This window comes from Trachurus trachurus (assembly GCF_905171665.1).
Source record: "Trachurus trachurus genome assembly, chromosome: 4".
NCBI lineage: Eukaryota > Metazoa > Chordata > Actinopteri > Carangiformes > Carangidae > Trachurus > Trachurus trachurus.
Window position 1 is genome coordinate 12,212,749 of NC_139898.1, and position 144,179 is coordinate 12,356,927.

The window sequence follows — 144,179 nt, forward strand, 5'->3', positions numbered from 1 at the left end:
TGTGCAACTGAGGACAACGGCCTCCACCACTCTTATCAGGTTGTCACTGCCGATGAGCGTTGCATTCAAGTACCGCAAGTGGTGTACAGTTGGGGATGGTTGTCACAGTATAGGCTGCATGTAAAAAACAGAGTGTTCACTCTGTTTGCAGATTGACAATAAATAAACAGGCAGAGTGAGATCTTAAACCCAACTTATCTAATGTATACTCCTCTAACCTTGCTGACATTATTTATTCACCCATTCATGACTGACTTTTGCTAATTAGATCTTAAAAATGCATTAACCAGGCACGGCAGCAGGCATGTTAAGCTTAGGGTTTCTCATCACGATGCCGTTGGATAGAGGGCGGGAATGAGAGCGATGCTCTGCATTTTAAGGTTTGGAGGGTTCAGTCTTCTCTGTCAGCCTCAAAAACACAGGAGCTGAAGTGTATAGAGGAGATTAAAGAGTGTGTTTACTTGCTCTAATGTAAGCTGCAACTGTCAACATGTTCAGGAGCATTCCTAATACTACAGGGCTTATTGGCTCAACGTACAACAAGAACAATGCGGTGACTTTTTACTTGCACGTTTTGACACCGCTCATGGATCACGCAGCGTTTGTGCTCAGGTTTTGTAGTTTTCGCCACAGTCTGTGAGCACAATGTCGTGTCTTTAAAGAGCTCTGCAGACTCTTCTTTTAAAATCTGTGGAGGTCTCATTTGTTTTTGTTCTATTTAACTTCACGCTTGGATTTTAGACGAGTTCTGCAATCCCATTTTGAACCCCACCACTTACCTCAACTACTTTTTTATTTGTTGTGCCTGGTTGTGCTGTGTCTTTTATGTAAAAAACAACAACATATTAGTATTGAAAAATGGTGTTGCAACCTCCTACTGAGAAACAAGCACCACAAAAGTCGATTTCCTCTGACTTGTTCACATCGCTTGTGTCACACTGATTCAGCCAGATTCACATTTCCTCAAGAACATCTAAAATAAATTTAAGCAAGCTGCGCTCTCGCCGGCGCTGTTTAAACAGAGTGCAATCAAACAGTCACAGCCAAAAGCACACAGAGATGCGGTCGCACTCTGTTTCGATCCTGCACTTATCTCATCTGGGCCCAAGTCAAAAGTCTTCAGCTGTGAGCGAGAGAGCGATGTCCAGGCCTCAATTAGGAGAGGCGGCTCAGCCTGAGAAGAGGCCTGCTTGGCTGTGAAGACGTTCAATGCTTCGCCTGCTGCTCCCGCCTCAGGTGTGATACTCACTGCTGAGCCAAGACACAGCAGAGATTAACTAAGGAAAATTAAGACTCACAATAATAAGGCTTTGTCGCTGTCTGCCTGCCTTCAGGGCGTCGACTAGAAAGACCGACGAGGGTGGAAAGGAGACAGGGTGAGATGAAAAGGTGGGAGCAGAGACAGAAGCTTTTGAGTCAGAGTCAACGTGTTTTTGAAATTTGAAGAGAAGATGTGAGGAAGAAAGCTGTTTTTTATTCAGTCGATACTGAGGTGTTATTGTGAGACAAAGGCTGTGAGAAAGTTTAAGGCCTTCAAAAAGCACAGAGCAAAAAGTGACCAGTCCCAGAGGATGTGCCAAAAGTGAGCTCTTCCCTCACTGAGCCAAAACACCACACAAACCCCAATGGGAATATCACCACCATCACAAACCAAACAACAGATTGTTTTTTGTTTTTTTATTAAACTTTTCAAACTCCACGAAAAAAACAGAACATTAGCAGCTGAAACCAACTCATTAAGGATGCATGATTTACAGAAATGCGTGGTGTCTTTGAGTGTGGTAGAGCTAATAATCTCTGCAGAAGCGAGAAAAAAGTATTAACACAAGACGGAAGAGTAGATTGAATGTCAGTTCAACACGTTCTCTTATTTCATTAAATTTTGTCCACGTTTGTCTCCTCACACTGGTTCCTGGCCTGAATTCAGTTCCTTATCACTTTATCACATCATTTTTTTATTTTTATAAATCTCCTGCGACACAGCTGAACTTTTACACAACATAATTACACTGTCTCTGGGCATCAACTCAGATTTGAATTACTACAGTATGAGAGGGGCTTCTGTCTCTGTCTGCCCTTTCATTCATTCAACCGCCTGTGGTCGATCCATTTTCCTGGGAAGAAAAAAGCGAGGCCCCCAGCACTCTGATGTCTGTGAAGCGACAGGGGTTTGACGGCTGTGACACTTCTCTGAGCCTCCTGTCCGTCACCCTAAACCCTCCTCTGGCTGTCCGTCAACCTAACCCTTCCCTTGTCATCACAGCTCTGTGGTCCTGAAGATAATGCAACTTGTTAATTAGGCATGCAGTAGATTAATTAAACTGATACCGAGGTGCAGGTTCACTATTCTTCTTGGTGCAGAGGAGTGTTGTCATTGCCAAGGTGAGAAGAGACAAACAAAGACAGAGAATTAATGTGCACAGAATTGATTTTTTATTTATTTTTTATTTTTTTTACCTCATGTGGTTTTATATAACCTGCTCCTGCTTTAGTGCTCTTTTTTTATAAGATGTTTGAAAGGCTGCTGAAAAGACTGTGTGTATTCTTTCACCTTAAAGAGCCTGTTAAACTAAATTTAGGTGTGCTTATCCCCCACTATTTTTCTTTTGTTAAAAGACAGTGACAGTAAAAAGAAAATCAAGTGAGGAGGAAGATAAATGAAAAGTTCTAAAGGAGGTGGTGAAGGAAAAAACACAACACGATGGAGAGCGTCAGGGATAAAAGTGCAGGAGTCAGTATTTGGGACATAATCCCAGAAGCTCCAACCTCAAGTGCTAGCTTTAAAAAACAGCAATTTAACCTGGCAGTAAAGTGGAGAGAAAAGAGAGCAAAGCGTTTGTTCTATCCATCTCAATCCCCTCTTAAAGCAGGACACGCGGCAGGAGCCAGCACAGGTGTGAGCAGCTGTGAGCTCTGTGAGACTCCGTCTGCCCCAGAAATGGGGAAGCCTTAATCTCCGCTGACCCTCTCTATCATCATCCTCTGGGACCTCAGCCACTGTCAACATCCTCAATCATAAACACACACGCACACACACACACACACACACAAGCAGGGTTCACAGAAACACACACTGAGATGAGAAAGATCTCAACACCTCCGTCTCCTGGGACTCATATTCATCCTCATACCCTGTGTGCACATTTTAATTTATGACCAAACGCTCTTCAGCATTAGCTGCTGCTGGCATTCACGTCTGTTCTCCATCACATGTCCAACCCATCCTGGGTTAGAGGACGGTCCTAATAGCAAAGCACTGTACACTGCAAAAAAATCACCACCACGCAATCTAATCTAATATTTAAAGCTGCTCCAATCAATGTGATGTTTATGGTGGAGGAAGCAATACTTATGGTGACAAACGGCGTAAAAAAAGTTTCTCCAAACACAATGGGACATTTAATGGTCTTTCAAACTTATGGTTTTATGGAAACATTGCTGTTTTGATTCAGTTTCTCTTCAGTGTTACTTGTAGTTGTAACAAACAGCTGTTTTCAGCTAAAATGTTAGTTAATAACTACCTGGTAAACACAGTGGATTATTATGCTGCTAAAGACCAAGGACACTTAACTCAGGCTGGTGAAGACCAAAACTGAGCTAAAAGAAAACGATGGTAGAAACAACAATGTCACCATATCAGCAGGTTGTGTAAGTCAATAGATACAGTAGTTGACGTGTGAGTAATTAGTAAGTAAAAAAAAAAAAACCCAACTTGATTAAGACAGTATAGTACAACTGCAAGAAGTCAAAAAAAAAAAATCTCCAGTAAGGGCAGTCTCTTCCATAATACCACTTGGACTCTCTCAAAACTAATGAAGTCTCTGCTGTCTTCCGTCCTGTGTCAATAAAATGACTCATCTCTGTGAAAAAATCCCTGATACAGTGAAAAAAACATCTTTTTCCACCCTGACTGCAGGATATATTTTATTCCAGAAAAGCTTTTAGAAGTCTGAACATAACATTTAGAGACTTTTTTGCAGTGCATGGTCTTGTCATATCTTGTGCTTTGCCGACATGCGAGGAGGCTACTGGATCTGGATGGAGGATAACCTGCTCCGCCTCTCCCCGAATCTCTTGTGTCTGGCTGACGGCATAAATTCTTCTCATCAGACCAAAGAAGTGAAACTCCAACATGAAGGAGAAACAGAACTCCAGTCTGCTGCATCCCCTTGATTAATTCACAGCACACATTCCCACAGCAGAATAGATGACGAGAAAAGGCAGAGCGAATGTGGGAATCATGAGCTGAGCCGAGCCGAACTGACATCAAACGTTCAGATTAACCCTTAATAACAGCAGGTGAGCATGGCTGACACAACATGAGGCTGTTGGAAAAGTGACTGACGCATGATGTGATGTGATGGAGCTGAATTGGGATGTTATGGGTTTTTCCATTTTCCTCTGGGGGGGTTTTAGCATCTGATCTAAAGTAACTGTCTTACACTGACAAGAAGATACAACGCTAACAATCAAATAATTCAATTACAACTGCCTCTGATTCAAAGAAAATCAATATCAGAAGGACTCCATGTCGCTTTAAGTCAAGTACAATGTCTTACAAAGAGCAAACCAAAAGCAGCAGAGTCAAGAAATGATTTGTAAAAAATAATGTGTTCAACAGACAAAAGGCTCAAGTCAACAACATGATATCTTCCTTGACTCGTTTGATTTTGATACGGCGTTTTCAGCGATGTCCCTATTTACAGTTTGTACTAAACCACTTCTCTCTGAAGAATGTTCGCTGTGGATCTCAAAGGTATTTCTTTTTTCTTTTTTTTTCAAAAACAGGTCAGCGTAGCCCCATGTTTCAGGTCATTGTTGAGCTTGAAGGGAGAGTAACTGGGTCAACTGGGAGGGTGGGTGAGAGACAAACACGTTAAGACAAGAAAGTAAAACAGAGGAGGGAAAGTAAAAAGAGTACAAAGGGAGCTGTTATTGTCCCAGTGACGCCTGGCAGCACTTCGGCAGGCCTCAGAATTGACTATGATGCGGGCTGACTCGGAGAGCCAGAGGTGGAGCTAAGGGCAACACAGGACGGGGCAGTGCGGGGCGGGCGAGGCTTGGGTAGAGAGTTTTTGGCTGTAAGGTTGTAAAGTAGTGTTTGGGGAAATGTGGATGACAGGGAGACAGGCAAACTGCAGTTAACAGCAGAGGAGGAAAGGAAAGGGGGATGTTTTTTTTTTTTTTTTGGTTCAGAAGTGGCCGTGGTTGTGGCCCTGACCCTGCTCTCCTCCGTGGTGGCCGCCCTCTCTGTGGCCGTGCCTCTTGTGCTTCCTGCGCTCCCTCCTGCCCTTGTGGTGGTGGCGCCGGTAGCGGTGGGCTCGCCGGGCTGGTGGAGGCAAACACAGTGTGAGGAAGAGGCAGTGGCAAGACAAAAGAAAGGGCAGAGGATTTATTAAGGAAGTTAAGTCAGAAGCGGAATAAGATGAAACGGCGGGAGTGATGAAACTGATGTAAGAGGCGGATGAATCACTGACAAGCATCAGAGGCGTTTAGACTGACAGGTAAGAGGTGAGAGAAAACAGATCAAAAAGCAGGAAGGTCAAATCCACATGTTCTCTGCGGACGGTTTAACTATTTCCGCCGCACTGAGGGAATCTGTTTTATCTCCCATCCAGTCGGCGGGGCGCTTTCAGCAAGAGCACACCGAGCTCGCCACCCACTCACAGCCTCAGTGTGAGCTCGTTCCTGGGATGTACTGCCAAATTAGGTTGCTCTGTCCCTTCCTGTATTTCGCCAACAAAGACACGTCGTCTGCAATGAATGATAACGACGCCATAACTCTGGGCCATAAAAACAACTCTGTCCAAAGATAAAGAGTCATAAGCAAAGGAATCTTTATCACTTTGAACAGAAGCGACATTATTTCAGTATTTCATCATTACTGTCACATTGTGAGAAGAGCAAAAATGAAATACAAGGCTTGGTTTGTTGAATATTTATATATATATCAACCCTTCACATCTCTGAGGAGAGGAGATATTATGCTAAAAATTTATGACATCTACTCTGTCTGTCATAGTCAGAGCGAGTCCTTTAACATCATTTTGGGGGAAAAAAACACTTACCATAAGTTTATTTTAAAGCTCACAGGAGAAAAGGTGTGTGACAGTTGCATAATAAAAGAACATTATTGCTGAATTTAGACGCTACACTGTGCTAAAATAAGAAGTAGCATTTGCAATGACACTGTAATGTCATCATTTCACTCCACATAAAAAAAAGAAATCCCTGTTACCAAATATGTGAGCATTTGCAGCAGTGTTTTATTCCATGTGCCCAAAAGCGCTCAAATGATATAAAGTATAAAAGTCACTGTGGTTGAACATTTTTAGCTTTTAGCACACAGCTTTTGTCTTCCATGGTCGGTCAACCAGTGCAAAAAAAATATTGTTGAAAAAACTGTCTTGAAAAAAAAAATCCCACCTCAAGCATGAAACACTTCAAAGGAGACCCTACTACTTCTAAGTAAGCCCAGGGGATTTGTTCAGTCTGCAACCACTGTTATCTTTTTGCTTGCAATTATTAATAATGAGAGCAGGAATGGGAAGCCTGAATGCACATGGTGACAGCAGCTCCCGAGGGCAGTTAATGTAGGAGGAGGTTCGGTCTTGCAGACCTATGGTGGTGTGCATGCTAAAAATAAGAAAAATGTAAATGTGAAAATGACCTAACAAATGGAAATACTGCTTTAAGTCTTGTTGTCTGCCGTCCTCCACTGTGAAAATCCTGACGCGTAAAAAAACTCACATTTTATGCAGATGATTTTAGGCCGATCCCACTTGCCGTTGGCACGACACTTCGCAGTGGGCACGTGGCGCTGCAGGAAGCCGTCGACACACTGGTAGCGCACTATGGAGTGGATGTCGTAATGGGAACGCTTCCGACCAATGAGAAAGGCGTTATCCACAGAGGGAGGGGCTCCACAAAGCACTGTGGGGACACAGAAATACTGAATATTAATTGAACTGTTCATTTCTATTTTTTTTTGTCTGATCAGTATATTACTCAATAAAGGAAGTCTACACATGAATGACTGAACACAGAATGACTTTTACCTGGATTCACCTTATCAGAGTTCATCAAAACATTCAGTGTCCCTCATGGTTTCAGTGTATGACCTTATTTAAGGACACACACTGCAGGACAATGTCTTGGCTCAAGCTTATCTTTGAAAAACAGTCACAACACAAGCATCAATGTGAATTTAATGTCTCCAGGACAGCGTGTGTGTGTGTCCAAGTCTGTGAGTGAGTGGGCAGCTGTCAGAGTAACACTGTGTTTTAGGCTTTTACCTCAAAGAGTTGAGGCGTCAGAGAAGTCAGTTTACACATCAAAAAATCAGTTTACACAAGCTGAGCTGGAGAGAGGACTGACACAAGATGGACAGGCCCGAGGGCAGCACTCCCACAACTTCACAGATTTTTTTAACTCTCCTGTCAGAGGGTGTCAGCGTCCTCTCCATGGAGCAGCAGGTAAATGTGTAACTCTGGGAGTCCCAAAATGCCAGTCACTCAGCTGAAACCCAGGTTCCTCCTGTTGTTTATAACAATACGCACCGAGATGGAAAGGTTTTCCTTTTTAAGTCGCAACCTTGAATTTCCATTTCACTTGACTTAAAAAAGGCTGCCTTGAGTCATTACACAACTGCTGAACCTACAATCACACGGTTAGAGAGGTGGGAAAGTGCTGCAAGAGTGCTGCAAAGGAAATTTTCAGCTGAGAAGTGAGGAGGATTGTAACACTGTATGTTTTTTTAACCAATTAGTAAAACCATTTTGAAAGTAATTACAAAAATACTTAATATTAATTTTCATTTTCATTTAGAAGACAGTAAACTGCATTTATTTGACTTTATACTCGGTTTAATGAAAACCTTGAGCCATCTGGAGGACACACCTCTGTGTACAGCGTCCTAATAATGCAGTATGTGAAGCAGAGGACATCTCCTTGTATTTATAATGACCACTGATCTGGACGTACGTGTGTGTGTGTGTGTGTGTTGCAGCAGCTTGAATGCCTGAGTGTAGAGGTGCAGACACTGCAGCACCTCAGTGTGGTGCATGTTGTTGGAGAAGGGAAGACACCGTCAACGGAGCTGTTGAGGATCACAGACAAATGAGAGACAGTGGTCGGGAAGTGTCCTGTCCTGTCCGTGCACAAGTCTGTCCGTGCACATGGAATACTGTATGTAATAATGGAAAAAGTTTCAGGCTGTCCCGATCAAAGATACTTTACAGACACCAAAACCTCATGACTCTTTGGAAGTGATTTACACACTACAATGCTGAATGCGCTCAGCAATCAGAAGATGTTTACAGTCCGTCTTAATTCCCTTGTCCTTGTCCTAATACCTCTTAAATTCTTAATGAAGGAAAGCAATGTCATTAACTCAGATGAAAGGTTTAATGCCACATTTACTGTTTAATGTGTTGTGGAAGAAAGGGGGTAATAAGCACTTCCCTCCTCACTTGAGACACAAATGGAAGGCTAAAAGGTAATTTTCCATTTACCTATCAACACCATTGAATGATTTCTCACAGTGGGGGCGAGCCAAGTAAGAACGTATTGAAGTAGGGATTAAAGAAAATGTCACTAATCTCAGAAAAAGGAGGAGGATTTCATGACACTTTAAGTCAGAAAAAGGTCTTTTGTAGAATAAAGCCTGGATGATGTATTGCGTTGACCGAGAGAGGACCGTGGTTTCTTGAAAAACCCATAAAAGTGTGCTGTCCAAAATTTCCTAAAGCCACTTCTCAATCTTTTAAGCTGGGTCTTACATAGTTGAAATACAAGTATGGATTTTTGGGGGTCTAGTAAACCACTCATTATTCATCTGCTACTGGCATTTCTGTGCATGTCTGATAGCAGATGAGTAGTATACAGTATATGTCAGACAGTAACTTCTCCTACATGGTGAGATGAGCTTATACTGTATAAAAATATGTAGTATACAATGTTATTCACTCCTGTAGGTTACCAGGACCTTAAAGGTGATGGCTATATTAATGATTAATTAATTAATTAAAAAGTGTAACATGTTGTCTTTATAGTTGTCTACAAAGCTGTTTTTGTATCAATACTGTAATAGTGTCAAAATGGTCAGAGATCTCACAGAGGAATACACACAGCCTGTATTCAGAGGCAACCAGGACTTCTTATGGATCAGCAGATTAAACATAACAAAGGAAAAGTGTAAAATATATTTGAGAGCCAACCTAACCAGTCCAGCTATTGCATAGTAGAAGATGTAACTCAGTGTTTGCAAAGTTGCAAGTTCCAATAGTCACATACATACACAAAACACAGTCACTTACACAAATACTAAAATTTGCCAGCTTAAGGACACTCATTCAAAGTCTCTAGACCAAAACTAGAGGTGTTGAAAACAAAAGGAGGGAATAGAAAAGTCAGAGGGAGTTGAAGAATGGAAAGAAAGAAATCCACATCCGCTAATTCAAACACCCTCAAAACCCCGAGAACCAAGCTCCGCACTATGGGTGACCGGGCCTTCTGCTCTGCAGCTCCAAGGCTGTGGAACGCCCTCCCAGACCACCTGAGGGCCCCACAGACCACTGATGCTTTTAAACGAAACCTGAAGACCTATTTATTCAGGAAAGCTTTTTGCTAAATTTTAGTACACTTTGTCTTCTCTTAACTTTTCTTAACTTGTGTCCCTTTTTAAATTAAGCTTGTACTGTAGCACTTTGAGATTGCTTAAATATAAAGTGCATTACAAATAAAATTTATTATTATTATTATTATTATTAAAAAGAGAGGAGGATGAAAATAAGAAATCATTCCCTTGTCCCTAAGAAAAAATAATAGACTCTGAGTTTATATCAAAAAAGAGTAAAGCATGCACATTGTTATGAGGCTTTCACAGGTGCTGTAAGTATAAGCCTCCTCCGTGCAGGTTGTATACAGTAACCCTGACGACACTGGGCCTGTGTCCGTGCAGCAGGGGGTCGTTCTCTGATTTGCAGACAAAGGGAGAGCAACAGCATTTAGATGCTGGTTCATCTCCCATCACGTTAGTACGAATCAGAGAGACATCAAAGTGTGTGAGCATTCTCACTGAAAGACTACTGGGAGTGAGCCTCACAAGGTAACAGTAAATGCAGACAAACGCTGTCTTGTTTATTTAAAAAAACAAACTGCAGTGGTTGTTTGAGCGTCTGTTTGCTGAGGTGCCAGTGACAGCTGCTCAGACCAGCTGACAGAGAGGAAGGCAGACAACGGTGATGTTTTAAATTGTTGTATACGATGCAGTAGAAAAATACTATGAGCCTTAGAAAGCAGCTGTAAACCACTGTGTCCAATTCTTCCCTTCTTTGTTCTTCATTTTACTGGTCACCTTGCATTATTAAGTGCTTCACAACAACTAAGAAAAAGTTAAAAAAAAAAACAGGTAAGTGAATACTATTAATATACCGTAAAGAGTCAAGGTAAGAACTCTATCCAAAATAATATAATATATATATAATATAATATAAGTATTATAGTTTAACCATCATGTTGTCCTCCTGGGTCAAGGAAGGAAGGAAGGAAGTACGAAGGGAAAGAAGGAAGGAAAGATAGAAGGAGGGAGGGAACAGATTGGGTCAACTGGGTCAAAAAGGAAGGAAGAAGTAAGGACGAAGGGAAAGATGGGAGGAAAGAAGGAAGGGGAAAAGGAAGGAAAGATAGAAGGAGGGAGGGAACAGATTGCGTTAATTGGGTCAAAAAGGAAGGAAGGAAGGAAGGAAGGGAGGAAAGAAGGAAGGGAAAAGGGAAGGAAAGAAAGATGGATGGAGAGGGAACAGATCAGGTCAATTGGATCAAAAGAGGAAGGAAGAAGAAGTAAGGACGAAGGGAAGGAAGGAAGGAAGGAAGGAAGGAAGGAAGGAAGGAAGGAAGGAAGGAAGGAAGGAAGGAAGGAAGTAAAGAAGGAAGGATGGAGAAAGGGAACATATTGGGTCCATTTGACCCAGAAGGACAACAGGAGGGTTAAACCTTAAGCTAAGCTAAGCTAGCTGCAGTGCTAACTACAGCACTGAACTGAACACACACTGGCCTGACCTTCTCATCTAACTCAATTCATTATATTTCTGTGAAATGTAAAACTATTCCTTTAATGCAATAATACGCTATATCTGTGTTGCGGAAGTTCAGCTGAGGACATTTCTCAAAGACGTCCAGTTTTCAGCTGGTGAACAGCGCAGTGTCCTGAGAGAGCAGCTCCTCAGAGGTCTGGTGGCCTGTCTCTGACTTCTGCTCATCTCCCTGTGGACAATGTTAAGTCCCTGTAGCAGCAGTGTCTACAAAGTGATAACAAATGTCTACAAAATGACAGAGTCATGGGGGATTGACTGTGGTTGCTCGGGTGGGACAGCTGAGGACGGCTGACATCGACTCCTCGCCCTCCTTCCTCTCTGTGACTGGCCAGATTCATAGCATCACACATAGCAGCGCACACAAATTAATAAAAAGGATTATCATTATTATCATATGAAAATGTGTGTAGTACTACTCCAATCATTTCCCACGCTCAGGTGAACCTTTCTTTCCTCCCCTGATTCCTCTGAACAAACATGTCAGTTGTCTGAGTGACTTGACTGTGACACTTGAACACACAACTCTACGTGCAGACGCACACTACTGCAAACATGTAATTCATACTCCAATAAAAATAGCTTTTCACCTTGATGTCAAAATACACTTCAGAAATGGCAGGGTGATGTGTGTTCCACAATGATTGCGTTTCACACTGATGGACACATCAACTGCTAAAGGCATTGACAACAGCCTATCATTTCCCAAAGCACTTGCAGAGCGTGCAGAGAATGTCATGCAAAATTAGATTTCCTCTCTCTGTACATAATAACCCATCATAATCGTGGAATAATTTCATAATACGAACATGTCTCGTTGTGGGTAAACTCCCTTCCATCCTTGCTGGAAGAGCTCTGAGGCAGAAGAATACGTGACTCTCTTGGCACCAGAATCCAAATGTAAAATGTAACTCTCTATCTGTGCTACTGCTTCCTTTTAAATCAAACATTTTTTCTTTATCTGTTTTTAATACAGTGTTGGTCCAGCAATTAAATACTACTTCTGAATGTTGAAATGCATGTATTAAATAGCACAAAATGTTTCGCTCATCAACATGAAAGTTCCACCAGGTCACAAAGTGCACAATATACATTCATATTAGGGAAGGCTCCGTGCACTGATTGGCCTGTAGATCACATTTTAATGATGTGGAAATATTTCTGTAGAAGAAGATGAAACTTTAGCAGCACAGTGCATCAGTTAAGATACATAAAAAAAACGATTTTTTGCTATTTTTTAAAGAAAAAAAAAGTAAAATCAGGGATGCGACTGAATCAGCAGGACGAACAGCTCAATGTGCTTTTGATTGATGATTTGAAGCTTGTATGAGTGGTCTGTACAAATAATATGCATAATGAGTCTGGCTCTTTTTTTTTTTTACCCAACATCTGACAAATGTCTCATCAGATGCAGATGATAAGAGGTGTAAAATATCGTTAACATGACGCATCACCCTGACACCACGACTGATTAAGGTGTCCGATAGGCTAACGCGCTGCTGCTATCACCTCATCAGTCCCAGGGGCCGCTGATGAGCAGACAAACAAATCACATGATCAGTGAGCATTAGAAATCAGGCGCAGAACGCTCAGCATGGAGCTGACAAACTCCACTGATAAGACAAGACATTACATGGGGTTACTTAGAGTGAAAAAGATGCTGACGGGGAAGCGTAGGGGAAGATGAAAAGATGCTGGTAATTGTAACTGACTGATTAAGGTCAGAGGTGGGCAGGATGCTGGGGACTTGTGACAGTGTGCATCAGGGGTGGTGCAACACCTTGCTTGCGAGGGAAATATCTTTCCTTTCATACAAGAATAGAACAGGATGTTTCAGGAGACGTGTGCGTCGCTTGAGGCTTTAGAAGTACGTTCTCTACACGTGTGGCTCCTGGTGACAAACTGTCTTGTGAAGCACAGAGGATTGACACAGTGACCAGCAGCGAGGCCTCTGAGGCTTTCACATTCATACATATATCATCCAACATTCAGGGATGAGGAGGGGAAGCTATTCTACGTATTATGAGGGAATTTAGGTTAAAAACACCCAGCAGGGGAACTCCTGCAGCTTAAAGGTTATAACACCAACAATAAACTGCAACATTCATTATTCAAATGCAGTCGGAGGTGTTTGTTGGATCTCTCTCCATTATTTACTTCTCCCTTCTATCTGTGATATCATTTTAAACTAGGTCAATAGATTAGAATATAGAACTTTGTTGATTAAAATTCTCAATTATTTGGATAATCAATCCTGTATCTAACAGAATTCTTCTTTTCTAAAGAAAACCAAGTTAAAGTTGTATTCTCTGTGTTGCTTTCTAGGATTTTTATTTCACTATCTATCAGGGTTTTTACACTGTTATCCAATCATTCTAAGCAAAAAGTAGTTTAGTTAGTTTAGTTTAGTTAAGTTTAAGATTATTCATATAGGTGTGGACCTGTGACAATTAAGACAAGCTTAATGAAGAACAATCCAGTATATTTATGATTTGTAAATATACAAAGAGATTAAATAAAAGGAAACTGTCTGGAAGCAAATGAGACAGGAGGGAATTCTGTTGCTTGTACAAAAATGAAATCCTGAGACAAAGAGAATTAATTATCTCAGACAATTAAAAGTGGATACAGAGTGATGGCAAATAAAACAAATTTCAACATTTCTTCATTTTTGCACCACTGACAGATGCAAAACCTGAGAAAAGAAAGCAAGAGAGACAGAAAAATAGCGTAGCCCCCTGTCAAATATGCAAATCTAATGCAAATAGTTGACTACCCTGCTCATCTCTACTTCTGTTCTGCATTCCTGAATTTGTATTAAACATTAGCGTTTACGCTTATGTTTGTGAGTTAGAGTAAAAGTTGTTTATTTTTCACTGAAGTTAAAAATTGTAACTTTTAGCACTTTGGATGAATACAGGTCAATGATCTACAACTACAACACAAAGCGTGTCCTCTGCTTAGCTCCTAGGGGAAGTTTAGGGGAAGCAGCAACTCATGGCTTCATGTGTCCCAGTATTTCTTTAACCCAGCCAGCTAATCTCCACCTACCTATTAATGTATCTGTCTTCTTGCCACTGGTCATAAGGCTGACCTGTATGCAAATGTGTGGCAAAAATAGGCTCTAATAGGCTCTCGGAGGAGCATGTAGTGGCCTAACTCCTGAGCCAAGAAGGGGCAGCTGCATCGGGGGAGCACGGAGCAGAGACAGCAGCGTACACAGAGGCTAACCAGTCAGTTGGCTCATCTCATTTTGCCGAGTTAAAATTTCCTCGACAAAAAGCGAGGAGTACTTTGCGCCTCAAGACGTGCTTCACCTTACTACAGAACAGAAGACTTGGCAGAGGAAATTGAGCCTGATATGAGAAGTACGTGGAGAACTTTTTAAAAGTCGAGCTGGAGGATGATGAGAGGTGGAAGAGGGAGTGCCGCTGAGCAGTAATGAGTGTGAATCTCAAGTACGTGGACTGATTGAAGAGGCTCTGTGTTAATCTCTCCCACCAGGCAGAGACGTGTGTACCGGTAATGTAAAGTATGACAAAGACGGTACGGTACGTTCACCTGAAGGTACATGTGCTGTCTCTGTGCTCCAACAGAAACCAGCTGCAACGCTTATGAGCTGCTTTACATAAAAAACAGTCTCAAGAACATTTGATCACTGTTTTCTTTTCTATCTTATGATTCTCCTTTAAAGAACTTATAGGATCTCAGACTAATGAACTGACAGCTGAGATTTTTTTTTTTCCCTATGACCTTTTCCTAAGGCTCCCTCTGTCTCCTTCCTTCTGTCCGATTCCTCCCCGTCACATCTGATGTCTCTCACTCCTCGCAGCTGTTTTCTCTGTTTCACTGTTACTGTTTTACATCCTGCTCCTCTTCGTCTCTTTACTCCTCTGTCAGTCATTTTAATCACCTGTTGAAGTTGCGGCACACTGCGTCTCACTCTCCCTCTCCCTCTCATCCCCCCTCTCCCTTCATCCATTCATCCATCCACCTGGCTGCTCTCACCTGTTCCCTTCTTGCAGACGTAGGGCAGATTGTAGTTGCAGGGGACGTCGTTCCATTTGCCATTCTCATGAGAAATCATCACCACGCAGTCCTCTCCTCCAGCGAAGAAGTTGTCTGGCTGGTTTTCACGCCAGTTCTCATATTGCTGCGCAAAGACACGCATACACAAAAACACATGCATTGCAGAATAAGTTGTAGAAACCAGTTCTACACTTTCCTTTTTAACTGCAATTAAATATTGATGAACATCAGATACTAAACAGTGATCCTAAAAGTCTCAATTTTTCGAAATAATACATTCTGTACAGAAAAATGTTTTTTCTTCTTCTCCAATTTTCTCTTTTGATGTCCTGCGTTGACTTTGTGATCTCTTTTTGTTGCATGTAATTATAGAAAATGAGAATACAACTCAGCCTGGAGCAGACTGTGTATTTCTATGCCGCTATTCAGGATGATTCAAGCTACAATAATGTGTGTCTGTTTTTTTTGTTATCCTTCACAAATATTATTATGTTATTCTGTGTGTCAGGGGCCTTAAATTCATGAAAAACATCCACAGTGGGTCCTCACCAGGTCCATCTTGTCTGTCCACTGAAAGTCGTCCTCCACTGTGCGATCGTTTAATCCGATCCAGGTGTTGTCATGGCTCAGACCTGAATATTGAGTAGAGTTGATACATGAGGCAAAATTAATACACACTAGCAGTGTCTTTTACAGAGAGTATCAGACAGGTTTTCATCCTAATGTTGCCTGAATTTCCTGAAAATCCACATATGAAAATGCAAATTGATGTGCATTTCAATCCAACACTGTTACATGATTATTTGGAGTGGAGCACATCAGGAACGACAGTTGGTGGTGCAAATTATCCGGTTAGCTGCCATTTAACTACCGCAGAAGACGAGGGAGTAACAAGACGACATAATTAAGAGAATACCAGTCAAAGCTCCAGCAATGGAAAATCATGTGGGAAATGAGATGAAGAAACTCAAATATGTTTGTCTCATGTAATTTGAGAAGGGTTACAGTGTCCTCATCATCCCACACAGGCCTGCTGTTTGCATCTGCTGCTGGTTTCTGTCTTGAGTGATGAATAAGTCACATATTATTTTTAAATATACAGCACAAAGACAAATATGTCTGGAAATGGGGGTTAAAGCCCCTAAACACTGAATAAAACTATCCACGGAGTAGAATCATTTATGCAGTTCCGGTTAGAATCTTTTCAGATTTTTTTTAGTCCATCTGTGGCTAATTAATACCCACAATGTTCAGATCCCACCTGCCCAGGTTTTCTGTGAGACAAAGTGAAAAAGTAAACCCAAACCACCAAACACCTCCTCCATAGTCAGAGAGAACATTACACGTGTTTTCACAGGTTCAGTTGTACTCCACATGAGTTGTACACTGACCTTCAGGTGTAAAATCGGCTGTGTGTTCATTAATATTACATATTGTGCTTCAGGTTATTCTTTGTGCAACACTTAGTTGTGGAGCTGAGCGGCAGCACACTCAGCTCTGAGTTCCTCTCTCTGTTCTCAGCAGAGAGATGAGCAGTAATAGAGTTACACTGTTTCTGTCTCTGACGTTGAGGTGATGAGATTTTTGTTTGTGTGTGAAAGGGAAATTTCACTAACGGCGTTATGGGTTAATGTCATTTGTGTGTGTGGCGGGAAGTCTGTGTGCTTGGTTGTAGAGGCGCGTGCATGTGCGTACACGCATGTAATGGAATTTCAATCATGGTGTATCTGATTAACATCATTACCAGGCCCATTAATCTTCCTAATGGCTCTGGTCCCCTTATTGCAGGGGTGGAGACGTCTATTTTCGAGGCGATTAAGCACCCTTTTTGGAAACCACGCGCGTGTAGAAGAAAGATGGCTGCTAGATGGACGGCGCTGTCCTGGCATCCGTCCGAGACAGAGGGAGGTTCCAATATTACAGAAGCTTGCTGCTGGTGATCTGTTGGTCTTATCACAACACAAGTGGCTGTGGAGCGCTGCCAGGGCGCTGAGGAGCTGAGAACGAGGAGATGAAGGTTTACGAGGCACCAAAGAAAGACTTTATGGATATTAGCATGCTAATGTTGCCTGGTACAGTCGAACTGCTCTCTGTGGCCAAATATTTAAGTCTGTGAAGAATACCCAGAAAAGCTTGCATTAAAACACAAGTGTGGCACCATTTCCTTTTTTGCTCCTGTGCCAAAAATCCTAAAAGGATTTGAGAATAATTCAAGACAACATGAAAGACCAGATGGATGGGCTTTGCTACACAGGGCAACACAATCAAAAGCAGATGGCTTAGACACCCAGAGCACGACAACCAATGATGACTATTATTATTAATAAACATCATGAATATTATATCATTTAAAAATGACCTCACATGAAAATCCAACAAAAATGTTTGTGAAGTCATGAGGCAGTTTCACTTTGTCTAAACACATATGAACAAGTGCATCAAGTGTCATAATTATATAAGCACAATATAAAACATGATCTTATTTAATCCAGTCTCAACACACTGACACTTACATTCCATCACTGGGCACAAATGCAGTTACACACTCACCCACTGTAAGGATTTTTCACCTGCTTCAGAACAAATCGCATTTGAAGAAAGAATATGATAGTTTATTAAATGTTGTGTCACAGAGACTTACATCACAGCCTGTAGCAGCGTTTCATTGCAGCAAATGGTGCTACACATTTATTTGGCTGAACAGGCTCGGCTCCTCAGGGGGTTTTTCAACAGGGGCCGCAATAAACCCTTCAAGGGCCATTCAGAGCTGAACCAGACAGACATTTATCACTGAGTTATGGAATACACATAAGACAAGAGGTGCCATCACCAAGTATGGTAATAATAAAGTGGAGGAGTAGATATAAATCCATAGCCAGTAAAAAAGCAGTGTGTTGCAGATTAGAGGCAGACAGAGAGAGAGCTAGTTAGATTATAAAGACCAAATCATTGACATGATTTAAACTTGTCTGGTGTCTTTAACCTTCATTTGTGAAGAAGAGAGATTATGTAACAGCAGTAAGAGGCACAGCTAGTTTTGTAGTATATATATTTTTTATCACATTATATTCTAATTTTCCCCCTCAAAAGGTAACACTTGAGCTTTCTTTAACATAAAGCTGAGCTACTGTTGCTGTATAGAAAAAACTCATAACTTTGGTTTCGCATGAAAGAACAAAACCAGCAGTGGTCACTCAATTCATCCTACAGTATACTGACCCACGATATGAAACTAAGCTGATTGCACTGGACAGCGAATCATTAAGCTTCAAAGTAAAAACATTATCTTCATCTTATGTTGTATTCAGTGATGTTTGTAGCAACATGTTAAAGGGACAGTTCAACATTTTGGTAAATTGGCCAGGAACATTACGAGACGGAGACTGCTTGCTGAAAAACTGCCCCCGAAGGGCAGGCGCATCAGCGGTTTTGCATGAATTTGCCTCGAAAACAACTCCATCTCATAGCGTGGTGAATGTGCAGGTCACAACTTGTCCACGAGAGCGTTTTGGAGTTGTTGGATTGTGTATTTGATGAGTTTGATGAGGGAAACCAAGAAATCCCATTAGCCTCCATAGTGTAGCTCTGAGCAGCTCGCGGCTCTGCTCCGCCATTCTAAAAATAGCTTGCACCGACAATTAAAGGTGACGAACCTACTCCTAGAACTATAGGGATTATGGCAATGCCAATTTGCCAATTTGCCAAAACTATTCCTTTAACAGTGGTGATTAGATTTTAATAATTGTAATATGATATATCATTCCTCTCCATACATTTTTAGATGCCATGTTACAATGACCTTTTTATTTAAAAAACAAGAGGTAAACTCAGCTGCTGATATATCTCAACAACTAATGCATGGCCGTGAAATCTGCCACAGCCACTCTCTCAGGTTGAACTCTGATAACTTTATTTATCTCTTAATATTTCATTTACTGCCATCAGCAGGTTAAAAATTGAATTACAGTGCTTGTCCAATATTTTGGTTTGAGACCAACCAACAGCTGATCATGACATCCTCATTAGCCTCAGCTGCATGTTGTGTTTAGTGCCAATCAGCACATGTTGGCATGGTGAAAGTGGTACATATTACACCTGCTTATCATTAATATGGAAGCATTATCGTTGTGGGTATGTTGCCGTGACAGCATTAGCGCTCTACTAATACACAGCCTCACACAGCCACCAGAATGGCTCGGACTCCTGTTAACTGATAATTCAACCAGAGATTTTTCATGTCCGTCAGACCTTGGAAATGCTCCAAACCACCTAACACTGCACAAAATGAATAGGACTTTTATTTACAGGGGCCCGGATGCCCAAACTTATCGGTCTAATTTAGGATTTCCTGCTGTGTAATCAGATAAGAACAAACACTTACAGCCGCTACGCTGTCTGTTGCCAAGTCTGTCGACCTCCCATTCTCCTCAACCTCCACCCACCTCTGATGAAGTTCTGCTCGGCCAGGCTGTGGATGCTGGCCAGGTGGCCGCTGTGCTCTCTGCAGTCCTTCTCGGCATCTTCCCAGGTGTGTCTGCGGCTGAAGTACCTGTAGCAGTGGCCGTGGAACTTCCTCCAGGTGTGCTCGCAGCCCTCGGTGTCTGCAGGTGTGCGGCAGGGTTCGGGAAAAGAGGAGGTGGGAGGTAATTGAAAAAGACAATGATTAGTCGAATGGAAAATCCATGTGGGAAGAGTAATGTGGTGTTTTTGATCATTAAACACCCACAGTCGACAGCTGCAAAAGAACAATAGTCTTGCACAGGAAAGGAGTAGGAGGATTTTTGGACAAAAATGAGGAATGCCAATATTATTTTTGTCCAATTTCTTTTTGCTTCCACAGAGCGAATTCCCTCCTTGTGTCTCGCAGCCTACAAGATCTACATAATACATTCCCCCCACTGTACTCCTTCAGTACCAGCTTTGCTTCAAGTGCCCTGTGTGACACTCCTCTCTGTCTCTCCCTCCATCTTTGCCTCTGTGTGTATTTTCTCTTTGATTTGACTTGGACTTTTAATCCGCAGCAGAGGCAAGCCTGCGGTGAGACAGCTTTAGTCCAGTGAAAGGGCGTTTTAATCTATTCAAATGACAACAATCCTCAGAAATTGCTTCCAGTGCGCAACGCTCGCTTGGTAATTAAGCCCTGTCACAGTCCTGTCAGAGCATTGACTCTCCCTCCATCCCATCCCATCCCTCTTCTCCTCTCCTCTCCTCTCCTCTCCTCTCCTCTCCTCTCCTCTCCTCTCCTCTCTCTCTTCATCTCTCTCATCTATCCCCCCAACATCTCTCTGGGGGTTAGCTGTGTGACTGTGAGCTGTACATCTCAAATGTGATGTGGGTTTTTGCAAATGTGTGTACATCTGAATGTGTGTGAATGTATGATGCAGATCAGGCTCCATGTGTCAGCCGAGCCACCTCCAGTTTCCCCTCTTCTGCCCCCTCTCCTTCCTGCGGAGCGGGGATCAGGGAAAAGGCCTCAGCTTTTCCTCCGACAAATCTGAAGCGACACCAGTAAATTGGGCAGTGCAAATTGGGCCGTATGGGGCCCTGCTTAGTATGCAGAGGGATGTAGTTTGGCCGTGGAGGGAAGAGGAAGAGGTAGAGGAGAGGAGTCCATTATGAAAGCCCTTTTACACTGTAATATGAAATAAGGGCCTGAAAACCTTCATCCTGAGAGAGAAAGTGCTTTTCATACTGTTCAGCATCGCTCCATTCACAGTGTTCTTCAGGGCCATTTGAGTCACAGCGCTGTGAAGTGCAGTGACATCGCTTCACAGAATGCAATACGCCGGGTCACAGTCAGAGTGCCTCCACAGGTGAAGCTACATTTTGCCTCTTATGCCGAGGCTCTTTCCAAAGTCACTTCTTTGAATCAATACATTCACTAATTCAACAGATACTTCTATATTTTCTCTCCTGCAGCTCGGTCCATTAGCTGGCTCAGAAGCTGTACACCAGTGCCTCAACTGCCCCCGGTGAGTGTGAAAGTGACATTGAGCAATGGCGATAAGCAATTTGTAAGAAAACTGCTTGATGTGCAAAGCATCACAATGTGTCCAACACGTTACACACATACGAAACACACGATACACTTGTATCCTGTGCTTGGAAGGTGATTTCTTTGTCTTGTCTTTTGTCCAGTAAACATAAAGCTCTGTCATGTCAAGAGTCAGACGCCCGTTTAAACATTCATACTGTACATGCAAGCTGGCAACACGTGGAAACAGAGCAAAAGAGGAATGCAGAATAAAGAGAGTAATGTTTGCAAGGAGGCAAGTGTCTGTCCAGTTTTATCGCTCTTTCATGCTCGAGTGAAATTCGTCTCTGTTTGAAATTCATCATTCACCCACAGACTTATTTGACATGCATTCATTCAGACCCCATACAGTCGCCCTGATGCAAATGGACTTCTACACACAGAAAGAAGCCTGTTCCCACTGTAACAATGAGTCACAGTCAGGGCTGAGTATCAAGCCTCAATATTGTTTTTTAGTATCAACTGGAATTTAACCAAGCACTGAAAACTGTCACATACTGAAATTTGGAATTTAAACTCTTACGTCATATTTGTAATCTTGTTTAGTCATTGTCCAGTACAGGAATAAAGGCCTCATGTGGCTGCTTGAGTTTAGTTTTTTTTTTTTATAGTACAGCATTTAAATGATGGCCCACCTCAGCAGGCACACAGGGCAGGGTGAATAACAGTAAACTCACAGCTGATTTATGACTACAGTGGCTGGAGAGAAGAGTGACTGAGGAAGGAGAGATTCACGCACACACAAGACATGGATCATGGTACAAATAACTCTTAGTATTTCTTTACATATAAAATGAGGTTTATCACACAGTGAACATTTTGAGAACATAAATCTGCGTCATCCATATTAAAAAATACGACAAATCTGACATTCAAATAAATTCCTGTCCTTCATCTGGCTGGTCTGCACTGACAGAGCACTCGCTACCATCATTAAACCAACATCTGTCACACACACACACAAACTACAGCGCTGAATCACCAGCTCTGTGACACGCTTTAGTGCCGTAGTGTGCAAGTATTACTTTTAGCAGATGCATGTTAGGCCATTACGTTACAGAAACAAGCAATTTGTTTTTTAATTCCTCTTTAAAGTATCTTTAGATAAATAGAGCATGAAATAAAATCTGTCAAGTGTTATCTGTTGTTAATCCAACACAAACATAGCACTGGGGGTCACAGCACTGTTTAAACTTCAGGTCAGATCATCAGTGGGATTACTGGATCGCCTCTTTGCTCCCGTCCTAATTTTATCTGATGAAGTCTTCTGAGCTGTGATGAAAGTTTCTCTGACAATTATTGTCAATGCGAATGTGGAGAATTGTTTCATTACTTTGGCAGCTCAAATTTCTCCTGATAGTCTGGGGATTTAGTCTGACGACCTCGAAACATGCTGATGACATGAAACTCAATTAGCCACTTGAACGTTCTCAGCTTCCTGTGGGCGGCTCGGTGTCTCTCTGGTTAGCTCTGCTGCTGTAACAGCGAGATGAGTCTGGATTTAACTTCTCATTTGGACCTCCTCATTTAAGAATAGATTCCCATTTACAATGCACGGTGGGAGCACTGCTCTAATCTACTCACAGTTTGGGACATGAATTCAAAATATGACTGTAATAGTTGAGTCGCTTCATAGAAAGAAGTGGAATTATTTTCCAAAGATGGTTCAGCCAAACTTTTTGGGATTTGCTTGGAGATGAGTAAAGAGTCCTGACGAAAAGAGCACAGTTCACACCACAAGAAGCTCCAATTAACCTCAACTTTTTCAACTCTGATGGCTTCTCATTTTTCCCCCATTGGATGGTGAAGAATTTGCAAACACCTCACTCACTTTTATTGCTATAGTATATCCAAATGCTGCTGTCATCACTCCTGTGACTGGATGGTGTGAAGGGGAATGGATTCTGGACAGGCAGCAGAAATTTGGCACCGCCATTAGCTCAGCTGATCCATACCGGAAGTCACGACCGGAAGTTGCTCTTCTTTGTGTGTATCATTTCTCAGATAAAAAAAACAAAAAACAACTCAGTAACTCAAATGGTCCATGATAAAATATATTTTTTCCAGCGGATATTTTAGTTACAACATGATTGAGCTAACTAAATATTTTTTTGCATGGATCGTTTATTAAGTTATTGAGTTATTAAAAAACGCTGCTAACGGCTAACGGCTAAACGGCTAGCGCCGCTCCTGCTGACAGCAGACCAGGAGAGAGAGAGAGAAAAAAGAAATGAAATGTCTTTGGTGGGTGCTTTGGTTGGGTTTAGGCAATGAAGAAAGGAGTTGGTTAAGTTTAGTAAAAAGACCAGGTAGAGGCTAGACAGGCCAGAGAGAGAGAGGGGGTTCTTAGAATAACATAGAAATAATATGCAACTTCCGGTCGTGACTTCCGGTATGGATGAGCTGAGCTATGGCGGCGCCCTTGTCCCTGCACACGGGTCCCTCTCAGAAAAATAGTTATTTATGATCGCTCACTCTTTCCAAGCCTCAGTGATGGCACACTAATGAACCATTACAGATTTTTGCAGATTGCTTTACTGTGTTTGGATTAATTAATGCTTAAATAAGCTTCAAAAAGAAAAACAACGGGTATTTATAGAAAAGCTTAGCTGACTTCAGACTGACAGTAGCCCTGGATTAAAAAACAAACAAACTCCACTTTCTTATTAATCTGAATGAGGCCAGTTTGTTTGCTTCACCTGACCACATCTGATCCAGGCTCAGTCTTTTCCCCTGACTTCCAGTAACTGACCTTTATGTAAAAGTTTGGTTATAGTTGGGTCTTTAAAACATGAGAAGATTCAGTCAGTTTCAAAGGACACGGAGGAGCATTTGAATCAGCATTTTTGCAGTGCTGCACCTCCCTGTGCTTTGAGAACATGCTTCTGAACACAGTTGCAGATTAGCATTATCTTGCCCAGTGTTGCTGCTGTTATCTCAGGCCTCATGTGGCTAAAATCACTCAGTGCTGCTGCTATTCCCTGTGCTGACTGTTACCCTACTCTTTCACTCCCTCCAGCATCAGACCTGGGAGCCACCTGCCTGCCCACATGGCTGCTGGTACATTGTACTGTATTAACACCGGGAGTGGGTCCAGTTTGGCTCATGCAGGTGGGAAATGGGATGTTATCTACAGGAACAGGGACAGGAAAATCAACGCAGGTGTCACAGAGGGAGAGAGAAAAAAATACACACAAGAATATGCATCTATAAATTAAACATACAAGCCTTATTTGAATCGCACACCCTCTACTATGGTGTCTAGACTGGCAGTCGGCCCAGAGTCTATGTGTGTGTGTGTGTGTGTGTATAAGACCAGCACTGGCCAGTTTCTATTCTAGAAAACTTTGGTGTCCAAGGAAGATAAAAACATAAAGACAGACAAACTAAGTGCATCAAACGCAGAGTGGGAGGATAGAAACGAGAGAGAAAGACAGAATAAGAAAATGTCAGAGAAGCAGACAGAGAGATGGAGGGAGAGAGAGAGAGAAGAGGGGAAGAAAAAGGAGTGATCAAAAATAAACAGGCATGTTTTCTCCCCCTCAGATCTTCAACCAACTCTCTGCTGATTTCTTCTCCCACTCGCTGACAGTGAGGCTCAAAGCCCGACATCACATCAACCTCTTCAAATATTTAGACATTATTCAAGTCGTCTTTTTTTCCTCGTTTTCCCTCTGTCAGGCGGAGAGAGAGGTAGGGGGTACGTTTCAGCGATTAATATTCCCACAGATTTTAGCGAACGGCAGTTAGGAAATAAAAGGCCATACACTTCCATCTGACTGATTGGGTCGTTTATCCACATCACCATGTGATATTTCTGCTCCTCGGCTTTTTTAGATCCCTGAATGATGAAACGCCATGTGTTTGCATTTGTGATTTGTGTGTGCGTGCGTGCGTGAGTGTGAGTGTGCGCGCTGCCATTTTGCCTCCTCCCTATGTGACTCTTTGAAGGCTGGCAGCTCAGTGTCCCATTTGCGAGTGGGCAGACGACAGCAGCCCAGAGAGAGAGGGAATAAGTGTAAGAGAGGCAGAGCGAGAGACACAGAGCGAGAGCGAGGAGAGAGAATCTGCAGATCGTCAGTGACAAAAGGTGAGAGTGTGAGGGGAATCTGCAAACAGCTGTGAAATTATTGATGGTTATTACGAGGGCAGTCTTGATTAATGGAACGTCCTAATAGTGTGATTCTCACAATTAGGAGTAATGGATGTTACAGTAAAACAGCTACAGAGCCCAACATGAATGACTGATGCTGGTCTGAAGGCTCATTCTGCATAATTAGCCCATAGATGTGTCGCTGCAGATTGATGCTGATGGAGGACACTGAGGTAAAAGTGAGGGCAGCGCAGCCTTTTACAGTAAATAGGCAGAAATTCATAAAACATGCACACAGCAGGTCCAGTGAACGTGTTTCAACACTTTGTGCAATTAGTGCACAAGGCACGGAGAGCACACACAAACTGTATTTATATCTTGGCACTCTGTGAGTGGGAACAGTACGTGTGTGTGCAGCTAATGCAAATGTAAACACAGAAGTGAAAGCACCTATTGCACCTATGTGCCCTCTTCATCCTTATCATCATCATCCACAAGACATGAGGGCAAAGATCATTTCATGTGAGTGTGTAAAAATACTTTTTTGAAAGTTGCTACAGTCAATAGTTTCATATAAACAACGATGTAAAAGGAGGTTGCTCATACAGTACTGTACAGTAGCAGCCGTTTCACAGAACTAGAATAGCACTCAGGTAAGCACACACCTCCACCAAGCACAAACAATCATACACATATTTCCTCACCTCAAACATAGGTTTATCTGTTAACATCACGATTCATACATAATTCCTACAAACTGATGAAAAATGAGAAAACTATCAATGTTTCCCAGAGAAGCAGCAACATTAAATGGCTTCGTCCCTGACCCACACCCCACATCCTCCACCAAATTTGGTGCAAATTGGTTTTGTAAAAGAAAACAGTTTAGTAAGAGCTAGGACCAAAAGAGCAAAGAGGAAAATTCAGCTGCTACATAGTGAACACAGATGAACATTTTAGTGGAGTAGCTCAGTAAAATGAATATTGGACATTTATTAATCAAGTGGAAAGAAATACAAATTCAGAGGAATGCTAATATTACTGCGTGTCTGTTGGATGTCTGAATACCCAGCTGGTTATACTAACTGTTTGTTAACCAACTCAAAGTGGGCAAAATAAACCAGTTGAAGGAGATCAAGCAGGAACCGACGAGCCGGAGGGACTAAAGTCTAGAACTCCATTTTTCCTGTGGCATTGAAATGTTTTCTTTGTTGTAAACAAAGATTAGGCAAATTAGACTGAAAAGAGAAAACAATGATTGAAGCCTTCGTGTTGATTTTTGTAAATAACCTCTGCAAGTCTCTCTGATGTTTGCGTGGAAGCTGGAGACTGGCAGAGGTGAACAGGAACAGTGAAATCACCTGGCTCTGTGGTGGAGGAGATGCTGCTGGGTGTTCTCTGTTTGTTTCTGTTATTTTCCTGCTTTAATACGTGCTCTCATTAAAACTTTACATGGCATGCAGCCACTGCCTGTTTGCAAATCTGAAGGAATGCTGCGAATGGAAAGAAATACCAGAGGAGCAGGCAATTTGGTGGGCAGGAAACAAAGCTGGAGCAAGGCTGCTGTGTTCGAGAGCAGGTGAAGTTCCAGAGTTCCTCGAAAAGGTTGCTGGAAAAGTTCCTGGTGGTGGAGTTGAACCGCAGGATGTTGGCATATGAAAGCCAAAAAAAGGAGCGCAACGCTAGAGGCCAGGCTTCACAACTTTGCTATCGGAGGGCTGGTGCGGTTTTCCTGGGAATATCAGAGAGAGGAACAGTCGCACTAAACCTCTAGCACAGCTCAAAGTAGCGTTTTACACCCCTCCATCAGGAATGTTCAATAATGCACTGCAGAGGAACACAGAGCCTCCCCGCTCCCTCCATCTCTGTCTCTTTTTTCATCTGTTGTAACACCTGCTCTGATGCTCCTCACGCTTTTTTCTTCACAGTTTGTCCTTTCTGACTGAACTTCCTTCCAGTCAGGGAGGAGAGAGTGACAGTTTCTTCAGGAACATTGTCTAATTAAGCACCTTGAATGAGAATGAATTACCCCCCTCATCTCGCCCGCTTTCCTGTTTGGAGAGAAAGCTGGCAAGTGTTGAGCACAATAGCATATGGAGTGAGAGTGTTGGCTTGCTATCACTCCGTACGACCAGCCTCTTCCTGGCTGAGGCGAAAAACTTCAGGGGAAAGTTATGCGCGTACCTGCCGGTGAAGTGTGGATGTCTGTCAGAGTGTTGCTCTCTTCAGGACCCTGCTGTGGGCGAGGTGAAACAACAAGCTCCCCAAATCTACCTCTCCTCTCAGTCTCGGCACATGAACTTCCCTCCACATGTTATTAGAATGCACAAATCTTCATTGGCATTAATAGCCTCTAAAGACCCAGAGGATGCACAAAAAATAATTTGAGCAGAGCCTTTAGCTGAATCATCGGTTTAGACGGCGAAAACAGTGTGCAGAGAGAAGGCAGTAAAGTTGGCGAACTCAGACTCCTTCGTTCTCAGCTCCCCTGTCAGATCCGAGTGCAGATGCTGAATCATGATACCACCCAAAGAACAATGAGATAGAAAAAAGCAAAAAAAAAGCAAACCGAAAACTAAGAGCCGACATCACAACAGCAAAATGCAGCTTGTAGACCACAAGTTCAGCTGAAATGCTCAGTGTACTGCATCTTCCCAAGAGTGTGGAGAGGAGATAAGCTTGGAGTGACATACCTAATCGACCAATAACGTTGCAAGAATGAACAAATCTTGCCCAGAGGCGATGACATGAAAAATGAAGTGACCTGTGATGAACTCATCTCAACTCACATCAGTTGAAACCTGCAGCTACATTTCAAATAGGACTACATAAACAGGGCAGATAGGAGACCATTTACACAACTACAGTAGATATACATGAAAAAAAAAGCTGAATTATAGCTAAAAATCTAAAAGAAAATCTCAGATCTAAAATGTAATCATGGTATCCTTTTGATCAAAACTAGTGTAACTTATTTTATGCTTGAGTCTGTTTTTAATCCTCAACATCAGAGGATTTGGCAAAATCAGAGGATTCTGCTAAATATTGAATGTGAGAAACATCAGGGTAACTTTAATTCTCACACACAAGTGCCCCAATTTGGTTTATGTTGAGCTTTCAGTGACAATGCCCTCTAGTGGCTGTGGCAATTATGATAAGAAATGATGAACAGATGATGATCAGGATGGGTGAATGTGTCAACAAAACATTGGAATTTGTTCTATATTATTGAAGACCTGCAAACACACTATGGTGTGTAAAATCTGCATTGCCCCCCCCCCCCCCCCCTTCGATTAGAGTGATTGATTATAGAATTTTCGGATTAGGGTTACACAACAGAGACATTTAGTTATGGTTGGGAAAATATGGCAGATAAAGCTCATAAAAATGTTACTGCTAATTCATTGCAGGTCTTGCATGAAAGTGTGATGTACCCAAGATAAAGGGTATGATACATTATTCGCTGACATTTAATTCTGGCATTAGACGCATACACTGCATATCGTGAGCTGCAGGACTGTCCAGTGTGGACAACAGGGGTATCCTGGGTGTGCCCACATTTTCTGCAACGTGCAACTGAATGCACACGAGTCCATATTGACCTCTACTGACTCCACATCACAACTAAATCACCCTCATTGGAACCAAAAGAGATGTGCATGTAATATAGAGAGAGGTGGGCTATATGAAAGCAGATGATTTGGAGCCAGACAGTGACAGAAATGTGAAATGACAGAGTGACAGAAGGAAGTGCATCTGGTGCTTTCTCAAACACTTCCCAGTGCTGTTAGTCAGTTCAGTCTGCTCTGCTCGTCATTAGTCTCAGTGTGTAGGCTACACTACGTCGTCTGCTTCCAATACGCAGCGCCGCTGTTGCTGTTGGCGGCAGCAGCGTCAAAAGTCTCTGTATCTGTCTGCCCCAGATTCACCTGTCGTCCTCTTTATGGGAAAGATGTGCTCTACTTCGCTTTAGGTTCCCTGTTATGCTGTCTTGTTTTTGTTTTCCTGTCAAATCCAACTCACCTCTGTGCATGTGTGTGTACTACAGTATGTGTTTGAAAAAAATGTGTACAGCCTGCTGAGAGGAACAATTTAGCCTCCACTGGATTTGGAAGTTGTGGTGGATAATAATCTTGTTGTACTTTCTGAAGGCGGCAGACTTCGCCAGCATACTTGTGGGGTGAACTCATTGGTATGCTTGCCTGTGTTTTAGCCTCCGCTCAACTAGTAGATGCCAGTCATTCCCGCCAGTAACGGCTGAACAGTCTACCGGGGGCATGTAGCATGTCTTTCCAGAAACTAAAGTAATAAATATTAATGATTTGACGTATGGAAACAGAGCGAGGAACAGACGGGGGGTGTTGGAGAAGATGAATGAAATGTCAGCCACTCCTTGCTGGCCTCCTCTGTGAGTTTAGGGCGGCAGCAAACACATTCTTCACAGATAACCAAACAGCAGCCAGTCACCCTGGGATTAATTAGCTACACAATCCTTTTAACACAAGCTTTTTGTTTCCAATTTGTGGATTATTTGTTCTGTTAGGAACCACAGAGAGAGTAAGAGAGAGAAAGACAGAGAGAGGGAGGGAGAGAGAGATAGAATTTATTTCCTGAGGATTAGATTATTGTTTTATTAAGCTGGTTGTTTTGTAACCACGAGCTATTGCACCCCACTGTAATTTCCCTGCTTGGAGTCGGAGTGTGCAACTGTCATCAAAGATGCTGCTGAATAAACAGACAGGGAAGGAATCGTTTGATATTTGGAGGGGTACATGGGTAGGTAGACCGAGCTTCGCTTGTATGCGTGTATGTGGCAAATAATGTATCAGTGCGCGCTGCCAAAGTGGAAAAATAACAGGAAGTGAGTCCTTGCTTTGTGTCTTTGTGAGGCTAAACTTGAGTTGTAGGGCTTGAAGCGATTTTATCTGGTTCTTCTTCTCTAGGGTTGGGATTTGGCTAATCTTAGCTTGGTGGTTAGGAAATGCATTATTTCAATGAGGGTTAAACATATGTATTTGTGTGTGTGTTGGTGTCTGTGTGAAGGCCTGCTCACTAAAAGATCTCTAACTTCACAGAAGCAGCACACAAACATCCACACACAAGGCAGCAGATGCACTGACACAGATGTGCGCCGCACACACACAAACACACACACACACACTCACAAAGTGTGACAAAGCCTCCTGCAGTGCACCAGAGATGAGAGGCACAAAAAGATAGAAGAAGTGCAGGGAGTGACAGCAGAAAGGTAGGGAGAGAGAGAGAGAAAAAAAAAGGAAGGCAACATGAAACAAGGTGTCTACAGTGGAATAGTGGAATAGCAAAGTAACAAATCCACACTCTCACTCTCGCACACATTATGTCGTTTTTTCCCTAGAAAGACTGAGGGGGAAATGAATTGCGGCGTGAACGATGGATAAAAAGACAGACCGGAGGAGAGAAGCTGATGGGAAGGAGGCAGCTAATACTTTCTGGTCTCTGCCTCAGCTGATTAGGCAGCAAACCAAAAAAACAGCAGGAGCCTCGACAGTCAGTTTCAGAGCTGGGATGAGATGAGAGTGAAGCAACTGACTGATGTCTTTGTTGCTCTAATTACAACAGCCTATTCTTTTTAACGAATATCCATTCATTACTGATAGAGAACTTTTGAAAAAACAATAGCAAAAGGATGAATTATGCTGTTTTGCACGGCTCTGACGACAGAGCTGGTGATTAAAGTAACACCTGACAGCGCTGAAAGCCTCTGCTATTGACAGAGAACGATCATTAATGTGTAAAAACTGTCATGTTTCAAAGTGTGTTACAGACTAAAAAGTCAACCTCGTTAACAATGAATACACAACCATTGTCCAGCGGTTGGAGAAGCCCGGCCAAAAGGCTGCACTCGCTGTGCTCTGCAGTGTGTGTGTGTGTGTGTGTGTTTGCTACTCAGGGAAGGGTTAAATGGAGAGAGGTCTAATTTCTAGTGTGTGTGTGTATAAAACGCACGCACACTTAACAGGATAAAGGACATAATAAAGGATTCATCTTTTCCAACAAAAACACCACGATTATAAAAAACTGCAAATTAACTAGCCATTTCCTCTGTCTCACCACATTCACTGCATGACTTCAGCCTCGTCAACTCACTATTATTGACTCTCAGATGGGATCACCATGGTAACAGGCCAGAGGGAGCCAGCAGCGGACCATATCTACTCAGCATCCGAGGTTGTTGGCTCACAGTGCATACACCTGAACGTGCACAAACACAGACACTCATACTCGAGCACACACGGCAAATGAGACAGAGAGAACTAGACCACTTTAGTGAGACAGAGACCAATTGGATGACATTTAAATGGATGAAAAAGCCTGGGTGGAACGAATGGGTTCATTTCCACCATTCGTGTCACAGTTCAGACCTCCCTCTGGATATCAAACTGAGATCACGCTGAAATGGCAGAGCGACGCCTGTTGCGAATTGTACTTTTCACAGCAGAATCCTATATTTCTGTGAACGTGAAGTGACAAGAGATAAAAGCGACAGGAAAAGAGAGACTTTAGATTTACACAATCAGACCTGCTGCTCCCAATCAGCCATGAAGGCAGCAACGCAGCGGGAGAGGAAACGTACGCAGAGCTCCAGCGCATGTCAAACCAGAGGCACGCTGCGGTGAGGCGCGTGTGTGTGTGTGTGTGTGTGTGTGTTTGGGAAAGACGGAAGACACACAAACTACGGCATGTGCATGAAAAACTGAAGGCTGGTAACATCAGAACTTGTGGGATTCATAACGATGGCATCTGTCATCTCACACATACAGTATATGCCCTGACTCAAAGATGCTGTGCATTTAAGGCGGGGTTTAAACTGTCAGAAAGTGAGTCACACTTAAATCTCTACATTTAAATTCTCATGTGTTCGGTGCTGCTTTTTGTTTGTTTATTTATTCATGAGCGCTACCACCGGGAGGGGCATGAATATTTAAGAGGCAACCATAAAGACATGGAAACCACTACAAGCAGTTACCAAAGTAACGTTTGCAGTGATGCAAGATCAAAAAGGGCAACGAAGAGTTAACGGCAATCTAGAAAGATTAAAGGAGCACTTAGAAATTTGGTGTTGCACTTCCATGAAGTTGGTGGATTTGCACGAGAAAAAAAGGAAGTCACAATATCCTGAATACAGATCAAGCTCTATAATGTGAATGTCTAAATCAGGTTTTCTCTTTAAAACTGTCTAGTTTCCATACTGCTGATATAACCCTGACGACATCACTATGACATCGTGGTTTTTTCTCACACTAGAGAGCCATTGAAGTCATAATATGACTATCTTCACGGACAGAGGAGGATTCTTTGTGACGAGTAAAGTGATCATCATGTGTCGAATCAGTGCAGTGTCCTATTAACTGTGACAAAAAGAGACGAGTTAAAACAACTACTTTATGTTCACTAAATCAAACCCAAAGAGAGTTGAGAGTTGTAAGTAGCTTAGTGATTTCCTTTAGAGAGAACTAGCCAGTATTTTATGAGTTTTATGAGTTTACAGTCCAGTTTGGGAGAATGAAAAGAAACCTTTCCCTTCTCCTATTCACTTAATCATCTTGTGGCTGCTTACTCAGATTTATGCCGATCCTGTGGCTTCCATAGCCCCAGGATGGAAACCACTAGAATTGACAGTTTAGTAGCAGATGTTAGAGTGGAGATGTAATGAGGGGAGGAGAAGCTTTTCCTTGAGTCAACTCAGCAGAAATGTCACGTTATGAGTCAGTAGCTGATGTGCGTGAGCGAGACTGGTGTACCAACTGGCACTGGGAGCACACATACAGCAAAGAAAGTGCAAACTTTAAAGGTAGGGTTGGAGATCCTGGAAAAACGGTTCTGGCAGGCTATATTTTGAAAATACACAATTCAAAAGTCCAAGCCCTTTCCCTCAGACTTCTCTCCGATGCCACGCCCTGCTACATGCGACAGTATCGCGGAAAGCCACGTCGCTCACATTGGGATTACATTGGGTCGCTCAGCGAAGGTAAAGCCTGCGATTAGTGCATGAAGAGCGGTACGCGCAGAGGACGGAGGGAGGGACAGAGGTGGCAGTTTGGTTGACACATCACGATCCAATTGACTTGAACGTTCAACATGATTGGAGGGTGGGTGTTTTTACAGGATTGGACTGCCTTTTTTTTTTAAAATGTTGTGAAAAAGCATTGAATTCACTGGTTTCAATCGAGGTGTGAAGAGGATTTCAAACAATTCAGTAAAAAAAGAGGACTCCAACCCTACCCCTACTGTTTTTGGCTCAGCAAACATGCCATTTTCTCTGTTAGATCCTGCCTCACCCACAGCAGCTTGTATGAAATTTAAAATGCCCTGCTCTGTTCTGCTTTTCTCTGGCATCACTCTCCTCTCTGTATCGATTGCTCTGCCCTCTGTGTCGCAGATCTGACCAGACCAAAGCTGTAAAAAGCCGACCTTGGAGGGCAGACACACGGAGAAAAGACAGATATTCAAAGCCACGGCTCTTCTGAGAGATGAGGTCAAAGGTGGAACTGGACTACTGGAACTTGGTTTTATGGGCTTGTGTAATTCACTGCAGATCTCACCCACCTCCACCTCTGCTTTGTTCTCTCACTCTCCTTCTCCTTCCCTAAAATCTCACATTCTCCATCACTCCAGAGAGTGAGACTATGCTTTGTTTTTAGTCTTTAAAATGTATTTGTGCTACTTTAAATCTGGTGTTTTAGGAAATGTGCTGTTTGTGTTTTTTTTGGACGTGTATTGCTAAATAGTAAAGACTGAAATTCTGAATAATGTGAATTATTCCCTGTGCCTTTAGTGCAGGGTTTCTCAAAGACTGCCACTGTGGGTAAAACTAGCCCAACATCCTTCATTTTGAATTCTTTGCCTATGATTTATATTTGGCTAATACATGCCATTGAAAGTCTGCTAGCCAGTAGGACTTTCTGTTTGCAGTGTAGCCATGGATATAGAGACGGCCAGCATTGGATTACTTTGACATTGAAGAAAACTTCTTGGACAACTTCTGGGATTGTTAGGAGTTTCTTTCATCAGTGATTTCAAAGCAGATTCCTGGATTTTTATTCACGATGGACACGGGAGATGATGATATCCTTGGAAAGTGTAAGTCAAGTTGAATCTAAAAAGATGTGGCTCACGTCTGTGTGCTCAGATGTGACTGAGTGATGACTCCACGGAGGAGCATCAATTTTTTATTCTTCAAATCGTGGCTCACGCCTCACATTTCTGTGCCCTCTTTTTCAATCCTCCTGCTCCACCCCGGGGAATTGTGCCCCACAGTTTAAAGAATTCTGCCTTTTTTTAATACTAAAGTGTCACTGTCATTGTCAACTTTTCATAAAAAAATCTTCTATTATCAGTGTCTAATTTCTGTAGTTTAATTTATTCATTGTCTTTTTTTTTTTTTTTACCTAGTAGGGGACTGGCACATAATAGTTTGCTCATTTGCATTTCTTTCCAATTATTCTACTCAGTGTCTATTAACTAGAAGCATTTTCTCATCTGTCACAAAACCTTGTTTACTTTAACCTGCAGTGATTTTCATCTTCTTGCACAACAGGACAATATATTTTTTTTTCTTTGTCTGCATGGCAACGTAAAGTCCAAGTAAAAACTGATTAAGCCACTCAGGTTCTTTAAGGTAGTAATTTTGCAGTTTAAAAGGCAAAAAACCAAATGAAAAACACAACAGTGACCTGCTGGTATTCCTCAGTATTGTTTTGCTCGGACTTGTCGGCCATGTTTTCATGTAACATGCAGTTTGTGAGCAGCCTCTCTCACAACCCCCTTCTCACAGGGGAATTCCTGTAATGAGAGTCCAAACTAGCTGGACGCAGGTGTTATGTATAAAACTGATACATTATTCCACAGGGCTTTCCTCGCCTTTCCCCCCTCTGTCTGCTCCTCCACCTCTTTGTCTACATCCACCGCCTCATTCTCCACTGTCTCGATTTATACATCCTTAATAATTCCATCCTCCTCAGTCTCCTTGTTTTCTCCCCCTCTCCCTCTCTGTCTCCACATCCTCATCCTTTCGCATTATCTCATTCTCCTGGACCACATCTTCACACTCTTTTCCCTCCCTCTCCCTCTTTTTCATCTTCACCCTGCTCCCTCCACCTGCTCTCCCACTCTCACATCACCTTGTTTCTCCACCGTCTTTGTCTCATGCCTCTCATCCCCCATTTTTTTTTCTTATCAATTTTTGCCATCTTCTCTTTCCAGACTATTTCCTCCTCCTACATCAATACACTTTTGTGCTACTTTGTTCTCCCTCTCCACTCTGCCTCCACCCAATAGACACCTCTTTATGAAGTGAATCATTGAATAAGATGAGACAGTGGTGTTTTCATCCAGATAGTTACCTTTCTCGCAAGTAGCTCCTCCGTAGCTGGGCAGACAAAGACACACAAAAGAGTTGATCTCATCGATGCAGGTTCCTCCGTTCTGGCATGGATTAGACTGGCAGTCATCAATGTCTGGAGGGAGAGAGGGGTTGTGGGAGAGAGAAAAGAAAGGGGGTGAGTCAGGTGCATGTAAACACACGCACGCAGACTCGCACGCACAAACAGCTCTTTCCAAGCGGCTTCTTTTTAAAGTACCTGCCACAGCTTGTTACTGAACAAACCCCTGAGAGATCAAACTTTTGGAGAGATTAGAGGTGTTTTTTGCGAAAGTTATAATTAAAGCAAATTGATTGAGCTTCATCAGTGATCGGTTTGGGATGCACTGAAGCACATGATGCTAATTGCAATGTGTTTTCGGGACGTGCCGCAGTTCTTCTGTCAAACTGGAGCCATGCAGAGCGAGACAGTGTACGGAGGCTAAGAGACAGAGGGACGATTGCCTCTTCAGCACCAAAATGAGCTGCTTTGCGAGTGGCTACAATAGCATGTGCAGGTCTGTTTTTTTTTTATTGTGGGCTAGAGTGGTCAAACAATGCATCCTTTAGCTGTAATGTAAAAACATGCAAATCAGCATACTCATTTCACAGAGGCGTCGTAGGGGTTAGAGTTCTCATTCGGTTGAAAAATGGTAACTGTATTTCTCTGGCTGATCTGAGCCTAGGGGCAAAATCATTAATACTGCAGCTGCTATCCCACAATCCTCTGCCATCACAACAACGGACTGAGTCCCTGGGGCCTTCGCAAGAGGTTATAAGGGGAGGGGTGGAGAGGAAGAATGCGGGAGGAGGTCCAAAGAGTGAGAGAAGATGCCGGCGATAGAGGTGGTTGAAAAGAATGAGAAAAAGTTGATGAGGAAGAGGTGATCAAAACATGGGTGACGGGGAAACGGACACAGTAGAGGTGATGAGAGTCCGGGAAGTTGGCAAGTTTCAGAGTTGGATTAGAGGGGCTTTGGAGGCCGACAGCGTTTGGGGCGGAAGAGTCTGTTTGGATAAAACAGTGGGACAGCTTCATCACTGGTGCCCTGGCTGATATCAAAGGCTGCATTTGCTGCAGAAGCTAGAGACCCAGCCAGAGGAGTCGGATTCAGATGGCATTTGTGTTGGTTTAGTGTATCTGCGTGTATCCATGTATAACTGTCTTCATCTGTCTGACTCATATTGGGGTGGGAAAAATATTGAATAGAAAAGAAAATAACAAAGCAGGCATAGAAAGAGAGAAAACACCTCCCACGCCAACAAAACTGACAATGAGTTTTAAGTCTGGTTAAGCTAATCTAACATCAAGGGGAAGCCAGGTCCTCATTTTCAAGGACAGCAATAGCAGACACTTTATCACTTCTTAGCTAAAAAAGAAAAAGAAAAAAGAAAAAAGGCCACTCTACTGGTTTTATACACCAAGTTCAGTTTGTCAGTATGACAATGGTGAATCTGAACAGCTGTATGGTATCCTTAGGTTTTGGGAGGGGTGAGGGGGTGAGGTGGGGGTTTAAGGAATGAAAAATACCCCCAGATGATGTCTACATCAGCACCAGTAGCCTTGTCACAGTGTTAGTAGTTTCTGACTGACAGCAGTAATGGGATGAAAAGTTGGGTCTAATTAGTGAAGTGCACGAACTGCTGTTTGTTGCACTGCAATTTCCCATCACCACTTTCACATCACATCACTCAGTCGGATAGTTGATGAGTTTTGATTACAATATCTGCGGCCGCCTCACAAGAGGCCCGAGTCTCCCTGAGCCAACTCATCACACAGTGCTTTGCAGTGAGGAGAGGCCACACTGAGTTAATGGCGTTAAATGATGTGGTGTTGAAGTTGAAGGACAAACAGCAGCATTTTAGTCCAACCGGGCGTCAAGTCATCAAAACTTGTTGGAGGAAATTAAAGTGCCAAGCCAAGGTCTGAGGGCACAAATGCGTAAATAATGCCCCCCATTTTTTTTATTATCATTGCCGTGTTTAAGATCAGGAACAAACACACGATTTCTCCAAACATTTGAAACCCTACAATTTCTACATTTTACCTGAAGTGTTTCTTGGGTACAGACAGACAGAATGAATGGTGAAAATGGCGCGACTCAAACGTAGGATATTAAATATGACTACATGAACACAGATCGCTGAATGATTCTCTGTGGTGTAATTGAAATGTGCTGTCTGATGAATGCTAGACACTGAAAATAACCCCCCTCCCCACTCTTCCCCTGCACTCACTGTGAACCAACAGATGAGCAGGTTGTCAGTACAGCTGTTTGAAAAAAAAGCTACTGGGTCTAATATGAGGCAGCATCTGGTCTCATTAAGCGCTGGTGCACAGGGGTAAAGAGTTGAACAACCCCTTGCATTTTAGGAGCACTGGGGTCAATAAAGCACAGCTCTGAACATCCGCCATTAGAGGGGCTGCAGCAGGCATGCATTTATTATCATCTGTGATGGAGAACCAACATGGTGGCACCATAGGCACTGGTACATGGTGGAGAGTGACCTTCATCTCTTCAAGTTCACAGATGTCTGAAGAACTTTATGAATGAAATGTAACGATTTGCGATGAGCACGCCAGTCTTTATAGGAAAGGTCCCATGTTGTAGAATGTGATATTCACATGCCTCTTTTTTTTATAATAAAGCAGGTCTGGTTGCTATATACTACAGTAAATATCATTAAAAGGGACCTGTGCACTAAAACAAGCTGTCCAGATTTCTGTAACGCTGTGATGCCATAATGAAACTAGGACCCACCAGCCATCCTTGTAGGATAGGATAGGATCTGTTCTCTACAACAATGTTTAATCTTTAATCACTATTCTTATAACACTTATTGGATTACTTGTCCTGTTGTTTTGTGAGTTACACTTGGACTGAAAACCAGCTGTTACCGTGGCTGTGTGTGTGGACCGCTGCCTGATCACCTGGCTTCTTAATGTTCCCATTGGTGTCACATTTTGCAGGAAGCATGTGTGGCTGGCCTCAGTGCACGCTGGCACCGCACCGGTCTGTCCGGAGGGTCTGGCAGCCAGGGAGAATGAGCTGTAGGAGCAGCGGGCTTCACTCCTACAGAGGATCTGGACACTGCAACACTGCAGACGGTCACGCTGATGCTACGAGATGATCCAGCAGTTTGCACTGGAAAAATGCCCAAAGCTCCAGTGTATAGCGCCACACCAGGTCCAGCTGGAGCATTTTAGTTTGAATTTGGCCAGTTCAGGCTCATTTGACTGCTATTTTCATTTAGAATTCTTTCCAAGCAACAGTAGTAGGCTATAATCTGTTTTCTGTGGCTGGTCTAACCATGTATATCTCAGAGAATGGTCAGCCAATCAGAAGAGAGGCTTCAGGTCTCTCCTCTGATAGGCTGTGAGGAGAAGCATGAGAGAGAAGATGTAAAAAATCTTCATCTGTGGTAATTCTAGCAGCCTCTTATTGATAACAAAACATGACAAATTAAACACCAAAACGGTATAAAACATGGGACATTTGAACCTGTGTTGTGCTTTAGAAAATTAGCATTCAGAAAGAAAATGAACCATAACTGTGCTACCTTTAAAGATATTTTTTTCATTACCAATTTAACCAATTTCATAGCCTTGGGACTCAAGTTCACAGTTTTTTTAATGAGATTTCCTTCAGACCCATGAGAGGTTAATGAGATGGAGCTCTTGATTAGTAGCTGAAAGAAACAACATAGTAGCTGTGGATTTAAGCATGCAGGGGTCTTTGTACACTTGAGTGTATTGATTACAAAAAAGAGTGGCAAGTCAATAAGTGGACATGCTGATATATCACTTGATACTGCTTTAGAAAAGCTTTAAAAGCTGTGTTTATAAAGACAGTGTCTCCATTACATAGCAGGTGAACCAGAATATCATTTGCATCTTTATACCATAGGACAAATGTTGTTTTGAGTGGTTTTAATTTTCATGCTACATCTAAGTAACTGCCTTAATAAAAGATAGATCAATGATACTGTATCTACCATATGGCCGCGACAACAGATCCTCAGTATATAAGTGTTCCTACCTTCCTTTGCTCTCCTCAGATATTGCCATGAGGGCCAGAGCGCAGCAGGCCTGTCCACTCAAAGTCCACTCAATGTCCACTCTGCCCAACTGGCTTAATTAGAGTCCCATCCAACTTAAGCAGGTGGCAGTGTGTGCGTGTTTGTGACTGTATTTGTGCATTTGTATGTGTGTCCATCACTCTCTGGCTCACTCCCCAGTACAACAGAATCAGGCCTGGGCACTAGTCTTGTCTCCAGGGAGTCGAGGAGAGCAGCGCTCCACTTATCTGCTGGCAGAGAAATGGATGGGGGATAAGCAGGTGCCAGCCACTGTGGTAATTGCTGGGTGCAGCTAACGCACTATTGATGCTACCAGCCTCTCTCTGAGCCAGCATTATGCATTTGAATCTGTTGGGAGAGGCTGTAAATGACTGTGAAAAGTTGATGAGGCTAACATAATAGCAGAGGAGATACAAATATGAGATTGAGGTTTAAACGTGGTTCACCACTGATTGAAAAATACATAGTTTGAACGGAAACGTTTGATTGCGGGGTAAATATGTAACCTGCTCTTGTTGTTTATCTCCACCTCTCTGAGGAGAGCTGGCGAGGCTGGGGATGGAGGATGTAGAGATGAGGAGGGGGCGAGGAATATGGTGAAGAATAGCGGCCAGACAAACTGTTGAAGGTGTCAGCTGACAGAATATCTGGAGGCTCACTGCAGGCATGTGTCAAAACCAGGATATGAATAATTGAAAAGGGACAGAGGAGGAGACAGAGAGACACGGGCAACTGAAGGGACAGAGAGCAAACAGAAAACAGATGGGAGAAGGCCCTGAGCCAGCCTTTCCCCATTTCCCTTTTGGGAATATTTGTCAGGTTCAATAGATCACATTAAATTCCTATTACCTGCGTACTCGACCGAAGCTATGTCCAGCCCAAGATCAACTCGGACACTCGTCCTTCTGTCTCTGCCTCCGCCACCTCTGGAGGGTCTTTTTCTACTTTACAACAATAAGATTTATGCTTTTAATTCTCACCCTGGCCACGGTGTTTGTGAATGTTGAGGCCAAATAAAACGTAAACAGCTCCTTCTCAGTTTTATAAATAAGACCTAAACTGCAATCAGCAATTTCATGGCTATGAATCTTTGTGGGTTTAGCCAGGAAGAGTCTGGCAGTGAATGTCCACTTCGAGGGTAATAAAGGCCCAGAGAGAGAAATCAATATTTCAGCCAGGGACCAGCATGCATTCAATCAAGGTATATTATTTTAGTGGTCTAGTAAGTATGAGACGGTTAGAGCACATTCTGTCATTTCTGCTGCCATCCTGTTTTGTTAAATATAAAGTGTTTCAGAAGGTCAAACTGGATTCAACTCTACACATTACAAACTCCACTTTTACGTTTAATAAATGGGATGTGGAGAACATCCTGTACTCAAATAATGAAGCAGAATTAGTACTAATAGTGGCACATTTTTCCAGAGGCTCCTTCATCTCCAGATAAAGGATACTCAGTTGAAATCATACATGAAGACTTTTACTGTAGTATGAATTAGAGAATCCTGGGAGTTCTACGGTAAAGCCTGCATTAGTCATAAATAACATACAGCCGGTTTTGTTGGTCATTTCTTACACCATAATGCAGCTTGGGCTCAAATACAAACACTGTCCAAATGAGGCTTGGGCTTTTGAGTGTTCAACTTTTTGTCTCGTGCTTATTTAGTCATGATATTTCCATTAAAAAAAAGATCAGGGATTTTACTTTGCTGAAGCAATGTACAGTAGAGATGTACTGACATTGCAGCTCTAAACATCCAACATTGCTTCTCTATGGCCATTTCTGTTGAGTTGGTTTTGTGTTTTTGGTTTACTGTGCTTGTTGTTGAGCTTTAAAAAAGAAAAAAGAAAAAGTAAAACACATTATTTAGGTCAAGGCATACTGCAACACTAGACTGAAATATTAATCTTTAATGTTATCCAAAAATGATGAAGACTTTTTGACTTAATTCCCTTCTTTTGAAATTAATCCCCTTAATTCCCTGGTAGCACCTTTAACAGGCTAATAAAAGATGAGTTTGATGAGTGCTTGAAGACATTTCTTTAAAATCAAATGAGAAAAATGATTTGATTCTTTGTACTGACTATTTATTTACAGGAACTGTCAAAAATCATGATAGTGGATCAGTGAAACTAGGTCAGAAGACATTATATTAGACACCAAAAATATGATGATGAGTGTGATGTTATTTATATAGGTATTCACTTGCAGAAAGAAAGCCTGTTCACCGATCAACAGTGTCAAACATCTATTCATATCTGTCCTCTCCTTCTCATTAAAATAAACTAAATACCATCTGACTACTCTTGGTCATTGTTTTTTGATTGTGCAGTAAGCTGTTTTGAAAATGCCCTGTTCTCTTCTTCAACTACTCATAAATATTCACCCTCAACATCAAATAAAAGGATATGTCAAAACAAGAAGCATTTGAGATATTCTTTACTTGGTGTTTGTTGGCTTTGACACAAAAATAGCTACAATTTCCTCTGTGGCAGTCTTAAGAGGTTCATTCGGCATGTGATTTTAAGTGATTGCTATTCCTGTGTTTAGGTGTTTGTGGCATGAGTGCAGTGGAGAGAGAGACTAAAGACGCTGGCTGCCCATTTTAAATGCTAGAACTACTACAAACATCCATTGAGAGGGTCAAGATTGCAGCCATTTGCCTGTCAACTAAATGACTTTCTGAACAAGTGGAGCAGTGAAATTTAGTACTGCGTTTGGCTTTTATTTTCTGTATAGCTATTAAACATTCGAGGGAAAACGTCTGCAGGAGTGAGACTGCTGTTTCTGTAAAATGTCTCAGACATAATTGCTTAGGCCAATTGTGAATAACCCTAACAAAAAAATTGCTTCATTAAGTGAAGAGATGGAGAGGACAGCAGCAGTGAAAAAAAAACACGAAGAGTCAGGAAAGGGTTATATAGAGAAAAAAGGCACTAATGAGGAAAATGTGGATGGTCAGACAAGAAACAATGGAAAAGGTCCATAGATGACAAGAACTAAACCGTACTGTATTACTGTCCACGCATTTCTTTGCAAAAAATGCATCTGAATTGTGCCAATTCATCGAGCAAGTAAACATGTGCAGTCACAGGCAGAGTGCAGAAGGTGAGCAAAGAAAATCTCATTTTATGTTGTATATAATCCATCCACACCGAGCTGCAGTTAGTGGCAGGCATGGACATTTGAAAGCCAGTTTGTCCTAACAGAGCTGGAAAAGCACATTTTTCTCTGTAGACTAAATGCCAGCTGTACAGATCAAACAGCAGTGTGATCAATTACAGAGGGAACCTTTGAACCAGTAAATGCCACCCAGAGACTTCACATCTGACAAGGTGGTATGGAGGGCATGAAGGGACAATATTAATGCAACAGAGGAAGAGCCTTTTTTGTCAGCTTTAAAAAAAAAAACACACATTCATGGCAGCGCACTAGCAATCACACACCCGTACAGTTGCAAACACACAGGGTGCCAGTCTGCCCCGTTATCAACCGACGGCAGTGACGGATCTCATCACCCTTTTTACTTTCTCCTAATTGCCTCCAAACCACGGCCGACATTATGTAAAAATAAATCGACATGACATCCTGTAAAATGGAGGCTTTGAAATGGAAATGTTTGTCAGACAAAGGTTTTTGCTGAAAGGTTCTTTGTGTTTGTCATCTCTCATTGTGCAAGACCCTGGATGATTGACTTCCTTTAGCTAGCTGAGGGGCATTGACATTTCCATGCCCTTCTACAAAGATGGATACCTTTCTATTGAACCACAGCTCATCCAAACAGCATGCCCACTCAATGGACCATGTTGTGTTGTGTCAACAGCTATAATGTAGCTGTGTGTTCTGGTGTACAGCGACATTGACGAGCTTGAGGCAAAATGACTTTTGTGTGTTGACGTGAATGTATATATGTGTTTGTGTAAGGAGTGAGCAGTGAAGGAGCTCCTGGACCACAGTCACTGAGTCTTTGTGCGTGTTTACAACCTGGATACCCACAGCTGTAAACATGAATTTAATAGATGTCTCTTTTGTGTGTGTGAATGTGTGTGTGTGTGTGAATGTGTATACCAAAGTGAATCTCTTGCCTCCCACCTCTACCTCTTTAGGGCAACGGCATCGTTCTGCTCCCACTAGTGTTGTCACGATACCAACATTTTGGTACCGGTATCGGTACCAACATGTTTTTCGATACTTTTCGATACTTTTCGGTACTTTTCCACATAAAAAGAGAACACAAAAAATGTCATTATTGGTTTTATTTTAATAGAAAAATTTTGGACCATAAAACAGGAAATCAGTAAACAGTTACTGCTGCTGCAGGATTAACATTCCATCTATATTAATCTGAACTCTTCCTAAATTAAAAAATGTCTGTTTAAAAATGAACATCAACTTGTTTTCTTTGCATTATTTGAGGTCTGAAAACACTGCATCTTTTTTTGTTATTTTGACCAGTTGTAATTTTTGGGAGAAATTGTTATCAGTAGTTTATAGAATGAAACACAAATGTTCATGTTACTCAAACACACACACCTATTGTTTCCCATATGTAGACCAAATTGATTCTGTTCCCCCCACCCCCATCAACGCAATATCGTTCCGTTAATTCATCTCTGCGTAGCGCTGCTTCGCCGTGCTCACTCACTCACAGAGAGAGAGAGAGACAGAGAGAGAGAGAGAGAGAGAGACAGAGACAGAGACAGAGAGAGAGAGACAGAGAGAGCATGCAGCCAGTGGTGATCCGCGGTAAAAACAAAACTTATTAACGAGGCTGTGGCGGCCGTCTCTCTCTCGCGGCGCACACACACAGACACACACAAACACAGGCACATGGACAGGTGGCGCTGTAACGGTAATGATAAAAAGCACCTTGCTTCGTTTGTGACTCGCTCTCTCGCTCCTCGCGGCTCAAATTACAATGCGGCGACTTCACGCGGCGACGTCACCGCTGCTGGCGGCGCAGAATGAAAGTACCGGTCCCATCTAAGCGCAGTATGGTACCGTTTTAAATGCGTTAGTACCCCGGTACCAATCTAGTACCGGTATACCGTGCAACCCTAGCTCCCACACACTATTGCCTATGGCAACAACAACATGCATTAAGGCTGCTCTAATCAATATTTTATATAACAATGGATCAAATGACTTCATGTAATCCTGAAGGGGGTTTCTCATTGTGACAAACCCACCAAGGTGTATGTAAGTGTAAGCTCATTGTTTTGGATTTCCTCCCTGCAACTGTTCTGGTTACCACCCGCTGCTCTCATCAGCTCTGTTTTCAACCTCAGCAGGCCCCTGATTAACTTACAACCTACCCAGCACACATACAAAGTTAGCAGCTAGCTGGAGAACACAGTGGAGCATTTAACAGATAAAGAGCCAAATTTTCCCCTCATGAGTTGTTGCTAAGACCAAAAGGGAAGAAAAAGGAAAGAGACTATGGCTGTTTTCGAAACCGCATACTACCATACTGCCTACTACATACTGCGTTATATGTACTGTATACTGCATACTGAATGTGGGATTCAGTATACCACTTCAGCAGACCGACGCTGTTATCATCGCAGTATGCAGTATTACGAGTTTCCCAGAATGCATTTCACGGCAACCGGTAGCAGTAGCTGTAAAACAGGCTAAAAGCTGTTTTATTTATCGCTCTAGCGCTGTAATTATGTAACTTTATTAAGTTTTAATATTTTTTCATGCGAGAAAGTAACTGTTAAGACTCCAAACATACGGCCAGTTTATCCAAATGACGGCTGTTTAAAAGTTTGCTCCGATGTTTTTCGGAGAAGTGAAGCTCCGCAGCGACCGGGACATCACAGAGGCAGCAGCCCGGCTCCTGACGTGCTCGGCCGGCCAGCACTACGACGTCATTCCGGAGGAGAAAACGGACGCTAATTAACTTACCCGCAGGTTTTTAAAGGTTTACCACCGGCTGGTTACATTATTTTAAGGAGAAAAATGTTGGTCTCAGTGATGAAATCTCAATTGTGGCAGTAGCATTAGTTTGTTTGAATGTAAAGTGAAGCTTCTTGTGTGTAAGCAGCGCTGCCTCGGGGCTCTGGAGCCTAACGTTACGTACAGAAATCACCACATTTACAAAAAATAAATAAATATTTTACAATGAACCGATCAGTCTGCATTAAGTTTTATTTTATTAAACTATAGTTACGGTACACGGCTACAGGGCTACACTACCGTCTTTGGTTACGCTCTGGTTACGTTAGGACGTCAGGGGAGCATTGCATTGTGGGATACAGTAGGCGATGTAGACTGGTCAGATGCATACTGGAAATATTTTCCGAATCAGTACGACATCCGGGAACTTTTCGCATACTGCAGATTTTGCTTTTGTTCGCATACTGCATACTGCATACTACATTTTGGCCAAATCAGTACGTACTAGCAGTATAGTATGCGGTTTCGAATACAGCCTATAGATCACACCAGCGCCAACGCCATGTTGATGTTCTGAATAGTGGAGAAATACTGTGCAACTGTAACAGTTTCCTGCATAGGTTTATCCCAATGTGCCCAAATTTATAAAATAAAGAAGAGACCAAAGTGTTCAGCTCTGGTGCCATTGGAGAAATTTCACTGGATTTCTGCACCTCCCCAATATGCAAAAATGCTTTGCTTCCTCAATCAATCAATCAATCAATCAATCAATCAACCAATCAATCAATCAATCAATCAATCAATCAATCAATCAATCAATGAGTTGGGTGTGACCCCAAGTGACCCTAACCCCAAAACAAAATTAACAGGTGTTAATTTTGAACCTTTACTCTAAAAAATACCTAACATGTTGTCATGCTTAAATGACTGGATTGCAACATGAAGGATGAGAGAATAAAAAGATTGAGTGAAAAGATAAAAAAAAAGATGAGCACCATGGGTCTGTGCACATAATAGCTAAAAGATTAATGTGTGGTTAGTATAGAATTATAATTAGGATTAAATTATTGCCAGATCAGATACCGTATATTGGTCCCGTAAGAGGGCTACATATCCCCTAATGCTCTTAATCTCAATGACACTTGAGAATAAAAATATAATATATAATTAAGTCAGAGTTGAATTCAGTCATTAGATAGAAGCTGAAGAAATCCTTCAAAATTTCACCTCGCTGGATTTCCCGGCAAACACAACACAGAGCCATTGAAATGAATTTTGAAGGAAAATTCTGTTTCACAAGCAGCAGAGAAGGGTTAATAGAAGATCATTAGGAAATGTGTTAAACATATTGTACACACATGGAATCTGATAAGTGAAAAAAGAAAAGAAAAATAAATTGCACATTTGTGAAAGCTGTATGTTGAGATAATTTAGTATACTGTACTGATGCCTCCAAGGTCCAAAGTAAACTTTCAGTCTCAACAAACATGGGTGAGAAATCTGCATAGTGCTCAGAAAAAAATGGAAATTTTAACATTTATAATTCCAAGACCAGTGGGAAAACTTCTGCTGGTGAAGGTCATGCAATAAGATTGAAAACTGCGCAACACCTGCTCATCATATATTTTGTCAACTGCCTTTTTTCAAGACTGAGACTTTTGCAGTGGTGACATCATGTTCTGTTACAGTAAGTTTATGAGGATTAAATTGTATGTTTAAACTAATATACAATACAAGTCGTACATCTAGTATCTACACTGCACCTGTGAGCCCGCTAGCACTTTAAGTATGTGTTGTCTTGTTGTGTTTATTTGTGGGTTTGTGCGAGCCATACACTGTGGAGTACTGGGCCTTCAGCTGTGTTTGGGTGCGGGTGGATTAAAAAGGATCAGGATCAGCAGGGAGAAAAGGAAACAGACAGACTACACAGGCGCTCTGGTACAGCCCAAGGCTCTGCTGCCCTCCAGAGAGCTCAGTGCAGCCCTGATCAACCTATCAGAGGATCCACAGTCTGGTGAGAAGTCCTTCATCCAGGGGTTTTGAAAGAAAACAGAGACATTTTTCCTTCCCTTTTACTGGGCTAAGATGCCAGGATGAACAGGGATATGTTACCTAACCACTTGCCCAGACGCAATTACATCCTGGAGCCCAGACGATGTACTCAGAACTGCACGCAGGCACTGATCCAAATCGTCAGGGTTTACAAGATTTCCTTGTGCGTCGAGGGGAAAGCGGGCAAAGCGAGTCGAAAACTCGCCTTGTAGACATTTCCATAAACAGAATCACACCATAACTTGAAGTATATATACGTATATATATATATATATATATATAAAACAGCAAAAGATTAATCTTAATTCATATGTCCCAATGTGGATATGTGGATGTGTCGGTGGCATGAGCGCGTGTGGCTGCGTGTGCCCACAGTATGTTTCAGACAGGTCGTCCCTTTGGTTGACAGAGCTGCTGCAACATTCATAACAGCCCTGGGAAAATGTAATGAGCTAAAGTGTCACAACATCTCACATCGCTCTGCTAGCCTTCAGTTCTGACAGGCTGACTCTGCTCACTGATGGTGTGTGTGTGTGTGTGTCAGTGTCTGTTTATATTTTCTGTGGGAGGGGGGCAGTGGCCAGTAAAAATAAGCTGGGGACAGGAGAAGCCGAGCATGCAGCCACAGTGCCACCACAACTGCGCTCTATTTCTATCCCCTCACAGACCGAGTCAGAGGGAAACTTTACAATGACAGGAAATGCAGAATCAGGATCATCACCGTGCATAGATTACTTTCACTTCCACGTCTCTTCCTTTTCTCTTCACTTCCTCCCTATAGCTCCCTCCTCCCTCCGCCATTGTCTGCAATACTTCTTTTTTATTAGTCGCTTCAGAGTCCTCGGAGTCTCTTCACCTTCTATTTTCTCTCCCTCCCTCAGGACATCTCTAAATGGCAAGTTTATCCTCTTTCGCCCTGTGGGTCTTAGCAGGCTAATTTCCTTTGAGTCAGGAGGGTTTACAGGTGTCCCTTTAGGGCTGCTGGTGTTAGAGCAGCAACGTCCCTCTGGGCCGTGTGAGGTTCGGCTTGTTCTGTTACAACTTTATCTGCTCCAGACACCCAGGGTGTGATCATTAACACAAACCAGCTCAGCTTACAGCAGATTCACACCCAACTCTTCAACTGGCTTGTTGTACTGTACCTTTCCCTCCATCTGCTGTCATTGCTCTTTGACTCCTTTCATCATTTAGGACCCCCTGGAAGACGAGATGATGCATCTCAAGGGGTTATCCCTTAATAAATTTGAAATCATCCCTCCCTCTTTTACCTTTCACCCCTCCATCCTGCCTCTGTTCTCTCCTTCCCTCCTTCTTTTCTTGCTTCCTATACTCTTGGTCCTCACTTTTCTGAGCGTGCACACTTAAAAAAAATACAATAACTCTATTCTTAAAGTAGAGCAGATCCCCAGAGGGGTGAATGACAGGCTATTCTCCGCCTCCTGTCGCTATTTCTGACATACTTAAATAGGAAACAGTGGAGTGAATTTATCTGTTTTTTCCTTAGTGCTGTCAAAATCAATTAATCACTGACACTGATATTATATAAAGATGTGTTTCCTTTGAGTGGATGGGTCTATGATGTTGAATCTTTAAATCCATCCTGGAAAAGAAATGGTTGGTGAAACAAACAAGAAGCCTCTCGTGAATCTTAAGGAGGAGTTATTCACTTTTTTTCAACTCATTTGTGTCTGGCAGTCAGTCCTGCTCAGGCCTGCTCAAAGATTTTATCCTCTCAATCATCTTTGCTCTGTCTCTTTCTCTGTCATGGCTTCTTGGTCCGTCTCTCTGTGTCTCATTCTTGACTTTGAGACATTTTTCTCCATCCCTGGGCTGCTATCCCATGGAGATAAGAAAAATCCCCTTTGTATTATTGGTTTAGATAACCACAGTGTACGCAGTATGTGCTCTTGTTTGCATCTTGCTATAGTAAACCGTACTTTATAAGGAGGTAGTATGGCTTCAAAATAATTGTGATACTTTCTGATTACATTGTAATTGCAACTTAAATTGTGATTACATTAAACATAATCAACGACAACATTACAATGCAGGCCTGTAAGTATTAACAAGTAAAAGTTAGAAGTTATTTATTATGAAGGTCCTTCCAGTGTTGCTTTAAGCCAGGGAGACATAGATAAGTCATCTTCTAGACTAGCTGTGCTCTGGAGGGAAACTGACCAATTTAGCTTGTGCTAACAGGAACCAACCTCTAGGTCCTGCACTGTTGCTGCTTCAGCTAATGTTAACTAACCTCAGCATCACATGCTGACAGGACAGACTGTGTCAAAGCTGTGAATACTGGAGGTCTAAATTCAGAGGTTTTAACGTTATCCTCTAAGCTTCAAACAAAAGAGTGCAGCAGGGATGATGTGTTTTTGTAGGGCAACCCAGAACTGACTATCACCCTGTTTCCCCTCTACAAAATACCAACTCATTTTTACAGAGGCTTTTAGTTTGTGATGTACTATGTCTCATTCAGCCTGATAATCTTCATAAATGAACACCGCTTTCATGACTTTTGAAGGCCGAACACAGGACCCAACTGGGCCCTTACCCTCTTTTACAAAAGCCTTTCCTCCTTCAAAGTTCCAATACTTATTTTTAATTGGGCTGGGATTGGCTCCAGCCCCAAAGTGACCCTGCATAGACAAGTGGTAGCCAATAGATGGATGTATAGTTTTTACATATTGAGTGCATTTCCTTACTGTGCAATGCTTAGTGTTATGAATATCTTCAATTTTGAATCGTTTATGTCCATGTTTGCTCGACAACGGCTGGTGCCACCAACAGTTGAGAAGAGGTACAGTAGCCTACTGTATAACCTGAGACCACTGGCAGATATCTTAGACCCTCTGATAGAAGCAATGCTCTGTTGCACTAATAGAAGTCAAAAGCTCCACAGGGTGCCTTTAAAGGTTAGGAGTTCTCCCATGAATATGGTCTGTGAAGGACCATTTGAGCTAAAACATGTGTGCGCCCGTTGCTGCATGAGTGCATGTGTTTGTGTGTGCGTCCTATGAACATATATTTACCATATTTATACTTGGTGATGTAAGTTCGTGCCCCAGTGTGCCAATATTGTGTGTGTCGTTGAGTGAGCGTTTCTGGAACGCTGACAGCCCCCCGCCTCCTCCCTCCCTCCCCCGGTGCCTGGTCTTCATGGGAAATCAATTTGTCCTGCTTTCTGCGTGGCCAGCCTTTATATGCTTCACTTCCTCCTACAGCTGTCACCCAGTGTATACAGAGTCATTGCCTCCATTTACCCGGCACAACACGCACACAAACACGCACACACGCTGAGCTAAATCAAACACATATCAGCTACATGCATATTCATTCACTGTGCTCGGCACTTCAGCTGACGAGTAAATCACGTATAGCGCCAGAGGAGCGCTGTGGATGAGGAAACTCAAGGTGGCATGTGTGTGTGAACGTGTGTGTCTATAGGAGAGTGGAGGAAATTGTGTGTGTGTGTGTGTCCCTGGTGGGCAGAAATAGTAAAAGAGAGATAAATGAAAGAGAGGTGAGTCCTAAAAACTTGGCCAGCTCATTAATCTGCATGTGTGTTTATACCAAAGAGATAGTGCTCATGGTGCTCACATGTGCACACACACACATACACGTATTTGCATGCATTCACACAGTGAGAGCCCTGCTGCTCATTTTCATTCAACTCTGCAGCCAGATTGTCCTTTGTTTCTCATTGTCCTGAGGAGTTTGGAGAGGAAAGGAGACTGTCCACACTGATTGAAAAATGGGAAATTATGCCATACACCTATCTCTTATCTACTCTGAACAGAGTTTAACTGCACAGTCGTGCACACCTGCAGGTGTCCACGTGCATATCTTTGCTGCTGTTTTTTTCTTCTTCAAATAACAACATAATTTGTGCCTTTTTCAAAATTAAGACATTCGTGTGCACAGAACAGTTTGTGTGTGCAAAGTGTGTAGTGTGTCTCGCTTGGTGAGTGTGTATCACTGCCTGAATCAGCAGCAGGCTGAGCAGCACCAATCAGACCCTCCTGGAGGTGTGAGAAGGATTGGAGGTAAGAGTATTCATGCTGGTGGTTGTGGTGGTGGTGGTGGTAGTGGTGGGGGAGGGTGCAGCCAATCATAATGCTGACTGAAGAATCCAGTGGCGTGCATGGATGAATTAATGAGGCATGTGAATACAGGCTAAGCCAGCCAATCATAGCAACTTCAGAGCTCCTCTGCTCTCGAGAAACTGAGACAGAGTGCTGGTTATCAATCACGCAAAAGACACAAACTCGGCCGTTTGTGCACTAACTGTCCGATCCAGGCTCGTGTATCTGAGTAACTGTGCTGAGTTACAACGCTGTCAGACTGCTGCGGTTGGTTGGGAAAACAAGAATATTTCACCAAAAAGAAATTTTAATTAATGATAAAATGACTTTTGTGTTTTGTTCTTTGATGTTACTCTTTCATAGTAGTTAACTGGTGTTTTTGTTTTTTGCAATAATGAATTTTACTATATGTTTTGAGGTGAGGAAAACAAACCCTAATGAAGGCCAAGCTGAGTTGCAGCGGTCTTATAAAGTTCTGTTTATTGCAAGTGTTGCAGCAATTATGACCTCTAGACTTTTACACTTTGGAAGCAGGTGAAGTGCAAGGAAAAACCTTACTTTGCTTAAAAACACAAAGCCTGCCTTACAGTATCGTTTAACTCTCTGTTTCCCTCCCTAATATCTCATAGTGACCTATGTATGTGTGTGGTCTAAGTGTATGATATTAAAGGGACAACGAGGAGTTTCTATTCGGTTATAAAAAAGTATCACGTTAATGTGGATGAATCTCCGCTACCCACACTTGTTAATGGGCCCATTTTCGATAAATACATCGTTCTGTCTCTATCGTTATTTTGTTATTATTAGTGGTGGCGGAAATGCTGGTCGAGCCGACCAGCGTTTCCTTCGTGGCGAATCATGAGAATAACGCAGCCGCATCGCCGTTTATGGTCGGAACTACGGTGGTATGTGAACCTCTTTGAACCTCTGACTTTAATTATTGATGAATGAAAACATGAGTCCGTCTTGCGCCCGGTCAAAGAAATGTACGGTGCGCGCGGAGGCTCATAAATGTAGTGTGAAAACGCTTCGCTTTTCCGAAACTCCTCGTTGTCCCTTTAAATGAACAGGTTCTTCCCTTCCGTGCAAGGGAAAGAAAATCTGTCTATTTCAATGTGTAAAGCTTTGTCACATAATGTCCCGTCTTTTCATAGATTTTGATTGAAATTTATTTTAGTCACTTGTTGAACTGCCTGCATAATTCTCAATTTTACATTTTGCTTCATCATCACACAAAAGAAATAACACTGCAGTGCTTTGCCAGTATTCCGCTCCGTGATACTACTACTACTATATGTGAGCTATCAAATGGTCAATCATTATAACGAATGAATCCTCATTTTCTGACGGGGCAGTCTCTCACCCTCCGTGGCCGGCACTGAATGCAACACATCAGAGGAAAAGAAGAAGCCAAGAAATAGCAGTAAAACTCCACAACATATTGACCTAACTGCTAGTACTTGGAGGATTTGGAGCCAAACACATAAATCCATTCCATCATTAATGAAGGAATGAATGGGATGTCCTGGGGGGGAGCAGTATGGTAGCACCCTTTCCATCTGTCTTCCTCTACATCGCCTTGCATCTCACTGAGAATCTATTTGCTGATTTCTTTTTCTCCCTTTCTATGCCTTTTCCTGTAATTTTTGCTCCAAACACGCTAATTTCACTTTCTGCCTCGCTTCACCCCACAGCAGCAGATTCTTTGGTATCTGCTGACACACATCTCGACAGCCTGTGTGTGTCCACACTTAAAACATCTATCACCCTCAGCCGCAGCCTGTGCTTCCCATTTCCCTCCGTCATCGTTGACCTCATCGCTCTCATGTGTGGACACACTGGTAAGGTGGGTTAGGGCTATGGAGGTATTAATAGCCTCAACTTCATGAATCTTTCAGGCTCAATCATATGAGCTTATGTGAGAGGAGTGGACCCCAGAGGATGAATTAGCTAATAGAGAAACCCAGCAGGAGCATTTTCCTTGGCCTCTTTAAACACGAGTCACGCATTAGCTCTTCATATACTCTTGCAATGCATTAGTTTTATATAAGACTGACCCGGACAGGTGTGTGCAGCCAGATGTGTGTGAAAGGAAGAATTACATTTTAAAAAAGGAAAAAAAGGAGAATATGTTTTGTGCACCCTTTTATGCACACCCTTGTGACCATATTGGGGGACTAGAGTGTGCAGGTGAGTGAGCATGTGAGCTTGAATAAGTTTCATTTTATGCATGAGTACAGAGGCATTTCTGTATGAATAATTGTATTGGCCTTTGACAGGAATATACAGAGCAAGAGAGAGAGAGGAAACAGAAGCATGGAGCCAGAGAGACGAGGGCGGGTGGGGTAATGGGGGGAGGTTAGAGGTTGCGGGGGAGTGAGGAAGTGTGGCAGGAAATGAAATGTGTTATTTGGGAGAAATGCTGGGGGGCTACAGGCTTGTTTTCACCCCTATCTCTGCACTGCGGAGCAATTTCACTTCAGTGCTATACAGTAGGTCTTGCCAAAGAGCAACGTGCTGGGGTGGGTGGGTGGGTGGTTGGGGGGAGGACAAGAGGATGGAGTGGGTGGGAGAGAGGAATCAAAAGTGAGAAGAGCAGCGATAGAAGGTGGACAAAGAAAATTAGAAAGAACTGAGATACGGGAGAATTAATAAAAGAGGAGAGAGGATCGCTTTGACGTTAGTTGGAGCTGTTAGTTGGAGCTGCAGCCTGCGCCCCCCTGCCTTTGCCCCCTCCCCAAACTGAATACTTTTCAGATTTTGAGTCTGCACTTAGGGAAAGAAATGAGAAGCAGAAAGGATGAAAGAAGAGCGGCAGTGGTAAAGATAAGTCCGAGAAATAAATGTAAGAAAAGGAAAAAGAAAAACCCTTCACATTTAATATAAAAGCACAGAGGAGGTATGGAGAGCAGGGGAGAGGAAGGAAGAGAGAGAGAGGACTCAGATCTAATCAACATGATTGGAAATGAGGTGAGAATAAGAAAAAAAAAATCAGACGTGCTTCCTGTTGAGAAGAAAAACAACTCGAGGACATTGCTTTGTGCCTGGATCCCATAGAGGATGTTGCTATTCAATTTATTTTGCTGAAATTGACCTGGGACCTCTTCAAACCACCTTTGAATCAGACTGAATGTTACTGTAGCTTGTTAGATGATGATGAGGCTGTGTAAATGTGTGTGCCTTTGTTATGCCCACCTGCACTTGCTGGAGAGCAGAGAGGAGAAATAAAAGAGGAATGCTGATGAGGAGGAATAAGGAGAGGGGAGAAAAAAAAGAAAAGGAGAAGCGACACAGCCCTCGGAGCGTGTCATTTTGGCCAAATTGTTGAGTCTCTCTGAAGCAGCTCAGGTACCGTTATCTCCTCTAATTCATCATGCAAACGACACAGAAAATGGAGGAGGGGGAATCCACACAGGGCCACGGAAGAGATGAGTGGAGAGGAAGAGGGGCAGGGGTTGAAAGACAGGATGAGGAAATAGTATGATTGGGGTAATTTCCTCCTCATTTACCGTCATGACCTGACAACACGTTCTGCATTTGAAATCCAAAAGCAACACTTGAGCTGCCGGCCGGCCATACGTTTTGGTTCTACTGTGAAAAAGCCAAGAATCAAACACTGCAACTGAGTGTCTGTCTCTAGCTGGTCTGGATGCATATGAATGACTTGCAGCTCAAAATGATTTACCTGTCTGCTCTCTCTCTGTTGCTGACTGACTGACTGACTGACTGACTGACTCACTCACTCACTGATGGGTTGATTGGGGTCTTTCTGAAAAGCCAACAGCAGCAGACCAAAAATAATTGCCCTACCTTCTGCTCCATTTAGAAACCCTGTGATTTGTTGACCTGTGTTCACAGATAGACTGAAGCAGGTTAATATGTTTCCTCTACCACAAACCACATTTGAACTAAAGAGAAATAGCTGTGCTGTCAAAATGAATGAAACTTCATTTTTTACAACAAAGGAAGAAAAAGACTGGCAATATAAATGTAAAACAAGAATGTATTATAACCTTTAAAATAAACACCTCCATTTTGGACACCTCATCACAAACCTGCAGTTTTGAATCTAAATGAACTACAAATATGGTGCTTAAATCCATTTTACCCCATACTGTATGTTTACTTTAGACACACACACAAAAGCAAATGTGTGGGTGTTCTTGTTCCTTCATTTATTTAACTGACATGCCAATCATGTGTTGAACTGACCTGACTTTCCATGTGTGCAAAGTGGAGCTACAGTACAGTACATAGTTGTATTGGTTCCACCTAAGTGCCTGCTGCAGCCCCTCTCTGACTGTATCAGCCCTCGGCAGACTGATGTCGCTCAGGTGCCACTGAAGTGTAGACATTCAAACTCACTTCTCAACAGTTTCACACTGAAGGTGAAGTTGCCTCTGTTCATTTTGGCAGCTGAACAGACTCAGTCGGCTGATGAGGACTGTGCGGTTCAAACTTTCGAAACGAGCAAGTAAGCTGACTTTGAGTTGAGACTGTTTCATCACCTGACATATCTGAAGTCATGAATAAACTGTTATCTTTAGGGTGATGTGGATAAACTGTAACTGTGATAAATCTGTGAATAGTGACTTGTCACAGTAGGAAAAGCACAGGTAACTAATAAGACAACTGATGAGTTTGTTCTGTCGGCACTAATGATCTGGTTCTGGTCCACTTACATCATTTCTATGATCAGTTACACTGGTCTTCAACTGGATCAAAGCATTTGCATGAATAAAGCCTGGTGTAAAAGTTGTGTAGTTTCATTTTTAAGGACTTGCACTGAAGCTCAAACTGATCAGCACCCAAATGTGCATTTGTTCCCACGATAAACAATTCATTGTAGCAGTCAAACTGTCAACAGTAAGAAAGGCTTGAATACTAGCAAACTGGTGAATCTTCTAATGAAGGAGCAGCAGGTCTTTTCCACAGCAGACATTTTGACTTGTCATGTTTGGAAAAGCACTGGCATAACAATAACAAAGGCTCTTGTCTATTCAGTTTTCAACTTCTGTTTTTCATACTGTGACCTGTCCCATAGTATTTTTTTTCAACTAATGCTATACTGTACATATATAGGAAAACTCTCCTAAGTGAAAAATGTTGTAGTGAGTAAGATATATTTACATCATCCTGGCCATATGCTGTTGGTGCTGTTTCCCTGTGTTTATGCATAATTTTTACACAAATGGTTTGTCTGATCTGAATTTCAACAGCTATTTTGTAGGTTGTGTTTTGGACGACACATCAGAGATGCTGAGTGGGATTATACAGAGTCTGAACATGATCACAGGTATTTTCAATTGGCTAATTAGTCCTCAGCTGGGCTTCAACATGGGCGGAGCTTTGTTATCTATCCATTTCTATGTACCATGAAGTAAACAAGGTCTATGTACAAATACGAATGCTGAGGTTGTAAGTTATTGTGCCTAACGAGTTCAGAAAAACTACAGTAGGTGAAGGGTGACACAACAGGCAAGTCTGTACAGCCTTACACAGTCGTGAGCAGAGGTCTAATCAGGCTTCAAAATACATGGCAACACCAGTGTTAAGAGCTTTAAAGGATGAAAGATGACAAGCCTTTAAAAAAAAAAAATACGTGCATGTCACTGCTTATCTGTGTTTTTCTGTAAACCATAAGAAGGATTAGAGTCATTAAGACTGAGATATATGACTATTTTATCTGGACATAATCAGTTGAGTTGAATCCCCCAGGGTGTTTTTTTTCCCTGCTTCTTTGCTTCTCTGGGCTATGTTTTATTCTCTTATATCTGCTAACTAATGTTCATACAGTATCAGCTGCAGAAAAGGAAAATATAACTTATTATTGTATTTCGACATATAGCCATCAAACTGACTGGCTGTGCTGTGCTTCATTAATCACTTGTTCTGCTGCTGGATCCAGACTTTACCAACTGGTTTTACTGATCTAAGGAATAGTAGCTCCAAGTGGTGAATAATCCAAGAGATCACATGACAATATTTTAACTGGTATACTAATTATTTGACAAGCTACAGTATAGGTATGTTACTCAATTTTAAAGTTTGTTTGCTGTGCTGACTCACTTGGCCTCATGTTTATCTGTCTGCAGACAGGTCTCTCATCCACTGGACAGACTACAGCTCCAAAAATACACAAAACAAAACTTCTTTCTTAACACTTCTTTAACCATCATTGAGAGTGAGAATTCATAAAGACTGCAACTGTGTCTACACTAGGCTTTTTGAAAAACCAACTATTTATAACACAAGGGCAATAAACACTTCTCTCCTACCTATAAAAACAAAGCAAATGTTGGAATAAGATAACATGAAAGGAAAGCTGAGCCATTGAAATAGTAATTAAATAAAAATGAGGAAGTGAGCAAGGGGCCAGAATGAATTATGTTTACAGTAGGCACAAGTGTATATAGTTCCCTGCATGGACATTTTTATAGTTTTATAGTGTATATCATTTTGTCATGATGATGATATGATGTCGCAGACTATACGTAGGTTCTGTATGCTTGTTCTATAAGATGACTCCTATTTGCATTTGAAAGACAGCCCAGACAGTCAGTACGTTTACATGACACTTGAAAAAAACGAATTATTGCCTTAATCCGACTATAACTGGACAACTGAAGTGCATGTAAACACCTTAGTCCGACTGAAATCGGAGTTGAGAACTCCGATTAAGACACCCAGATAATGCGATTGGAATTCGATTTTCTCCGTCATGTATACACCTTAGTCAGAGTATAACTGGACAATGCATGTGCGCATGCTCCACTACAGTAGAGACAGCACAAAGTGGAGCAGAGAAGCCGCCCGAACCCGGCAAAGTAAAGAAAAAAAAAAACCAACGTCAGCGCAGATTCAATGCATTTCACACATACACAGCGCAACCAGCCAGATTGTTTTATTAGAGAGAGAGAGAGAGAGAGAGAGAGAGAGAGAGAGAGAGAGAGAGCGAGAGCGAGAGAGAGAGAGCCCGTATCCTATTCTCAGCGCGTATCCAGCCCAGACTGACGCGTCTGGTCGGGAACTGCAGTTGAGAATTTATTAATAAGCTTACTAAGTTGTTTATATTCAGTTTTTTACGAGGTGACAGAAAAGTCAACAGGACAGGTGGCGCATGAGGGGGCGGACCCCGTCAGTTATTCGATTTTCTCAGTTGCATGTATATTGAGACAAGGACAGAAGTCCGACTTGACGCCAAAATCGAATTTTGAGCATAGCTCGATTAAGCTCTGCATGTAAACGTACTGAGTGATTCAGGAATTGTGAGCCATGTGGGCCATGTCTCAAGCATAAAATAGGTGCTCTGCTCAGATACTTCCTGGTTATCTCACTGAGGTACAGTACGAACCTTCCTCATCAGAAGAGGCTGACTGACTGCAGCTCAGGACAGCAGCCGGTAACAGGTACATGTGCCACAATGGCAGGCTTGTCAAGGCTGCACAGCAAAACAAGGACTGTGTTGCTTGATTCAGTTAGTGGGTTAGCTGTGTAACGTTAGCAATAGTCTTGTTAGCAACAATTGAATTTTATACAGTTCTCACTGAAAATTTAGAATTTAGAATAAAAAAAAGAAATGGGATATAATAAAGAATACAGTTAAGATTAAAGATGAGGATTGAATGGAGCAAGTCCTAACACTGACATGTCCACACCAGCCTCTCTCCCTCTCTTTTGCTCCCTCCCTCATAAATATTAATCACAGACCCATAGTAGAAACACAAACCATCAATAATGCAGCTACCCAAAATGCTTCTTCCCAAATAATTGCAGCTATAAGCCAAGTCCTGAAGAGAGCCTCTGAGGTATATGGCAGCTAAGGTGCCACACTGCCTCATTTTGCCTAAATAATCCTTCCACATGGAGAGCAGAGGGAGTGAAGGGAATACTGGTCAACATGATGGTTGTAATGGGGCTGTGGTGGCTACATCTCAACTTGTTTACAATTAGCAGAGAAAGAAAAAGCCCTCAATTAGCTGCACAACTAGAAATGATGAAGTGAAGGAAATGAGAGCTGTGGGTGTGAGAGAGTAAGGCATACGTTTCTTACGGCCTATTTCCTCCAGAACTGCACTGTGTCATGTTGGTCAAATTCTGGTCAAGCATTTTGCTTTTACAGACAATTAACCTTTCTGCCTTTGGCTGTAATTTAATATTAAAACCATCAGATGTGCAACTGTTTTGCAAAGTAATCAGCATCACAACACTTTAGTAACACTAGAAAAGACAATTTAACACACCTGAGAGAAGAAGGCTGAAGAAAACGTGGTGGGCACAGCACATCAGTGTACCAACAGAAAGACGTTGAACTGTCACAAATCTAACAATTTAGGTTGGTAACCAAACATTAGCTAACTGACACTGTATCATTGGACTTTGCTCACGACTATTAATGTTTGTATTTTATACATTTCAGGGTGTCTAATGATGGTGGTGGCCAGCTGTATGCCTGTAGAAAAAGACACATAGGCACGGACCTAATCAGTAATTTACAAATGTTCTCCCAATATTTAGGCTGAAATGTCACAATTTATTCTAATTGTTGCCAAGTTAGTGTTGTCTACCTCAATCACAGACCCCTAACCAAATCGACTGCAGTGAATAATTACAGATGTACATGTGTGTGTGAATTCATGCAGGTAGGACACATTTGCTACAATTGATCCGATGCTAAAATGTTGATTGATCTTCAGTGGTGTTTATGCACAGACACGGCTAAATGTTGAATAATGTTGTTTTGTGGGGAGAAGTGTTAAAGGTTATTGATAATCAAACCCAGGACAAAAGCCGTCTGTTGACCCCTTGACCCCTGATCTTTGACCTTTTCTTATAAGTAATGACCCTTAAAAACTGAGCTCATGATGCTGTCTTTAGTATGCATGCTGTGGAGCAAACAGGATCACCACAGGACTGAATGTGCCTGGTGTTTTTTTTTTTTTTTTTTTTATCTAATTCTGATGCAGTATCTTGTTTCATAAGTGTTACACTTCATCATCAAAGTGATTTCCCTCAGATAAACATCACATATTTAATCAGTGGAACTGAATGACCTTTCTGATTTGCTCCGGGGCCTTAAATACAGAAAATTCTGCTCAATGCTCAGGAAAGCTGTATATATATTTTTAAAAAAAGCAACTGCCATAAGAAACACAAGCCATAGTCAAAAATGTAAAAGTAGAATTTAAAGCGCCCACATAACAGCACAGCTTATGTATGTACATCTAATATTTACTATGCTATCAACCCACAGTTATTTGGCTACAGCCCAGAATCAATGTGCCAGACTGAATGCTGTCAACAACAACTTTGCACCAACTGAGATGTGTTCAAGCTCAATCAAACCCTGTGGGGTGCAAGTTGAATTTCTACAAGTTTCATTCACTGAAAGAAAGTCACATTTATATTTTTCTTCCAATGCTGCCTCTTCTTTATTTTTTTCTGTCTTCTCTCCCTCATCCACAGCGGCATGTGTCGCCGCAGCACTTTAATCAACTACGCCACCCCTCACTGAGCTCATAGCTCCTGTGTGGCCCATGTGTCCTTGCATGTCTTTATCACACACACACATACACACATACACACCTAAAGGAGTGCACAGCCATTTTGTGACAGCCACCTTCTCCCATCACACAGCTGAGTGGAAGGATGAGAAGCCTACGACTCTTGGGGCGCAAGGTGAGCACACAAACTCGCTTCAACACCCACACACATAGCTGAGCACATACGGCACATACTCAGCAGTGTCTGTCACAACTGACTGACTTGCAGCATATGGATATTCCCTGTTCGCTTTCAGTCAAGGATCTCGATCCAAAACTGGTGAACCTGACAGGAAAACTCCTCTTTGCTTTGACTGCACTGTGATTGGATCCAGGGCCTGAATAAAAAAATAAGAAAACAAAGTCCACAGAGGGAAACTGGCTGGCATTTTTATCCCGAATTCACTGCACAGAGGAGTACATATGCTAAATGTTATCCAAGCATATGCCCGTCTTGCTTTCCCTTATGCCACAGTGACACAGCATCCATTCGCAGCTGCTGACCTCTGAGGTTTCTCTCTCCCAAAACCTGACCTGGCAGTGACTCACCGATCTCGCAGCTCTCCCCGGAGAAGCCCTGAGGACAGTAGCAGCTATAGCCGTCACCTTCCTGCAGGCAGCTCCCTCCGTGGAGACAAGGGTTGGTCTGGCAAGGGTTGTTCTCCACTGTAAAGACACATAGAGAGAGAGTGGAGGAGGGTTAACTGACACATGTGAATTTATAATTTATTTTCTACACAGAAAGAACATTATGAAAGTGCCTGCAATGTACACAAAGTACGACAGGCCGACGAAACACTGCTGTGTGCAGCTTTGGTCGTCCTTACATTGCCTTTCCCTTTCGCTTCTACTTTTCAGAGACTGTGGAAGACTGTGCAGACAGTGCGAAGTCTCATCCCTGTCTCTATGACTTTCTACAGGGTGACAGATTGGCTGTTGTTGCGTCTGTCGCGCCCCTGTTTATCATGACTGATGCTCGGCAGGCGAAGGACGATGTGCTGAGTCGACCCCCTACTGCCATTCTCCTGCCTCTCATCCCAGGTCCTATTGATGAGTCAAGGTCCTCATAAATTAGCTTATCATCATCCAGTCATGCATACTGGTGGGCACCTATTTTTATGGCACATTATCTTGTTGCAGAGGAAGTAATAAACACATTTTACACTCAAGGGCTATAACTCCATGTCTTTCCCTTGGAAATGTTTTGGTGGATGAATTTGAGAAGATTAAGTCATAATTATTGCTCTTACAGTATACTGTATTTTAGGATGGGATGGAGGAGGAGAATTTGACAAGGACACTTAGAGCCCAGAACGCACCACTAGTCAGGATTTTTTATTCTCAGTGCAAGGAAGGACTGCAGGGAACTGGCTAGATTAAGTGTCTTTTTATTATCCAATCCTGATAGGATTGCAGCCCCTGACACAATCTGTCAGGCCATCTAATACACTGCATCTTCTCCATAATAACAACCAGACTCACTTAATCATGTATGAGCAGGAAGATGCTGTGCAGAACACAAAGTGCAGTTCCCCTGGAAGTCTGGGAATACTGTCATTTATATGTGGGTGTGTATGTGTTTATACACGTGTTTGTCTGCTAGTGTACTGTATGTGTGCATATCTGGATGTGTTTTTGACCCAGACTCATTGCATGCTGGAGATATAACGTGAGTGTGTGTTCAATTTCCTGTGAAACAGGGTGATAGACTCCATCCAGACAGGCTGCTGTTGATACACTGGGCAAGGGGAGATGATGGAGAGGCTGCCTTTGAAAATACATAAAAGTGATTCGGTGAATGAGAAAAACCATTAGAGACAGACTCATTTCTTAAATCAACAGCAGAGAGTGGGAAAAAAACACACTGTACGTGACTTGAACATATAGCATTGCTTAAAGGTTAATGATATACTGATGGAAAAGGTAAAAATCTGCAAGTGACAAGCAGTGCATGACATGTAAAATAAAAAAATGTACAACGAATATGGTCAGTGTGAGAGCCTGGTTTGGGCCAAAAGTGTCAGGAAATGAAGGAGAGGAAATGGATGAAAGAGGGGAGGGGAAGCAGCTGTTGGAATCATTATCCATCTAGAAGTAATAAAAGAACTTTGTAAAGCAGCCATTAAACCACAGCAAAAATACATTATGATAAATAGATTTCTATATTGTAAATTAGTAGTGTAAGCGAGCAGGAATGCCACAGGTTGTTAAACTACCTTAATTACATTTCCCAGTTGGGCAGTGTAACAATCTTCTAATATTTTTAGCAGCAAGCTATTTTGTCCACACAACCAACCAAATGCTCCATCAGCATCAACTTGTGTTTCCCCTTACTGTCACCTCAGCCCAAACTTATCTCCAACCAAACAACCTTAATTTAACTTTCACCCAAAGAATGGAAGGTAACATTATGGTGAATTGGTATTCGAGGGAGAACAGGCACTGACATTAGTTTTTCTTAAGTTATTTTTTATTATGATAGTACCATGCAGAGACGCTGCTTAAAAATCAAACTTAACGACCTTCTTATTGTGTAATGTGTGTGTGAGTCATTCTTTTATCAGTGAAGTGTATCGAGGTCTACCACAATGACAATCAGTTTTGTTGTTAATCACGCCACAAAGTATGCAAGTGCATTTATGCAATACATTACTCAACAGCGGATGTCTCTCAGTGTGATATAGCTTTGTTGTATTAGGCACGGTCTTCTGAGCAGCTTCTATTGTAGCTTGCAACTTGCGACAAAAGTGCAGTGTCCCTGTAGCTTCACCACTTTCAATGAAGAGTAGCCTGGAGCTTCACTAGTCACAGTTTCAAAGAAGCTTCTCTAACACTCTTACAGTAGTTATTATAATTCATGATGTTAATCTGCTCCCAACACCATAGAAAACACCCAATGTGATGTGACTTTCACTGCTTATTATAATTACTGGCTGTGTTGGTGAAGTATGCTCAAATTATTGTTTTGATGTTGCCACATTGTCATAACTTGTCTGGGACTCTGCAGTTGGATCAAGTGGGGGCAGATAAAAGCATGTCACCAAGAGACAAAAAAAAGGTGGCAGGGGGAGATTATCAGCAAGAACCTAATTCTTCCTTTCCTGCTCCTGTCCTTAGCAATTCTTGGTAAATTAGGTGGACTATACACTCACTGAGAGTGATGCGTCCAAAACGTTAAAATGCTGTATGAATATACTTTTTTTTTCAAGGTGGCCTTTGGATCATTTTTCGATGAAAATGCTTACAGTACCTTCAATTCCAAGTGGTCGGCCTCTCTAATGCACTGTGAAATTCAACGTCTTTGTCGAAAGATCAAGGTGACATTTTATGCAATAATTTTGAAATTGTGTGTGTGTGGTGTGCATGGCATTTCAAACACCACAAACCAGAGCTATGGTGTACAAAAAAAAAAGCTGAACAGGTTAAGGGTAGCTAGCTTAGCAGTCTTAAAAATTCTAATATGGACAAGAGGAGCTGTGAAAGCTGAGAAACTTACTTTGTAGGTACTGCTGTTTCACCTTGAGTGAAGATTTTGCGTGAAGAAGGCAGAGAGCAGAATATCTCTTTTTTAGGTCTATGCCATTGATTTTTTTTTTTTTTTTTTTGGGGGGGGGTAAGATAATCAGTCTAGAAAGGTGTAAAATGAAGACATTATGCCCCTCTGTCTGTTATATCGTCTTCTAGCCGGCCTGAAAGCATTAAACCTTTTCTCTCAACTTGTTTTTTTCTGTTGTTTCTGCTCCACATCTCATTTTAGGTGAAAGATGCTTGATATTTGAAAAGCACTGATTGTTGAAGGCCAGTCCACATTTGCCCATGTGTAACAGCATCATGCTTGCAAAGTGACTGATTAATGCACAGCATATACTAAAGTGTTGCTTTAGCAGAATTTAAGGTTGAATGGCTCTCTCTTTGTTTAAAGGTGTTTGCCATTAAAAATGGTTATGTTTAAAAGCCTGAGGGAAAACAGAGAGCAGTTTTTTGTTATCACCACAAAACATTTTCAAAAACGCTAAATTGTTTGGAAATTGTGTGAAGATATACAAGAAAAATAACAGTGCTGACACTAACCCGAGGCATAAAGGAAACCAAATGCACTGGGCAGATTTGTCCTGTTTAAAAGTAGATAAAGCAAAACAACATTAGGGGAAAAAATCCTGAGAAACAAAGGAGGCTATGGACATAAGGCTCTTATAATGACCATGCAGTGGAGCTGCACAGGTGTTACCAGCAGCATCACAGTATATATCACTGTATTCCATTTACGTGAGCCATTTCCAGGGTGCTGGTGCTGTGCATGCTTGCTCACTGTCATGGCTTACTGGGACACTTAATGGAACTGAATCATTGCTAATGAAATTTGTATCACCTGCGCTTTTCCCACTACAGCACAACCTATCAAAATGACTACAGGGAGAAAGGTCTGTAGTAAACAGTTTAAGAGTTTACAGTCATGCCAGCAGCAATGTGAGGCTTTTCTTATGCACAAGCAGTACTACTTTTGTCTAAAGGGTAATATTACTGTAGCATGCTAACATGCTGTTTAACACATCCAAAGTTCACTTTTTCTGTCTGTAATAACCCTAAATATGCTGCTTAGTGTGAAACATAAAGTATGCACGAAATCAGTGAATGAATAAGGTGGATGAATGAAAAATGATGTTGTTGCTGTTTAAAATGATCAAATCATCTTAACCTAATCTTACTGCTAGCTGTGAAATATTGAAATATTTCACTCAAAACCAAAAAGGTCAACCTCATACTAGAAGGAGAATCAGCTTATGAGATTAGCTTGTGCCGTGTTTCCACTACTTGGTACCAGCTCAATTCGACTCCACTGTAGCACTGTTCATATGTCACTTTATGAAGTTTTCATAATTTTTCATGCGAGAAAATAACTGTTTAGATCCCCAATATGTGGTTAGTTTATCCAAATAACGCCTTTTTGGAAATTTGCTGGGACTAGCTGGCCCGGGACCAGCGGGTCATTTTAGAGGCGAGCAGCTGGTCACCTGAGATGATTGGCCAGTCAACCTCCGTCATCATCCCCGGGAGAAAGTGATCTGTTACCTGCAGCTCTTTGGAGATTTACCGCTGGCTCATTTCCTTCAGGAAGACAAATGTTGGTCTCACAGATTAAATCTAACAATTGTGGCAGCCACATTAGTTTAAATGTAAAGGGAAGCTTAATGTTTGTATTGGACAGAACAGCAGCGCTGCCTTGGGGGCTCTATGTGTACAGGTATCATCACATTTCAATAAATAAATGTTTTCAAATGAACGGATTCAGTCAAATTTTCTTTTCTTATTTATAATTCGAGTTGAGTCGAGTCAAGTCAAGCTGGTATCACGTAATAGAAATGCGGTATTAGTGATTAGAATTAATCCTGTGGAGACTCATTGTAAAACATTCATGGCAATCCATACAAGACTTATTGAGACATTTCTGTGTTTGACTGATTTGACATTAGATATGCTGAGGTAAAGATCGAATTGCCTGAGGCAAGAGTTCTCTTTAAGATACAAAAATCATATCAGGCTTCTTCAAAATATGATTATATTTGTTAGTTTTATAAAGCTTTCATGAAGTTAGGAACATCTCAGAACGTACGTGTGAGCTCTACAAACAACTCTCTATGCATTTATCTCCCCAAGACACACTTGTACTGTCAAAGATAAGTCTGACATCTGAGTATCTCTGCATGCAGTTATGGTATTAAATCTCAGGCACATTAATGTCTCTCCACTCTGAAACACAGCTCAGGCGGACATGTATCTGCTGCAGTGGAAAAGGCAGTGATACACGCAGCGTAACTGACAGCAGAGGACCGGGTCATCAAGTAGCCTTAGTGAGGACGGCTTCAGGGGCCGAAAGGTGAACTTGTCATGAACATGCGCTGAGTCAATCACACTGCAGAGAATGACACTGTAGCTCCACTTCCTGGTGAAATCCGCAAATTTCACATTCGTGACTCATCTTAATAAGTAATCCATAAACTCATGATTTAAGTGGATGTCATCGCCAGTCTATAGAAAAAAAGTGGAGTGACATTCGTGTGACAACTATTCATGTGTGTGGGTATGCATGCATCAAATGCCTTAACAGCTGAGTCCTACTTGTCCATTACCACTACAGACGTTGTTTATGGACACAATTTGACCAGTCCCAGCAAAATCACCTTAATAATGAGTTAAAAAGGACTTTTCCCCAGCTCCCATCTATCAGCAGTGATAAATGTTGGCTGTGCTGTCTGCAGTAATACAGACAAAGTGCTGAGCTGAAGCAGAAAAGGACATTGATCCAATCTTCAGACAATTAGCAAAGACATATTACACACAAATGAGACTGTGTTCTTCACCATCTGTCTAGAAACAGCAGCCTGCCCACTTAGCACCACCATCATACAGTATGTGCAGAATACAGAAAAGACTGAGAGGTCATGAACTGCGTAACTACAACAACATCTCAGACCAAGGGAACATTTTTACGTGAATGGATCAATCAGGCCTCAGCAGGTAACCTCAAACAAGATGTGCCGGGGCTGTTATTTCTAAAGATGATATTTTGATTTGACATTTTTGCTGCTAATTAGGAATGCTTGTGCAAATATGTGTGTGTGCATGCACATTAAATAAAAATTAGTATGCAAGCGGGATGCAGATAAAAAGTGCGAGAGAGGGAGAGAAAGGACGGTGATAGAGATGCTGCCTGCTCCATGGGAAAGAGGGGAGGAGAGGATACAAATTAAAATTTAGTATAGAGAAACACAAGTGTAAGAGGGAGAGATGGACTGAGAGCGAGAGAGAGAAAATGTCAGCTAGGGAGGGACAGGAAGTCACAGTGGGAGCTATCGTACATTTCCTTCTCTCTTAATGCTTGCTGCTAGCTTATGATTAATTACACGGTCTTAAAATAGGTCGCCTCTTCCATCTGCACAGTGCATCTTTCTTTTTCTGTGTGAAAGACAGAAAGAATGGAGAGGAAGCTGGAGTCCAAAAGCTGGAGGAGCAGGAGGGAGGGATAAACACAGCATGCTTTCAGCGCCGAGGTTTGTGGCAGAGCACAAATTCACACTAAGCAGATAACGCAAAGTCTGCTCAACAGATACCGCAACTTCTCTTCATTCCCATGTTGAATATCTTTAAATGTATTCTTGTGTGTGACATTTTCCTGCACTGTGAGGTCATCTTAAGTTTTTTTTCCCAAGCCTCTCAGGAGAGAGATTATCTTAGCGTTGTGGCATATTTGGGAATCTACTCCCCGATGTCAACTCATACACACACCCTGGATTTAGAATGGACCATAAAAGAGGATTGCGATAGTGGAAATGCCTTCAAGTCTGAAGCTGAGTGGTTAGCAATTTCATGTGAATGGAAGCCCGCAGAAAAGGTTGTGCTGACAGAGGCACTGGCTTCTGCACAAATAAACGTGGGGACACACACCTACAGTACTTGCAGAGAAACTGCACACACACGCACTTGCATTTACTGTATATACACCTGCTTATCACCCACCGCGTTGCTGTGCTTAGACTCACTGAACCTTGTAATAGCTTTGCTGAGACAGATCATGCCTCGGCCTGTTCAAGTGTTCCCCCTCTATGAACGTGATAAGCCATCACCTGGGCCCAGCAAGAGCTGCCCCGTTAAAATTTAATGCTACAGTACGACTCTAAAAGGCACTGAGGCACACAGAACAGTTAGCAACATATGGATGGCTGCGCTAAACTGCAAAGTATGCCCTTAAATATAGACATTGTCATCACCACTGTAATGTTTCCATGCATCTGTAGGGTGAAATATTCAAATCGTCACTTCCAGGATGGCTACAGTGAACATGTGTTTAATTCATTCGGTGATGATGCACAGCAAGAGAAAACATACATTATGTATCAGTGAAAGTGGCTCTGCCAGCCCAGAATGTCACCTAAACCTGCCTTTACAGCACAATCTGGGGCAAACCTAAATCAAGAAGACTTTATTGCAGACAATTCAGTGACTTCATAAATGGAAAGGGAAAATTCAGATTTATCACTAGGCAGTGTTTCCCACTAATTAACGAGACTGTGGTGGCCTGCCTCTCACAGAATTTTTTTTTTTTAGAATTTTTTTTTTTTTCTTTCACGTGTCCGCACCATAGACTGTAAAAAGAATGGACGTAGCACCTGTGACGTCACCCATTGGTTTGGGGGAGTCTGTTTTGTGCCTCTACTACGGGGGTTTGAGCCGCGCCATGTTGGATTCTACTTGCCATATTTGGAGCGGTGCGGCCGTTGGCCGGCCGAGAGCCCGCCCACTGGCCTCGAAGCAGCGGTCACCGGACCTGTCACTCAACCTTTCCGTGCCCTAATTGGCCAGAACTTTAAACCTAATAATAGTAAAACAGTAGAGTTTAAAAAAAATTCACCCCCCTCAGAGTGTGTGCGGGGGTAGAAACTATCGGTTGAGACCAAAAAAATAAAATGTACCAGGCTGTAAATATGTTTTTTCAAGCTGTAAAATCGGCTATTTTAACATGGGGCTTAATTGGAGGTGCTCCCTTCTGGAGCCAGCCCCCAGCGACAGCCGAGGGGATTGCAGTTTTTTGAACGCGGAAGTGAGCTTCACTTCTCAGACCGACAACTGCCCCCTTGGTCCGCACGCGAGAGAGGCAACAGTTTGAGAGGCTGACTGGCAGAGATGAGAGCTGGTGAAACGCCAGCATGGTTATTCAAAACACCATCTCTGATCTCTGCCTGCACATAGATACACAGACACAGGCGCGCGCTAAATGCGCTATATCACGCTAATTGCTCAGCTGCAGCGCTATATCGCCCCCCCCCCGCCCTTTTTCAAGTACCTGTATTAGAAAGCAGAAATTAAACTTTTTCTTTTTTGCCGGGACGGGTTTTAATTTTCAGGCACGTTGAGTTTTTCCTGCGGGTTCCTTTCGTACCTCTGTGAGTTTAATAAATATTTTTGGGTCATGTTCAAAACCTACATTTTAACACTTATTTTTGTATGTTTGGTGCGATCGAACTGATATGTGGGTTCAGCAAAATCCAACAGAGCAAATCAATTGGAGGTGAAGTCAACAATCCAGTGCACAGTTTGCACTAACACCTACAGCAAGTGCAGCAGGTTGAAGCTGGGTGCTGTTAGGGTTAGCGCTACAGGAAACTGAGTAAATATCTACTGTTTGCCTTTGTTTTCTATTTGTCTAATCTTATTCTTTTCTATAAATATCATTTACTGATAGATTTTCCTTTATGGACAGCTGACTGTACAGAGACATTACCAAAGATTCACAGCTGGAAGTGAACCAAGGACATTCAGCTTACATTACATCCAAAGCTTGTTTTGTTCATTTGCTTGACTCCAACTCAGCCACAAAAACAATACTGATGTAAACCACAGCGCGTTTTACAACATGAACTCCTTTATGAAGACCTGTCCTAAAGTTCAGCCAGGTGAGGCAAAGCCAATAACTTGCTGTAATGACTGTATGGCCAAAGTCTCCTGTGAACTGAATGATCTGTGTGACCCAATGACTCCGAGTTTCCACCTCCCCTCTGACCGGATGGACGGACAGGGTATGTATCAACGTGTCCCCAGACAGGAGAGTCACTCACTGCAGATGAGCTACAATTACTGCCAAGGCAAGCTGAATACACACCAGGGGAAATATGAAACCTATTTCTGCTGAAATATAGATAACACTTCTCTCTAGCACAGAGATGCAGACCCCAGCGCAGTCTCAGATAACTTCAGAATGATTGATTTACAGAGGTGAGCTACATGCGGGCGGATGGGGAGGGCGAGAAGGTGCAGGAGCAAAGGAGAAGAAATGGAGACGGACAGAGGTTACAGTAACTTGTTGGTGGAGCTGCCCTGGTTTTGGGCTGATGATGTCAGTGTCTGCAGGAGTCCAACGATCTAATGCGAGCAGAGGCTGACAGTCTGCATTGTAGACTATTATACCAAACTCCTACAGTCTATGAGGTCATACACCCAACTTGCCTCCATAGAGCCAGGCTCCCACCTCTCCCTTTTAACTCACTGCTCCAGCCGTCAGTCTAAACCGGTGGTACACAAGGTACATCTGCAGCAACATGATATTATTAACAGGATACAAAAGAGGGAAAACATGGTCTTTCTTTAACCACATTGTGAAAAATATTCTCTTTGCTTTTTGTTGAAATGCTGAAGTACTGAAATCGATGGAAAGAAATTGATGTCAGAAGTAAAGATCACTATTTGGTGACAAGCGGGCGGATTGCTGAACTTTAAAGAGTCAGAAAAATAACTGGTCTTAACCATGAGGAAACTCCCACTGGGAGGAAACAGCTGCATCGTATCCGCTTTGATATAGAGCTGATAAAACTGCGTAACAAAGAACCCTTAGTGATGAAATTGATCACGACATGTGGTTGTAAAAGTCCACAAAACTGCAGAACTTTTAATCCGAAAGGTCACAGACAGCGTAAAGTCGGCTGTTGTGCAGAAAATCATGTAAAACTTGATCTATCTCTCTGCAGAGCGCAGAGAGATCAGAGCACCTGTTCAGCCACTGAGCGCTCTCTAACTGGCAGGAAGTCAGCGCTCAAGGACGACTGATAAGTTGGTGTAGATGCCTCCTGAAACAGAGCCGGAGCCCAAGCCTCATCAGTTGAAAGGCTGCAGACGCCACCCTGCACCCTTTTGGGACCGCGCTACTCATATCTTAGAGGGAAGGTTGTGGATGGAGCAGGTGTAGCGATGTGATTACTGTACTGAGTCTGAGCAGGGCAGCCTCTGACAAACTAGGATTGATGAGCACTGCAGGGGAGGGAGCAGCTATTTCTGTCTATCTGACCACATGTGGTGCCCTGCGTCTGAGTGCGCATACACACCTGTGTGTGCGTGTGTGTGTGTGTGTTGTTCAGGGGTGAAACCGACACTGGCTATAACACTGCAGTCTGAAATGCCAAACAGCGCTCTGAAAGATTGCATGTAATTGAATCCATTACAGCAATGCATTCAATTTTACTGAGAACGATTAAAGTTGCAATCAACACTGGATTTCTCAAGTGACTAGGACCACCTTGCCAATACGTTGAACTGTTCCAGGTTATTATTTATTTAAGTAGTGTTATTATCAATTTACAGTCATTTCTTCATGGTGTAAATCAACCCTGCAGGTGTATGTAACATAAGAGACCGAGCTGCGTGCATGTGCGATAAAAAGAGATCCAATAACACTTATTGAGGATATACTATCACAAAAAATACACAGAAAAAGGACAATGAAGAATTCACAGACAATTTTAGAACGTCATTTCAGATCGTATTCCAATCCACAGTCCTCGTCGTTGTAAATCGAAACTTTCCATTTTCGACTACACCACTTTTCTACTGCACGAAAATGTTTTCTTCCTCTCTGCATGAGCAAACACACACACAAACGCACACAAACTATGAAAAAGCATGACACTTGCAATTAGCTACAGTGCCAGAAGCCTGAGACAGCAGAAAGCCGCCGCTGCACTTTTAGTGAGCACCTCGTGGACCGAGCGTCACACTGAATCAGCCTGGAGAGGACCAGGGAAGAGTAACATGCCAGCGATTCAATACAACCCAATTCAGCAGGCCTGCACGGCGAGACTGACGAAGAAATTGAGGGTCTATTGTTACAAGAGCGGCACTTGTGGTGTCTCCATTCGTCCTAAATAAATTGCATTATCTGTGCTGTCAGAGTGGCAAGAAAATAATCCATCCTGGCTTATCATCACAAACACATTCTATCCACTTTGGGGTTTTTTTTCCCTCTCTTCTCTTCAATGTGTCTTTGCTCTCATTTTAAGGGCTTTGTGAGATGAGAATATTGAATCAACCACATCCCTCCTTTCTTATAATTATCCAGCTACATTTTATACACACAGGCTGTGTGACACAGTAGGCAGAAAAGACTCTCACTAACAGTTACTGTCAGTGATGTGTAATGAATTATTCATAGTGTGACTTACTGTATGATTACTGGAAAGAACATGTATTGTTACACATTGAGTGACACCACAGTGCAACCAATTAATATACCAACCAATTTTATCAGAGATGAAAAATGGACTTTTAAATTTGCACAAAGAGAAACACATTTACTTCAGATTTTCTGTGTTTTGCAAAATGTGGTGCAAAAGGATGAACTGAAATAAAGCTTTGTCCGTCAGTATTGTGTTTGTGTGCTTGTGGAGGCAACGTGCAACAGATACAGTGAGAGCCGTACGCATATCAAGTAGAGAAGGCAGCGGGCGTGTTGCTACTCTGTCTCTGTGCGTTTTAAGACACCGTCCTCCTATAAAAGAACGAGCCCACAGGTCGTCCGTGCAGTATGTTATTATGAGCCACAGTTACACTTTATTGTTAGGTGACTTCTAGAGGCTGCTGTAATTATGTTCACAATACACAATAAGTCTGGTGACGCAGTATAACGAACGACAAGGTTGGGTTGGGGTGGATCTATGTGACAACAGAACATAGGAGCATGGTGTGTGATTCCCATGTGAAAGTGGCAGTTTATGTTGTTTCTTTTATCCTTTTGTTTGTCCTTCATAATTGTAACCATGACAACCAAATGTCTACAGCCCTTGTGGCAACACAATTTCTGTGGGTAAGGAAAAAAAAAAAGAAGAAAACCCAACACAATTGTACAGGTTGAAGGACTTTGTAAGGACTTCACCATTGTTCCATTCACCAGCTTACACAACACGGGTGAATGTGCAGCATCATGTAATAATCCTGAGTAATGATTTAACACTTGGATTAAATATTCTCTGGCCACTTTACAGACTTACAATCGATGTCAAATCAATGTCAAAAATGCACATCATTACCATCATCATCATTATTAGCATCAATAGTGGTTACCTGAGTTCATATCTAGTGAAAATCTGGACATGGGACTCATCTCCACGGTCTATTTTTCTGAATCAATTGTGGTTTGGGTTTTGGTATAGTCTGTAGCCTATGTCTAGGTAAGTTGGTAACATAAAAGATGCTAAAAATCAACTTTATCATTATGGCTATTACGAGAGCTAAATCATAAGGCTCAAAGAAAGAGCATCTCCTCCACCCGATCTTTCAAATGTAATTATTTTGGTGAAATCTGACAGGAATGACCTGGGAATCAAGTAATACCTGCTACAGCTATTGTGTGGATCACTGTGTTTCATCATAACGTTGTGCATCACCATGCACAATGCAAAACCAGACCAGACTTTCAATATCCCTGCAGATATTTATATTCAGCTTACAAAGGTACACCACCTGCCTTTCACAACACATTTGTAGCGCTGGATATTTGTATCTTGTCAGTCTGAGGCTGACAGCGACACTATTCTCCTGCCTGGAGAGGCTGATTTTCACTCTTCTCTTGTCTCCATTTGGTGAGCCAGTTTCAGCATGTCCCGCTGTGATTGGCACAGCTGCTTAAAAGGGATGAGACCAATAATGTGACCGGCTGAGAAGACAATGATTAATCACCAAACCCTCCTATTTATATTCTACTTCTCCTAAACCCCTGGCACATATTGTGCTGAGCCAATACAAACAGAAACAACAAGTATGCCTCGACATGGCCTCGCTGACCTTGCTCACACAGTTTGTTGTTAATATGCCAGCACAAAAGAGCTCTAAACCAGAGAGAAAAAGCAGCACACACAAACAAACAAACACAGACACACACAGTCAGAGATGGAGCATCTCATACTCCCTCGCTCGCATGTTCATATTCCGCTGTGGTTCTTATCAAGAAGTTGTTCTGACAGCAGAGCAGCGCTATAAGGAGAAACAAGCTGTCGACAGGGGGGTTTGTCTGGAGACCTGGTTAAAACTCAGCAACTAGCCGACTTCACATGACCTCGCTGCGACCCCGCCAGCTCAGTTGAAAGTCTGCAGAGAAGCTTACTTTGCAAAATTCCTCTAAGTAATATAATTTGCAAAAATACCCTCTCTCTTCATAACTCACCACATTTACACCGTCACAACCACCACCTGTACCCTCACATGTTCCCCTCTTTCCTTGAGACTCCTCATTTTGTTTCCTGCCTGCGTCTCCTCCCTGCTGGGACCGACCTATGGGTGTGTTTGACATGCCCTACATGAAGAGACCCCTCCACCCCTCCACCCCTCCACCCGCTGTGGGCTGGCTGCTGCATGATGTGTTGTGACTGACGCCAGGAGCCAAACACCCCTTGCCACTGCCTCCTCTGCGCCTTCCACGCCGGCACGACTGACTGAAGTCAGTCAGGCAATCTGGCAGTTTAAAAACCCCAGCTGGGTGCACTCATCCTCTCCACTGCCACTCCTCTGTAGCTAGAAAATACCTCAATTTGAAATCGTACATTTCACTGTTAACCTTGATGGCAGGCGGCTCCATTTTCGTCAGCGTGCGGCTGCATGTCTGACTGGCTAAGTTGCTGATGGATATGTGTGTGACCGCAAATGCAGAATGAGAATGTGAGAGCAGCATCTCAGGGACGCTGCTATTCAAAATTGTGTTGGGTGTGCTGCAAACATAATAGACCCCCTATTTCCACTGTGTCTGCCGAGCAGTTTCACATCCTCATAAATCCATATCCACATTATATTTGTTTAGAGGTAATAAAGGCAGAAGGAAGCTGATCTGACTGTTAGTTTTACCTGCCTTCTTTGCCCTCTAAGAGGACAGACTTGCTTGGCTCGGATAGAAAAGTGAAATATCCTTTCAGCAAAAGGAAGCAGATTCCTGACATTTAATCTGATAATACCTGAATGCTCCACTGTAACAGTTCCTAGTATAACCCGTCCAGGTGAGTCTTTCCTGCTCCACACAGCCACACAATGACTCCACACAGGGGATTATATTCCCTCTGACAGCACCCTGCCAAGATCTCTGTCTCAATCCATCCCTCCCATCATTTCCCAATTGGTGGCACACAGAGGTGATGTTGTTGGTTGCTTTATGAAACTCTACGCACCCTCGGGGGCCCTAAAGCTGTATCTGACAATAAAAACTCACAGATAGGAATGCATCAGGGAAGAAAGAAAAAAACACAACCCTTCTCTGTGAATCACTGTCTGTGTTTTTAATGGGGTGACATATGGCTCAGCAGAGGTCTTCTCTTATCTGGTTTACAGAGGCGACTAAATGGAAATGACTACAATAAAATGAGATGACAATGCCTGAATGCTCAAACAAGCAGTTGATGGTTTCATCTGCCATCTGGTTAAATGTTTTACTTTTACTAGTTTCATTCCTAATCGAGTCAGTTGGGTTGACTGCGTCTTATCAATAGCCGAGAGGAGCAAATCTTCATTATCTTTGGCTGATGTGGGAATAGCACTGAATAGTGTAAACCTCCAATCCAAAAATGCAAAAGGTATGAAATGTTGAATGGGAGAGGAAGACAAACCACAAATGCCCTCACAACAATGCTTTATGAATGTGTGAGCATAGAGCAGTGCAGTAATAAAGCAGGCCCATGATTAAAAAGCACACGTTGTGCCCAGGGAGAGAGAAAACCAGAGCAGAGCATCCATTGTTACCGCACTAGTGAAGTTAACGCGGCGCTTTGGTCGGCCTCCCAACTGATCTTTGGAGGGCTGTGAGAGGAGAAAATATTCATAAAAACAACAACAACAACAACAACAAAACTTGTTTTTCAATTCCGCTGCAGATCAGCCACCAGTAACAGTCAAAAAGAGTCAGTCATTCATCTGCCATAATGGGAGCTCTGGGTCATACAATCTAGAAAGAATAAAATACAGCTGCCTGTGATGGGGCTCCTGGAGGCTGAATAATCACCAGGTTTTGTTGTGGCAGCAAAGATAATAAAGCATTTTTATGATGCTATAAAAATGTCTGTTTAGGACAGCTTTTCTGTGTTTTTCAGGCTCATTGCAGAATTTTGATGGTGCATTAGCTTTACAAACATTACTGTTTGTTTCATTGACTGTTACATGTAGAAATGAACTTTTCAATCCCCAAAATGTCACTGAACAGTGATAAGAAGAGATTTTATTTGAGCTCTCTATACTGCCTGCTGCACACAACATCCCTGTTTTAATTTAACAGTTAAAAAAATATTGCGGCAAACCTTTTACCTTCATATCATTTCTGTCTACAATGTTTATTGACCTTTCCTGGCTCACCACTTGACTCGGGCCATTGAGAGGAGCGTATCATGAGCTGCTGCGCTTACACACGTGTAAACAACACTTCTTGAAGACTGAAAACTGCCGAGAGAAGAAATTCAACATCAAATGTGGCATTGATGTGTGACTCATCTTGACTTCCGAGAGATTGATAATGTCCGTCTGAGCTCTCTCCCTCTTCAACGTTCAGTTTTAATCTCTTCACTCCTCTCTTCTATGCTCTCTGTGTGCGGTGAGGTCTCAATCACATTATTTTTGCTAGCTTCCATTTACTAAATAGTGTTAACCCTAACCCTAACCCTGTTAGAGTTAAAGACATAGTGCATATTCCATGTTCTATTACTGTGGAAATTCAAAATCATTTAAAAAACATATTCTCGTATTTGTAATATCAAAAAATGGTCTAATTTCTATTTACCAGTATGAAAAATGTATATCAATAAACACTCGTTTGATAAATATTTAACTGGCAAAACTTTTAGCTTATTTAAATACTTCAATGGAGGTAAACAGCCCTGCAGACTTTGGTGATACCACTCCCACTACCCCCATGAGTCATGCAGATTTCAAGGATTTGATTTTAAATCCCTTTCCCCTAAAAAACATGTCACTTAGAAACGCATCACATTTTGCGGATTACAGATGCTTTAAGTATTGTTAAACTGTGACTTAAAGATGTCAGCTTTTGTCGCTGCCTACAGTAGTTAGTTTAGCTTCTAGCCTATAGCTTAGTTATCTACAGTAGCTTCACCCATCATCCTCATTTAACAGAGTCACTCGAACTGTATTACCATGAATGTTATCTCTGCTACTGTTACAGGCACTCCACACACAGTTTTACAGGTGGGAATGTGGAGTTTAAGTCAACTCGGTCATTCTTGCATCTTGCAAGCCGTCACAAGCTGATTGTGTGGCCTTGGTCTGCATTCACCCCCCTCCTAGTTATTGATCCTTTCCAAACCCATTGGTGTCTTGAGTGTGAACAGACGTCTCCCATGAACAGGGCTAAATTACACACATGCTGGCAAGAATAGGTGTTTTTGGAAAGTTTGACTAAAAGCAAACTCTGGATTTTAATCTGCAGTGCTATGCATCATCATTATCAACAGTCAGTGATTGTAGACAAAAAGCTCGGTGTGATTCCTCACCACCACAGTCTACTTAAGCTCATTTTCAACACCGTGGTTGCTTCGTTGTTCCCTGGTTAACAGGATACAAAGAGCCTGTGCTCAGTCAGCACAGAGCGGTGTGTAACGCCGTTTCAACCCACACCACGGTGGAGCCCAGTGTCCCCGAAGGCTTTTCTTTAAGAAATCCCATTCATTTAATAAGCAGCAGCCAATAGCACAGGATTAGATTCAGCAGCAGTGTTTGATATGGAAAAATGGTGGAATTACACCATGAAAAGAAAGACGAAGAGAAACTTGGAGACAAGAAGCAGATAGGAGGATGACAGATTAGGCAGTGGATAGATTTAAAGGGAGGTGACTTTTCTTTTTTAAAGGCCGCGCTGAGGCTGAGGATCATACGGGGGACAGATACGGTTAGATGACAATTGACTGCCTTGTGTTGTACCACATTGGAGTTCAAGAGGCTATCAAAACATTATGCCAGGGAGACTCATAACAATGGCCAGAGGAGTAATAAAAGACATAAAGTCAGGGAGACGGTGAGTGAGGGAGATGGAAAAAAAAAGCCAGTAAGGCAGAGACAGAGGAGGGAGAGAAAGAAGCATAGAGGGGAAAAAATGGGAGACACAGGGAGGGAGAGGCAGGAAAATCAATAGACTTCTATATGCAGAATTGAGAATGTGCCCTCTCGCTGCTCCAGACAGCCTATCCCAGGACTCCAGCAGCCAGCAGACAAACTGAACATCTATCCACAGACTCATACTGATAATATGCCACCCCAGCCTGTCCCTGTCTCCATTTATCTCCCTCTCTCACCCTCCACCCCCCAACCGCACACATACACACACATCCATACACACACACACACACTTCAATCTACTGGCTCTTCTCCTCCAAATTTAACACTCTAATTTGGTTGAGGGCCGGCTGCTGTGTTATTGATGTTGCCAGAGGTCTGATCCATCTTGAGCCCAGGACAAGGCCTTAGTCAAGATGGCTATAACTCAGAGCTATCCTGCGCTCTCTTTGCCAGGGTATCAGACTTGTATTGGTAATTTAAAGGCTGGACAGACAGCCGACATCACTGTATCCACCCACCTTGCTTCTGCACTCGAGAACGGCTGCGTGCCAGCACTCTGAGCCATTTGGTAAATTTCCACCCTTGTTAAGGATTCACAGGGCCGACAGCCACTTTTGTAACTTCTTTGCAGTGTTACAAACTTCCATAAATGCAGTCTCTGGGATTATACAATATGGAAATGAAGATATGAGTAATTAAAAAAGAAATAGAGTAAAATGTGTTTACTTTTTTTTTTTAAGTGTTCACAGTAGAGGATTAAGACATATTCTATGTGTGTGTGATGATGATGCGACATGTGGGATGGATTATCTGGGTTTACTCCTGAGCAAGATTGGCGTGTTGTTTCTTCACATATATTTATTTTTTATGTGTGTGTGTGTGTGTGTATGTGTGTGTGTGTGTGTGTGTGTGTGTATGTCCACCCATCTGTGTGGGTTTAGCTGGAGGCCAGAGCAATGGGGAATTGGAAAAGCTGGATGTGGCATTATATACGAGTGTCTTATCACTCTGATATATGGCCAAATAGGACGCAGGGGGGCTGAGACTGTTCTGATAACACACAATGAATGAAGATTGGAGGGAAGTAGAGGGAAGTAAAGAAGAGGAAGGGAGGGAAAGACGGAAGAAGCAAAAAAGATGAGGAAGGACGATGTGTTCTCTGGAGGCCCGTGGGACTGTGTTAGTGTAGTCTCTGATCATTGATTAAAGAGGTTTATGTACTCCTACCCACAGCGTTGTGGAGGACACTCTCACCTCTCCCCCTCTACCCCACTCCTCCTATTCTTCCTCCCCTGTCCATCCTCCTGCCCTTTCTCTTCTCTCTGTCTCTATCTCTGCGCTGTAATGGGCAGACGACCATTGCTGTAATTTCCTCTGTACTATAACTGACAACTACAAAAGGTCACACAGAAGGAGGGGTCTCGTCCTTCTAATCGCTTAACAAGAGCAGGGCCCACTCACTGCATTCAAATGTCACCGGATCGGAAATAGTGGAGACAAAAAAGTGCCCTTGTACTGGCTGTTTTCTTTGAATTTCCATATAATGTAATAAACAAACACGTTTGAGCTGCTATTATATAACCTAAGCAATCTTTTAATCAATCTCAAGCATCATTATGTTCAATAAGCAAAATGACTGGGTGAAGGTTCGTGGTCATGCTCTTAGCTTTTCACAAGATGTGAAATGCACTGAATGCACCACCTGAAGTAAACAAGACCCTTTGAACTGTGTTTTATATTGAAATCACAGTTAATGGGAGGATGAAAGTCATTGCAAAGAAAAAGGAGAGGGTATGCCCACACACTTGCTGGTAGCCACAAAAGATTTCTTCAGGTGCTATTATACGAGAATGAAATGGTCACTACTACTGGAAATTACAAAACAATGAAGGCAATCACACACATGGAAAATGGAAGGAAATATACAGTATGACATATGCTAATGTATAAAATGTTTTGCAATGGATTTTCACCACTTCATTTGACAGAACAGAGGGGAGGCTCTGACTGAGGTGTTAACTTTAGACAAATGTAACCCCTCAAAAAAGGTTGATATCATGATCATTAAGGGCATGAAAGACTTTATGTAAATGCAACTACTGAATTCCTCCAGCTCTGACCTGGACATGTGATGACTCATGAAGAAAAGTTTTACAGCTGCACTTTGCTGAGCAGAATGACTAATGACCCGTGGCATAAAATAGCAGATACACTGGGCTGAGGATGAATGAGTGGCATTAGTTAAGCAGAATAAAAACTGCCGTCCTCCTAGACAGACACATTACACATTACAGACACATTTTGGAGAACTAATCCAAAAGATAATTGGCCCGATGATTACAGCTTTTGTTGTGTTCATTTACGTTGTGGTTTTCTGCCGCAGTAGCAAGTCCACAAACTATCACAAGAACCGGTGGGAGCGTGTGGACACAAACAGCACAGACAATGATATTACTGTGAACAATAAGTTCAGGGGACAGAGAGCTAGAGAAGAAAGTTGAGCTGAACACGAGTGAACATGAACAAACTAGAGAATGAGAAAGGAGAACAGGCTGCAGTCAATTACGAGTCCTATCTTGTAGTTTGTGTCTACATTGATTTGTTGGGGACTAGGATCTCTGCCTCTCCCCAGTTCACCTAATTGCACCCACTCTGACCCACTAATTACTTCACTAAGACCTAGCTGGTCTCACCTCGGTGCACTGTGTCTCGTCACCGGGGGAGGAAGGGATGGAGAGAGAAAGTGGATGTGAAGGCAGAGAGAAGGAACAAGTCTAAATTAAGAATGCATGATGTGTGTCAGACTAACAGAGGGAGGGGAGCTGTAGAATGAAACGACAAGAGACAGACAGAGTAAGGAAATAGCTGCGTATATGTATCTGAGTTGGAAAGCAGAGGCCGTGAACTCAGGTGGAGGGCATGCAGCAGTTTTAACACACTGCTGTCACTGTACTGTACGTCACCTCGGGATGGCAGAAGATATGAATGATGTTTTCTGGCACTCACCGAGCTGCATACATAATTAAATAAATCGCTGATAATGATTTAATCAGTCATTATCATGTAGATAATAATGACAGGGAGTTCATTCATCAGGAACACCGGGGAGCTTACATACCTGATGGGATAAGATCAAAAGCCCAGTTGGGTACGAGAGCGGCGAAAGAGTTCTTTGTGTCTTTGCTGTCTGTCGTCTCCTTGTCTTTCTGTTCCTCTGGCTTTTTGCTCGCGCCTTTGAAAGGTGTCCACCGGCTTCCCACCACAAAGGACTCGGACACTGCAGACCTGGATTCCATCTGTGTGGCGCTAACTTTGGAGTCGGAGGCGAGGGTGGTCAACTGACTGAGTCCTGTGATGGCTGCTGGAGTGGCTGCATCCTCCTGCAGGTTGGGGCTTCTTGTTCTGTCTTTCTCCTCCTGAACCCATGAGATGGAAATAGATGGTTCCTCTGTGGAGGAATTTTCCGTGCTGGTCATCGGATCTGTCCTCTGTGCATCCGTAGTGGTCAGAAGCACCGGTGTGGTCACCTCAGAGGTTGTCAGCGCCTTCATCAAGGCTTCGGCGGTGGACGTCACCACCACCTCCTCCTCCTCCTCCTGCTCCTCCTGCTCCATGCTCGTGTCTTCGCTGTGCTTCTGAACAACGGGAGTCAACCCTAACTTTGAACTTCCCTCTCCTCTGTGAGAGGAGACGGAGGAGAGGTTGTCAACAGGCCGGTGGACGTAGAGGATCTCCCCCCTGGCCTCCTCTGCTGTGTCTGGCTCCTGGGCGTGCTGAGGTGGGGGGGTGGGCTGCTTCACTAGCTGCCACTGGGACAGAGTGGTGTGCCCGGACACAGTCACAAACCCACTGAGTGGAGAAGACTCTGTGTCAGGACTCAGTTTGACACCACTGCTGTCCAAGTTGTTGACTTTCCCAAACCCGCCTGGGAAGTTGCTCCCCTCTCCACTTCCCTCTATCCCCTTCTCCTCCCCTGGCGCAGACGCAGTCACCGATGGAGTTCTGGTTGCGTCCTCTCCGTCCTGGTCTTTCCCCTCGCCTGAATAGTTTTCCGGATTGTCCTGTCGGAGGGAGGTAGGCAGCGTCATCACCTCGAGGGGCCCTGCTTTGGCTTCCATGGGCGCCCAGGTGGGACGTTTACCCACGTAGGCCATGTTTCCAGAGAGACCTAGTTTAGAGCCACGCATAGACTTGATGGCCCACTGCAACTGGCTGCTGGGGGCCGGAGCGAAGGCCGGGCCTCCTCTGGGAGCCTGAGGATCAGATGTGTTGACACGTCGACTGGGAGATGATCTGTCATCAGGATTTGATGCAGTGAATTCTACAGGGAGCAAAGAGACAGAGAAAGCTAATTAACATGGGGGTGGATGTTATGGAATAAGCAATTATAAACTTAAACCTAGTTTACACAAGCACAATGATGCACACAGAGTCCAGTTTCACAGTTACTATGGAAACCTCAAACTGTATGTTTATCTATAGACCTTGGTGTGGTGTGTATTGACCCCTATAGGTTAATCATTTGTTTTGACAGTGTATGCTCTTTTTCTTCTTAGCACACAGTTAAACAGTCTCTGTTTGGAATCATAAAATTAATCAACTCCCTGCAAACCGTGCATACTGTATTACATTTAGACCACATCCTCTGGGATTGTGTCCCCACCGTTTATGGATCTTACCATGCAACAGAAAAGTGCTGAAATGTTTCAAGCCCCTACAAATGTTATCCCTGCCTCTACTATAGTACATACTGATCACTAAATTAGAATCAAAGTTAAAGTTTGTAAGAAAAAAAAATCTTATGCTATATTCATTAAGAATTCAACACTAAAAAACGTAGTTACATAATCTGCTTCATATGCAGTGTGTTGAGTGCAAGCTGACTAAATATGACATCAGCATTGACTGACAGCCCCTGTCATCAAATTCTGAGCCCATCCATGTCCAACCGGTAATTAGATCACACACATACAAGTCGGAGCCTGTCGGTCACTGTAATAAACTGAAGAAAATATATATTTTCATGGCCTTTAATTCAGATTCACATGCATCTTGACTCTGTACGGTGTAGGCTACAGTACAGTAACAACCCCAACATGTGATATCAACACTATTCCCTCAGAAAACTTGAGTAGATTTTTAATCACTTGTTTTTTTCACATAGGAGAATCAATGATATGAGCACAGATCAAACAAAAACACTTGTCGACCTCAACGCTCCCCATTTCTCTATGTTTATTGCCCACGGGACTTTACTTCCCCCAAAGTTGTAGGCAGCTCTTACTCCTTGGCTGTCTTAATCCTAATAACCTTCAAAACAAAACAACAATTTCTTGCTGCGGCTGTGCAATCCTTACTCCATCTTGCAATTGCCCACTAAATAACATGGAAACTGAATTACTACTGCAGGTACTGTAATGTTACAGTCCCATATTGTGCTCGTCTTCCACCCACTGCTTCTTCATTTCTTTCTATGTCTTATTACAGCAACAGCCTTTATAGTACTGTGTTCAATATCCCAGTATATTTCCAAGTCTGTAAAAAACTCGTTTTAAGACTTGAAAATATCAAAGCTAAACTCCCTTGGTTATTTATTTATTGAACTAGAAAAAGCTGTTAACTGTAATTTACTGTATATTAGATATTATGGGTTATTTTCCTCACCACTGGTGTGGCTACCAGATTTACTGGGCTTTCTGGACAGAGATGGGGCCACTGCTTGTGGAAGGCCAGTCACACACATATGCCCACAGATACAGACACACATCAAAAGGATGGAAAGATGTATTCGAAGCTATTTCATACTCCTCTGTCCCTGCTTTCTCTTTCCCTGTGGATTCTTTTAGCCAAACAACCTCCTGCTGGAATACATTTGCCTGTGGTGAGAGAAGCCATGTGGAAAAATGCTGGAGCACTTTCAACACGATAAGCAAATGACTTGCTCCAAAACAAGCTCCATCTAGACCTGTTTATTTAGATGAAGTGGTCCACTGTACCTTATCAGCTTACGGCTTTAAACCAGACTCCGTCTACACCATCAATAATTCATGCTGTCTGCATGTGTGATTCACTGATGGTGTGTGTATGTGTGTTTTTTTTTTTCAGACCAGCGGTGCAGTTGAGTTACCGAGAGGCACAGCTAGTGTTGCTATCATCACTGTCGTCGCTCGGCTCAGTTTGGCTGTCCCCAGCTCAGTGAACATGACTGAAAACGGGGAAGTTATGTGCAACACAACCCAGCACAACAAATTACCAAGAGAGGGAGAACATATACAAATATGTCCACGCATAAAGTATTAAGATGTATGTAAATTATTCATAAGGTCCGCTGTTGCCTTATGCCTAAGTGAGGTTTATGAGCCTGAGGTTCATTTCCATACGAGCCATGTACGCTAGCGTAATTGTCCTATTAATAATCCAAATAGCCAATTACATACTTTTACTACACACACTGATGAAAGTGAGAATAATTAAACGCATTAATCTGGTTTGATCAACTATGTAATGACCCATGTAATAAATAAAATGAGACAATTAGGCATAGGTTTGGCTGATATCATAGCGCTACTCAGAGCATGGTTCAAGTTCAGCTCTGCTGCTTTAAGTCTGTTTGGTGGAAGGATTGGTGGAAAAACCCACAAACAAACTTATAATAAACCCCGTTCAGACGGTAATTGTGTGCTTCCCCTTTGAGTGGTTCTGCTGTGTTGACTCCACTTTACCGGAGTAAACGGGCTGAGAGACTCCCTCGGGTCAGACCGACACGATATTAAATTGTGAGAGTGGAGGCTGACAATGAGAGAGTGAGAGAGATTGGAAGAGAAAGAGAGGTTGTACCAGTGCCACCTCGGCCCATCTGCAGATATGGCATCTAATAAAAAATAAAAAAAACACTAGGATGTTATTGCATGGCCGTGTGAATCTGGTGTCAGAGAACGGGCTCCACTCTCTTCTATCACACAAAGTCGGTCCCTGCAGTTGACAAGACAAGGTCTGAGGTGGATGTGTATTTCTTCACAAACAGGACTCGAATGTGGACCTTATTCTCATTCAACACGCTTGTGTTTGATGTGGATCACTTGAGTAAGAGCTTGAGAATATAATCTTTAAAAAAAAACAAAAAAACCATGTAAATAACAGAAGTTATTTCTTCTCTCATTTTTGGAGTTTTCAAAATAAAGCAATTTGATTTAACGTGAAAAGTCTTGGCTTTTTTTTTTGGATGACCTGTACGCAGTGCCAAGCTTTGCATCTCCCTGAACCAAAGAGGCAACATGGCACCATCAATTACTAAGTAGTGTTGAGATTAAAGGATAGCCCGTGGTGTGCAATCACAGACTTTAATTCACCTCACTGATGCTAGTTTAAGAGGAGACATCATTTGGGCAGCTTTCCATCAACAGGCAACATGAAAGAAAGAAATGCACCCACCCTACCCCCACCCCTCTTTTTCCATTTTCCCCTATCTTCCCACCTTCATCCGTCTCCTCATCCCCACTCCTGTGTTGCTCATCCTCGCTGCAGTGATCATTACCGCCTACCTTCAGAGAGCCGGGGCTTAATTGGCAGAGACACAGATGTAGGTGAGAGCGAACGGCAGACAGCCCAACCTCCACGTTAATTGGATACAGCTGTGAATAATGCATAGCGTCTAATGCCTGGATTTTCATTAATACCTTGGGGGGTGGCATCGGATTTCAGGTAGCACAGCAGTGAGTATTTATATTAATAAAGCCCACGATTGCTAGGTGAGAAAAGCCGAGCCCCTTTATTGAATCATTCTTCTTGCTGTCTGTGGGAGAGTGTTAGTCTCACTTTGTATCCTCCCCTTTTAGCTGATGCCAAGGATGTGTTATTTGTGGCGGCCATTAAAAGAAAAGCCAAGGTTGTGAAACACTCCTTGTCTGTTTCTATTCGGTGTATCTCTCCGAGGTGCCTGTGGGTGCTTTGCTCCAGTAGTTATTGGTCCGGCATCCTTCCAGTCACGAGGCCATTCCTCTGATCTTTGCTCTACCTTCTTCCCTGAAGTCATAAACTAGAGGGGGCAGTTTTAGGGTTTGGTGTCGAGGTGCTTTCAAGAAACCATGAGCTGAAAATGATGACCTGGTGACCTTTTCTATCCCGTAGCAGTGTTGTACCTCGCCACTCCTGAGGGTAATTCACTCTGCAGTCGATGCTGCTTGTCTGACAGGAAGCCGAGATTCTTCAGCACTCACACACACAGCGCACACACGCTAACATACTGAGAATAACAATGGACTTGTATTTGTCAGGCCCTCTCACACTCTCGCCCAGAGCGATTCTCTCCGTGTCTCAGCATGGAGTCCTTAAACTTCCATCCATGTCTGGTCAAGTTGTATTGCTTTTCTCATTAGTTTCTGATTTTGCTCTACACAAACGATTTATATGTGAGCTAACCTTTTAGAGAATCACATCGGATTAAAATTCAAGCTTAGCTGTTACTCTTTCTGACAGCGTGTACTGTAAACAAAGCACTCTGTCAATAAATATGAGAATGAAGGCAGAACAGTCTCCACTCCACTACATCTTGCACTACTGTATCTAGTATGCCCCTTTTGTTTGTTTGCAATTACTGTTTAATTAAATTTACAGCAATACTTCAAATTGCCCTGCGGAGGAATATATTATAGCATACTCAGGGGAAAAGAAGAGAAAGAGGAATGGAGAGGCAGAGACTGTTCAAAAAGCATGACATAAACAGATCCTGTATTTACCAGTGACATTTAAATGCACCACGCCCACATTAGGAATGAGACTTTTTCAATTCATCCTTTCTTCAATTTCAATTTGGCACTTGGTTATTTGTTTTAGAGATTAAAGGTGAACCCTAAATACACGAACAGAATCAATGTTGGGCTCTCACCGTGAGCAGTGGACATGGGGCTGTCAGCAGACGTGCTGGAGGCTTGTTCTCCTGGACGGGTGCTGGTGTCGATATCCCCTGTGTTTTGAACTGCAGGCACTAATCGAATCAATGGCATCACCTCTTTCTCCTGCTCAGACAGACCTTCCACTGGAGTCTGTAGTCCACTGGTAGGAGCCCTGAAGGAAAAGCGACCACTACTGTGCTCCATGATGGCGTTGTCCATGCTGCCCTTGTCTTTGCTGACTTTGGGTTCACTCAGGTTTCTGCTGGATACTTCGCTCTGCATCTGGTTCTCTCCTGCTTTTTCCTCGGACGCTGAATGTCCCTTCGGTGTCTTTTCACCTGCCTCCTTATCTCCAGTCCAGTACCTGAAGGGTCTCATAAGAGTGTTCACAAACTCGGCCAACACGCTATTACTGGTCTGCGGCTGAGGAGTTGAAGAAGCCATGGAGGATAACGTTGGGCTGTCAGATCTAAAATAGCTGCCGTCTTCCTCCTCGTGGGCAGAACCTCCATGACTCTCCAGGCTCTCAAGGTCAGAAAGGCCCAAAGTGTTGCTGCTCTTTGTGCTGTCAGTCTCCTCCTGACTGGGTTGGCTGTTTCCGGGGTCGTCCTGCCCTTCTTTCCAGCCTTCCTCGGGCCTTAAGTGGATGACTATGTGCTCCTCAGAAATCTCAGACGAGTTGCTGTCTGCGGCAATGGAGCGCACGCCGGCCTTGTCCAAGTCGACCAGTCCAGTCCAGGTGGAGGTCTTGGTGGCATCCGCACTCTGCTGGGCTTCAGAGGAGGTGGCCTGTGCTGCTGGGTGGACGCTGGTCTGGTGTAAAGCCTGGGCCTCTGCAGCCTGGACTCCAGCTGGTTGATGGGCTGCAACACACAACAACCACATTTCAGTAAAAGCAATTGTGTTGTTTTTCACTTGACCAGCCTTTATCTTTGCTACATAACACACTACTTGATTTGGCTTTTCCTCTACTCTTTTGTAGCTACTGAAACAAGATTACTTTTAGAGAATGCTCCACCATTTTTAAAAGACAATTGTATCATACGCGACTCATTTTTCTCCTACTAAACCCACATCTACATTTGTAAATAAAACATGTTACCATTTTTATCTTTAAGCTATCTGAAAGACATAATTTGTTTTAAACGTCCATACAACATTGCTGCAATGAAGAGGTTTATCTCTCGGCTGTTTGTTTTGACGGAAACACTGCTGCTCTGCTCTCATGCTGTTCTTGTTTACTTAAAATGATTGGATTATGCAGTTGTTTCACTTCACTGAAAATTTTATGAGCTGTCACCGTGAAAGATGAAAATGTCAGTCTTACTTTTTTTTCTTCTATCTGTGGAAATATCTTTTTCAAATATCAATCTGTCTTCCACTACAATCAATTCACGGCGGACAAACAAATATAAGCCCTAGTCACAAAATCATAGGTTTGTTAAATTATGAAATTAACAGTATCAATGGAAAGATTAGTGCGGCATAAAGTCGTTGCATTGTGAAGATGAAACTAACTAATTCCTGTCTCACTTGGCACATGATAAAAGGACAAGGTCAAACACAGCAACTACAAACCCCAGTTGGGCTTATTCACGCTCTTCCTCTTTCTATCTCTCTCCCTTTCAACCTCACCCTCCCTTTTCTCTCTCTCTCTCTCTTTCTCTCTGTTTCTGTCTCTCTCTCTCAAGCTTCACTACACACAACATGCAAGCCCTCAAATCCACCAGGGGGGATGCAAATGTCACACAGTCTCTTCGCAACTACTTCATGTGTGACATAAACATCACGTGCTAATTAAAAACCAGAACGGAGAGTTAGTCCCTGGTAGCCCCTGTTGTTGCCATGGCAATTACAATAATGATGCTGAATCAAGTCTTTCACCACAGAAGCCTCCCGTACCTCGGTAGCAGTAGGCGTCGTACAGGGCCGTGGTGTCGGGGAAGCCCGTGCGATTGGGGTTGTTGTAGACGGTCCGCACCCCGGGCTCGTCGCTGCCACAGTTCTTCCGTGGGACGTTGATGGGATAGCGGACGCTGCCGTCTGCCAGCCAGCCGGGGTCACACTGGTCCAGACCGGCCTGCCAGGCGAGGTAGAGCTGACCGACGGTAGCCAGCTGGGCTCCAAGGGAGTGGCAGTGAGTGGAGGCTGTGGCCAGGCTCAGCTTCTCTGGTACTGTGGAGTGGAAGACGTCGCCTGGGAGGAGAAGCAACACAAGGAGCTTCATTTTTAGTGTTTTAATGTTACAGAGACAGGTTGATAGCCCTCAGTCTAACATCACCTTTGCTCATATGGCTTACAACTGAAGGTTTTTGGATTTGCTGAGCTTCTGGCAGTACAAAGTGATGTCGGTACATTTAGTCTACAGCTATTTTTGTTGTGTGTATGGATGTGTCTGCACTTTCTTTATTTTAAAGGCAATAAAGAATGCTCTAGTCATCTTCTCTTTATCCTTTGTCAAAGCAATAATAGGTGGAGACTTGAAGGAGGAGGATGAAAGAAGAGTTTTACTTGTTATGCATAAGAATTCAGTTTTTTTTTTCGTAAAATGATAAAAAAAAAAAAACACACACATAAGTAATTCAAAGTAGAGACTATATAAAGGCAATTCTTTGAATTCAAAGCAGTTGCAAATAGGAATCTGAGAGCAAGAAAAGTACATAGAAGTGACTGAAGCTGAAGAAGAAAGGAGCAGCTGTAGAGAGGTGGGGGTGATGTGGATAAAATAGTGATGCAAAAATAGGGGTTTAACAACAGACAGAGAGAGCTGAGGAGGACCTCTGTCTGCACAGCACAAGTAAAATTATATAATGAGATCTGCTGGCAACTGCGTGTGATAAGGACAATGTGCTGGAGGAGTGGACTGGTGAGACATTGATGTAGTAAACTGAAGAGGTGGAAGGTGAGGGGGGGATATGAACAAAACAAAAGGTGAAAGAAGCAGAACGGGATCCATGAGAGGACTAACATTTTGGCAAGGAAGAAATATGTAAAGGACATTGTGTGTTGAAGAGTTGAAGAGTTGACAGGTATACACCCAAATTCTCACAATATATTTTTTAGACAATAATGAGCCAATTTTGTAATAAACAAACAAGTGGCGGTTGAAGTTTAAATCAGAGTCAGTGACAACACCAACATTTCTGCTTTGGGCGTAAGGCTTCAGAGAAAAGAAATCCAGCTGCCTCTTTCACTCTTTCTTCTTTAGTACCTAAAATAATTAGTCTGGTCAGTGCACACAGACACAATGAGCCAGATGTGTCTCATTGTAGTTGTGGTAAGCAATGCAAGTCACAAGTCACCTGAGTCAGTAGTCAACTTGATGCCATTGAGGACCTTAACAAGAGCAGTTTCAGTACTGCCATTTGAAGTTTAAAAATTGTGGCAACTTTTTTCAATTATTTTACTGATAAAAGGTAGATTTAATAATGGATCTATAGTCGCTAATTACAAAAGCATCCGCCCACCCTTTTTTATTAGAAGCCTGATAACTGCAGTTTTTAAGACCTCTGGGAAAATGCCTGATTGGGAGGAGTTGTTAACTATTGCAGTTAATCTCTCAACAAGCAGCTATAAACATTTTGGAGAAGGTTCTTTGTGAGGGAGGATGTCAAGGCAGCATGTAGATGGCTTAATGTATAGTAGAGTTTCCTCTACTCTTGAGTTTGTAGTAGTGGCATTGAACTGGGTCATGTTTACCCATTTATTTTATGTGGGAGTAGCGGTGACACATATTTGTCTACTGTAGAGTTTGTCAAATGTTTTGAATTTTATCCCTACAAAAATAAGTCAATTCATTGCATATCTTAGTTCAAATGAGTGTTTTTTTTCTTGCAGGTAGAAATTCATTCAATTCCACATTATAGAGGTGAAGTTTCTCTTTTAGATGTCATAGTAAACGTGTAGTTTATCTTTTCACTTTTCAGCTATATTCTATCTGGATTTTTACAGATGCAGCTCCATGGTTAAGGAGTTATTTTCACTCCAATAACACCGACACTCAGTTTTAGAGTTGAAATTGTCAAGGGGATCATGAACAAAGGTTAAGGTAGGTCAGTGACGATGTATCAGTATTCTCACTGATACATCATTTTAAGTGTAGCTGGTCGAATGCGAGTGATAGAGTTATAGCATATAGTAACACCGCATGGATTCAAAGGTGAAACCTTTTATGATCAATAAATTGAAAATAAATCATTGTTAGATGCTTTAAGTATCTTCTGGAACGGTGTTAAAAAAAGATTTTTCAGATTTTGACTAAACTGTCCCTGCTGAAAAAGTATTTGGAGAAAAGAAAATTTGGACCAAATTCTCTTACAATAGACTGTTGTTTATTGAACAACAGAGACAAAACACCATCAGCTAGTAATTTTAGTTTGATTGAAGACAATAATGTGCTGCTTGTTTCAATCAGTTTCACTGAGAGATATTGTAAATTGCTTGATATAAAGTCTAGAGGTGGCAATGCAAGCTTTTCTAATCAGTGTCTCAATCACATACAGAATGTTTATATTATCTATTTGACTCTGGAAACTTGCTTAATCATAGCTGCAGTGATATAACCTCATAACAAGTGACCCAGATAAACTAAGCCCTGTAGTGTGTCTGATTATGCTGTTTAAGAAAACTGCTGTGCTTGTGATTGTGCACTGGAATATGCAATTTGTGAACTCATATGAGACGGACTCTAATGTGACTGCAGAATATAAGTGGTGCTGATATTTGGCAGCTAGACTTTGACCTTGACACTCATGGATTAAAAGAGAGGTCATAGTCATTTTTTCCCCCTTTTAAACTCTGGATCTATAGATGAATGCTGGGATGGAGGTGGGGCTTATGAAATGACAATTGGAAAAAGAAGCACAGCGGTGGTGGCTGAAGAGCACTGCTGTTGTGTCAGTGAGAAGAACAAGAACGTGGTACTTGTATGTCACACACCTACAATAGGATGAAAACCCAAGTTACAGTTGTCAGTGTAGTTAATCTTTGACTAAGGATGCATCCAATGATTACTTTGTCAGTTGATTTGTCTGCCAAATAACAGCTCAATGAATCAATTCATCGTTTTCTCTCTTTCTTATATCGTGTTAATTATTATTCAAATCAAATCAAATTCAAAAGAACACACTCAAATTGCTTTGTATGCTTTGTATAAAAAAGATTTGCGAATTATCACATTTGAAAACCTTAAAACTTGAATGTCTGGCATTATATTTTGGAAAATGACTGTAATTATCAAAAAATAATTTCATATTAATAGTTGAATAACCATTTCACCTCTGTCTTGATTATTTCAACAGTGGACTATTCCTGTATAACAAACTTCTTCAGCTGTACACATATCGATCGGACTGCAGACATTCGGTTTTTCATTTTCCATGCCTGGCAGGAGGTTTGAATCTAATCTCCTATAAATGTTCAAAGTCATTTAGATTTGGTGGGGTGCTCTTTTTTTATTGTTTGCTCACAGTGATTCTTTTTCAATTAGTAATTTGCTCTGTCCCTGTAGTTACAATTTCTATGCCTGTCAAACTTTCCTTCTTACTTTCAATTCAAAATTTGTCGAAAATATGGATTTTTTAAATTTCAAGAAGAGAGAAGTAAAGAAAAGCAGGATTCTCATTTCTGGCTGAAATGGCAACCATCTGTACCAGTTTCTATCAGCTATTGTTAGCTGTATAATGAAGGCTCAGTCCATGAGTTGTTTGAAAACTCCACCTCAAAATAATCCCAGTTAACTTGTTTTGAAATTAAAAACAATATGTATTTAATAGCTTCACACTGTACATGATACCTTACTAAAAGGCTGAAGCTAGACATTCCACATAAAAAGTCATAAGATAGTATATATTATTATATTATGTATGAGATATTATATATTAAGACATGACCCATCAAACTCTTTACCTCTTTTATCAAGTATCACCGCAAATACCAAGTCATGCACACTGCTTCAGCAAGAGACACAAGCCTGCTGTGTATAGTTATTGCTGTTAATTAATGAAGGACAACCACAGTTCCCTTGAATGATCAGTAAGATATGAGCTATGGACATAAAAATCTATGTCAAACACATTTTGTCCACCTAGGTCTCTGCCACCTCTGCCTGTGGCATTGCAAATTGAAAAGTAAAGTTTTGGGATAACCCTACTGACCTACTTAGCTTTTGCCTGCAGGAGGCTGAAAGATGACAGCTGGACTCAATATTGCTTCCATCTCTCCCTCTCACTTCTATGAGCCCTTCCCCCTTTCACCCCCCACAGCCCTCTTCCTTTCTGTACTTAACAGAGTATTAAGAAGCGGCCACATTACTGTGCTGCATACCCACAGGTTAGTGAGTCTGTGCTTGACTAAACCAAAAATTACGGTTGATTGAAGCTCTTGACTCTCACCTTCAAGCTGTTTGGTGAAACAGTAAACATCAAACAGCTCATCAGGGGACCTATTGCCGTAGTTACGTACTCCAGGTGAGTCCTCGCGATCGCCATAGCAACCAGGCCGAGGTGACTGGATGGGATACCTACAAAAAGGCAGGGACAGAGATGAAGAGAGAAGAAGGCAGAGGGAGATTAATATAGCCTGGCCTTGAAAAAGGCTGCCACAGATAAACTTGGCTCCCTGGGGATCAGTCTGTGTTCACATACATACAAAATAAGATGAAAACTGAACTATGCTTTTATCATCTCTTCCCTTGAATACAGCAAGTTTAAGCATATATCTCTTAGAGATTACCCAAATATACTTTCCAAAGAATAAACACATTAGCACCACCACTTCCACCATCCCCGAGACTGACTGAAAAGCCACTGTGAGGTGCATACATGTCACAACAACCTCAGGGAAACAATAAAAAGGCACTTCAATAGATACAGTATCTTGTTTCTTATAATGATTCTGCCCTCAGTGTGAGTTTCACAGAATAATTACCCAAGCATTTCACTTAAATCGTATTGAATTATGTTTAATGCTTTGGCAGCGTAAGAATACCAGTGATGCTTGAGCTTTAGAGAGTGAGGGAAAGAAAAGGGGGGGAGGTGGGCGGTGGAGATTGGAGGAGAGGTTAAAAGAATCAGGAATTCCTTCAGTGGCTTGGCACGTCTGTAGGACTGAGAAAACAGCGATATATATTCACAGGCTCCAACTGCGCAATTATTCCTCGAGAACATTTATTGTAGCAGCACCAGGGCACAAGCAAAGAGGCTGATTAAAAGATTATGTTGGGCATACAGGGACTACTGGGGAGTAGTGGTAAAAGCCACGCGCGTGCACACTCACACACACACAGTACATTCTCAAAATACACATGAACCTGCAGCACTTCTCTTACAGAGAAACTTGTTTTCATCAGAGCATGACTAGAGAACGTGTAGTGTCTCTGGTCTCAACCTCTTTCTTTCTGCTTGGTGGCTGATGGAGCGACAGCTGATGTCTGTATTTTCCCACCGTATTAATTGGACACTTTCCTTCTGGCTGATGTGCAGTCAGAGCCTCCTGGATCTAGACCAATTAGATAGCTCCCGAGTGAAAACAACAGGACCGTAGGACGGAGGGAGAGAGAGAGAGAGAGAGAGAGAGAGAGAGAGAGAGAGAGAGAGAGAGAGAGAGAGAGAGAGAGAGAGAGAGAGAGAGGGTAGGAAGCAGCGCCACGGGAAAGTTGTGAAAAACTGTCGGGAGGACAACAGTCAGGCTCCCTGGCGACTGGAGCAATGGCCATTTGAAATTAAAATATGGAGATATGGAGAACGCTGTTGAGAGATGGACTCTGACTGGCGGTGTTAAGAGGGAGTTAATGAAAGGTGGCAAGCTGAAGCACGAGCAGCAGCCTGACAGATCGCTCAGAGGGAGCACATGCCGTCATCTGCGTTTCTAGTGTGCAAATAAGCAATTAGGTCCAATTATGTAGCACAGTTTTTGTGTTTATAAAAACTCCAAAAAGATCAGATTGACTGTCACGCTGCCATGCTTATACATAGTGAATATACAAAAAAAATGCTGTTTGTTTGACATATTTTTAGTAGCAGAGTGCATTTATTTTTGTTGCAGTGTTTGATCATGTTGCAAATTATAAAGAGAATTTAAAATAGCAACCTGGTGCAACAAAGATAAGCTGTCAGCAAACCCAAACAAGACTGTTCATAATCACTGTTATTAGATTCAGTTCAGGGCAATGAGACACAAATGTCCGGTGTACAGTGGGGGACAAAGTACACAACATTACTACTGGAGTAAAAGTATAAAATAGGATTGCCGTACATTAGATTTTTCCAATGATTGATTTGTCCACGTATTGCTGTATTGTTCCACAGTGTATTTACATACCTAATGACCTGAAGCACCAACTCAACGTATAACAAGTGTGTAGCATGTGAAAAGAAAAATACTTACAGAAATGGCCATGAAAACACAACTGAATCTGTTTCTGTTGTTTTTGTGCAATAATGGAGTTTGGTTGTGGTAAACAGAGCAAACATTTTAAACAAAAGGAATCTTTATCTCTGAAATTTCAAACATTGTCAGACCTGCCACTGCCAAGTTCATACTGAACTGTTCAAAAATGCAAATGCAACAAGCACAATGTGACTGACAGTGTAGGAGTTGGCTGTGATTGTTTGTTTTTTTAAACTCACACAGCCATGGTCTGTGACATTTTCAAAATAAAGGAAAATTCATTCCACAGACTAAAAGCTGTTTCAAAGCGAGAAGTAGTAGTAGAAATGCACTATAGTCAATAATACAATGGTCACGTGTAGTGCAGGAAAAGTTGTAAGTTTCCAAACACTACAGTAAGTAAAATACAGATACTTGAAAAATATACTTGATTATAGCGTTCAATGTACTTTGATAGTGTCTATTGTTCTCTTGTGGATTTAGAAATTGGTATCTACAGACATCGATGCTCTGCATCTGGATATTATTCTTATTTTAGCCACCGAGACAGAAGACGGCATCTTCCAGCATTTAACAAATGAAGAATACGGTACCTACTAATATAATGTAAACAATGTGACATTGACTATACTACTGTACATGTAGTACTTTCATCATTCAAGGGCTTTCACCATGTGTGTAACTCCTAGAACACATACAGTATGTTGCCATGCCGACCAGGGAGCTAATTCATGTCCTTCTTGTTGCTTTTCTTGTACTACTTTGTTGAAACACCCTTTATGGTGCTCCAAGTTATAATAACGAGAACTCTAATATTTATAACACTCACAAAGAATCTATGTTACATCATGTTGGTAACCATAGAGATAGCAAAGTGTGTCATAGTCAGAGTTTGTCCAACAGAAACAAACTATACTTGGTTTTTGAACCACCTGCTGTCAATCTACCCATATTTGAAATCCTCACCGGACGGTCTGGTCGGACAGCCAGCCAGCATCACAGTTGTCGTAGCCATCAGCAAACGTAGCCTGCAGCTGGCCTGGTGTCGCTATGACTGCTGAGTTCTCCACGCACACCCTCTTAGCATCAGCAAAGGACAGGGCGTAGCGGTCGTGAGGGGCCCGGTAGTGAAATACCACACCTGTAGGAAAGAGAGAGAACGTGTGAAAAACGAGTGGGGCGGCGGGTTCTTTAGAAACCGACAGCATGAGTTTAAGACCTGTAAACTTCGGGTTAAGCGCAACCCTGAACCATTAAAACATGAACATGTACACGCTCACAGACGCATAAAAGAGAAAGCCCTCTAGACATTCTCATCGTGTACTGGCATTGTTTCATCTGTGCAGAAGGAAACAACAGCATTCAGGTTCAGAAACCTGTGTTGTGTGAGTCTCATTTGCATCAGAGAGTCGGTTGGCTTATCATTGGAGAGAAGACATGTTGCCCTTGGATACGTGTGTATGACAGACAGTGGTGATGTTTGTTTTACAGCTTTAACAGTACACACACACAATGTCATCCTGCCATATTCCGCCTGCCTCCGCGCTCATGATGGAAAGACAAAGGAAGCAGATAAATACAGAGATATACGCACTATTCAAGCAGATGCATGTAGTGAAGCACGGTGACAGAATGAGAGGGAGAGAGGTAGACAGGAATACAAACAAGGGAGGTTCAAAAAAGTGGAAGTAGCCCCCCAAAAAAAGAAGAAAAACCTGGAAAAAGAGTGAAACACAATTCCCGGAGCTGTGACAGGAGCATTATATATATTGCACTTAAATGGGACTGGAATAGCTTCAGAAGTGTCCATCTGACGTCCCCTCACCTCCCACCCCTGCCTGTCATTCACACAGTGCGGTTTCCCTGAGGAGCATCCTGCGACATAAGAGCCAGTGGGCGTCTGGCCACTAACACGGCTCCTTTATCTTCACTGGCTTTGTCTGGGAGAGTGACAGAGATTCCTGTGAGATGGAGGCCTGTGTAGCAGTTTGAGCGGTAGCACTTCGGGCCAATGGGTGCAGAAATCAAGCAGGGCATTGTGTGTTTGTCAGACACACACACACACACACACACAATTTTTAGTGCCATGGAAATGTGGAGCAGAAATCCTCTCTGTGTTGTTCTTTGCTTCTTCTCCTAATTTCTCAGTTTCCATCTGTGCTCCTTTGTGGCTGTGGGATCTTGTCCAGACAGAGATGCTGGCTTGCTGGCTGATACGTATACTACAGGGACAATAGGGTTTCCTCTCAGTATGGGAAACCCAGTCAGATTCTATGTAGGGTCGTACCCAATACTTCATCCCTCTATTTTTACCCTCTGCTTCCTCATCCACACACACACAGTCTCCAGGGAGAAGAACAGCGAGGCTCCATTTATGACTGCATGATGCCCTCATTGTAGCACTTTTCAGCGGTCGCTGTCCCTTGGCTCATGGTATTATTGCTTGTTTCTTACTATACTGTATTAGAATAATGAATTACATTTATTTATTTAAACACACAATATGGCATTTTAGGGGAATATGTTTGTTTTCTTGCTGAGAGTTAGATGAAAAGTTTGTTACCCCTACATCCATGTATAATAAACTTACCGTAGCTTAGAATAAACACTGGACAGCTAGCCTGGTTCTGTCCAAAATTAACAAAATCACACCTCTAAAACTCACCACGCACCGTGTCGTACCTCTGTTGTTTAAACTACGAAAATGTCTCACGATAACAAGCGGTGGTTTTAGAGGTGCTGGTAGGTGAATGTTGCAGTTTAGAGTTTAGACAGATGCAGGTTTGCTTGTTCACACTGTTTGCACTCCTTGAGTTGACCTGACCTTGCTAACCCAACAATCTATAATAAGCAGTAGCTTCATAATTACTGGTGAGAATGGTATTCACCCTTTCATGCAACTCTCAGCAAAAAAGCCAATTAGCAGAAACTTTCTCTAAACAGTCTTTTTAAAGAATTGTTTTCAATCCTTCCAGTTAAGTTGCAGAAACAAGTCGACTCCACCAGCACTGGAGCTCTTTGCAAGTTTTATAGTGTCCCAGCTTTGAGGATGCATCTATATAGCGCCATGATACATCCCAGATGCTGCATAGTAACTTTTGTCCATGTCCACTTCTGATACACTATCTATTGTCTCACACCAGTTAATGGTGGGTAGCCACATCTTACCACAGACAATAGCTGACACACACAATCAATGGCGCCATGTTCTGATTGGTGAGACGGCCAACTGACCGGTCAATATGTGCCAGGAGAAAAGAAGACAAAACAAAGAGCGAGTAAGAAGAAGGCGGCGCAGGAGAAATTAAAGCACAGATGGCAGGAGAGGAAGGGCATCTCACCGGGGCTTAGACACACACAAATGAGTCTATGAGCAGTGTGGATTAATATGATATTGATATAGCTGAGCAGTATCAATACCTGCTAATTAATACGTTAAGCACTCAGAAGAATTAGTGTGAAGACGGCTGTGGTCTGTCGTGTAGCGTGACTGCCAATTAAGACTAAGCCCTGGAGATGGCTACTCCTCGCCGGCTACGTAATTGGTTTCTCTCTGAAGGAGTGATTTTCATAGTGTGTTAATCGATTGTCCAAGAGGGGGAGGAGGATGCAGGGTCTCCCAAGCGTAGTGACAGGGGTCTTGCTCACTAAATGTAAAGAGCTTTCGGGAACAATGTGATAGCATTCTTGTTGAAATTATACAGACACAGTGGCCCTAACCAACATGCGCACAAAGCTGCCCCCTAATACACAGGCATGCTTCTACATACAGTATATTCACATACGGGCTATATGCAGGCGATGCAGTGCAGGATATCTGTGCTCCTCTCAGTGGAGGGCCACACAGCCATGGTAGTGTGCAGTGTGTGGGTAAAAGAGAAAGGCTACTGGGCTTTTAGAGATGATGTTCACAACATTTGCATGGATTTGTGGGAAGAGACAGCATAGTGGCTAATGCATTTTGTGCGATTCCCTGTGGTCATAATGATAATAGCTTATTCTTAAAAATAGTGAGTGACCTGGAAAGAATCTGATGATAGCTCTGCAGCTAAAATACTCTGACACAGTAATTATGGTTCTACTACAGTGAACCACCTCCAGGTAGTCTGGTAATTCCACAAATACGGGTGTCCTGGATACAGAAAATGTAGTAAATGGGTTGCCCATTTAGTTGAGCCACCAAGAGCCATACAGAGCTCTCTAAGTAACACTATTTGATAATAGCGCTCACTTCTGGGTTCCTACCTTATTGGTTTCATTAGGTTTTCAGTGCATGAACAGCACCCGAGTGGCACCAGGTCAATGATGTTTAATGTGTTCTAGTTACCTCACCTTTTCCCCATCATCATACATTCTACACAGCCTGTAAACAGCGCTGGCTGTAATGGCTGTATTAGCCTGACATAGAAAACAGGTCATTATTATTCATAGTGGCAGACCTTGAGAGCAAATGGGAGGAATACACATTCAAACAGTGGAGAGTTGATCCACTCAGACAGTAAATTGTGTAGGTAAAAACATACAACACCTAGAATGACATAAATGGAGGCTGATCGCTGTGTATCAGTAAAGCCATGATTGCAAATGAGACTCCTCGCTCTCTTTCTCTCTATCTATTCTAATAGTGGTTTGACTGTGCGACTGTCAGAACCGTATTATTAACATTAACACACGTCACAGCTCATAGCTCATGTCAGATAAAAACACACATCTATGGCAAGATGGCAACTTTGATGTACTTAAAGGGCCCATATTATGCAAAATCCACTTTCTACAGGTTTTGTAGTGGTCCTATGTGTTCCCGTGGCCTTTCTATGACGCCTGGAGGTGAAAAAAGTCTGTTCACTCCCTTAATTGATTTCTACACTTTTTTGAGATCGTGTCTCCAAACGGGCGAATTGGAAGTGCTGGCAGACTTGACGTCAGGATGCGCTGAACTCAAGTGACTCCACCTCCCGGTACTTCCTTATACTCCCCCTGGGCCAGTCTGGAAAAATGTGAGCTCCGCCCGCTGAAACATTTCCGTAACAGCGACAGTATCCTCTCCCGGCGCAAAACCACGTCAATATTCTCATCAGTCCATACAACAGTGCACAGTTTGTGCTGCGCTCCTCAGTTTCACTTGTTTTTTTTATTTGACAGTTTCACACAGAACTTTCTGATGGTAGTAGGAGTCTCTCCATGTTTCTCCTTCTGCCACAGTAAAAAAAAAAGAAAAAAAAGAAAAAAGGAACATTTACATTTTTTCAGACAAGATGCCAGTCTCACAATTTTTTTTTTTTTTTTTCGGAAATCAATGCCCGACCCCTGTCCCAATGTCAACACTGGCACATGTACCTGTAGTGAAAACCACACCCTCTCCCCGTGACAGGTGTGGAGTGGACGTGGTTTACACATCTTATTTGCATTTCAAGGTGCAGACACAGAAATGGCTCGTTTGCAGGAGAGCTCTGGAGAGCCACTTTTAGATTACTGAGATGTAGAGCTGCAGATTGATTTGGGGACAATACACTAGGAATACTATATGGTTGGACAACTTAGAACCATGTGAAATAGTTGAAAAACAGCATAATATGGGACCTTTAAAATTAACGATGGCACTTTGGTCAATATTCATTGTTTTTGAATGTGGTCTCAATATCAGTATCAATACATAGAACTCACTTGAATTAAGTCTTAACAAATCTTTATCATGTTCCTCAGCTATTATTTTCAAAGCTGCCTCACCAAGGAACCATCAAATTTTCCATTACTCAATTAACAGACTGAAACGAGTGTTTCCTATTTAAGCCTCCTCAGTACTCATGACATTTTTAGTCTGGTTTTTAATTTTAACAATATCTCTTTTGGTACATGGACACAGTTCGGTTGATTTATTTTCAAATGCACCCGCTCCCTGTCTGTGATGTTTAAGCTTTTGCGATCACTTAATTATTTGATGCTAATTACTGCTCCTGAACTTTAATACTTCATAAAATCTTTAATTACTGTTGGCATAATTGATGCTGTGTTATCTCAATCAATTACCTACGTACTAGTGTCATTAGCTTTCAAATTACGTAATAAGACTAAACAATAACTCCTGTAAAGTTAGCAAGAACTGCAGCTTCTAGCAGTTAGTTACCTAGCAATTGATGGTAGCAATGTGCATTGTGAAACACACACACACAAATATTAATTACACATTTTTGAACTAATCAACTCCTGAGTCTACATGTTAATCACCTGTGACCTCCAGGGGAACTGTGTCCTGCTCGTCGTTGATGCCAACCACAACCTCACAGCGGTACAGACCAGAGTCGCTGGAACGAAGCCCAGTCAGAGCCAGACTGGCATTGTAGCGGTTGATGTTGTAACCAGGCAGTGTCACACGACCCTGGAAGGCCTTCTTCACCTGAGAGAGGAAGGTTAGCAAGGGATAAAAAGGGAACGATTAAAATGAATGCAGGCAAAAACTATAACGCACCACAGAGCCTGACTCCGTTTTCCAGTTGAGACCAAACATTTCACAGGCGTTGCTCTAAACCTGAAGTATATACCTTGACCACATTGTCTTTAGCCACCAGAACCGACTGCTCCTTCTGCAGGCCGTCTGAGCCTCTCTGGCCCCAGACCTTGGTCCATTTAATCCTGGGGGGCTCATGGGATGAACTGGCACCGGGGCGGAGGGTGAAGAGGCAGGGGAGGAGAACGGTTTTGGACATCTCCTCACTTATAGTCTGATGGGTCACTTTCCGCATATTCACCACAGTATCTGTACTGGTTACACCTGAGGAGGAGGAAGAAGAGAGGAGAGGAGAGGAGAGGAGAGGAGAGGAGAGGAATCATTACTGTCTTCTAAATGAAGCCACAGGACGTTATTTCTCATTACATTGAAAAGACGTTGTGAGTTGATTGTTTCTTCTTGGATTAGGATAAATGAATGAATGAATGAATGAATAAATAAATAAATAAATAAATAAATAAATAAATAAATAAATAAACACTGAAAAAACAATAAATAATAGATCTATTAAACGACAGAGCTTCCATCAGATCCTCCTGGTTGTGGAGTAAAAGGGAAAGAATGGAGGCCAGTGTGACCGTGATTATTGGCCATTGATCCAGCAGACCATTACTGCGCTACCTGAACAGTGGCAGGCAGGGCTACACTTAGGAGGGGAAAATATCAAAAGTCCTTTCACATGCCATACATCAAACCTGGATATGCAATATGAGATCAATATCAACCACCTCTTTGAAGCTTAAAGCCGCACCAACCCCACACTTTCATCAAAACAACCGATCACTGGGAAAGGGTATGGTTATGGCAAATTCAGAGAGTGGTGCAGGTTCAGTGTAAAATTAATTTCCCACTCGTAGAATCATATCATCGTTTTTTATTATGCTCTAATCCATTGTCACCTTGCCTGAAAAGACAGTGGTGGCTCATTTACATTGCAGAGGGAAATGTGTATTCCCTGACAAAACAGCAACACAAGTCATCACCTCTGTGCTCTACCAGTTTGTGATGATCCAGAGTGCTCAGTGTGAGACGGTGTAAAAAGCCTAAGCCCCCATCTGAGTCTTTTCTAACTCACTTGTCAGTGTCCTGTTCTTGTTATTACTGTGAACACTGGCAAAAACAACTTACCGGTACTATGTCTAATCGAATTTGCCCCAAAGCCCTGCATCAGCGCCCCCATTCTCAATCAGCCTCCCACCTCTTTGCCGTGCTAACCTTAATGTCAGTTGCTGTGTTGGAGCTATAGCTGTAAGTGGAGGAGATGTAATGTGGAGCTGTAAAAAAGAAGCAAACAATAGAGACGCTGTCAAGGTGGCTGGAAGAGACGCTGGGATTGAACGTTGGAGAAAGTGACCCTATTGATTTCTTTTCATTAGTGTCGCTTTCCACTGTGCGCTCTCTGTGTGTCCCGCTCCACTCCTCTTTGATTGGATGCATGTTAAAGTGCTGCACACTACAGGAGGGGCCCCTCCTGTCTGTAACTTAACAGCACATCGGTGGAACAATGTTTTTGTTTTCCAGTGTGTCGTTCAACTTCTCTGTCCGTCCCTCTGCAGTATCAGTTTTCTCTCCATCTCCCGGCATTCTCTTCTCTCCTCGTCTTCTCCCTCAGCGGGACCAACAGCCAGCTGTCAGACTCAGTCCCTCCTCTCGTCCTTGTGTTCACAACTTGTTTTCGTTTTATCTTCAGCCAACATACAAAGATACAGTATACCCGGTGTGTTTGTTTTGTCTTCAGGATCAGAGTTTTCCCTCGACCATCAACGTCATGATTCAACTTTGAATGACTTACCTCGTCTTTTCAGGGGTGTATGGGCTACTGTATGTGTGTGTGTGGGTGGGTGGGTGCACTCACAAGTGAAAACACCTCATCTCACACTTGCTAGTTGAGGCCCACAGAATGCACACCCTCCACACACACACAGAGCGTTGAAGCCTTCATTTTTCATTCCTTCCCGGATGGTTAATGTGCCTCTGAACAGACGTGTGAATAGCTGTCATTGCTCATTCCTGCAGCCGTTGTGCTGTTGCAGTTGCTCGAGCTAAGAGGCTGAGCGCCTCTTCCCTGATAGCTTAACATCAACCCTCCCATCCCATTTTCCCCACCCTTCAGACGCATAAACACACACACACACAAATGCACGCTTCTGCACTTCTCCCTCTGACATCATCGCAGACGAATGCCACTTGTCTAACTCCCTCGCCGAGTCATCAGTGTTGCTTCGCATGGCTGCATGATCCAAAGGATCTGTGCTCTGAAATGGCCTCTCGTTTCGCACTCAAGAGGAGCTCAGCCTGTTGAGCGTGGTGACCTGTGAAACAAAATGCATGAGGCGTTCAAAGGCAGAGGGGATAAGACGAGAACAAGAGGGAAGGTGACTGAGGAATAAATAGGCAAAGCAGTGTGGGGCGCCAACGATAACTACCCTGATGTTTCTGCTGGTTAAAATGATCTTGTTTATCGCAGATACTTGTTAAAAGTGAAACATTGTTTGCTCTTCATGTGATTCAGCATTTTTCTCGCTGGATCCAAATGATGTACGTGATTCATTTTGTTAAAATGAATCACATGAATTCCTGGTCCGTCCAATTAGAGGAGCTTCCGCTACAAACAAGCTTGAAATATAGACTTATTTAATTTTTTCCGGAACAATTTCGCATGTTGGGGCTTCAATACAAGACGGACATTACATACGAGCAGCATGGAGGTATTTGGTGTGTCTTTTTGTTACGAAGAAAAGTGGTATCCATTTGCAACCGTCATATGGACATGCAGTGCTACGCCAAGACCCCCTGTAACTCAGAGAAGCCACGGATAACTCTGAAACTTCTCCCAGCCCTTAGACGACATGAGGGTGAGTAGATAATGAGTGCAATTTGAATTTTGGGTGAACTATCCCTTTAATAAATAATCAGTGTTTGCAGGTTACACAACACTGTTCACCATAAAGCGGTCTCTGTGAGCATGCGCTCTGTGATGGGAGTATAGATGTAGAGGGAAGTGGTTCACTCGAAACTTGCTTTACTTGATAGCAGTGGCTGTGTACTTTCTCCTCACACTGACAGGTGGAAAAACACAAGCCATGGAAAAGATGAACAAGCACTATTGACTCCCGCATAACATGGTGCAGGAGTGCGAATGGTGGAGGGAGGCAAGCGTGGGAAAACGCATAAACAAAACAATGGAAAGTGGAAAAAGCTGGATGCATGTGTAGCGGTGAAATTGGAGTGATGCGATGTGGAAAAGGTGTCAAGAGGATGTGATGGCAAAAGTAAAAAAAACAAAAAAACGAGTGCTGTTGTGTTTCAGAAGGGAGGTGTGTTAAGACTGACACGGTGACACGGTCGCGCCTGCACACACACACGTACACACAAACTCACTCAAAGCAAGCATCTTTCACAAGAGGCTATCAGACTCCACTCCCTGCTGTCACTCTCTTTGTTTTATCCCCCTCCAGGATGTAACACTCATCTTTGTTTACCCTCCACCCCTCCCTGACACACAACACACACACTCAATAAGTAAAGTGCAGTCCTAGAAGACAATCAAACTGCAATTTCTCAAACAACTTGCCCTGAGCTTGCTCGAAACCAAAACAGCAAAAGTTATTCTTCAGCTGAGAGGCATCAATAATGTTTAATCTGCTCACCATTTTCTAGCCCGGTTCCACCTGGATGAGCAGCATTTAGGTTAACAACATTTCACTACTTATGTAGCCAATAGCGAAACAGTGCCACAAATGAAGCCAATGAAGCTTCACAATCTCGGTCTTGTTCACGTGCTGCCTCGTTCTTTCACTCTTTCTGTCCTCTTTATTTGGACAAATGTTTATCTGTAGTTCTCGCCTGGTGCTGCAATTTACACAACTAAATCACATAAAATCAATTGTGGATTCCCTTTTAGAGATGCCAGGTTTACACTCTGTGGAGACCAAGAAAAACAAAACAAATAAAAAACATCACTCTCCTCCATCATGGTAATGAATGCAAACTAGTGAGGGCCCCCAATGCCATCGCTATATCAAATCTGCATTTAGATGGAAATGTTATCACATGCATAGCCCCCACAAGACAGCCGTTTGTTTGGATATCATATTGTTTTTTTGTCATCCTTCTCTAAACAAAGCTCACCTGGATGTCAGGTGATTATAAGGAGGGGATTGTGAAAGTGAAAGTCAATGCAGCAAGAAAGTGCAAAAAAAAAAAATTCTGGAAAAGAGCAAATGTGCTGAGTAAAACTTCCCCACTGGAAAATATCACATTGTAAAGTCCAAGCAAGTCCACTGGACTTTGTTAAATGTTAACAGGCCTGTCTTTTATTGACCTCATCCCTTGTCTTTGTCCGTCAGTAAGGAGTGTTGAGAAGGGCATGGCATGAGAGGACACACGCTCCCGCCCCCCCCTCCTGTGGAAGCTGCATCTCCAGCAGCTTGCAGATAGAGCTCAGATTTTCTTATTTTCTTTCTGCTGGTTCACAGTGGCATCTGCGTGATCTTCACCGTTGGCCCATCTGTCTTTGCTTTATAGGTGCTCTCGAATTATTAAACACAGTCGGAGAGCCTTTATGTGGCTGGCACAGCGCTGCACACAGACACGGGGTGGGCGGTAATGGCATTTTCACCGTAATAGGAACACAATTGGGAACATCATTCCTCGTTTTTCCCCTTTCTTTCTTATTCTCTCTCTCTCTCTCTCTCTTCCACCCGTCAGCCTGCCCATCACCGGCTACTGGGACTGATCGAGTGCATCCTCTTCTGTCGCCGCCGCCGCCGCTTCACTCCTGCTGCCTGCACGTCAGCTGATTGTGTGTTTGTGTAAGTGTGTGCGTGATTGTGCACAAGAGTGTGTAGGTCATACATCATGACAGATGAGCTGTCTGACAGTGGCTTGCTGCTACTAGTTGATCACTGTGTTAAGAAATGACAGCTGATACAACACAACTGTACTGCAGCAGGCTCAGGTCAACTTGTTTTTGTAATTATAAGAGTGTACTTTAACGTGGACCATAACGGATGTGGGTTAGATTTATAAGGGTGATGCATTTAAAGACTTGTAGAAGAACTTAATGGTAATCTTTTTCACAGGTCTGTAATTTCCCAGTAACCTGCCAGGAAGTTTCTGGTGCCATTGGCTACATGCAAGTGTAGAGAAAATCGAGGCAATGTTCTAGTTCATGTTTAGGACTTTGACTCAAGTGCTTTTTGATTAGGAGATGTATCAGTGAATAACCTGCATGGTTGAAACAAAAGTGAATATCAATTCTGTAGTGATTTTGCTGGAAAATGTTCTCTCCATGTATTTGATTGCTTTTCAAGTTCAGCTGCCCTGTTGTGCAGTGACTAAAATACTCCAGGTTATACTTGTAATTAATTAGAGGTGAGACAGCACTCTGACTCCATTTTCCTTCAAATTAGTATCAAATTATTATAAAGCTCTGGAATGCTGGAAGCAGTATTTGGAGACTACTACTAAACACAAACGTGCAGGAAAACTCTGCACAATATCACAATATCCTTCTAAACATTTATGAATATAATATGCAACATCTTAAGAGGAGTGTAAATGTTGCAGCTAGTTAAAGTGGAGCCAATTTGAACCACTTTGTGAACTGTTCAACTGATAAACTGATAGAAAATATACATTTAACCAATTTAACCAGTTTAACAATAATCTCATGTAATGATCTAAGCCCACAAAGTAAGCAGTACTGTCAACTAAATGTTGTGGAGTAAAAGGCACACTATTTCCCACTGAAATGTGGACAAATAAATGTAGTTAGTACCGCTGCTTTCCAGGAATTTAGCAAAATACTGCACCTCAGCTTCTAAGTTAGTTTGTCTTTTATCAAAGATGACATGAAGGGCCTGTTGAAAAACTATAAACATGGGATGAAAAAAGAGTTCAGATAAACATTTTAGAATGACTTGGAAGAAACTGAATCATTTCTATCTTCTCATATGAATAAAACATCACAAGGACAGCAGCTGTGGGTTGTAGGTTTATTTTTGTGCGAGTGGATGGTCTGACAAAACTACTTGCCATCTTTATTATTTTGTGATGGGATTTTGAGAAATCAATCCTTCTAACAAGACCTTGGGAGACGCACAAAGACCAAAGGAGAAAACAAAGGGACGTGGAGAGAACAACATGAAGACATGAATGGTGGCTGGCTGCTCTTATATAATGATGAGTAATCATTCAGGAGGAGAGTGAGAAAAGATGCTGAGACTACCCCAACTAAGCCAAAAAGTGATAACCATGGCAACAACACAGGGATACCACAAATGGAAAGGAAAAGGGGGAAAGAGCGTCTGATCAGGGCAGGAAAGCACACACACATGCGCAGACACACACACACACACACACACACACACACACACACGTGGACAGGCAGGACACGCACACAGAAATACATGTATAACTACGTGCTTTGGGGGTGGCCTCTTCAAAGAACAGATCTGAGGCTATGTACTGTATAATGTAAATTGAATGAGGTGGAGGGTGGGGTGGGATGGGGGGGGGGGGTTAGTTTCTTGCTTCTTTTGCACTGTGTTTGATCATTGGTCTGTGTTTCACTGCAGTGCAGATGCCCTTCTCCTACACAAAGTGCACACACTCTTGAATATGCAAAGACGCAAAACCTATAGTACACACACTCAGCTGTGCAGGCCAAACCAAAACACTGCTCGCTGAAGTACCACATGTGTCTGTGTGTGTGTGTGTGTGTGTGTGTGCATGTACTGTACACTCCTTTTGCCCTTCTATGCACAGCGGGTCTGTCTGGCAGACATCATGCAGGGTTTGAGAAAGATGTCTCCATGCTGACATTCTCTCACATGAGATATTCTCCCCCCCAAAAAAACATCCCTCCATCCCCCGCCTGCCTCACTCTTCCTTCCTCCCCTGTGCTCCTCCTCTCCTCACCCCCCTGATGTTTTCTATTGTGCTCACCTCTGCGTACCTCCCCGTCTCTTCCTCACTTTGTCTCCCACTCTTGTTTACATTCTCCCTGCTTCTTCTATAACTAAGTCTCCTCCCCTCATTGTTCCAGCATTACATTCCTAAGATTTGTTGTTTTTATCACACTGTGTTATTCCCCTTTTATCCAAGCAAGTTTTGTTTGTGAAACCTACTGTGAAAAATATTCTTTAAACATGTTCTATAACAAAAATAAGACAAAATCAAACAAGGCAATGAAGTGAGCAAGGGAAAAACACTGTACACTAATTATGTTAATATAGTTGTATCGTACGCATCTGCATAATCCACTACATTTCACTTTGTTTCTATGCCACTTATGATAGTAAACATGACCAGTCCAGGAAAGTAAGACAATGAGCAATAAATGTATCCATGGTCAACAAAACAACAATGACGTAACGTTATGAAAGGTTGCTGCTGCGGATGTAATGTTACTTTCAGATATATTTCATATTTATGGGCTATTGGTAGTGGAATAACTGCTGCAGTAATAAGACTCTTCCTGTGGACGTTGGCTGAATAAATATCAGTGCGTTGATGTGATTGGACACCTGGCTGCTCGTCTCTTGTCACACAGTGAACAGACAAATCCGGCCTCTGAATGATTGTGCTGCATAATAGCATGTGAAGAAGAGCACCGGTCACTAAGTGGCCCTGAGTTTGGGGCTGACAATTGTATTTACTGAGACGAGTCAGTTGCATTGTAACAAAGCAGACACACAGCGCCCAAGTCTGTCTGAATCATTACAGTCAAAGTATTGTATAAACCTAGCAACTAGGGCCCAACTGATGTGGGAATTTTAAGGCCGATATCAGGTAGTAAAAGATCTGGTAAGGGGGCGGTGCGTGGCGCAGTGGGTAAAGCTGCTCCCATGTACAGTAGATGCTACAGTTCTCACCGCAGGCTGCCCCGGTTCGAATCCCGCGTTGGGCAACCCTTTCCTGCATGTCATTCCCCTTCTCTCTGCCTCCCCCTTTCCTGTCTATCTCTACTGTGTGCTATCAAATAAAGGCAAAAAAGCCAAAAAATATATATACTTAAAAAAAAAAAAAATCTGGTAAGTGATTAATCAGCCAATATTACTCACACATCTTTCAGCAATGGTCCTTTAAATATAGTTTGAACATTTGACAGACAAATACTGTCTGTATGGGAGGCACAACATTTCGCTGTTTAACAATAAAAAACTTTTTTTGATTCAAAATGGCCTCACTGAAGCAGTGCAGTAAACTCTTGGAAGATTCAACTTCAAACTGAAAAAGGCAAAAGCCAGTCATGAATACCGGTAATAACACACTTTCTTTTCCTGGTATATTCTTACAGTGTTGTGAGGGACAAACCTATATGAATAAGAGAGAACATAAACATCAACGCCAATGCAATGCAAGGATGCCATTTCTAAATGAAACCCAGACAGTTTGTAGTTTCAAGGCACAAAAACGTTGTTTCTTATCGGCCAACACACACACACACACACCTACCGATATGTCTGAGAAATCAGCCAATCAAATTGTCTAGGCCCTACTTGCAACAGGTGAGAGCACCACTTTTAAGTGTTGAACACATACATAAAGACGGTAACGCATTGCCTCACATTATTTGCACAAATTTGACTGAACGACTGTTGTGTTTGCTCATCCTAAACAGCCACTGTAACGTACCAACTGTACAGACGTTAGCCGTGCGCTCTTCACAGCCTGCGTCTGTGGGAGTGTGCCTGAGTGGCAGACTCCAATTCTCTTTTCCCTCTGTACCTCTGTGAAGCCAATTCATAAAGCTCCAGGATATAGTATGTGCAAATTTCTCAAGCATTTTTATTTGTGCATGGTTTGGCATGCAAGTTAAATCAATTTGGGATGAATTTGCATCTAATCACGTCTTTCAATTAACTCTGTGTGCAATCGCACCTCCTCTACAATTCGCTCTGCGTTGTGTCTGTACACATAATTACAGTGAAGACCCACTGAATGTGGCACAAGGCAACACAAAGTTTGCCCATGTTCATTTTCTATTTGACTAGTGGAGTGAAAACAAGGATTTGAAAGTTAATTTTTTTTTTTTACTTCATGCAAATGAGGGACACATTTTGCCTGGAGGCTCCTCATTGATTTGTCAAAAAAGAGAGGGGAAAGAAGTGATGCAGCACTGCGGGACAGGAAATTCACCTGAAGTCATTACCTGCAGTGGACGAGCTTCTGTGAGAAAGACAATTATAACTGAAGCCTCTGGGATCCTCAAGGGTTTTCAATTGACTTTGTGCCAGGTAGCAAAGTGTTGCCTGGCACAAAGTCACATACAGAATGCTCTCTTTAGACTAAAACTAAAGCAAAATAAGGTGCCAAAATGAACACTGGCACTTTACCTCGCACTTTACCCCCCCCCCCCTTGTCACTCCTGCTTCCCCTTCCTCTTATTTTCTGCACAGGTGTATTTTCCCAGATATACAATTCCCCCAACCCCTTACTGTACACTCTAATCATCGTTTAAACCTCTTCTGCCCTAAACTGCCTCCTCCTCCTCCCCTTGCGACAAATATTAACCTTCTCTCTGCAGCCCCCCCCCCCTGTCTGAGCTGACTCCAAACCAGGCCATGTCAGGCTTCACAGGAACCTCCCCAGAGGTTGCTGCCGTGACTAATTCTGCACCTTCTGAAGCATAATGATATATTTATCTCCTGCGGCACGCGGCCAACATTTTAGATTCATAACCACAACGCAGGAAGTGCCTGTACAAAAGTGCAGGCACGCTCGCCCAGTCGTCTGCACATACGCATGTGTGCAAAAGGCTCACAACCCTAATCTGTCCCCCCTCCCCCATCCCACCCTTTTTTCCAATCTCTGGGCTGTCAAGCAAAGTGTCATGGGGTGAGCTCTGGTGCCAACCCTCCCTGTAGTCCTCTACCTCCCATTGACAATTTCCAGAGTCACTCAGCTGTAAAGAAAGAAAAAAGAAATTCAGGGGGATGGGGCAGCATCAGTTGGATGTTAATTCCTCTTAGAAACGTCACCTCTCCAGAACAGAGGCAGGGAGGGTGTATTTGTAAGACATATACGGTACTCTGTTATAGTGTTACCAAACTTCAAACTTTATCTATTTACTGTATAATAGCATCTTACATATGTATAAAGTGCTTTATAAGTTAAAAGACCTGACCCCCACCCCCCCCACCCCCAACACACACACACACACACACACACACACACATTCGCATGTACACGCACACACACACAAGCAAGCACACACAGATTCGCAAGTACATGCACCTACTCACTCACTCAGGCATGCACACACAGCCAAACATACACTCGTTAAAGGTTATAGCTACAACCTTTTCATCAAAATGATTAATTTTTCATAATACATCCACAGAACGTCTAGAGGGGTGCAAAATAAAAGTATTACTTTTACAGATTTTTTTGGGGATAGTATAGAAATAATTGTTTTATAAATTTTGACAGGTCCAAAATATATAAATATATCTGGTTACGTTGGCAACGTTGGCATGAAATGATCTCTGTGCCAACAGCATTAGTATGTTGATGTCACATGAGGCAGAGCTCAGGGGCCAGATCGTGATAGGGAGAAATGGCATCATGCTAATGCTAATGCTAAGTAACGGTCAGCCGGTACTGTAATGTTTCCGGTGCAGGTGTGATGCTGCAGGTTTGCCGTGTTCGTCTGCAGGTGAGTTAGTGTGAAATGATTCAGATGTGTTTCCAGTCCGCTGTCAACACCGGAGCTGCTGCTCCTTAAATACGATTAGTGTTAGCTTAGCTTTAGCTACTAGCCGCTCCCAATAGGCGTACCTGAAGGTTGGAGCAATAATGGGCGAGTGTGAGTGCGACATCTACTGGCCGGGAGGAATTAAACTTGTAGCTAACAACTTTAAGATAAGATATGTCTGGGCACTGAGGGTTAGGGTGAGGAAAGCATCGTTGGGGAGCCATCCACGCCAGGAAGTCATGCAGATCCATGGCCACACCACCACCAGGCTCTATGTATGTGTGTGTGTGTGTGTTACAGTGCTCCCTGCTCTGCGAGTTGGCTGCATAAACTACCTGGCAGATGTAACCTGAGGGTTTCCACACAAACATATACCCACACAGAGAAAGACAGAGCAGTTGGCTGCATTTTCATCATCTCTGACTGCGAATCCAAGTCCTGAGTCACTGAAAGGCTCCGGTGCCAAGTCCGTAGATTTTTATTTATTTTATTTTTTTCACCTCCACAGAAGGCAGAAACAATACAATACAGAGAGGAGCAGACGGTCGGGGAGGCCACCGAGAGCAACGAGGGGGCGTGCGGTCTGTCCTACATACGCACAAACACATGCAGATACCCGCAGATACGCAGCGAGGGAGAACAAGGAGAGTACAGAGAGGGCAAAGACGGACTGAGGGATGTGAATGTTTGTGTTGCAGAGCTGTGTGGAATAGACTGAAAAAATAAACTGCCAAAAACGCAGATAGGGAGGCTGTGGAGCCGCCACAGATGTACAGATACATAAATGATCCAGAGTTACACACAAGTTCTAAAGTAACTGTGTGACAGCGAGGCTTTCTCTTCAAAATAACCCATCATGTGTCTCTGTCACACTGTCCTTCTCCAAGTAAAGTCACGGGTTTAAAAAAGTCACTAACACAGATATGCAAACAAATGCAAAAAGATGAATCTCTCCAGAGTTTGGATAACTTGCTGACACATAATGAGAGGATTAAGATCCTAAACTCCAGCTTTTCGACGTATCAAAGCGAATTCTAATGAGCCCTGCAAATACATATTAGAAATAAATATCTCAGAGATTAAACAAAATATCAAAACCGTTTCCCTCTCTCAAAATGGCTGAGCCGATGAATGCGAGCGTCAAGATCTCGGCTTTGTTTTTCTTATTCGCATGGCATCTTTTCGCCTCTTCTTAGAAGTGCTGTTGGGGTAATTATACGCAGATGAAACAGGAGGAGTATAGGGCTGCTAGCTAAGCTGTGAAGGTCTGTCAAGTGATCCACATACAGTATGCACACTGTTGCAGAGGATAATGGGAAAACTGACAGAGAAAATGTCAGTGTGACCAAGTCCCATACTGTAAGAGAGCACACACTTGATTCCCAGAATGCAACGGACCGTCACAAATTGTGACCATTCATTGTGGAGATTAGGTGAGTCATTCATTTTGCTACCCTCATGGTCCCTCCCTGAGGGCTGCTTGTGTTTACTACAGTGGATTATAATGGTGATATAATAGCTAAAAAAAACATTAATATAGAGGCCTTGAAATATCTCCTCTCTCAGCTCCTTGCTATAAGTTCTGGGCTCCGACATGAGGACACAGTTTCCTGCCAAAGTTGTTTTTGAGCTTGATTTCTGTAGTTGTGTTTCTCTCACATGTTTTCTCACTGGTTTGAAGTGAGAAAAGCGAAGAGAAAAACACAAAACACGAGGATTTTTTTCAAAGGCTCTCTCACTGATTCATACCCCATGTACCAATTAGAATTCATTTTGATTGTCTCATTAGGTCGTGAATTTTCTTTTTGTAGATCTGCTACAATTCAAGAAATTGATTCGGTAAGTTGATTAACCATTCGTTATGAAGTATAACATGAGAACTTGCTGCTTCATTAGATAACTTTTTCTTTTTTCTTTTTTTTAATGTACAACAAATTCGATTGTTTTTAAAGGTTTTCATACTTTGAGTGCTCAGCATGCAGGGGACAGTGACTTCTTGTTGTTTGGCTCTGTGAGTTTAATTCATCTTTGATTGGGCCGACACAGTTGATTACCTTTGTCACTCTGTCTCTCATCCAACCTCTCTGCCCTCTGTGCACTACACTAAGGGGGTTCATTGCAGATTAGTTGCACTGGGAGCATCATTTTGGAGTGGGATCCAAACTCACAGCGATGACCTGCGCAGGGTCAACCTACATGTATGTGTATGGCACCCTGATCTAAGGAGTCTTACATTTGCACGAGGGTTGAACAAGATGCACAGTTGAGAATTTCACCACAGACCTCTGATTAATTTTCACGACTCTGACCCATTAATTGCACATCAGACATTCCCAAATATTAGAGATACCTTCTAGGAATGTTTGGTGGAAATATTTGGAGTTATGTACAGTAGACTGGAGGTCAGGTGACGGGGACTGCCTCCAGTTTAATGAGGACTCACCACAGCATGCAGTCTGAAGCAGAAGGAGGGCCAGCAGGGGCTGCAGTCCACACACAGGCAGTACGCCCTGCATCCTGCTGCACCTGGAGACAGAGATGAAGAGAGAGAGAGGGAGTGTGAGTACACAAAGGAAAGTGAAATCAGCTCATTGCCCTTGTGAGGTTCCTCTAACACAGACTACACACTTGGATGAGTCACTGGTAGTTATTCCTTTTTTCCCCCTTTTTCCTCAGATAGAGGGTTGTCAGGTCATTCCCTCATAATGTGGGTGTGCTGAAGTCCTCTGAAGCCCTTTCAGGCTGTGATGAGGGGCTTTTAAGAGCTATACAAATAAACCTGACATGATGTGACCATTGTGTTTAATCTTTTTCAAGTATAATAAAGAAATGTGGTATTATCTTTTCACTTCTCAATACTTCACAGACAACTGTTGTGCCTAATGAAATTTAAATGGCTTCATTTAACTATTGTTCTTACCAGTTTATTTCTATTTGGGATCTCAGAGCAGTAAAAACCTACTCCAGCAGGCTCGGGGGAGAGCGGAGAGGAAAAACCAAACCGACTGCGTTAGAATGGCAACTTTCCCAGGCTGTTTTATAGACACAGATGCTCACTTTATACTCGTGCTCTCCAAAACCACCTGGCTTGAAATCTATGCTAACGCGGAGCCAATAGTGCTAAATGCTGAGCCCCCAGCCTCAAAGTTATTCAAGTGATAAAATAAGTTTAAATAACCTTGAAGTACTGTCATTGTAAAGATTCAGGTGCTGCCATCAATACAGTACATGAGACAAAATCTAAAGCTTGTTTATCATCTAAATAAAAGTGTGTTTGTTTGACATGTGATGTGGGATTAACAGAGAATACAAAGTCAGCTGTGTGCAGAAAAACAACACTGCACAACGGGAAGAGATACTGTTGCGGTCGGGCAATAAGAACAGCCAGATAACAGCTTTAGAGCCAAATCTAACATGATGGACCTCTGGGTTCCCTTGTTGCACACGGCAGGCTGAAAACCCAGCTGGGCAGAAAAATATCAAAGCAACATCAACGCTCTCACATTAAACACTGAGAGCCAGGTTGGCTTTAGCCATCTATGGCATGTCTGCATAGGTTAATTAAAAGAAATAATAATAATTGGGGAATCTTGTTGTTGTTTCACACATACAGTAGCTACTGCCGTCCTGAAGTGACTATCTCAGTGTATGTTTTGTAATGTTTTCTCAGACAAAATGTCTTCGCAACCCTTCAGTTTTATCTGTGTAGCTGTGCTCACAGCAGCCCCAAGCAAGAAAGGAAACAAGAACTGGAAACAAGCCTGAATTCATTTCTGTGCATTCCTTTTGCTATATTTGACTATTATCTACATTAATGTGTGTGCGTCACGAGAGCCAGGGGACAGTGATCAAATGAGGTGGGTCGGCCACTGCCGTGAAGCCTGAGAATACCGGGGTATAAATCATGAATGTGGCATCTCTGGAGACGTGGCGGGCCAAGTGGGGCCTGAGGGCAGGTGAGTAGTTTGGGGGGGAGGCGGGGGAGTTGGGGGAGGAGGAGGAGGAGGAGGAGGAGGAGGAGGATGATTTGGTGGCTGGTGGTGGAGATGCTGGACACAGATAGCCAGTGTCAGTTACAGCAGCGCTGGTCGCTCTGAGTCAATCTCAAAAGGCGCAGCCAAGGACAAAAACACTGACCTCATACCAAACACCTCTGCTGAGCCAGAGCTGATTCAAAAAGGTCTGTCTGTGTTTTTGTTGTAGAGTCTGCAGATTAACAGATAAAATCCCATGACTACACATTAATTCAAACTCTCCCTGACTTTATTATCAGCAACAGGTGGTAAATTGCCCTTTAAGTGTGATCATCATAGTATATACTGAATAATGGAAGTCTTTACTCTGCAAATGAGCAATTTTAGTGATTTTGTGTGTTTTACCTATCTTCTTACAAGCACTGTAATTCAACTGGAGAGGCTGCCAACTGCCACTTAACACTTATCTCTATTATTTCAGCATGCCCTGAGATAACTAAATAAATATTGAGTAAAAGTCTTTACAAAATAAATTGCATGGTATGAAACCACAACCAAAGTCTATATTTAGGATTAAAAAAACTGAGAGGAAAAAAACAGGATCCAAGGCAACTCTTCGCTGACACAAAAATATAAAAAGCCTTTATTAAGTGGCTAGTTCAACAAACAAAAAAAAAAAACATGTTTCGGCCCACAGGGCCTTCATCAGGGTAGCTATATTTAGGATATTTTTCTAATTTGAAATAAATAGTTGATTTGTAAAAACCTTGTAGCTGAAGCCTTTTAATGTGTTGCTTGTGGCTGGTCACAAAAGGGGGGGGCAAACATGAGTATTTGACAATAGAACTGGGCCTCTGACAAATTATTCACCCCATCAAATTCACAAAAACATATTTAGTTAAGAGATGCAGAAAAGACTCACAAGAAACTATCACACTAAAAAGTAGAATCTGCTTTATTAAAGGTGAAGCTAAATAACTGCTTGGGTGTTGTATTGCAACTTACTATATAACCATAAATCACCAATTAAAAGTGTGCACACAAGAAGACTGGTGGACTGCTGCCTTGGCTTTTTCTTATTCTACAGTCCAAACCACACCGAAGTGAAAAGTAAGAGACTCTAATTTAAGTGAAACGAGCCACAGTTCGATTTTGTGGTCCAAACTAGATTTTCTCTCCTTTCGTGCTTTTCTAACTGGTTCATAACCTTTCTCTCCTTTTCCACTCTTCAGTTCATAAATAGCAGCTCCTTGTGTGTGCTCTCAGGGTCAGAGCCATGTTTACTGTGACCATGCTATTATGTTCTTCCTTTTATTTTCTCCTCCCATCAGCTCTCTAGCGCATTTAAGATGCTTCTCCTTTGTTTCCCCACTGAGTGTTTTCTTTTGCCACCTCTTCAATATCACATGGCATTTTCTTTCGCTAACACAAAGACGCAACAGTTGAATGAATTATTCTTCATTTTATTTCAGTATGTCTACAGGAGAACAACACAGGTTCGTTTTTAAGGCTGTGTCCTCCGCGTTGCTAGTTCTGTGCCCTTCGTTCCCTTTGTGATGCAATGATGTCTCTTCCCTGAATGTCCACATTAGCAATAACAGAAACTCTAGGACAAAGTTTCATAAGTATGTACACTGTACATGTGTGTGTGGGCCTACGCATGCTCAAGCAGCACCTACATACTGTATCTGTAGTGTCAAACGTCAGCTTCAGGCATAAAGCCCTGCACATCCACGGCTTGGTGAGAGTAGAGGCAGGATGAATATTATAAATATTTTAAATTTGGGACCTAATTATGAAGAGTTTTAGGGCTAGATTTCCCCCTGTGTTATCAGTGGAAAATGCGTACAGTATGTGCTGTATGAGAGAAAATTTGACAGACGCAGCAACAGTCACTACAGTGTCGGGGATTAGTAAACTGTCAACTGTCACAGGCTGTGTTTGGGGCCGCCTACTAACATAACACTCACACTAAGCATGACATCCAAATGAGCCTGTGGTGTGTTCCAACTACCAAGTATATGGGTTTTGTGTGTGCAGAAACAAGCCCTGATATGAACTAGATTACCAGTATTAAACATCAGTTTACTCAACCGCCCCTTGATGCATTGATTAAATCTCTGCAGACAATGACAGGCTCCAAGACAGAAGAAACTGAGTGACCAAACTGCAATAATTTACATTACACATAATGCATGAGGTCACGTGGATATTTGAACATAAAATGTTGCTCTGGACTCAGGATGTTGAGGCACAATAAGCATAGGCAACAGCTCTCCCCTAAACTTTGCAGGAAAAAAAATCAAACTTAATAAGGTGACATAGTGACAGCTTCATGAGTAAAAATGACAGGAGCCTTTAGCCTGTCTCAAAATCTCAGGAGTCCCTGTCCCTGCAATTTGGGAAACATGCTGTAGTTCAGGATGAACAATCAGTTGGGTAATGGCACATCTAATCATTCATTCAGTAGGCGGTGTGCAGTACTGTACATACTCACTGAGTCTTCTCAATTAGAGCCACTCACTATTGGAATAGTTTACTTACTCATTTAAGAGAGACCACAAATTACTTAATTTTTAAACATAAACTTAAGATATGGCTCAAAGCAAATCAGTAGTCATACCATCTCATCCTTGGCGCTGCCTCCATGCACACACACGGCCATGCACATACACACACATGCACACATACTGTTTTTATATACATATTTCCGCATTGTATTTACACAGACTATTGTACTGCACTTTATTGAGCAGTTCAGTGACAACAGATGAAAATTAGCCACTGTGGCTAACTCTGGCACATTTACATTGATACAGTATATGTTGATTGATGTGCACTGTCCCTGCTCAATAAATAAATAAATGGAATGAAATGAAATCGTGGTAGGCGGTTCTGAACAGAGGCACATGCTTCAACCCTTTAGTGCTGTTTCATGAACTACCGGTACGTAACTCTCACATAGCTAGATGAGGGATCTCCTACTGATACATGAACACTCTGCTGTGTGTACTACCAGCTGCAAAGATCGAGCCAGAGCTCAACATGTCAGACAAGTGCACTGTTCCCTATCCAGCCTGTCACAGATACTGTAGATATAACAGACATACCTGCAGGACGCAGACAGACAGGCAGACAAGAAAGACAGACACACTGTAGAAAAATACAGACCCAAGCTGTCGCACTTTGTTTTCTGTCTTGGTAAAACACCATTACAGGGGCAACCTAAGCCTTTCTTGGAGAAGTCTGTCGTTCCATCTTAATCTCACCTTCTACCTTATTCTGCCAATCTTTATTTGGATAAATCTACCTGCTAATCTATGTCTGCCACCATCCATGTAATTTTTTACGTGTTTGTTCTCCCTTTTCCTTTCCTTTCTTTGCATCTCTCAAATTGTTCTGTCACTCTCTCCCCCTCCATGGTACTTTATTAAGAGGACTCATTAATCACTCCCGCTGCCTGTCTGTCACTTCATTGGCGCACACTGCTGTTGTTCCTGCAGCACACATGCATACACACAATAGTACTGTACCGATTCCACAGGGGGAGTTAGTCCCATCAGTGTTTGTGCTTAAGTCCCTTAGAGTGAAAAATGAGGCAACCCTTCGAGTGACAAAAGACTGTTCTCCTTCCAAGAGGATATTACTGAGGTTTTAGCAACCTGTCACACTGTGTCATACATAAATGGCTTTAGTGCTTCACATTTTCAGCACAAACAGGGCTGGCTCTGCGTCTGCACCTCTCCTGCACCATGCTGCATCCTCGGGGTGGTTTCTTTTGTTACTTTGGAGTTACAGTTTAAAAGCACCTAAATGAAAACAATGGCTGAGTGGGCGGCTATATTCCAACTGGAACAGCAGGACACCTCAACTCACCCCCCTCTCCCCACACCACCACCACCACCAAAAAAAAAAAAAAAGCTGTGGGCCAGAACAGAACACACTGTGCAGAAGACAATTCAGATGAATCACTGGTATTTCACTGAACTGCTCAATTACCATCCACACTGAGAGAAAGAGGGGGAAGTGATGAGATGAGAGATGGACATGGAAAAGACAGAGGTGGTGAAAGGGGGAAAGGAAACAGGTGGCGAGAGATACTCAGAGAAAGACAATAAAAGACAGAAGCAGTGGAAGAGGGGGGGGTGAGCTGATGGGGTTGGTGAGGAGGGACCAGAATCTCATGCAGCCATAAATTTCCCCCTGACGCCTGTCGCTGTATGTATACACTTGGAAGGGATTGGGAGCCGCTAGACCAGTGTGAGGGAAAATGGCAGGGCTCCCCCAAAAAAAAGAAGAAATTGCCATCCGATTCAGAGCCCACCATATGGGCTTAGACACATAGAGCAAGCCAGAGAGAGTTTCATTCCATCACACACAAACACACACACAAAGTGCACGCTGAGGCAATAACATTTTCCTTACTGCCGGAGAGGCAGAAAAAGACGCAGGTTATGAGGGAGGAGAACTTGCAACAGCTCTGCATTATAATGAAGTCTGCAATATTATGAACATTGAATATGCAATGTACAAAATACCTATGGGAATGCAAATGTACCTGGGCGTTTGGAGTGGGAATGAAGTGTGAATGGCACGGACAGATGCTTCCGTGAGTGCCGGGACACACACTCAGACACACACATGCATGCGTGCACATGATGTAAACTCATTAGTGCATACATCTGTGCGTACAGCTCAACTCGAGACACACTTGACTGCGCTTCGTAAAGGGGGTGGCACTCTCATTAACACTGATTTCATTGCATACGATTTTTGCTTCTATTTCATCGTCATGGTGCCATTATTTCCTTATTGTTGACTTTTTCTTTATTCAACTGCAACCGGTGTATTTTTATGTTATGTAAAAAGTGCTCTGCCATTGTCATTTTTGAAAGGTGATATCCAAGTGCAGATTACTATTAATAAGCCCTGCTGTGCATAAATGAGGAGCTCCTTGTGCTCACATGAAAAGCTGCAGTTAATCAGGAGCTGGCCAAGGAGGGACGGAGGGATGAAAGGAAGGAAGAGGGAATAAAAAAGCAGGGATGAGACTGTGCTTGTTCCAGCGTTATCGCTATGGAGCTGAAAAGCGCTGTCAATTACAGTGAAGTGTTTTACCGCTCGGCGTTCTCATATCCAAACCCACACACAGTGCAGTGGGTGCTTTTATTAAGTGCCTGTGGTCGGCTTGATGTGCGTGTTTATTTACTTTTCAATTTTAAATGAGCATGATGGTTCAGAAGTCAAAGGAGAGATAAGGGAGGGAGAGAGAGAGAGAGAGAGAGAGAGAGAGAGGCTGTGTACCACACAACACTGCCCAGGCTCTACCACTCAAAGATGGGGTGACATTGCTGAGCACCCTGATGGTGCAGAGTAGGAATAGGCTTCAGGGCTGCCCAGAACTATACAGAAACCTATTACTTACAGCTGAAAGCCACCCAGGTCTCCATTACTCATACGATGCAGCTACCCACCAGCCAGCAGCCAACAAAGGCAGGCACCCTGTTAAGGAGTTCAGCTGGAAGCAGAATATCAGCCATTTGTTTCATTAAAAACATATTACCTCGCTCTCTGTGGCCTGAGACGGCGAGCTCATCTGGTACATGTGAATAAAAAGGAGCAAGAGTGAGAAGTGGAGGGAGTGGGAGAGAGAGAGGGAGGGAGAAGGAAAAGATATGGAAACAAGAATAAGATTCAGTGTAGAGAACAGAGAGAAGAAGGGGAAAGGTACAGGGATGGAGAGAGGGAGGGACGGAGAGAGAGATTCTCCTGAAAAATGAGGTGACAGAAAGCTTTTTACGTGCAGAAAGGGTGGCCAGGCAATTTTCAAATGTCTGAGACTTCTCATTTGCTGGACTGCAAAGCCACTTTATACAGTGGCAAATGTTAAACTTGTTCTGGGCACATCAAGGTCCCCTTGGCTGCCTGCTCGTCTACGCCTGGAATATAAATGTGGCTTGAGATGAAGGTACAGGGAAAAAACAGCTTCAACACCATGTACACAAGAGTATAAAAACGCAAAGCGGCATAAACCGTTGGTGTTCACTGTTACGTTTATGTGAGTGTGAATGAGGGACAAATGTGGACACAGGTTGCTTTTTGCCTCATGTGTTGTTTTGAGTGGTCTTTAATAAACTGTCATTAAATTCTTCAATGTGAGAAAGCAAGTCAAAAAGTGTTCATTACAATCTTCTTGAGTTAAAGGTGACATCCTCCGATTGCTCGTTTCAAGTTATTGGATTTGCAACATTAAAAACACAGAGCCTGAGAATGTTTTTGACTACTTTTGTTTGAAATCAACAACTTTGTTCTTAATGAAATGTTACCCTTAAAAACAATACAGGTAGTTTGGGTTTTTTTGATGTGGTGTTGTGCGAGGTAGTCATGCGTAGATGCCACATTACCTGCAGCAGATTCTAATCAGCACACTCCCTGTCAGGAGTCGACCTGGAGCACAGGTATAGTACTGCACTGTATTACACCACAGCTTAGCGAATCAGACAGCCAATCAGAATTGAAGAAGAAATCAGATTTCTTTTTTTCTGATTAACTCAGCTGACCTCAGTAGGTGCACTTGCAAGTTGTTCAGCGGTTAGAAATATGTGGCGCCAAAGGAAAGTTAGGGGGAAGCTGAACTGCTGAAAATATTCTTCTCGGAGCAAACGTTAAAATATTTAAACAATGGATTGTTTCGGTGGGCTTTTTTAAAAGTGTCTAAACCCCGATTTTTTCACACGGTCCTGTGCACAGCAACACAACGCTCTGGCAGACTGCTGCTGCTCCCTGTCAGCGCTCCTAACTGAGGGTTCACTGATCACTGCTGGTTAAATATGTACCATCCATGCATGACTACCTCACATGTCAAAAACCCAAACTATCCCTTAATATCTGTCAAATTATCATGAAAGTTATTATCTTTTAAACAAGTGTTGTTTTTTATAAACAAAAACAAAGCAGGATGTGATGTAATGACGCTGTAAAAAAAAAAAAAAAATCCCATACACTTGAATAAAATGATGGAGTACACTGTAACTAAATAGTCAAATCTAATTCACCCGTCTGTGTTAAGGCTGGACAGATAGCAGGGGCCTGACAGTTGGATGACACACTATATTACTGTCTGTGTCATGGTTGTTTCTTCATCAATATATTTCACACACACACACACACACACACACACACACACACACACACACACACACACACACACACACACACACACACACTCATGGGCAGTGTTATACACAAGGAAGCGTGAAGATAATGATACATAATCCTTTTTTTTTATTTCTATGCCTTTATGGGTTGGCTATTATACCCTGTTGACCACTCCTACTGTATGTGTGAGCCACATTCTTCTGGGACAATACACACACACAGTCTTTACCATATACTCTGTATACAGCTGTATAGGTCGTGGTGAAAGGATTTTATCAGTTTATCGCAGCAGGACTGCTAGCGCGACATATTTCACTGGGACGGCTGCCAGGCTTTTCCTCTCTGGTCCTCTCTCACACTCTTATTCTCTCTTCTCTAACATTGTTTCTTTCCTCTGTCGCTCTACTCCAGCCTGTACGTCTCTGTATTTCCATCCTCGCTCTCACTTTGCTTTAATGTCTCTCTTTCTATCTTTGTCTGTCGACAGGATCCAGGGACATATGGCATTCACTAAATTCTGGCTGTTGACTGCAGGCTGTAAAGTTAATCAAAGTCAGTGGTGCAGGGACACTGAATCATGCTGGGGCAAAGGCCTGGGAGTCGGTCAGTGAACCCACACTATCTATTGAGGTTTTTATTGGGCTTTATTGTTTGTAACCCACATAAAGCAATCCACAAATGTGTACCATTATCCACAAATGATTTTAATTGTTTGTGTTGTGTTAAGGTGTGTGCGAGTGAGTAAGTGAGCGCTGCAACCTAGAATCTGAACGCTAGATATCACGGTTTTACCCCCATATTAAACACCGAACCTTTAAGGCAAAACTGCACATCTCAATTAAATATGCATAGACTTGTGTCGTTTATAGTCACTGAACTATATAACTAGGGCTATTTCTTGTAGATGTGATTCACAGGAGTCCCTAATTAAAGGTAGGGTTGAAGATCCTATTCTGGAGATTTTTTTACAAAACTGTTTTAAATCCTCTTCACACTCCGATTGCAACCAATTAATTAAATGTTTCTTCACAAAAATGAAAAAAGTCAGTCACCTGTGGGAGGGACAATCCTGTAAAAACAGCATCCAATCATCATGAATGCAACGTTAAACCAACACTAAGGAACTTTTCAACCTTCATATAATATTTTCATAACTTTTGTGATGGTACATCGACTTACAACAAGTTGAATGACACCTCTGTCATGGCCTGAGGGGGTCTGTATCACTTTCACTGGCGCTAAGCAGCTTTGAGGAGCATGGTAGGAACCCAGCTCTCACTTAAGTTTCACTTTCACTTTTGCGAGTCACGACGAGGAGGGAGCAGGCAATGTGGTACGTTCCCGTCGGATTGTGCATGTGTGTTTACTGTGAAATGATCCGCTGGTAACAGAAACTTAGTTTGGACGTCTTCTGTTAATTTCCATGCACTGGGAGATAAGAATTTTTAAAGCGCTATGCGCTGGTGCTCATGGGAGATGGAGTCTCCCTTCAGGCAAACACTACCGCAAACACTACCGTTTTGGGCCACTGGCGCCGCCAAACTCAACCAATATTGAAAGTTCTTTAGCACTGCTTTAAAGTCTCTCTCCCCCCTCTGGCAATGTACCTCTAAGCTTGATGCTGGCTGAGTTATTATGATGTTACGTGTTTTCTTTCACATGAATGAGCCATGAGAAAAAGCTGGAGGACAGTTAGCATTGCTGCACAGTGACATGGGACAGTATCGTGGAAAGCCGCGTTGCTCACATGGGATTTCATTGGTTCACGTAACTTTTTGGTTAATGGTTCAAAATGGTTAAACAATCGAGTTGCTGTAGCATGTTGTTACTGGTACGCTCTGCAAAGCACAATGGAAACTCCAAAATTATAACGTTAATGAAACAAGAGAAAATATGTTCTACTGACCGGTGGATTAGCATTAGCAATGGCTAAGAAGAAGGATTACAGTACATGACCATCTGAACAAGAAAATTACGATGTAGATTTATTTTTGTTTACATCACGTTATGACCAGGGGGGGCTGGCAGCACCTGCAGTTAGAACCAGGTAGAAGAAGACTACGTTTAGGTAAGACAGAAAGTAATAGTAGTAGTAGTTTATTCGATCTTTAACACAAAATTATTTACAGTTGAGCATCAATCACAGTCAGTCAACCTTCGATAATACCATCATTCGTTCAAATAGTTCATAAATAGATCAAAAAGGTGTAGGCTGAAGCTATTTAGCTTATAGATGCCTACCCTTTACAAGTTTACATACTAATTAGATGGCTGTGAACAGGGATGCTAGTCACCACTCAGTTGCTGCAGTGAACACAATTCAAACTCTGGGGGCTAAAAGTTAATTAATCTGAAAAAAGTGGCATAAAGCTACGGCTATAAGATTTATCTGTGTTGAAAACAGAGTGATTTGATCAACCCGGGCAGGCTGCCCAAACAGACCCTAAATGGGGAACTGCTGAAGACCCTTTGCAAATGAAATAAAGTTGAGTTATTTTGGGTACATGAGTTGAGGTCGATGTTAACTGCAGTATGTGAGTGTGTTGTTCCGGAGGGAGCTGAGAGGGATCCACTTGTTTAGCTCTATGCTGTTCCTTTATCTGTACATCAGACTGGCTAAGTGTTCTCTTAGATTCATTGTGTCCCCTGAGTATTGAACATCAGTAAGGCACATTTTGCAAATGGCATGGCCCTTGTCCATCTCCTTAGTGCCTTCTTTATAATGGATCCCAAAGTGACACTGGATGTTGCACTTCACTGTAACAAGCTGTAGAGAAACCTCCAAGTAAGCAACCTACAAGATAAATTGTAGGAGCTGGTTTAACTCTTTCAGATTGAGCCATCTGTGGTAACATTGTTGGACAACTAGATTTTCCAATGGTGAAGTCACACTCTTGACACACCTCTTGCGCCATTTCCTGTTTCAGTTAACGTTGTTTACGAAGTCGAAGAGTCAAATGGCTGATGATTCTTCGAAGCACTGCCGTCTAGAGGTTGGATGTTGAAACTAAATACAAAATAAACCACTGTCTGCAATGAATGTTTGTATGTAAACTTTTGATTAAAGTGGATCAAGTGTTTTTTCTCATCACAGTTCTCAAGTTCATCAATAGTTTCTTAAATTTCAAGAAGCAACGCACAAATGTGCAGAGCCAATTTCACATTCACAAGTGGATTCACATTAAACTAAGATTCACATTTTGAAGAAATGTGAATCTTATGAATGCAGTCTTGAATTACATTTTCATCCATGTGCAAGATGATTCATGATGATGGACCGATAAACCCTGACAAGAAGGGTAACATCTATGACAGCCATTTCTGCTATGCACGTCAAGTCACAAAGCCATCTAATGGGAATATATAATGCATGAGCTAAAAACAGCGAATACTCCATCCTCTTCCTGCCATGTCCCCTCCCTCTCCTCATTCCTCCACCTCCCTTGTCATGACATCCAGTCACACTGAGAGACCAGACTAATTAACAGAGGGATGAGGCTGCCTGTCGTTTAGGGAACTCATCTAATCTTCTCCTGTTTTTTCCCAAGGAAGTTGAGAAGCAGCCTGGCAAAGGAGGCAGGAGGGAAGAGGGGTGAGGGGTCAAAAGAAAAGGGGTGAGGGAGATGGACGAAAACTTGGAGATATGTATTCGGAGATCCCCCTACATGACACCAAGTAGGCCTGTGACGATAACAAATTTTGCTGGACGATATATTGTCCCACAAATTATTGCAGATAAACAATATTATTGTCAACATTTAGCGTGCGCCCCTGTCTGTGTATCTATGTGCAGGCAGAGATCAGAGATCAGAGTTGGTGTTTTAAATAACCATGCTAGCGTTTCACCAGCTCTCATCTCCGCCAGTCAGCCCCTCAAACTGCCGCCTCGCTCGCGTGCGTGCGGGTGCACCGCACGTAGACACACGTGAGAAAAAAAAAAATTTGAAAAAAAAAAAAATATTTTTTTTTTTTTTTTTTTCTGTGAGAGACTGTGGCGGGCCCTAACGACACTGTGGCGGGCCGCCACAGTCTCTTTAATTAATGGGAAACACTGGGATGACTGGCAAGAGGGTTCACTCCGTTCATTCTGTTGTGGAACAAACGGCCCAGGTGCTGAGACCGATGCACAGAGTGAAGCCTCTTGTCATCCAGCCTGTTTGGAGGCGAGAAATGAGGAAAACAGAGTTCATTTTCATTCATCGTGCGATTAATTGATTTATTGATTATCATCCCAGTGTGTGTGTGTGTTTTAACTCTCCCATCCAATATTTCTGCTAGTCAAGTTCCCAATTCCATCCAATCCATGTGTATGTTTTTTAATTCATCTCATAAACAGGCTACACACTGAGAGGCATGCATCCATGCCTTCTATGTCCTTAACAAACACATGCAAACACACACAGAGACACATAAGGGTCCAGTGGTAGGGGGGGAATCTGCTGCTTTGATGGACAGTTAAATCAGTCTGCATCTCATCACTATCACAGTGTCACTGGCTGCCAGATACAGACATCCATCTGAGGCACCTACATAAGACGACACACACGAATGTGTACACACACACAACCAAATCATCAAATCACCAGGATGCACACAGACAGATGGTTTATTTGCATCGTGTTCACACCGAGGGTATCTGTGTATATGTGTTAAGTCTCATCCAGTGCTCTGGCCACATGAGATGCAGCCAGTCAGACGGACTGGACTGTGTCCTGTTAGCTTCAGTGTAACAGCTGCTGGCTGACTGACAGCTAACGGCTTTCACACTGGCTCCAGGGTAGCCACAAAATATGTATGTTTGTCGTTGGAAAAAATAACATGTTTGGTTAAAATGTTGGTTTAAAATAAAGGCAGTAAAGAGAAAACAGAGGCTTCATGGTTTACTAAATTGGCACGGTAACTTTTGCTAATTAGCATTAATCACAAAGCCCAACTGAGACTGAATGTCATTCATTTTGCAAGTATCATAAACAAAATAATTACATTACAAAGTCATTATGTTTCAGCATCCACTCATTATCCCTTGATAGTTCACACTTGACACATACACTGCAACCTGTCCACCATATTTCCACACCGCTGTGGTTTTGGCCGCACAGATTGAGCTACTGGCCAAGCCAAGCCTCTGGCTAGCTGGCTCCTTTAGCTCCTCTAAACTATGTTATTAGAGCAAATGGAGAGAAAAAAATACATTCCTAGTTTTATAGCCACTTAATTTCCACTGATTGTGTTTCAGGGGAAAAAATGTTATTTGGTCCAGTGTGTGTCACTATGACTGGATGTATACTGTAAGTTTAGCCCTGACATGAAAATGTGTTCACAGCCCAGCACTACTTCATCTGTTTTGAGATATTTCTGTCTTAAACAACCTAAACCTAATGTTTGCACTGAGGAAGTCAAGGGTTCAAAAACCAGAGGGGTTCACCATCTGGGGATCATGACTGTTCACGGCTTGGACCAAAGTGTTGACAGTAAGCTCAGCCATCTGTTGAGCTCCAGCTATGTACATCATAAAAACAATTATGTACTACGGTAGATTGAAACGGAGACAGTAAAGTGAAGACAGCAAACTGTAGAGGCATAAAAAATGTAAGAATGTATGTTTAAGAATATACCCACCACGTCTGAAAAATTAATGTGTCTCTGACAGTCGGATGAAAATACTCATTCATTATAGTGGCACACTAGCATTCAACTAATCTAAACTTTTTCCTCTCAACGCAGAAACAATTGAGAAGTGTGAGATTAATTCTAAATAGGTAATATGAAGGCTTGACAGATGTTAAAATTAAGTTTCATTCAGATTTTCATTCAAAATGATATAAAACGATTATGTCGACAGTATAACCACATAATTTACATCGCTGTTTTCAGGTCTCCTAGGTCCCCTCTACTCTACACTATTCATATTGGCTTGATCCCATTATTCATGGGATATGTGTGACAGCATATGCACCAAGTTGTGACTGGAGGATTTTAGCAGTATAAAGGTGAAGTGCAGGTTATCTGAGTCTGTAAATGGAACAAAAGGGGAGAAGTAGATGAGTACGGTTCCTGACAGACAGCTGAACAGACAGGAGAATGACAGAGGGATTAGTAACTGATTTGTGAGATTAGTGAGTGAGCCGTGACATTTACAATAGTTCAACACAAAATGCAAAAAAAGCTACCAAATGGTGGATATAAGGGAGTGGAATTTCAAGAAACTGGAGAAAATAGTGTTTGAAAAACTGCACTGGAACTAAAGGTTAAATACCCTTGATTCTATATATTTTATTTAATTCACTGATTTATTTCTCTATTCTTTTCTTTTGGACAGTAACTATTAAATCACAGTGGGACACTACATTTAAAAAATGATATTGCCATTTTTATTCTACTGACAATTTAAGAGCAAGAACATGATAATGTTGAAAGTGATGTGTTTATTGCCTTAAAATAGGAATGAAAATGAAGTTCAGACCTGTCCTACATGCATTTTGGGAGGAGCAACTGCCCCAAAATGTAGGTTAATTAATAATTGTGATGTGATTCTTGAGTTACAGCTCTGCTCTTGTTTTAGCTGTGAGTGAACTACTTTACAATAAAAAAAAAATTAAAAAAAATGGATCTGAGCAATAATAATAAACAATCTTTAGGAGAAAAAAAAGTTCTCTTCACATATTGCTCTATTACTTTAAAGTTTTTTTTCCCACTCTGAATGACAGTTATGTTATGTTGTTGTAAATGTAAAGCTTAAAAATAACTAGTCATTCTCAGTATTACATCACATGTTAGTATGTTACTATAAACAACATTTTCAGTTCAGAATTGAAAACTAGACAAAATTATCCTACACTGTTGGAACTTAAACAGAACCTTCACATCAAATGTGATATTTTAACTCTGTTTTGTATAACACACTGAGTGCAAACATAACCAACAGTTTTTTCTATTTTTTCTTACTAGAAATTAAAATCATAGTGTTGATGCCCATATGTTCAAAGAAAATGAATTGCTAAAAGGAGGCGAGCAAATAAATTGTTGTCTGACTCACTGGATGTAGGCTGTAAGTATAAGCCTGCCATTGGGCGCCTATTCCAGGCACCATTCTTCTCTCTTTACGCTTCCCTTGCCTCTTACTGTTTTCAAAAATCCCCTTTTCTGTGGGAAACAACAACAACCTCCAAGCTAGCAACCTACATGATGCAAATGGAAAATTTTCTTTACAGGGACTCAGCTGTTTTAATGACAGTGTTTACCGCACACATATACCACCTACACATGTTTGCCTCTGACTCGAATTTGCAGGGTACCTGTCACCGCATCCTGGGTTCAGCCCCACCCAGGACGACTACGATTGGTTTAAAGAAATGCAAACAAAATGTTTTCAATAGCAGAACAACCAGTTGGTGCAGCTGGAGATGAGTAACTGCAGCATCCAACTGAGAAAACTGCAGCCACTTTGCCCCACATGTCTCGTTATCAAGTGACATTTTGTTTTAAGCTTACGTTGAGTTGAATGAGTATGTTGCCTATAAACTGTCAGTAAGACACAATTCATGAAGTGTTGGGGGAAGTGAACCTACTACGTGTAGTTAAACCCAAACTTGTGTGTGTATCGAGGTAATGATGTTAGCCAAAAATCTACGTCATGGCAGAATGTGACAACGGTGACTGTGACGAAACCAGGACACTGTTCATCCCTAATTGGAACGTACAGCGGTGAGAGGACAAAAAACCTGATCCTGACGGAGGGGACGTTTAGACAGTGAGGAAAGAAACAGCGTGACGGAGAAAGACACTGTGCTGTGATAACCATGAGAAGAAAAATCTAAGTGTGAGAATGAAAGAGGAGGAAATCAAACGCTCAAAGCAACCAAGAAAGGGAATGCCAGGGGGAAAAGGGAGGGTGAATAGAAAGCGGGGATGCTGATGGTGGTGGTGGTGGCGGCAGCTTCAGCGTGCTCTGCACTTATTAAATAATCACTCTTAGAATAGCTAATGAGTCATGAAAGTCTGCAGATGTTTCCAGTCTCCTGTTAGAAGAAGCAAAACAGCCAGAGTGCTGTTAAAGTGTAAATAAGGAGGGCGTGAGATACTGATAGAGAGCAGCCATGGGTGATGCAGAGAGGATGAAATGCTGCAGGGAAAGTTAGATAACAGGTGAGATTGAGGAAAAGAGTGATACAGAGTGAGAGATGCTGGGAAAGGTTTGATGGCGCGGCCTGGCTATTTCAAGCTTTATTACCCACCGCTCGGTCTGGCTTCGGTCTGGACATGATCCGCGGGTTTAATACTGAGACAGTGTGGGATTCCCTAGGTACCAAATACTGATTCTCAGGCACACTCATTTGAGACAATCAGAATTGATGAGACCTGCTCAAGGCCAAGGTTTATTTACTTATTTATCTGGTGCCTGCTCTGGCTCCATTTGTCTGAGAATATGGGGCTACCTGCTGGTGCCCCAGCAGCGCGCAATGTCCAGGCGTGACAACTGATTTGAGGGTGTGTGTGTGTGTGTGCATGAGAGAGAGAGTGAGACACAGAGCATGCAGTGGGCCACCCACACTGTGCACACGCTCCATAAATCAAGACAAGGCAGCCAGCACAAATTGACATTTCACAGAGGGGCGTAGTTTAATTTGAGGTGCACTTGATTGTTAGTTTTAGGCTGTTTCTGCAGTGTCATTATGAGTCAGTCAGCCTTCTACCAGAGGGATCAATTTAAAACCAGCTATGTGCTTTACCCCCGCCTGCAAAGTTTACACTATAAATTACACACTGCGATCATTTTATTTCTTAATCGACAATGGAGATGTCCAGAGGCCTCTCCTCACTTTGACACTGTATTATGAGATACAATAATTGCTCTTAAATGGATAAGTTTGAAACTTGGGGGAAATATATTTGTTTGGTTTCTGGCAGAAGCTTATATGCAAAGGGGCTATTAACACCACTCTCACATCTGTATGGTAAATAAAAAGCCTGAGTCTGAGTCTGCAGCTGGTTAGCAAAGCTTAGCATAAAAGATGGAAACAAGGGGGAAGGCTGGCCTGGCTCTGTCCAACAAAATCCAACTATAAGCACATCTAAAACTCACAGCACATATCTAGTAAAAAGATAAATATATTCAATAAATTACATATAACATGCTAATTTAGGATCCTTAAAGCTGCTAGTACACTAGTTTTGTCAATGTTGCACCAAGACCAGCTGGCCATTTTGAAGTCTTTATGCTAATTTGTTTGTTAAACACATTTGTAAACGTAGGGCCTGCACCTGGTTTCCTTCATATGAAGCACTCTCACATTTGTGAGGTAAATATAAAGCTCCAGTCTGGCCAGGCTAGATGTTTCCTCTTGTTTCCAGCTTTTATACTAAGCAAAGCCAACCAGCTGCAGGCCCTACGTTTATATTTACCTTACAAATGTGATTGTGGTATTTATCTTCTCATACAACTTCCTGCCAGAAAGCAACGGTGTTTCCCAAAATGTAAATAGTAAATATCCAAACTCATAATAGAGAAGAATATTTAACAGTTGGACTATCCCTTTAAGCTGGTGAAAGGCTCAGGAAGTGTAGCCCACATTCAGAGTAAACAAGTGTTTCTAAGCATCTTCATAAAGGTTTTCCCTCATATCTCACAGCCAGACAGTGTGTTTCCCAGTGACTCGTTATCTCTGTCTCAGCCCTCCCAATCCTCCCCTCCTCCCCTCCCCTCGTCGCCGCCCCAATCTTGTAAGCTACACAGACTTCCTGATAATTGGATTTCAACAGACAGTTCAAACAGTGGCATAAAATAATTAGCAGCAAATCTCAGGCATGGCGATCATCTCTCTGTCCGGGCAGGTCTCTCTGGGAGTGTGACAGGAAAAATACATAATATCAGCCTTTTTTACGGTTTGAAGCTCTTCGCGCTTGTGTGCAGGGGCTGTGACGAAAAGTCTGACATGACGAACCGTCGTGAAGGCATCCTTGTGTTCGGATGAGTGCGTTGGTACGTACTACATGTTCATGAATGCGCGTTCAAGTTTCTGCGCAGTCGTGTGCACTCGATTTGATTTTGCCGTCTGATGTGGACCGGCGTATGTGTGTGTACTGTATGTGTGTGTGTGTGTGTGCGCGCGCTTCGGAAGTGGTGAGAAGCCCTTTGAGTGTGAACCAGATGTACACTGTAAGAAATGACTGTGAAATTTACATAAAAACTATGTAAAATCACTACAGAAAAGTATTGTAAACGCAAAAACATATATTTTTTGTTTAAATTACAGTGAACTTTTATAAACTATTAAACAGAATGTTTTTGTTATATTTGCAACAACAACATGTGATTAGAATCAAATTTAGTTGTGAAAACTACAAATATTGGTAACAAAAACTGAGAAATATTGTAATACTCATAACAAAACAATTTTGTTAATTTGACATGCAAATATTGTAAAAACTATAGTTTTAGTCAGTTTGTTTTGAAAAATACAAAAAAAAAGTGTAAGTCACTTTACAAGTGTATGCTGTACTTTTAACATGATTGATGAAACAATGCAAATTTAGGTAATAAAAATGTTTTCACACCAAAAAAAAAATCATTGTGAACCTGAGAGGTTCCCTATAGGCCTATTCATAAACAAAAATATAGGCTACAATTATAATAATTTGTTTGGAAGATTTTTTGTTTCCCTCCTCACCTTACAGCTATTGATAAATATGATTGATAAAATAATATTAATAATTTAAGCATTGTGTCATTACCACAGGCTAAACAACCTCCTCTAACCGCAGACTTGTAGTTGTAGGCTACTTCTTTCTCATTGTACAGTCCGCCTAATTTTGAATTTCAAAAAGTGCTCTCGAAAAGTGCGCAGCTGAAGCTCGTCTCTGATTGGATAGTGACGTGAGGGCGGAAGGAGCGGGAGAAGCTCCTCGTTAACGGCTGCAGCTGACGTCACTAACGAGCGAGCCAGAGCTGCAGCGGCACTTGCTGGACAGAGCACAGGAGCGGAGCGGAGCAGAAATCCTCGGACCACTGTCATTTTAAAAGTTTTTAGGACGAATCTAGGATTTTAACACAAGTTTTGTGGAGGATCTGCTGCTGTTTAATCGGAAAATCGAAAGTTTGCACGGTAAGCTTTGCCTACTTTTTTTCGAGACCAAAGGGAAATGTGTTTATACACATGGTGTATGTTAAGCTAGCACAAGTTAAGACCAGTACCTGCTAGCTAGATCAATTCGTGATAACTTAGTTAAGCGGAAAAGCACAGGCAAACACTTAAAATCTTAAAAATGATCACCTGCATCTTTTGTAAAAAGAAATTGAATACATTAAAGGGCTATGTACTACATTGCAGAGTGCATAGGAATGAGCCACGTTGTCTTTTCAAATGTGTTGGCGCCAACTGTAGTAAAACATTTACCACTTACTCAGCATTTAAGGGCCATTTTTATCGTGTGCACAATGCACCTGCACCACAAGCTGCTAAAGCTGTTGTTGCAGATTTAAAATGTGCAGTTTCCTTATGTGCCTGCCATTTTCACACAGTGAGAGAGCTAGTGTCTCACTTAAATGATCATATTGGAGAGGGCAGGTCTGTGTCCTGTCCTGTAAGTGGTTGTAAGCAGTTGTTTACAAAAAAATCATCATTTACTTCTCACATGTGTAGGAAGCATAAAGCATGCTCCCCTGAAAGTATTGATGACGTGTACAGAGAAACTCGCCCTCATCCCCCAGATGTCATTGACACTACAGATGATTCAGAAAACACACATGAAGCCATGCCAACAACTAGTGCAGCTAGTGATATGCCAGAGAACGATAGTCAGTCTTATCTTAGAAACATGTGTCTCTTTTACCTTAAACTGCAAGGTCAGCTGCTTATTCCTGCCTCTACTATACAGACTATTGTTGAGGAAATGCAAAATGTGCATGAGTTAGGTCAAGCCTACACAATAACAAAAGTAAGTTCTTTATTAAAAAATGATTTGAGCCTATCAGATGAAGCAGTCACTAAAATCTGTGACTGCATTAAAGAGTCAGATTTGTTCTCTGCCTGTCATCAGGGACCATTAAGAACAACATACTCTAGAAATCGGACATTCACAAAAATGTTTAAATACACAGAACCCCAAAAAGTGGCATTGGGAATGGATGAAAACATGACACAAAAATATGCCTACTACATACCAGTGGCCGAAACTCTGAAGAGCTTTTTACAGTCACATTTAGGGAGGAATGCACAGTCACAACAGTTTAGAGATCTGGATGGAGAGGTTTTTAGGGATTTATATGATGGAAAAAATTTCAAATTTCACAAGTTCTTTAATGAAAACCCTGAAAGCCTCAAACTGATTTTGTACCAAGATTCATTTGAAATTGTGAATCCCCTCGGTTCTGCTAAAAAGACACACAAAGTTCTTGCAGTCTATCTTTCAGTGGCAAATTTACCCATTCATTTGCGTTCAAACACTGATAATATGTTGTTAGTCTTGTTGTGTATTGAGAATGACCTGAAGCATTTCGGAATAGCAAAAGTTTTCTCAGAGTTGTTGGCAGATCTGAAATCCTTGGAGACAGATGGAATAAATCTAGATGGAGAAACAGTGAAAGCTGGTCTTTATTGCATTGCTGGGGATAACTTGGGTTCTCACTGCATAGGTGGGTTTACCGAGAATTTCAGCTGTTCTAAATATTTTTGCAGGTACTGTGAAATAACAAGAAGTGACTTTGAGGCTGATCCGAATGCCTGTGGTCCTCCACGCACCCCAGAGAGGTATGACGCGGCTGTTGCTGATCTCCAGGCTGAAAACCTCCAAATCGTCAGAGGAATAAAGGTAAACTCTGTCTTTAATACCCTTGAGTCTTTTCACGTTTCCCAGCCTGGTCTCCCGCCTTGCTTAGGTCATGACCTTTTTGAGGGAGTCTTGTCATATGATCTAGCACTGTACCTGAAAAACATTATAAAAAAGAAAAAATGGTTCACATACTCACTCTTAAACAGGCGCATCAAACAGTTTAAGTATAAAGGATCCGAAGCACAGACAAAACCATGTGCTGTGAACCCTGACAGAGCCAAGTTATCAGGGCAAGCCATTCAAAACTGGAACCTTTTGAGATTGCTACCAGTTTTGATTGGTGACAAAGTGCAAAACCATGAGGATGAAGTATGGCAGTTAGCTCTCCAGCTAAAAGACATTATGGATCTTATTTGTGCTCAGAACATTTCCTTGTCCCAGATAGCATATCTTGACACTTTGATCCAGGAATATTTGGAGTTGAGAAAGATGTTGTTTCCTGAAATTCAACTAAAACCCAAGCACCACTATTTGCGCCACTACCCAGCACTGTTCTTGAAATTTGGTCCATTGATTAGGTTATGGACGCTTAGGTTCGAGAGCAAGCACAGTTATTTTAAAAGATGTGCAAGACACCTCAAAAACTTCAAAAACATTTGTCAAACTTTGTCAGAGCGTCATCAGATGTATCAGGCATATCTTTTAGCTGGGCAAGAATGCAGTAAACTACTGCAAGTGAAGGACAGCTGTGCGTTTTATCCCAGCCTCTACAGTGACACTATTAAACATGCAGTCAGGGAGTTAGCCTTTTCAGAAAGTAACACTACAGTTACCACAGACATTCAGTACAAGGGCACTGCATATAAAAAAGGACAGTTTCTTGTGTACAGAAATAATGAGTATATGGAGTTTGGTGAACTTCTACTCATCTTGATTAAAAATGACACATCTGTGTATGTTTTGATGGATATCCACAAAGGTATCTTCCTCTCAGAATACCATCTGTACTCTGTGACAAAGGACAGTCTTGGGTTACAGTGTATCAACATTAATGACCTGCCCGATTTCTATCCTCTGGTATCATACATTCTTGATGGATACCAAGTCATACCACTAAAACACAGTATTGTGGAAAAATAAAGTCCAATCAAAGCTCACTTACTTCTCACTGCAAATAGTGTTAGCTGATGCATCTCCCTGCTCTGTTAAGTGTTAAGTGTATGTACTGACTATATACTATATTTTTTTCTGTTCTGTTTGAAGGTGGCATTTCTTCTTCAGTGCAAGTATGAGTGACTCGGAGCAAACCTTCCTAGATGTCGCCATCACAGAAGTCCTACCAGAACTTCAAGCAGTAAACAAAAACATCCTGGAAGAGCACTTGCAGTCTATTGGAGTCGAGACGTATGATGATCTACGCTTTGTAACAGAGACTGATTTGATGACAGCACTAAGACCTATCCAAGCCAGAAAGCTTCTTTCCGTTTGGAAACGGAAATGTAAGTACAAACACCACACAACACACAACTATTTAAAATCAAAAGCAGACAATGGAATATATTGTACTGTGAATCATAATGTTTTTGTTTTGTTGTTGTTGTTGTTTTTTTTGTCATTTAAAGACCAAACTCCAGAGAACAGCTCTGTGGAAGCCTCACCTATCCAGTCGCTGTCATCGCTCTCTGTTTCACCCCGAAGTTCACCGTCAACCTCCTCCAGCAGCCCAGGACTTGACACACAGTGGGAAGACAACTTTGAAATTCCATGGAGTAAATTTCCTGAGGAAGTGATGCATTCTTTGGAGAGGGGGAAAAGGCCAGGCCCAAAACTGAGGAGGCAAATGGTCCGTATTGTTGTGACTGAGATGATGGAAAAATGCCCTCATGTAGGTAAAAAGCATTCCACTGATGTTGCAAAAAAAATGGTGGCAAAATTTCCCAAATCTCTGCAAGATGTAATAGAGGGTGATGTTGTTGGAGCAGGTTACCATTCCCTCGTAAAACAATTGCAAAACAGAATTGAAAATGTGAGGCGCACTTCGACCCCCAAAATAAGAAAAAGAAAACATCAGAATGACTCAGACCACACAGACGAGATCCCAATAGAAGAGAGAGCAGCAATGCAGGACACTTACGGATGCATTAAATGGAATGTGAAATTTCTGCCACTTGAAGAAACTCAAGAAAGCCAGCAGCAAAAGATGGAAAAACTCAAGATGATGTTCCAAAACTCTGATGCCAATCCAGAGGAGGTAAAATGTCTAATGAAGTCGACTTTTTACACACAGCGTCAGCATGTCAACCAGGGAAAAAGTATCAAATGCCTGAGAGAGGAGTGGCCGTTTTTGTTTGATGAACTTGGCATGTCAGTACACTTCATGGAACTCACTGGGATTGACCTCAAAGAGACATTCACACGAAATTTGGATTTGAAGGGAAAAAGGCTTCACGACTACTTGACCACAGTTTGTGTCAACAAGAACAAGAAGTTCCTTCAGAATTATGCAAGGCTTCAGAGGATGCGGGGACCGCGGAGTGGCTGTTCAGATGATGTGATAGAGATGCTCCTGCTTCTGCTCAGCTACTTCGATGAGAAGGAGGAGTCCATGTTCTTCCATGTCGAAGATACATGTCTGGCAGAAGAGGTCCAGCTGGAGCAAGTGCCTCTGACACCCGCTGTTATTGTCTGTGGTAAGTCTGTTTTCATATCTCTCTTTTTTTTATTGCACTGTTTATAGATTTTGTCATGTGAGTGCAGCGCTTATTAATATAACCTGTTAAATATTTTGTTAATAGGACAGTCCTGCTATTCCTCAACAAGGTACATGCTGAGTCTGGATCAGAACCTTACCAACACAAACATCTCCTCCTTCATCCCTGCATTGTGCCTCATGTTTGGGAGCTACTACTGTTTCAATATCCATTATCCATCTGAGCTGGCTTCAACTCTGGAGTTTCTTCAGCGGTGAGTAAACATGGCTTACTCATTTCTCTGACCTGGGACTCTGGGACCTGGAGTCTGGCTCTGAGGTCCTGGTCGTAACCCTTTGGTGTTGTAGTTATGAAACTTAACCAGACGAAATATGCCTTTTAACATTACATTACATTACTAAAACCTATCCAATCAAAATCCAAAGTCTGGAAAGGTTTTTTTTATACATGATTGGTTGTTTTTACTTGTCAATATTACTGAGTAGCGCCCACCTCAACTTTTCACATTGTCCTTTATGGCGTCGCACAGCTCACACGAACATACACGCAGAGCAAGCATATTTTAGCTCTCAAACTATCAAAGTAATCATGGAAAAAAGTACGAACAGTGAGACAAGCAGTCTTCTCAGAGCAAAAGACTTTGATTTTGTGCAAGGAATTACAAGAAGAAAATGCTTAATATGCTTTACTATGCTTTTATTCTACAGGTGTTTTTTCTCCATAAATCCAGAAAAAGGAACCAAAGTAGAGAATAAAAACTCCAAGCGTGCTCTCAACGTGAACCCACGAGTCCTCACCCTGATACAGGAACTCTCCGATCACGAGTGGCGTTGAGCCTAAATGTGGACTCTTTCTGTGGACTGTGGCTATTTGTTTGAGAAGAGGTAGGCTTTGTTAAACCCATGTGTATTGTTGTAATCATCTCCAGGTCTTAATGGTGCACTATGTAACTTTTTCTGGCCACCTGCTTGTTTCATGAAGATGTTCTTTCTTTGCAGGAATGTTCCACACTATGGTATAAAACTTATCTATCTTGCATTTATTCAATTAGAACTGTTTTATTGCAAAAAAAAAACATTAACATTCTTACTGTGAGGGGGCTCACCTCACCAGACCTGTAAGTTGGCCTGTTGGCATCACCTGATTGTTTCCATGGAGATAAGTTTCATGCCATACTGTGGAACACCAGGGAGAGTGTGGGTTCTTGTTGTGAATTGGGTTGTTGTGCAAGCACTTAAAATTTGAGACAAAAATGTCCAGATTTAAAGAGCCTAATCTTCTGGAGGTAAAAATGCTCCCAATTGTTTTATGCCATATACTGTTGAACATTCCAGACAGGGAGTGTCGGTTGTTGTTGTGCATGCCAGTCAGTGTTTCCTCCAGGATTTTTTTAAAGAGTGGCGGCGAGGGTGGTCTGATCGACGGGGGGGGGGTTGCGCGCGAGACCGGATCGTCGACTAGTCGCTGATGACATCATTCATATTTTTCCCATCATAACTAAAATCCCAGGAGGAGGGAAATGCTCTGCAACAATCTGTATTCACTGACTGACAGCTCACGCACAGAAATTAGTCCACAGAACAGCAGCTTTATAAACAACAAACTGTAAATATGCATACATTTTTCTAAATTTATATAGAGTTTTTAAATTATTGTTGTAATTTATTGTCTATTGCTGCTGTATTTTTGCACCTGGGATTGCGACCAATTTCGTTGTGCTTGCGCAATGACAACAATAAAGTCTAAGTCTAAATCAGTTTATTTTTTTGTAACATATACAGGTGCAAAAGAAAATACTGTAGCTACTGTTCATTAAACAATTAGGGAGGAAAACGACACACAGGCCTCGTCACCATCACAGTCCTGCTCACTCACAGTTTCACTCACAGTTTTTGTTTTTCCTGGTTGGTTGCTGCTGTTGTTGTTGTGCGCGACGTAAAGCTGTCGATATGAGCGGAGTTTTTTTTTTTTTTTAATTGCCGGCAGCCCGGACACACTGCCCGCAGAAGCGGCAGTTTCTCCTGCTCTCTCTCTCCACGCCGGTCAAACATCGACCCGTCTGTAGCTACTCGGTTTTCCACACACACACAGGTCTGTCTCTAGCGCTGTATGTAGCCTATGGATGTGTATCTTCTGTACAGACGCAACTGACAAATATTTATAGACGGACAGCAAACTTAATCATCATTTATTTTATTTTGAAAATTGACCGGATTCTCTCGCCTTTTCTGTGCCCGACTTCCTGTCTGGTACGCGCTCGTTCCATCCAGCTTGACGGCGCTCGTATTTTTTTCATTCAGCGCACTCAGCTGTTGTTTCAAGCCGCTACTCTTGTAGCCTACTGTTACATGATCAGCGACTAGTCGACGTCAAGCTGAAAACGTCATTGTGGAGCAGGGGACTAGTCTGTGCAACCCCTAGTGGAAACCCTGCTTTACATTGTTTTAACATAAAAAAAATAAAAAATAAAAAAAAATTCATCATTCTGAAGGTGTGGCGGCTTTTATTTTGCCGTGGCGGTGCGCCACGATCAATTACATGTAGCGGAAACCCTGCCAGTGATATGCCAGAGAACGATAGTCAGTCTTATCTTAGAAACATGTGTCTCTTTTACCTTAAACTGCAAGGTCAGCTGCTTATTCCTGCCTCTACTATACAGACTATTGTGCAAAATGTGCACGAGCTAGGTCAAGCCTACACAATAACAAAAGTAAGTTCTTTATTAAAAAAATATGAGCCTTTGGACAAAATTTCAAATTTCACAAGTTCTTTAATGAAAACCCTGAAAGCCCCAAACTGATTTTGTACCAAGATTCATTTGAAATTGAATGAACCTTGGTTCTGCTAAAAACTGTGGACTCTGGCTGTTTGTTTGAGAAGAGGTCCTGTTGTCCTTCTGGGTTGGGTCAAATTTACCCAATCTGTTCCCTTCCTCCATCCTTCCTTTTTACCTTCCTTCTTTCCCTCTGTCCTTCCTTCCTTCCTTCCTTCCTTTCTTCCTTGACCCAGGAGGACAACAGGAGGGTTAAACCCACTGTGTATTGTTGTAATTAAGGCACAATATGTCATTTTTGTTTTAAAGTCTTAATGGTGTACTATGTAACTTTTTCTGGCCACCTGCTTGTTTCATGAAGATGTTCATTCTTTGCAGGAATGTTCCACACTATGGTACAAAACTTATCTATCTTGCATTTATTCAATTAGAACTGTTTTATTGCAAAAAACATTAACATTCTTACTGTGAGGGGGCTCACCTCACCAGACCTGTAAGTTGGCCTGTTTGAGGCAAAAATGTCCAGATTTTAAGAGCCTAATCTTCTGGAGGTAAAAATGCTCCCAATTGTTTTATGCCATATACTGTTGAACATTCCCGACAGGGAGTGTCGGTTGTTGTTGGGCACCTGGCACTTAAACAAATGTCCAGATTTAAAGAGGCTAATCGGAGTATTTCAACCTGTATTCAGTCAAAAGATCCATTACATGTTCCTTCTTTGCATGTTGTATTAAAAAAAGAAGAGGAAAAAAAAATCCAATTGTTTTGAAATATTAATGATGGCTGTTAAATAAATGTTCCAAAAGTGATATTTTCCTCTCGTCTTTTCTCAAGATGTATTTTTGTTTTGGTGTACACGTAGTAGAAATAATTTTGCAGGTTTATATGTGAAATTTTACATAATAACTGGATTATTAAAACATAAAAATACAGCATATTATGAATAGATTTTATGTATAATATACAGAACAGCTCCATTTAAAATGCAAAGTTTTACTGTTGTTCTACCAGTTTAAATTAGTTTTTTGTTTGATATTTCCCTGTTAATTTTATCATTTATTGATGCACAATAAGCAACTATTACATGTAAAAAATACAGGAATTGGTCTGTTTATATACAACACCGTTATGCGAA

The 144,179-nt window shown here is 42.3% G+C and overlaps 1 protein-coding gene across 1 annotated transcript; it reads right to left on the reverse strand.

Annotated features, from left to right (window-relative positions):
* Positions 1-5,192: 5,192 nt before the first annotated feature.
* ncanb (neurocan b) lies at positions 5,193-116,185 on the reverse strand (the record flags this gene model as incomplete). The annotated part of the gene is made up of 15 exons (XM_083969494.1): positions 116,104-116,185; positions 102,990-103,219; positions 102,676-102,844; positions 97,417-97,591; positions 94,455-94,582; positions 89,965-90,258; positions 88,056-88,925; positions 82,290-83,492; positions 61,862-61,978; positions 35,635-35,748; positions 19,565-19,723; positions 15,672-15,754; positions 15,102-15,246; positions 6,751-6,933; positions 5,193-5,329 (listed from the first exon to the last, which is right to left on the reverse strand). The coding sequence occupies exons 1-15, from the start codon at positions 116,174-116,176 to the stop codon at positions 5,193-5,195; spliced, it is 4,080 nt and encodes a 1,359-aa protein (XP_083825620.1). The 5' UTR covers positions 116,177-116,185.
* Between the last annotated feature and the right edge of the window lie 27,994 nt (positions 116,186-144,179).